The following is a 125971-nucleotide window of genomic DNA, read 5'->3' on the forward strand; positions in this document are numbered from 1 at the left end:
CCTAATTTACAACCACAACTTGAAATCCTGATTCTATCTTGAAACCACAATTCAAAAACCCTAATACAAGCTTCAAATTCAAAACTCTTAACACAGACTTTAAACCCTAATTGGAACCCAAACATGAAACCCGATCTTCAAACTCTAATTTGAAACCCGAACCTTTTTTTCAAACCTTAAATGCTGCAATCTAATTTATTGTGCTGCTCCTTATGGTGTGCCTGCCCATCTTGGCCACTGGGAGGCAGTATAATAAAGTCATATAGACACAAAACTGAAAACTGTACAAGAAGAACTAGAAATGGATTATTATAAAACAATTGAATTCGCACATGTGCAGTTTGTTTGTCTATGAACTGTGAAGTGTCTAAAGAGCTTTATGGTTTCACCCCACAGATCTGATTGACCTTAATCTAAGGCAGGTTAAGCATCCTAATCGACTCACTTTCAATTATATACAGCTCCATGTGTTTGTGTGTCTGTGTGCGTGTGCTACATTTCACTTTCACCATTTTTTGCCTGGTCTTCTTTATTATGAAATCCCTTTTGTTATTGAAAGCCAATTTTGAAACCCTAATATTGTTTTGCAACCTTCATATTTCTTGCAGCTTGACCCATGGTTTCAAACCACAGTCTGTCTCTTTTTAAATACTCAAACCGTTGTCTTGAAACCCGAATTTGGAACCCCGCTTTGCACCACAAACTTGGTTTGAAACCCAAATTTGAAATCCAAAAGTTTATATGGGCCCTAATTTGAAGGGCAAATCCTAATTTCCAATCCTATTCTCAGCAAAGGGCAAACACAAGATAGGATTTGTTATTATAAAATATAGAGCTTTTATTTATTAGTCAGCAACATTGATGGGGAAGTCTTTTTTTTTTTTTTTTTTTACAAGTCATTATTACAAGTGTGCATCCTATCAGTGTTACTTAGCAACCCAGAGGGAAGAAATAAGATTTCACATAAAAGTACAATCTGGACTCCAACACCCTCTTAAAAACAAAAGAAAAAAAAAAGCTGAGCGCATATTTATTCTTTTTTTTCCCTTTGATATAGTTTTTATAGTCCCACAATGAGAAAGACATTCAACGACATCCATGGGAACAAAGCCTCTTTTTAGACAAACACTGTTTACATAACTGTACATGCCATGCACCACGGAAAGACACCCTATTAAAATTGTTGTGGTTGTACCTTTTCTATGAACATGCCTCCCTCACCAAAACCCCCCCAGCCCCTTGCGTTGATCGTATATAAACGAATCAAAGATGCATGAAATGTAACTCTGACATAAGTATCGACACAATTTGGATGAATGCGGCGTAGAACTTAGATGAACTCTTACAAATAAACTGGGGGGCAATCCCAAATTGCACTGTCACCGTTTTAATGACTGAAATGTGTGTGTGAGTATGTGCGTGGGGTCCAAAGTGTGTAAGATTGTGCACGTGTGTGCACGAGTGCCAGCGTGTGTTTGTGTTAAAGTGCTTCTGTGACTGTTGCCCCGTGTGCGAGTGAATGCATGTTAAGTGTGTGAAAGGCCGTACATGTGTATACATATATATATATATATAAGAGCGTCTGTTTGTGCTTGCACTCGTACATGTGTTTTTAAATAACGGTGTGTGTGTGTGTGTGTGAGATTGTGTACACCTTCATGTTAGTGTTTGTGCTTGAATAAGGGTGTTTGTGAGTGGCCCTCTGAGCCTGTGAATTTGTGTGTGTGTGCATGTGCTTGTTTATGAGAGTTTGTGTGCATTTGTGTTTGTATTGTAGTTGTAAAACTGCAGCGTCCACTCCAATTTTATGACTAAGTTGCATGTATCAGAGGTCCCACATGAGCAAAGGAGTTGGGACAAATGCAGTACGGGAAGCATGAAAAGGTGGAACTTGCAGCACCGGACGCTTTCCACTTTTATTGTGGTAAATTGGCTGTCACTATGATCTACCTCGGGTACCCTAAGCGCTTCACACTGTTTTCTCATTCACCTTCTGATGACACAGCATCAGGAGCAAGTGGGGGTTCAGTATCTTGCTCAAGGACACTTCGACATGGAAGCAATGACCAGAGATCGAATCACCAACCTCTGGGTTGGGAAACGGCCACTCCAACACTGAGCCGTGCCGCCCGAAAAAAAGGGAAGATAACCCGTACGGGGTTCAAACCTGCGACCGTGGCGTTGTTAGCACCACGTTCTAACCACCTGAGTCAACCGGCCAAAACAAACTAGTTTTTTAAGGAGTCTTCTCACAAAATTGGATGCGTATAATTGCTCCAAATATGAAAAGAGGATGGAAGCTTACGAGGAGCCTCAAGAACACCCACAAGGGATCAAGCGATACAGAAGGCTTTTCACCAACGCCCCCTGTAAGAGACATCTTCCCATACTTTAGTCTGTGTTCGGCAATTGAAGGTGCTTTGTTTTTATTTTGCACAGATGTAGTCAAGAATAGCTGCCTGCTGGAATCTGCATTTTGGAGATAAGATTCCTATGTTTGTGTTCCTACGAGACCATTTCTGCCTCAGAACAATGATCACACGCTGAAGATTCACCATTTAACTCATTCAGTACCAGCCAATTCTGGACCAAGTCTGAAAAGACATTTAAAAACGTCTTTGGGAGTGAATGAGTTAAATGGAAAGATAACAAAAGGAGCAAGCACACATATCGATAATAGCCTCAAATGTAAGCTTTTTCCAACCACCTCTATTTCCTATCTAAGCGGATACCTGTAAAAGATTATCATGAGTGATTATCCCGTGGTGTGCGGTGTGTTAAGAATGACTTTTCTCGAAAGATGATTATGGTTGAGAATCACAAATTTTGAATCTGTTCAGTATTTCCCATCGCAAATCCTTTAACATGTGGTTAGATTGCAATTGCGATGGTTAGATTGATTACACCAGTCGCGATATACAGTTCTGGGAAAAATGAAAATAACTGCACTGCAGAATGAAATGAGAAAGAGACTTTAAAAGTCAAGGATGGGACTTTGGGGCCAATGCTGCTTTGCCGTGCTTGCGTCGTAACCATATACTGAAGACCAGTGATTCTGAGAGTGCGGTACTAGTATCACCTTTGGTACGTGGATCTCACTCTTCTATGCCTCCTCATGCCTCGCCCAGCTGTCAGTCAAATACAACTTATTTATAGCGGCATTCTTATGCCTATGCAAAACTACATGTTTGAGCCGCAAAAAAAAAAAATCCACTTAAAGCCTCCAGTCGCTGAAATGTATCCCACCGCGTTGTTTTGGGTCTGCCCATGCTGCAACGGGAATTGAGTCAGTTAGCTCGCAAGCGAATTGGTTTGGGCCTAGTAATGATTAACACTATAACTCGCAACTGCGTCGGATTACAACTGATACGAAAGAAGCCGCTCAAATTTGTAACGTATGGAGCGAGGAGTTGCCTGACGCTCGGCACCGCACGTCAAAAAAAAAATCAGGAAAACTGAAATGGTGAAAAGCAGCTCAATGCAAAATTTCCAAATTTGAGTACTGCATACTTTTCCGTCATTCAACATTTTTCAGCAATTTCGTTATACAGGTAGACTGTTTTCACAGAATTCACTCTACAGAGTTTTTAATAGTTAAGAACTGCTTTTTTTTTAAACATTGATCTTGATACAATTTAATCAAATTTTTTATCCTTTATGTTTTTTCATCATATATTATAACAGCGTTAATGTTCAAACTGTGTATACGTTATATATTTGTTTTATGTTACAGTGACTTACAATAATATCAAATATACTCTCCGTCTTGTTTATCATGTAGACGTCGGTCTGCTATTCTACTGCATGACGTTGTAATGCTGCTACTTTGCGTGCGCATGTATTTTCTTTTCCGACAGAAGAAAACGCCAAACTAATTCTGCGGATCTCAGTGAAGATTTGTTGCCGTACACAAATTATTTTGCAGTGGCCTCTCATTTTTTCCAGCACTGTATTCTGTATACTTGCAGTAAGGACACACCAGGTGTTTTTCCTTTGCTGTATGGGGTCTCTCACGTTGAAAAAATTGGTAACGTGTGCACTAGTTGGATGATTCCGGAAAAACGTGGCCAGGCATTGGAACATGAAGACAAGTCTGTGGGCATTTGCGTGGTCCTGAAAAATGCTCTTTTTGTGCCATCTCTCAACGGCTTTCGAGAGGAGCGTTGTAGTCCAAGTTCCATTTTTTTAGTTCTTGTCCATGCGTGGATGCTCCCAAAACACCAAACATTTAAAAAAGACATCCTCGACATAATACACAGTCAGTATCACGAACCAGAACATTAGAATAATAACAACAGCAACCTATTCACAAAAACAAAACAAAAAAATGTTTTTTTTCTAAATAGGTAGAAAGAATTACTTTTTACAACCTACAATAAATATTGTGTGTTTCACCCGAGAGTTTTTTTGTCTTTTCTGCTGTATTGCGTCCATTATGAGTCACACCTCAAAACTGGAGGGATAGTGTAGCATTTCTGGAGGTGTGGTAGACTCGCTGCTGGTCGTTTCCGACTCCTCATGTCTCCACCGGGCTCGTCTCGTCATCGCGATGCCGGCGGTTGCGCGGCTTCTTCTGCTCCTTCAGCTCCTTCAGACTCTTGGCTTTGGCATCCCCCAGGCCACCGCCGCTGTCCCCCAGGTGCCAGTAGTCCTGGCAGTACTGGTTGATCAGGCCCATCTCAGGCTGGCTCAGGATAGTCAGCAGGTCCTTGTACTGGCCGGCGCTTGGCGTCCAGGCGCTGGACTGCAGTGGTGCCAAGGCGAGGGAAGGTGCGCCCGTCTCTACCAGCACGTTGTTGACGGTTCGGCTGGAGAGCACCACCAACTGCAGCTTGACCAGTGTGTGCTTGAAGTTCTTCTCTGTGGATGTGCACTGGTAGATGCCGGTGTCTGATGGCTGCAGGGAGCGGATCAGGAGTCCCTGGTCCGTCTTCAGGATGCGGCCCTCGGAGCGAATCTGGTAGTGGAAGGGATGATAAACGGTTTCAATACAATTTATATAAAATCTCTCGTGGGATTCGTGACAGCATCTCACCTCCTCTCTGAGCTCAAGATCATGGCACTATTACTCATTCGATACAGAGGATAAAGAGTGTATGCCTGGGAGTACTGTTATATTGTCTGCCTACCTGCTGTTGGTGAGCCGTTTGTGTTCACAGCACCGCAACGCAGATGCTAATAGTTTTTTTCTTTTACCCCTGTATAACCTATCACCAGCTATTTGCCGAAAAACATACCTATTACCAGTTTTGTGCTCTTTCTGAAACGCACTGAGATGCGACAAGATGCCGCCAAAGTAATCAAACAAATAATCGCAGTAATAATAATAATTACAAAAAAAAAAAAATAGTAATCACCTCTTTTCTTCTGTCACTATTCTCTTTCTGAAGATGCCACTTGAGAGAAACATGTGGGGACCTGGCCTGGCACTCCAAAAACGTAGTGCTGCCCTCCACGCCATACTGAACTGTCTCCAGAGTATTCTTATTGGCTGGAAAAACAAAACAAAACAATGTAAGGAGTTGTAGATCCATAATACATCATAATAAATACAAGTAATATTTTTTTCTTAATAATTGATTTAATTGTTTTATGTTCAGCTATAAAGGCCCAAATTTCCGACTGAGTAAATATAAGAGATTGAGTGATAATACCATTATAATTTCAGTCTATATAGTTTTTGTGGGTGGTTGGCCTGTGTGGCTCAATAGGTTGGAGAGCACTGGTGTACTGTTTTCGACAAGTCCACGTGCAAAGTTCTTTCGATGCTCACCATTGGAGTTGTAGCCTCTGCATTGGCGGATGGGGTTACCGTACTTGACATCCTGACGACGGCTGCGTCTAAGAGGATCAAAAGTAGAAAGTCCATTTGGAATTTGACATCAGCTCAAGTTAAATACAGTGGTATATTGATCTAACATTAATCTGTACTAGCCACCCCCCCACCCACAAAAAAATAAATAAAGTCTTTCAGAATATTGCGCTTTATAAAAGCATACAATTATGACATGAATGAATACAACATAAATAACTTTTTTTTGCTTCACTTGAATGAACATTGTGCTGCGCCTTCAGGTATGCGCATCCAGGCCACTTGGTGCCCCCAAGTAATAATACAGATATACAGATATACTGTACAGGAAGGTGATATAATAATTTGGTATATGTTACGTGACCAAAAATGGAAAATAAAATGGCTTGAACTGCAATCTTCCAATTCTGATAATGGTTTGATTCCGAACTTTGTAGTTCTAGTTGGTTGACGTCCTCGTACAAAAGAATAACATGACGCCAAGTGATCCCCCCCCACCCCCTTTCGAGCTTTTGCAACAAGTACTTTTCACATGATGTTGTACTTTTGAAAAACTAACAAACTTATTTCGTAATTAAATAGAAGTTAGAGTTGATCAGGTTTTCAAAAAATGTTTTATTTTTATTTAATTTTTTTTACAAATATTGTGCTGCTCTTTCTGAGTGATGGTGTTTAGCAGTGCTGGTAGCATGAAGATAAACTGGCTCATCCAAAGCAACGCAAACTCATGAATTTAGGTACCACTGAACGTTTGCAGGCTTCCCATCTCAAACGAACACACACCTCTTCTGCGACGCCGAGTATCTGGAGCAAGATTTTCCATCCCAGGCGCAGTACGGGTCTCGAGCCAGACAGCAGTCAGCGCACACCTCGCCATACACGTCGCAGCGGTGGAGCGCCAGGTGGGTCACACCCAGTACGGACGCCACGTACAGTTGTTGCTGTTGAAGGAAGAAGTGTCTGTTGAGTGATAGGTGCCGCGTCACTTTCGCCTTGTGAGACGTTCTGTCGACTTACGCGCTTGGATGAGATCTTCATGGTGGTGATTGGGGTGGGAACCTGCCAAACAAAAAAAGTCATAAATGAAGTTTTCACACCTCAAAAGAAGAAATCAAAAGACTATAGGAAACGGCAACGAGGCTGAGGCGACAAACCTTAAAGACCTGCACTTCCTCCAAAACTAGCTCCTCGGTCTGAAGGTCGTCTCGTGGCAACACAATCACTTTCTGCACCGTTCCGCGATCTGACCAACACAAGAAGAGGAAAATAATCAGTCCTTGAAATTCTTTGGATTACAACCACCATAGCAAAAATGTCATTTTGTGTCCACAACTGCTTCTAATAAAAACTGCGTAGAATCTTTATTGCCTTTGTGGCAAACCTTGAAATTCGCCGAGAATAGCTACTTGAAACCAAAACAACACACTTGCAATTAAATTTCATGCATGGATCCTAAAGACTTCTCCTTTTGATAGACCTGATCACCTAATTGTCTATGGATTGGTCAAACCGAATCCTGACTTGAAACCTTAATTTGAAACTTCTACCCACCCTTGAAAACCTAATTTCAAAGCCTGTCTTGAAATTGAAACCCTTCGTTTTCAAACCCTCATTTACAGCCTTAACCCTCCATTGTAACCTTATTTTGAAACCTTAACATTTACTTGAAACCTTAATCCACCACTTGCAACTCTGATTTGAAACCTTAACTTGAACCCACATTTGCTTGTGAAAATTGGCAATTTTTTTGTCATTCTGAACCTGCAAAAAAAGCCCATTCATTCATGAGTACATCAATACTAAACAGTGATTCTGGCGGTTGGGTCCTAAAAACTACTACTACTAATAATAAAAAAAAACAAAACAATAATGTCTGTGTTTCCACCAACCTGTGCCCAGGAAGAGGACTTCATAGCTTCCGTCGGCGGCCGTCACTTGATCGACGGCGATGGTGGTGAACTCGTAGTCCACGTTGGTCCGGACCACCAGGGGCCGCTTGTGTACCGGGTATACGGCGTTGTGCATGGTGGGGTGGTTTCTCATAAAGTTGATCACCTCGTCCGGGTAATCCTTGGTGGATTGCATGTTGGGGGTGAACGTCCCTCCGGGACACTGTTTTCACAAATGACACGTGTGATGATTTCAAGCGACCACATGTAATAGTTTGGCTGTAAAACATAAAGCATTTAAACTCATTTTGATGTTATGCTAGCTAGTAATAAGTAGGAAAATATTGCTGATGTTGCCGTGGCGACACTGCAACATCATCTTTTAGGGTATGATATGGGCGGGCCAAACTGGAGGCTTCATATGTCGATGGTGCGAACACTGGTGCTAAAATGACTGCTTAAAGTTGTGAGTTGGGTTTGTAAATGGGAGTTGAGTTATCCATCCCTCCATCCATTTTTTTTAATCCGCTTATCCACACGAGGGTCGCGGGGATGCTGGAGCCTATCCCAGCTGTCTTTGTGCAGTAGGCGGGGGACACCCTGTACCAGTTACCAGCCAATCGCAGGTCACACATAGACAAACAACCATCCATGCTCACACTCACACCTAGGGACAATTTTGAGTGCCCAATCAAAAGGATGACAATGGGAATTCATTATTTTGATTTTGTAGATTTCTGAAAATGTATTGAAAATAATTATATATTTTCCATTAATCTAATTTATTCTTAAAATATTTTGAAACATTTCCTAAACATATTTCTGTGTACCGCTTGGAGGAAAATCATTTTTTTTCAAATTTTTTCAAATAAGGCTGACGCACACACGGAAAAAAACAATCTGGCAGTTACAACACATAGGTACACAATATGTTTATAGTACAAATATTAAATATTGCATAGCCTTTAGTCAGCCTGGCCTGGATCTTCCTTCGACTGACATAAAAAATCCATTGTCCACTGTCACAATTTATTTTGCTCGTTTTGATGGACATATGTCGAATGTCGCATATTTAAAACACATTTCATTGTTTAGGCTTTCACTCTATTTGAGATTTACATTGGGTGTTTCCCCTTAATTGCTGGAAATGGAACAAATGTTTATCATTAAGGCATGATTATTCTCTGTGGAGAGTGCTTGAGTACCATGTAGATAACATTTTCTCACTCTAGGGGGAGCCCAAGAGCCAATAAAAACTATTGTTACAACTGCGGCCTTAACATAACAATTTGGACAAGTCATCCATCCATTTTGAAAACCGCCTGTTCCCATTAGGGTTGTGGGTGAACAAGAGCTGATCCCAGCTGACTTTGCGCAGGAAGTGGGGTGCACCCTGGACTGGTCGCTAGGCAGTCATGTGGCGCATAGAGACAAACATTCACACTCACAGATTAAGGATTAAATATCGCCAATCGAGGCAATAACAAAACAAAATAAACAAACAGCACCGTGCTTATTCTCTGGCTGTCAAGATATTTTTAAGAAATCTTGCCAGGTCATTTTTTCCCCTATTGGTCTGTATTTTGCTAAATACTTCCTCATTTCATTGTTTTCTTGAATTGTTGTTCCAAAAAAAAAAAAAAAATCGCTCTTCGATGAACCGACCACAGATGTCTTTACAAGACCACACAGGAAGGCTGCAGCTGACATTTGAAGGACAAACCTCAGAAATGTGACCTCGAAGTCCAAACCACTATTCCGCTATGAAGGACAAATTGGACTTTATAAAATAGAGGAGAATTACTGAAGAGTGGTATCAAAACATTCTGACGAATAACCAGTTTTAGAATTTTCATTGACATTGTCAGACAGGTAAGCACTTCACATGATATGTAATAATAAGAAGCAGCATGTACAGTACAGTGTTGCCTTGAGATAGGAGATTAATTCGTTCCGTGACCACTCTTGTAACTGAAAACACTTGGATATCTAATTAACTTTCCACTTTGAAAAGAATGAAAATGCCATTAACCCGTTGCAGCCTTCATTCCAAAATGTTGTAATGTGTTTTTTTTAAGTGAAAAATGTAACACTCTACAATATTGTATGTTCTAAAAGTATATAGTATTGGCATCATTACAAGAATGTAAAGAATTAAGAAAGGTTTTGTGTTTTCATTTTTGTTTTTGCTTGAGGTCAATGGATATTGTCCTGCTCCTTCTGGTGTGTATGCCTTAGCCATCTGGGGGCAGTAAATACATACATATACACACACAAAGAAGAGTTTCAGAACTGATACGATGAGTGGCAGGTGCGTTAGTTGTTTTTCACAGACAATAAATTATATACGCCGTGAGTATTGTAAGACAGTAGTGTCAGTCTGCATGTGTTGCTTCACCGTTGTGTCGAACTATCCATAGTTCAACGGTTGTAACACAGCAACACCAATGCTATGTGTTAGCTCGTCTATTGCATTTACATTGTTTGTTAGCATTAAGATAACTATACTTTATTAAAGCAAATTTATGTGGTTGTTTTTAATATGCAACGAGTCATTCTCATGTTTTGTTTAGTTTGACAGTAAACCTAGACTGGAGGTGGCAACAAACAGCTTCAAGCCTCTTTTTGGAAAAAACTGCTTACCAATCTGCCAAAACTGCGACTTGTTCATTGCCAGGAAACAGCACTTGTATCTCAAATTATTGCTTGCAATTCAAAGTAAAACAATCGGCCAAAAAAACGTATCTCGAAAAACATGTATCTCAAAGCACCGCTGTACATATATTTTTAAAGCTGTAATTTCCAAGTCCTCATGTGTTTATAATCATATTTGTATGTTCCTGTACTGTGCTATTAATATTCTTCCGTTTACCACTCACAGTGCCAGGTCTGGGGTAAGGAATCTTCCCCGTGTAGGCCACCCACTGATAGTTGGGTCCTTCCTTGTGGGCGAAAGGACCATTGAACACCATGCGGATGTCTGCCATGGAGTAGACGCACACAGCCGAGCCTTTAAACACAGATCTGTACAGGAGAACAAGCCAGTGAGTGCCGAGATAATGACAGAGGGGACTGCCCGCGACGGGTAGAAGCTACTTCCCAGGAAACACAAACATACTCTCACAACCAAGAGCCGTCTGACACATTGACATAGAAAAACGCCCACACGCTGCCAAACACTGGCCATAAGCACAGGGATCTCTATGCTGTGTTTGTGTCCGTTGCGCCTCCGTGATTAGCAGTGCTTTCATCATCCTCGTTTAAACATGTCTGATGCCAAAGTAGAGGACACACCACGGCATTATGTCCTGCCTGTATCTAAATGTTACATGTCTGGCTGGGTTGTGTTTTCCTCCTCAAATTAGGGCAACTTGCTATCAGGCCTGACCTGCCGGGATTCAGCCACTTTTCTGTTTCATCTTTTGCAAACATAGTCAAGACACTCACCCTGAAACTGAAAAGACTCCGTAGATGACAGGATTCTTGGTGTCTTGGGTCGGCTGGATGTAAACATCCCCTGAAAGGGCAAATAAAGTACTTTTGAATTGTTTGTCGCAGCATTTGTGCAAAATATGATAACATGAAAGAATGTTCCAACTTGCAAAGGTGAGGATGAGAATGCTGAGTATGTGATCTACAGTACATTACAGTGGACCCATGCATATTTATGGCTCAACAGTTACAAATTGGGCTGAAACCGGCCATGTTTTACGGTATCGGGTACTCATGGAGGTTCGCTGACAGCAGCCACCAACACTCAGCAACACTACGTTCAACCAATATTTAATTCATGTTTTTCACATCCCAACTTCATTGGAGTTGGAGTTGGATTTGTAGAAGGGATACAGTACTAAGAATACACAAGCCAACCATCTTAGTAAAAGTTGGCATGGGGAAAGGATTTAGAAAAAAAATAACCCCTGCCTTTTTAAGACTTTTCATTCTTATGATTGAAATGCAGACAAAATTAAACGTTGCTCCATTAAAGGTACCTTTGGGCGAGTTTGTGTTTGAAGGAGCCTAGAAAATTGATGTTAAAATGGGTGCTTCAAACCAAAATGGCAGAATTTTTGGATGTTTCCTGGCATGGCTTTTTGATGCTTTTTTTTCCCAATTAACTCATTCACCCCCAAAGACGTTTTTAAACGTCTTTTCAGACTTTGTCCAGAATTGTCTGGTACTGAATGAGTTAATCTAATCACAATGGTATGGCATGCCTGCCAAATTTCTTGTTGGTGAATTAAACCCGTTTTGGGAGGATGAATTTTCAAACTTCCATAGAATTATTATTATCAGGCAAATTTTAAGGGTCTGGAATCAATTATTAGATGGCATATAAATCAAATAACAAATCGTAATAGGGGGATGTACAAGAGGAAAATGTCGATAATATATTTTGTTGTATTCTGAACGCACTGACAAGTGGGGATGCATTTGTAAGCCTAAAACTGATCCCAATTTGATCTGTGCCATTTTGGGGGGCTCTCAGGTCCCAGTGTAATGACACATGGAGACATTTAAGAATCAGAGGTTACCAGAACCTCAACGGGATCCTGAATCTAAACTCATCGGACACTAAAACTACAGTTCCTGCGTCCCGCCAGGGAATAAAAGTAAAACATAGATTGTATGTTGAGACACGCCTCTAATAGGAGCCATATGCATCCATCATGACTGCAGGCTGCAGGCACTTGCAAGCCCTAGATGGCCACTGATGGATTTAATGAGAGGAAAAATGCAAGCCAAAACAAAAAAGGAGGTGAAAAAAATTAAATACATAAAGTTTGACAGGTGGAGTGGAATTATAGTTGAACATATACTGTCGGTCAGGTTCATGTTGTGCAACAACCGGGGGTAAAACAAGTGCTGTTTCACTTGTTTTAACTGGCCTTGAACAGTGAAGGATGGTAATTGCCCTTAGGGAAACACATCAAGAAAAAATAAACATGACATGCCGTCCTCTCCTCCCTAACTTGTGATCTTTCTCAACAAATCAGACATCAATCTGACACATTATCGTGTTTTGATCCTTGCACAGATTTATTTGTCCAGTTACGCAAACACAAGAGAAAAGAGGTGAATCGTGCTAATCGAATTGAGGATGAATAGCAAATACAACGGAGCCTTCAGTTCTCATCCCGCCCAGTCTATACTCGCGTTTGATCACGAGGACGACAACCCTTTGCATGAGCTATGAAAATGACAGGTAAGGGCTGCGTTGCAAAGGAGAAATCCATTCTTCATCTGATGGCCTGTTTTACAGGCAGAAGGAGCGCAGGAGGAATAAATCAGCCGTGAACTGGAACAACTTGCGTCAGTGTAACTTTTTGGTTTGTCACGCGCATTTGCACACAGCGTCCCAATAGTGGAAAAAACTATCCCTGATGGCTGGGATAGGACGAAAAAGGAGGGATGGATAAAGAAGGGGAAAAAGGGAGCATGATGACGAGCAAAATGAAAAAGGCTTTGCATTCCTGTTTTAGGGCAAGTCATCCACATGATCCAACTTTGAGGCCATGCTGGCGTAAATGCCATGGCAAAAAAAAAAAAAAGTTAAACAATCAGCGTGACCCATTTACCTGTTTTTTGGTTAGGTTGAAGTGTTTTGATGGAGTTTGTCAAAACTAACCCTGGAATTTGCCCGAAATGGTCAATACCCTGTTCAATTTTGGCCACGCCGCAATGGGACGACAATATACCATATGATCTTACGCCTTACAGCCGAGGCATGTCATGACATATTTTGTGGTAAATTTAGACTTGTATTCTAAGTACACTTGAAGGATTCCTTTCTTGCAACACTAGCGGGGACAGCTTCAAGGATACCACAAATCCCCCCCGCCCCTAATCCTGTCACTCATGTGAGTAACAGACAGCACTGGTTAGAAGCTAGCTGCTCATTATTTTGATCTCTCGCTATACTGTAGAAGTACTCGCATTCCGGTACCGTCTTATTTTTCCTTTTAGGTTTAGCATTGCTCAAAGGAGATTGGCTCAATCTGTGGAGGGCAAGATAGTGAATCTGTCAAGACCTGTTGTGGTTACAAATCATGTCATGGAGTTCTAACTTTGGACGGCCAGCTTTCCTACCCGGGTATATGGATATGTCCATTATGCGCCAGATGCTTAGCTCTTAGGAGATGCAGATTTTGGTTAGAGCAGTGTTTCCCAACCACAAGTTTGATCATTTTATTCTGGGCCACAGTAAGGGGAGGAAGTGTACTTCCATCTTGCCCCATTTTGCTGGCATTCAATGGGGTCTTTCAACTTGCAAAATGCCAAATAACATCAGTAACAACTTTCCTCTCTCATCTTTCCCTCCCCTCCTCATCTGTTGTGATTCTTACGAAAGCTACATACCATGAAATCACGTCTGGTTGATTGGTTAGCATGATTAACTTTGTCACTATGGTACTTTCTGGACTATAAGATGTTCCTTTTGCCCCATGTTTTTAACCTTTGACTTTAAATATGACACACATTATTCATGAATTTTTATGGAGGAGCTTTTTTATTCATCCCGCCGAACGGCCCAGTGGTCCAGTGGTTAGTGCGTTGACGTCACAGTGCAGAGGTCGTGGGTTTGATCAACTCTGGCTTCCCTTTGTGGAGTTTGCGTGTTCTCCCTGGGCCTGCGTGGGTTTTCTCCGGGTACTCTGGTTTCCTCCCACACTCCAAAAACATGCATGGCAGGCTGATTGAACTCTTTAAATTGTCCCGAGGTGTGAGTGTGAGCGCGGATGGTTGTTTGTCTGTGTGTGCCCTGCGATTGGCTGGCAACCGGTTCAGGGTGTCCCCCACCTACTGCCCGAAGACGGCTGGGATAGGCTCCAGCACCCGCCGCAACCCTTGTGAGGATAAGCGGATCGAAAAATGGATTGTTGGATGGATAGATGGATTCATCCCGCCAGTTTACCAATAGTCTTGTCGCAGTTGACGGATGAAATGTGGACCAATGAAATTGTCCGAGTCCGCCCGCATACTGAATCTACGTATCAGTGTAGTTCGGAGGGAAAGGTGGATGACAAAATGTTTTACCAAAACTAGCCGCATGAGTAAAGCATAAAAGTAGCGTTTACAAGAGCAACTATTGCTGAAGTCTGCCAGTAGATCATGACAAATCCACGATTACCAACGGGTTTTTATGATGAAGGGGACTGCATAAGGTCATCGCTGAATTTGCTCTGTGATTAAAGTGACACTGACAAAATGGCCTTACGTGAAGTTTAGCGTGTGTGTGTGTGTGAGTTTGTGCGTGGACTCACTGAGCTCATCAAAATGCGTCTCGACACCATCGGCTCCAGCCACCGAGCAGATGAGCCGGGCCTTCAGAAAGGTGCTCCACTTGTTCACCAGACAACAGTGGCCGCCGTCGTCATTCTGCAGGGACGCAACAACATATGGGTTATCCATCATTACGTATGTTTCATGTATCCACGACTGACTTGCAGCTGTGTGAGGCAAAGCCGTTCAAGCTAACCGCGCTGGCTCCGCTGTTGCTGTTGGCCCGCTGGAACAAAAACAGCTTCGTGTTTCAACTGGGCCCGTGTGCTCGTGCGAGCGAGATCGGACAGTTTTTCCTACTGAAGAAGGGAATCAAAATGATTCACGGGCTGGAAATAATGAACTTTGTTCACGCCTTTCTCCCTGTCAGAATGATTTGCATGTAGTACAGGCTGTGTCTCTGTGACACTGGGAGACCGTCATCTTTCCTATATAAGGGAAGTGAAAAGGGTTCTCACACTGACTCACTTATTCAAGCTGTATTTCACTGCATCGTATAACGAGTCGATGTCTATGAAGAGCCTTTTGAACGTGTGGCCAACAACATCCCAAATAAAGCATTTTTTTGGACAAATACAACCATCACATCACTTGGTTATCACCTCTGGAGGCAAGATGTGAACTGAAGTTCATTTCTATTCTCTTTCAAAAGGATCCAAAGCATCAAAATGCTATCCAGCCTCAACTCAAACAGCAATGGTTTGCTTTCCTGTCCGGACCATTAATTGGACGCTTGTCATCATTGAAGATGAGGATTGATCGTTTTGGAATTTCCATCTAAAGAGGCAGAGAAAGCCAGGCCTCAAAAATCCATTCAAACTGGGGGAAATACAAATCGATAATCGAGACGGATTTTGGCATTTCTGCTCTGTCGTGATCCAAGTCAACAAATATCTGACAATCGGATGTCTCGAAAAGATAATTTGAGTGAGGATCCAGCGGTGGAGGGGTGTTAAGAGTGTTTTTTCCTTCCCAATCTGCTTGGAACTCCACTGATTTTTTCCCCTCCTCAATCTCTCTCACATTTCCAAAATTGATCACGATGTCAAAAATCGTTAAGCGTGTGCCTCACTTAATGCGGCAACTCACCAAGCAGATCCGCCCGATTCTGGACTGGCTCATGGGACTCTGACCCATCTCGGTGGCCTTCTCACGGAAGAAGAAGTAGAGCTTGTCATCGTTCTTCTCGGCGCTGTCAGGGATGAGGTGTGCATGGATGAATGTCGGATCTAGAGAAATGAAAAAGAGGGAGACACGAAAACGTTCTTATTCTCGACCAGGTGGAGCTGGCATATGACCAAGACAAAGACGGCAATGCATTTGACGAGCAGAAACGATGGACGTGGCAGCAGGAGAGATGGTTCATCATTCCTCCAGGGTAAAAGGCTCTAGCAATAATGCAAAGAAAAACGAAATTGCCGACAAAGGCACGTTTAGTAAAATCGCTCTATTTGATACGACACCGGAGACCACAAGCATTTTGAATTGGAGGTCATTAGAATTGGTGGACTTGCTTTGACATGCAATAATAATATGATTGTAACCAGGAGACAGCTGACAAGAAACTGACCAAACCCAAGAGCTGGGCCCTGAATAACAATTTATCGGTCCAGAGGAGGGAGGATTGAGGTTTGGGTCGCTGTCCAAACACACGATTTGGCCTCAATAACCATTTGTATGATTACTGAGGGCTGAGGAATCATCCCTGTTTTTCCCTTTCACTGAACCTTAGGACATCAATTCATTTTGTCCCACCCAGCAGTGGTCAAAATAGCTTCATGGAGTACACAGATCCAAGAGAAGGTGCCCCACCCACCTACCCAAATACAAGGAGGGTATACAGATCCCACACTCATTTTTCAAGCACTTTTGAGATCTATTGCCAAGCTTTTACTAGCACCTTGCACAACTATAGTAAATTACATATCATTGCTGTCTGAAAAACCATTCTAAATTTTGTGGGACTTTCTTTTTCTGCCACCCCTCATCCTTAAAAAAAAAACAAAAACCAAACATATTTATATTTTTGGACACAATATTGGACAATACATGGCTTTCAGTGGGCAGAAATCTCTCCGGCAATGAATATTTTGTTTTCTGCAGTATGATGGTCACTCGTGGCTGGCATGTCTGCCTTCCAATTCTTATTTTTTTTTCTGGTTTGACTTCACTCAGCTGGTTGCCTTACATTTGAGTAAGCGTTCACTGGAACAGGAACACACAGCTAAGTAAGCCTGGCTTGCTAAAAAGGTATCAGTAGGAACTGCAACTGTGTCACACCGTCCATATCGAAGGTAAGTGTGCTGGATTCCCATACAGTAATCCATCCATCCATTTTTCTAATCCGCTTATCCTCACGCGTGTGCCGGAGTCAATCTCAGCTGTCTTCGGCCAGTAGACGGGGGACACCTAGAATTGGTTGCCAGCCAATCACAGGGCACACATAGGCAAACATGAATGCGGGCTCACAATCACACCTCGGGACAATTTTGAGTGTTCCATTAACTTGTCATGCATGTTTCTGGAATGTGGGAGGAAACCGGAGTACTGGGAGAAAACCCACGCAGGCACGGGGAGAACATACAAACTTCACACAGGAAGGCCGGAGCCGGAATCGAACCCTGCACCTCTGCACTGTAAGGCAGACGTGCTTACCACTCGCTCACCGTGCCGCTCTGATTCACATAATAAATAGTTTTAAAAAATAAATGAAAATATTTTTAACAAAAAAATACTTCACTACAACATCAGAAAAAGACGATATGCATGTTTCAAATAGAACAGAAAGTTTTGACAACTTCGCTTGAGTTCCCCTTTAAAATGCTCACACCTGTGGGGAACATGCATCGCACGATTTATAAGTGGGACTCAGGTGTCCCGATTCCATGGATGAGCCACAAAAGTGTATTGTCAACGGCAACAGGATTAGGATTCGATTTTCCAAGAGGAGCAACGTCGAAGGGCGAGGCTGGCATTGATTTGGCAACATCAACTGATGATGCTTTCCCAATCATGGCTCATCAACTCTATGAGTCACTATTGACGTGCTGTCAAGTTCCCATCAGGGCTGACCTCGTCGGCTTTGTGCAGACGTGCGCTCAACAATTAGCAAAGAGCGCTTTTACACCACGTGTTAACGATTAGAGCCATTGAGTGGATAAGTGTGCATCCACCTAATTCCGACAAAACGCCACCAACCACTTATGTCAGGAGGCTGTCAGAAAATGAGTGAAAAAGTGCTTCTTTTTTTTATAGATCACATTTCTTCCAACGACAATGCAGAATCTTGCGTGGCTCTCACATCCCCCCCAAAAATTCCAGTGGTGATTTGGGATGTTTGCAATGTGCTATTGAATGAGAAAAATAGCACTAGCATTACATTACATAACAGTATAAAATATACAGAAAATAATTAATTTGAATTAAACAGTTTTTGTCACACTTCCTCCTTTTCACTTTGCTGTGTGCGACTTGATCACATGGAATCAGTACAAGACTATATGGTCGCGCAGCTCTTCTCTCGGCATCTCAGTACGTCAGTAATATTAATCGGTCTTTGCAGAGAATAAACAATATTTGCCAATGCCTATTGCTGTGTGGTCTTTCAAAATCCCTATTTGTGTTCAGATTTCTGTTGCTTCACAACACTGCTACATAGATGCTAATTGTTCGCCTGGGTGCCAATGGGTCACTCTCTGTTTTGTGTTTAATTTGATAGTAACCTTCAGCTGAGAACGCCAAGAAACAGACTAAAGCCTCTTTTTTCAAGATCATTTATAAATGTTATCTTCCAAATTGTTGCTTGTCATAAAGTGAGTTGACTCACCTACCAACGGTCGGCCAATCAACAAAAATTGTCCACAGGTATGATTGTGAGTGCTTATTTGTCCATTTGTGCCGAAGCCAAGATTCAAATCTCGGATATTTGGCCCCTGAGACAGACATGCTAACCACTGGATCACCATGCCGCCCGGAGGGAAACACTTAGTTGAATTATTGCTGGCTGCAGAACAAACATGTCGTGGGGACATTACCATTCAACCATCTGGAGTTGTACTGATCGGTCCTCATGGCTGTCTGCTTCCCCAGTGTACGGAAGATAGCCGAGTCGGTTCCCATGAAATCGATGTACACTCCCGCGTACAGCTCTCCATCTGTCAAGACAAAAAACAACACAGAGAATTGAGGGCGTTGCCAAGGTGAAGTCATAAATGTACACAAAACCAAAATAACTCGACATTTGAGCCGCGCGCTGCAGAAAGGCTAATCACTCAAAAGTGACGTCACACCCGCCAGATTTCATTTGGATCATCTCGCAACAACGTTGCAAAATGTCCCCAGTGTGTCATGGTGGTGATTTCCACTCAAAAAACTCAGCACAGAGCCAAATTCTATTATGATCTGCCTGTAGCGCCACGTTTGGGTCAAACCTGTTGACCCAGTTACACCTCCGCCAAAAGCACGCCTATCACACCCGTGAGGGCAATCAGTGGTATTTGGAGGAGCAGCAGGATATGCAGAATCAATTGCAATCAGTCGGATTTAACAAGGGGAAGACGTTAAAACATGACTGGCAGCTTTAACCATTCTGTCATTCTATGGGCCAAATTGACCCGTGATAAATTTACAGCGGTGCTTTTAAAAATGAGTTTCATTAATTCCATGACCAAATGCCTATCATTGCCTAAGTTAGCATTAGCCTTAAACGAGCAGACGAAAGGCTAAGTATGTGGTTGTTAGATGAAAATTCTCTTTGTTGTCTGTATCTGTAAATTTTAGAGTAAACTGAAACGGAGAAGACAGCACATCGCTCATAGCCTCTTTTTTTGGATGAATATTGACTAATTCTGACACCGAACCCCATACAGCACTCATATTTCAGGTTTGTGCTCACAAGTCAAAGCCAAAAAAATGGGATGAATGACAGCTTCTATCAACTAGTCAGTTGGGTCACCGATATCTTTAACCATAACTGTACAACGGAAGGTCTATATCAGGGGTGCCCAAACTTTTTGGATCGAAGATCTACTTTTCGATCAACTAGCCTCCCGGGATCTACTCTTACCGGCGCGCGCATGCGCACACGCACACACACACGCACACACACACGCACACACACACACACACTTACGTGCACACCATGATGAGAAACAGCCTGAAACGGAGGCATGCGACACACTTTTGCAGCCTGTTAACTATAAATGTAAGATTTACCTGCTTGATTCTATTTATTTAGTTTTTTTAGTGAAAATAAGACTGATAAGATGATAAGTGTGCAGTGTATATTAACACAAAAAATATATTACTAAAATGTACAAAGACACACAAATCGTTGTTTGTTTTTTTTCTTCTCGACACTCCTCGGATCTACTTGGGACCTGTCTTAGATCTACCGGTAGATCAGGATCTACCTAATGGGCACCCCTGGTATATATTAAATCTATGTATATTTAGTACTGCCGGAGAATACATCGAAAAAGAGAGAGAGAGAGAGCAGCGATCTTTACCTGCTGTTCACTGTTCATAAACCTGACCAAAGGTACAAATGAAATGCCACATTTGCATTACTGACAAGTTCATTCAAATTGTACAAAGTAAAATGATTGTATACTTTCTACCAAAAAAAAAAATCACTGCATCAGACACTCTTGAACCAGGCTGCACCAGACTGAATTAAATTGTAGTCCCACTGGAATCATTCCACTTTAAAACGAACCATGTATTTATATGAATTTCACTGGTTTTACTCTCGAGTGCTTCCTGCATCACTTGCAATTGAGAACACACACACACACACACACACGCACGTGCACACTCACACACAGAGGGCAAAAGGTCATGTCTGACCACCTGTTGGCCGGTGACCAGACCACCCACAAAGAGGGGCGCAGATGGACAAAAGAGTGGCACAATTGCAGCTTTGCAGTGTCCCATTATCTACAAGTAGCATCTTCCACCATCTGTCCTAATCTGAGCGTTTAAAAGTAAATTAAAACGGTGTCATGGATCTGTTTTGTTTTGTGTCCAGTAGGGGGCAGTGGAGGGCTTTCCTTCTCATTTCGCACCTGTTCCTCGTCATGTCATTATCTGTCACCTGTTATAAGAGACTGTCAAGCCATCACCCGCAGTTGAATAATTCACCTTGCACACGACTCATGTACCAAGTGCTTGTTTTCGAGACATTTTCAAAATCGCTCATAGTCTTGTTAAGTATCTCCTTTATTTTGTTCTGTTTTTGCATTATTCTTATTTTGTAGCATTATCCTTGGCATATTTTGGTTTTCTCGTAATTAGCTTGTCCATGCAAGTGAGTTTGCATTGTTGTGTTTCCCTTGCCGTGTGCAAACACTTTTGGTTAGGATATTATTATTATTTTTTAAAATCCTGGTTCTTTGTGACCAGCATTTTATGTTGTAATTCATGGTTTCACGACTCGATCTTATCATTGTCAGCATTTGTAGGATTCACTCCTGTTCCTGACTGGTCCGAGACCAGATCAAACGAAGTTTTATTACCTTTTTAAAGGCTCATTATTTTGAAAAGGGGCGCCCGGTGGGCCAGTGATTAGCGCGTTGACCTCACAGTGCAGAGGTCGTGGGTTCGATCCTGGCCCCGGCCTTCCCGTGTGGAATTTGCATGTTCTCCCCAGGCCTGTGTGGGTTTTCTCTGGGTACTCCGGTTTCCTCCTACATTCCAAAAACTTGCATGGCAGGTTGATTGAACACTCTAAATTGTCCCTAAGTGTGAGCGCACATGGTTGTACGTCTCTGGGTGCCCTGTGATTGGCCGGCAACCGGTTCAGGGTGTCCCCTGCCTACTGCCCGAAGAAGGCTGGGATACGCTCCAGTGCGCCCCCCGCAACCATTGTGAGGATAAAGCTGATTGGAAAATGGATGGATGGTTGTGATATTGGCTCTCATTGTATTGTGCAAGTGTATCATTTAAGTGTCAGGTGAGCAACTTTACACTAGACAGTCACCATGTACCGTACACATTGGGGGTAGCAGCTCAAAAGTGATCTGTATGTTTCTTCAGCGGGATGCACACACAGCGATAATCGGAGCAAATTTGCATTTTACTACCCTTCCAATCAAATCCGTCAAAGGTCAGATTGTTGCATGTCAATGAAAGATTATCGTTTTTTTTTTTTTTTTTTTACTCTTTGATCGGCTCAGAAAACCTAATTGTAAATGTTGAACCTCTTCAACAATTACGATAAATCCTTATGTTTCTGGTCAACTATGAGTCTCTATAGCTATTTCGGTTTCAGGATTTTTTTTTTCTCTACCAAGGCTAAAGTAGGGCTTGACTGATTATTGAGTGGGGGCAGAGAAAATAATTTCTAAATATATTCAAAAAATACTGGAGGGGCTTAACTGGAGCTGAACAGATTTCTGATGGGGTTAAAGCGCCACACTAACCATCTCTGCTCTCTTCTTTGAATCCTCATCATCTGGATGCCCTGTGGCACTGTACTGCCTACCACAGGTCAGTTTTGGTAGTACTACCGTCATAAGGAGATGCAAGACTGTCAGTGGCATTATTGTCCTGTGTACGTCATCTTGAGTACATCATGCAGAGTAAGAACAGGAAGCATTTTTATTTCCATCACAATTCTCCCACATTCTAAAAATGGTTAAAAATGCATGCAGCAGGCTTTCGTGAAGCAAAAATCAACATTTACTTACTGATCAAAGCAGAGACGCTGTTCAATTTGGGGTCAAATGGACACTTTCCCTTCCCTGAATCCACTTTGCCCGGCTCAAGGCGGAAAATATATTCCTGTCGGGGGAATAAGGAAAGGTAATTCATTATCTCACTTCTCCTGTGACTTGCTAACAGATTTGTTTTGTTTAGAGAATACATTGTGGACAGGGGCAAAAGGATTACTCCTTGAAGTTGCTGTTAAAGGCCGTGGGTTTTGAAAACAGCATGAATATCTAACTAAACAATGTGGAGTTAAGAATGCTTGGCTGCGACCCTGCAGGCACAACTGGATCTGCTGAGGGCAACCAAAAACACACACAAAGACGGTTTTATCGGTGAGATGAAGGCGGCGGAGGGAAAAAATGCTGAGAGCCTTCCAAAAAAACGCCCTCCGCTGCGCCTGTGATGGTAGTGGTTCAAAAGAGAACTCATTATCCACGCAGTGAAAAAAAAAAGGACATCTTTAACATCTGTGTCAACACTTGATCCGGGTGCACCGACAGCTCTGTCGGTCGGGTCTTCAAAGCCGGCTCGCCGACAGGCTGGAAATCCAGTACTTTTGCCGCTGAAAATTCACGTTTGTGATCTGTGGCCTTTCGACCAAAATGTCGGCCCAACCTCAAGATGTCACTCAGCTGCATTTTCTCATCAGATTTTGCATTTATATTCTTTTTTTTTTGCCACATGCCAGTAATAGAATGCTGTTGTTGTTATTTATGGACTACAGCCAAACTGAAAATTAAAACAGTGAAATTATGAAAACAGGTTGTAGCGGAATTCCAAAATAGATTTTTTAAAATTATAACAAAAAAAGTAATATTTTATCTTTAGACATATTTAGATTTCTTGTGATATGAGGAAAATATGAGGAAAATTTTGCGATAGCCTTGTAATCTCTTTCTTGAACATCTAAATTATCGTCACATAATACAATTAATTTTGTTGTAATATGATATGACATTCATATTACATTTTTTTTTTCAAATGTAGACAAAATAAAATTTATGGTTAAGAAACACGACTGAATATTTTATATATAAGCCAAGCTCTGTCAATTGATTTTTGTGTTTGCACCCCCTCAACAAAAATATGGCATGTCACAGAGAGGCCATTTATTTTACTTCAAACCATGTCATCCCTACACCGAAAGTGAGCTCTCCAGGTGGGCACCAGACTTCTAATTCGATTCTTTACAGTGCGCAGAGCCCCCTCTCAAAGCCCACCTTGGCCTCCAAAAGTTCTGACGTGTCACTCTGGTCTGCTGCCCGATTGGTTCTCCCTCCAGATTTGGGGGCCTGGAGGTAGTAGGAGCCCTAAAACACAGACACGGCACATTTGGCCGACTCGTTACTGACACGTGACCGGCTCCAACAAAGACCGATTTGTCCAGTTGATAATGACACAAACAGAAGAGTGGAGAAAAGACAAACAAAAAGTGGAAATGGAGAAGGATTTGGGGGGAAAAAAAGAAAAGGTGTTGAGAGGTGAAAGTGGTGCTTGATATTGTGCATGTCATGTAAAATACATGCAGAAGAACTGTAAACAAGTCTATAATTGAGCTGTTCAATATTTTGCGAATTGTGTCATCGCAACGGGGCTAATTCATTTCAACCCTTTCAGGGACAGCGGTTACTACAGTGGACATCTTATAATGTTATCGCACCATCATTATTGGTGCATGAAAGGGTTAATAGCACACCCTTCCCACCACCACCGAGTTTCTTCACCAGTGACATGACACCAGCTAAGATGTGATCATGAGCCCCTTTCAAGAGATGCCCTGAGTTCACACGCATGGAAGCACAATCAAATCGAGGCCAAAAAGTCTGCAGCGGTGCAGTGTTGGCAAAAGGATTCAGAACAGTGTTACCAGTGTTAGTTAGCTTTTCTTGTCCATGTGGCTGGCCGTCAATGGGGGCACTGAACTACCATATCAGGGATCACCACCATGGTGCCCATGGTCAACTTGGGGCCTCCAAGGACAACATGAAGACCACTTCCTCAAAATAAGTCATTTATGAGCAAAATTGTTGCCCAAAGAAAAGAAATAGTTTGAGCCTTGCCGTGTGAGAAATGGATCTTAAATGTGTTGTAATTTGCCAGAGGCTGTTTACTAAGACACCAGGGAACTGTTTTAAGATGTGAACCCCTCAACATAATCCCATCCCTACCACATAATCTGTCTCCTTTAAGGGGTAAAAAACTGAATGGAAGCAGGCCGACTGACCTTTACAATGACATGTGAACCCCCCAAAGGGTGAGACTAAAAACGCAGAGGAGTGGAAGGCGCAGTGCCGGCAGCTGCGTGCCGCTTGCCATCGGTCATCGTGCCCGAGGAGTAGGAGGAGCTACGAGAGCGATGATGGATGAGAGGCTCCATCGGTAGTGATGGCTTTTCAGGGGCTCTTAGCCAGACAGAGAGACAGACCGACAGAGCCTTCTCTGTATAAACAGGTGGATGGGGGGGATATTCCAGGCAAGGAATTTGCTGCATGTTTCTTCAAACCGATATTACAAAGCGCGATCGGGACTTTTTAATCTGAGTAGCAAGTAAAAATAGCACACAATCATTTTCTTCTTAACTCTATGATAATGTACGCTATTAAACATACAAAATTATATTGATACTGTTTTTACTTCATTTCAATGGCCGTCTGTTAGCCTGTCTATGGCGTGTTGTATTGTTTGCTAGCATTAAGCTAAATGAACTTGTGAAGCTACGTGGTTGATTTAAGCACGCAGTTCACCTTATTTTTTATTTGCCTTATGGAAGTCAGCCTGTTTTGAAGGGGAAGTCCTGTTTCATGCAAATTAACCTGATAAATGATAACCCCTCGACTGTGGGACCAATAAAGACTTAGACATGGCGACTAAAGATAGAACCGGGAACTGAGTTTCAAATAGCAAATAAGAATTACAAAGCTCATGTGAGCCCCCCTAAAGACAGTAAAATTGTTTATTGTATTTTCACGGAGGGAGGCAGCACTTCATCTCTTGGCCACTCAACTATACTTGCATATTTATTTCATGAAAAAAATGCAAGTCTGTGGCACAGTGACATTGTCAGAAAAAGGTAAAAAAAAAACAACAAAAAAACAGAAGACTTTCTTGTTTTTTTAAAAAATTTAACAATTGATGGGCAGCTCGGCGCTTCAGACAAAATTATTCGAAACAAACACTGGAAAAAAAAGGTAATCCATTTCCTGTGATATTTCCCATTAAAATAAAAACAGACTCTAGTGTTGGCGCCTTTCACCTCACAAAGCCAACAACTGTATCTGCTGTAATTGCTTGGTGGGAATGTGGCAATAATAGAACTCCAGCCTCGCAAGTCGACAGCAAGTGGGCAAAAGAGGAGCCACCTCACCACCTGAGCTTGAGTGACAGACACGACTGTTAAAAAGGGAGAGAAGGCTTAAGGTTAAGTTTCACAAGGCATCGTTGGTTACCTGTGACGTACGTCCTCGGTCCACGTATGTGCAGATGGGGTTGTACGCTCCTGTTCCACACACGTACAGGTGAGTACGGTTCCACGGCTCGATCAGACGGATGAAGTTACCGCATTCACCCTTAAGGGGAGCACAGTCATGATCAAACAGAATGATGGAGCAGTTCTATCAGATGTCTCCAGTTGAAAAAAACTAAATACAATAGATGTCTGATTTTTGATGTTGTTTCATTGGATACATTATTTTTTTTTTTTTTGTATTTGAAACTCTTTCAATGTTGTCAATTAATGTCATTCAAAATGGCGCCGTAGTTGGTCTGCGAGACCTCTTCAAGAACTCTGCTTTTTTTGTTGTTTTTGACTTTTGTTGTCCTTCGTATGGAGCCGTTGTGGACTGTTTTCAGCGTTTTGGCCATGACGTTCATCAAAGAAGAAGAATCTGTGCTTAATGGTTGGGCCTTCCTCGGCAGCACATGTGTACCAGCACTTATTTTGAACGGGAGGAATTTTGGCGCAATTTGACTTGTCGCCGCTCGACAGCCCGGTGGTACTAGTGTTTTCTTCGCCTATATTTTTCACAGCCCCGGTTTGTTGAGCGGAGATGTTGGCGCTGTTGGACAGTCTGCGTTGGTGCAGCTGGATGGACGGCTGGCTGGCTGGTGGTGCTGATGAGGGGGGAGGAGCATCGGCGTGCAGCACGGATGCGTAGTTGGAACTGAGTGTCGGCACTTGGAATTGAAGCGGATTTACATGGGATGGGAAAAGTGAACCAATCTCTCTCACAGCTTCTTGTTTCGTTTCAAACTTAGCTTGTAGCACCTTTTGATTCTCTCCTCATCTGTAACTTCATCAAACAACAAGGCATATGCTGGAATATGGTTATGATTGCATGACTGTCCATGTTTTACTGTCCACGTTTTGTTATATTCCCGTATTTTGTTATTTTATGTTAAATATTCTGTAAAGCGCTTTGTTACAGCTGTAGCTTTTGTGAAAGCGCTATATAAATATATAAATATAAAAATAAAGAAGTATTGTATTCTAATTATTGAATAGCGGTGCGCAAATCCTGTTTAACCCTCGTAGTGCACCGCTTGCGATAAACGTAAAATGATGTCTTTGAATCAAAGGCAAAGGCATTCAGAAAAAAACGAGAGAGCTGAAACTTATGGAGGGGTTCTAAAATGGCCTAAATTTCATGACGTCACCGGCTGATAATTCTCAGGCATTGCAGCAATAATAAAAAAAGGTTTTGATACCTTAATCTTCACAATTTACATATTTTGCACCATAGAGACCCATTATAATTCATATTTTTGAATGCATCGTAAACATAATGTGTATACATGCATTTCACGCGATTTTTACGTCAATCGCTTTGTTTTCGCTTGGACAGACGTAAGCATGCCACATTGTTGGGTTGAGGTCATTCCAATTTTGCAACTTTAGGTGGGGTCAGAGGATCGCAAATGAGTTTGCCTTTTTGCAGGAGGCTTCAAACCAATGCATTTTACATGAACACGTCCGGTCGGGATTGTTAGTAGGGCTTGGTTGGGACCTCCAGACAATTTTTTTTCCCTTTTGCAAAAAATAAAGAATAAAAAATCCCAAAGAACTAATAAAAAACTATATATGTATGGATAGCACAGATGCCTCTGAACATTTTGAGTGTTTGGAAAAAAAAAAAGAATGTTTTTATAACACAAAATACATCATTACAAAAATTGTAGAATGCGTAACTTAAGACCTTTTTAATTTGGAGCACACAATTAACAAAGTATAGTATGTTTTTCTCCCTTACTGTACCCAAAGTGAACCGTACTGTCACCTTAAGACTAAATTCTGACCGGACCTTCATTTTGGCAGGATCACATTGCATCCCTTACTGATGCTATCTCCGAAGGAGGAAAATTCGCCGGTCCCCCATCAATCCATGTCATTTCTCATTCTACACAACAGCGAGTCAGAAAAGGCAGATAAATTCCGGCTGTGCAAAAGCAACATAAAATCCATCTCTTACCACAAAATGTAATATAATATTCTGGGGCCCCTTCTGCACCTCTTTCCAGATTTGTATTTCCTTTTTTTTCTTGATTTTTATTAGCAACCAACCAGATGACCCTGAGTGAAGACTTACAAAAAATAGAAAAGTCAAAAGAAGTCTTTTAATAATACATACGGTGGTTAATAAGCCCTCTGCCAAGCTTTAAAGCCCTCACATTCATCATTTCCGCTGCTGGCTTGTTTGGCAGCTCTGTTCCATGCTCGGATTCGGGCCAGAGCCCGGATCACTCAATGCTGTCAGAAAAAAAATATAAAAAGCAGAACTACACAGCATGTGAGGAGTGCTGGGATCGGGACAGAGTCGAAACCCAATTCATTGTCTTGAAAATGTTGGGGCCCAAAGTATTCTACTACTTCATGTACTGGCATTTGAAAACGTGAGTAATGTGGTTTGTTCAGCATGTGGATGACCTCAGTGGTAACAATGGACACCACAACACTTAAGCAAATAAAGAGGTGCTGTTGGCTGTTTCTTGTCTCAGTTTGCTAACACAGCTGTTTCTCCATAAAACTAGACATGGTACAGTTTGTAATTTACAGTTTTACCAATGAAAGTCCCGATTATCGGACGTTTCTAAAAGATGATCCTGATTATTCTTTGGTGAGTTGTGAAAATAAATAATAATAATTAATAAATAAATAAATAAATATGATTAATTTCGAAAGAAGGTACTAGGACATGCCTACACAACAAAGACTCTCCTGATTTCCAAGAACGACACCGGGTAAACGAATTGCATCATTTAATTCTCTTGGCAACAATTATTGGACTACTTTCCTATGTTGACAGCTTTGATGGCATCGTAATGTGTTTCCAGATAAAGTCACAATAAACGTCAAAAAGATGGCGAAAGGTTCCACAAAAAATACATAAATAGGTGAATTTGTGAAGAATGAATGACAAACAAGCACCTCGATTGAGGGCCGCTGCAGCCGTGATGCAATTGACAGCATAAAACTAAGATTTGCATATGCAGGACGGGGGTGAAGCTATTTTTGGTAGTTATTAGCAACACAACAGATGCGCGAGCCCGACGTTTCCTGGGGATTGTGTGTGTGTGTTTGCGTGTGTAGTTGTGACACCCCCCCACTGAAAGCACAGCAGGAATGATTGCCTTTGACCTCGAACCTGCACCGACATCCACTGTCAATTGCTCCTGAATTGTCATCATCTGTCTGGCCCCTAAAGAGCAAGTGAAGATTGCAGTGAAGTGTTGTCTCCCGCCAACCGACGTTATTTCTTTTGTTTACCGATGAAATTTTAAACCCGCACACACGTACCGCTCACACAAGCAACGAGAGGCCGATACCAAGTAGCCGGAGGAGAGAGAGAGAGGCAACGGGTCAGCGAACATGCACAAATGAACATTCCAGTTGGATAAACAGCAGCCTGTTCTCTCTACCTCGTCACTCCCTTCCACTTCGCTCCTTCCGATGAAATGTGTGGGTGCACCTCGAAAGCAAAGAGATCTGGTTTTTGTATGCATTTCATCATGATGAGCTTTCACCCTATACTGAAGAGAGGGGGTTAGGATTAGTGCCTCTTTGCACGTGTGGATCATATTCACACTATAGAGACGTCTGGAAGCTACTAAAAGCTAACACTTTTTTTTTTTTTTTTGCTTGTTGTTTGGACCGCAAAATTTGAAATGATTGCAAGATACTGAATTGGCTTCCTGTGCAGTACTCAGTTGCCTTCCAGCTAGATTAAACAAAAAACATTCCGTAACCGAGGAAGCAAAAATGTACTACAGCACAACAAATTCTAACCTGATCTGATTTGGCAGAGAAATACATATCAAGTAAACATGTAACAATGGAAAGTTTCCATGTTTTAAGTGAAAATTGGATCAGGTCCAAACCAAACTGGTTTGACATCACAGCTCCTAGTCCTGCATGCACGAAGCAAAAAAAAAAAAAACAAAAAAAAAAAGCAACAAAAAACTGACTCGGTAGGTAATGTTTTGCAAAAAATATGAGATATATTTAAAAAAAAGAAATGAAAATGAAACCAAAAATATGACATAATAAAATAGAATTAAAAAATATTTACAGTCAAACATCGGTTTTCGAACGTCTCTGTTCTCGACCAAGTCAGTTTTCGACCGAAAATTTCGAGTTTTTTTCTGCCTTGGATTTCGACCGGAAATCGTTTCTCGACCAAACTGAGCGCACTTGAATGCACCACTTGACTCCTCTCGCCTTCCTTACACAAGGGAGTGACGCTTCCTCGAGTAGATGAGGAAGTTTGTTTTTTTTAAAGAGTGTGGTTTCGGTTTTCAAACAATTCGTTTTTTGAACAGCCTTCTGGAACGGATTATGGTTGAAAACCGAGGTATGACTGTATACATTATTTTGACAGATTTTTGAAGGGCCATAATCGGACGATTTAGTCAGCCAGCCAATTGATCGATCGGGCAATTCAGGTCGATCAGTGAAACAGTTTTTCGAACTTTCCCGAGTAATTTTCGGTGCATTGGTTTGAGATTCCCAAACCACATGCACTTTTATCTGGCAGTCTGGCATGTTGAGGCCACCAAAAAAGCAAGTCATTGGTCGGAAGAAGAAGAATAAACAGCGATTCCAAGAAGGCCTTCATCCCGCCTGGGTCTTGGGCCCTTGTTATACATGTGTGCAATATGCTGCCTTCCCAGGGTTCTATGGAGACTCTTCCACGTAGGCCATTCTGAAGAACTGCTCCCTTGAGCGTCATTGAAAGCAGCTGTTCGCAATCAGCAATCAACGCTGTCGCTATCCTGGACGAGAGTGTGACATCTAAGTGGCACTTTGGAAGAACCCCCCCCCCCCCCCCCCCCCACACACACACACACACATTGTGGCACCTACTGATGACCTCAGCGCAGCAGCAGTCAAGAATTGGTGACCAAGTGAACCCCCCCCCCCGAGTCGCTATTCAACATTTGAGTGAGAACTCAAGTAATCGCAAACTCGGAAGAACTGAAACAAAAATAATGTGCTCATTCACTTAATATTTGTGTTTATCTGCATATTTTGTCCCTCTTTAATGCCATAAGGTACTACCCAAATGCCTTCTAATGTGCTAGTCTATTTTATTATTTTGTAAGATGACTTTTGAAATTATATTTAAGTGTTTGGGTGAATAATGAATGTGCTTAATGAAGGCAAGATAAATATTTGGGTGTTCACTGCAAAGACTGTCGACCATTTCAGCATGTGGTACACTTCTCTGAACAGTAACAATTGTTCAGGGTAGACACACACGATCATTTTGCTTTTACAACTGTAAATGATTAACCTGTTGAATATTTATGGTGGCAATTCCTCATGTGTGTGGTCAGCACAGGCAAAAATTTGAATCGAGGCAAAGGTTTTTCTTTTCAAGCAGTTAGGTCAAGTTCAAAGCCTGGAACTCACGTACCAATAAAAATCCCACATTTCCATACGTCTCATGATTTTTGACTGGTTCTGATCAACCCTGCTTAATTGAGAAGAGAATCAAACAAGTGTCAAGGTAAATGCTGGCGTTGACACACAGCAGTAATCATGACAAATTTTACATTTCAACCCCCTCCCAGATTCTGATTAAAGTCAGCAAAGTTACAATTATCAGATATCTCTGAGAGATTATCCTGAGCGATGAATTAACTTGTGGTGTGTGGCATTTTGAGAGTGACTGATTTATGGTTTGACGAATGAGATTTGCGATTGTTGGTCATGATATCGTTACGTCTCTGGTGTCTGTGTCGGTCATCTGGAGTACACCAACACCACATGCCATACGAGCAGCAGTGCATGGTTAATTTATCTTAACTTAGTTAGTAACACTCACATTGGTGTCTTTTCCAGACAGGACACATTCAGACTTCCTCTGAGGGGCGACTGGCCAGTGGATCTTTAAAAAAAAAAAAAGACAAGACAGATCAACGAACTGAGATGCAGAACATTAGCTAAATCCCTTTCGGAATTTTTTGCCATCGCATGACAATCCTTACAATGAGTGGCTCCTTGTTTATGTCGTGCAGATCCAGAGACAGGATGTAATCTTTGCTACCCACATACATGCGGTCGTGGTCCTCGTCCATGCGAAGAATTCGATAGTCGCTCGAGTTTAGCAAGAAGGAGAAGTGGTGAGCGGTGCCGGTCGACTTTAACTCTGTCAAAGAGAGAGAGGGAAAATAAATGGTTTTGTTCGAGGCTGTGGTGGAAGAAAAACATACCGTAAAATTGGGAAACAAAAATCACAGACGCGGTCGTATGGGATGCTGTGCAGGCTGCCCCGTTGTGGCGCCAAATTCTCGATTTATCCGCTCGTTTTGAATGGGCCGTAAGGTTGTCTTTACCACTCGGAACCACCCACATGCACACATATAATGATGGTACATGTGCATATACAGTCGTAATGAGGCAGAGAACCCTCAGACGCCCCAAAGTTATTTTACACAATACGGACTTTATTTTAAAACAGCGATGCAACTAAATGCTTCTTTTTTGATACATATAAATATCATCTATGGATGCCATCAGTCAGTCTTGGAATGAATTGAACTCTGAAGTCAAGGTACCACTGCAATACGTGATTTTTTTTTTTTGTCACTGTATGATTGTCAACATGTGATTCTCAACTTGTCTAACATTTCTGCCTCCTTTGTGAAAGTGATCAACATCAGAAACACCTCCTTGCGTGATGAAGTGCAGTTCTACAATAGAAGCAAGCGCTCTCGAAATTCGGACATATTTTCAGTGAACAGTTTCTTTGGAGGCAGAACTGTAATTTTGCTTGTCGAATGATTCTTGTCAGTTTGGTTTGTAGTGGCGAGCACGCCTACGTCACAATTGAGAAATGCTGGGTTTGAATTTGGACTTTGGCGTGGAGTTTGCCTGGTCTTCTCATACGTGCATGTTTTTTCTCTGTGTAATCTGGCTTGCTCCCACATTCCAAAAGCATGGCGTTAGGTTCATTGAAACTCCAAATTGTCCGTAGGTGTGAATGTGAACGGTTGGTTGTCTATACTGTATTTTTCCCCGGCCAGTGACAACCAACCGTTCCAGCAGGGTGCACACCCTGTCTCTCACCCAAGTCACCTGGGAAATAATCCAGCTCACCTCATGACCCGAATTGGAACAAGCGCTGTAGAAAAATGAATGGATGGATGCTTTCATTCCAACCCAATGCCACAAGAGCTTGGAGGGGTGCAGAACTGAACCCCGATATTAATCACTGCTGTATAAGTCAAAACAACTCCGAATGACCATCCATTTATTGCTCTTCTGGTTTTTCACACTAGATCCGTCCTTAGTGAACAGTGACATGAATCTGAGGCTGCCGCGAGTTCACATTCCAAAAGCCAGATAGGACTTGGGGTCCTTGCTTTCCTCGGCCTCGTTTCATCTCCATCTCAAAAATGACGGGAATGACCCGTCGTAATCTTCCGCTGCAAATTTTCCAGCCGGGGAGACTTGCTCACTCCCTAACGTCTCCAGTCATATCACATGTAATGTTGAAACATCCGGCACCCATTGGCAAGTGGGGGGGCTTTCAGGGAATAATTGCAAGGAAGGAAGACAGTCCAGTGTCCTCCCAATCTCTTGCTCTTGGTAAAGGAAACCTTGACAAAGCCAATCACATATTTTTTGAGAAAACCAGAGGACCCGCACATGTTCCTGTTCCGTGGGAGCAGACAAACACCCCTGCTATTCTCTGGCTCGCTCATGACGAACAGGATACACAAGATAAAATACACACTCCTTGACCGGGATCTGACAGAACATCTGCCCGCTTTACTTGGAATAAAAAGTCAGACGTACATGGTAGTTTCCACTTGCAAACGTTTCAAATGGTGAGTCCGGCGCCAGAAGCCCAACAGGCTTCTCAGCTGCCGGTGGGACTTGTTTCAGGAGGTAAAACGATATATATGACTGCATGTTGGCTAAAAGAGAATCAATCTCTCACATGCAATGACACCTCACACCGATCACATCTGCACGCAGCAGGAGTGGGAATGGGAACCGACTGGTACTAAATGGTGAACGTGATCCTGGAAAGGGGTCTCAAGAGGTTCATAGCTATCTACTTCAGCTGACTTTAAACGTGTGAGAGCTTTACCTACGTCACAACTACCCATTAGAGTTTTCTTCAAGGTGGTCTTGGATGGGTTGGTTTTGGTCTGTACCCAAGTTAAAATGCGTGTGTTAATACCCGAAGAGAGGACTCAAAGGTGCAATCGTGAGAGCGGCGGCACACAGAAAACTTCATGCCCGAATGCAAAATTCCGATTTAATACTTTTAACTGTCGCCGCCCAACTTCCAAATACCACAAGGTGGTGCCAAAGCACTACTTTTCTATTAGACGGGGCTTTGGCGTGTCTAATAGAAGCATTTTCCCCTCTCACTGAAACACAACCAAGAGCGCAAACGGAGTGAATAGGGAGCGGAACACTATACGTCAACAATCTGTATTTTTTTTATCATGTCAAGATCGCATTATAATGGGGTCCATCGCACCTTTGCATTTAGGTTACACTCATTTTTATGGAGGCCTAATTCCATTCGACAGATATCCAAGTCTATGACACATATATAAATTGTTCCACTTGAGGGCGCCAGACATGCCATAATGTCCATTTTAGATGTCAAGAACCAATGCCGTAAAAACGAGAACATGCTGACACTACCTCCCTCCACCAGAAATGTATCATTACAAACTCCACCAAAATGCACCGTTGCCTTATACGTTACTTTCATTTAAAAAATGACTTTTACAAGTTTACAAGTCCGTCCAAGTTTCGGCATCAATTGCAATCTGCAAATTATATACAGTGTAATTGCAGTTTGGACTGCAGTCAATTCACATCCGTCCTTTTTCGGTTTTCCTGACCCAAAGCCCCTGCGGCAAATTGTGTTAATGATGTTTTGCCTCGTGTATATGATATGAAATCATACAAAAAGCAATAAAGGACATGTTACGCTCATGGAGGTCTGCATATTTCTGATAGCTTATTGTTTAGTAAAAGCAAGACTGCCTGGGGTGTGAAGGGGGAAAAAAAAGCTTCAAGCCATCCTGCATGTTTGCACATGTTCGCAAGCCTCATTTTACCGCCCGTCTTCATTTGCACTCGTGAACTATATAAAACCACAATATGCAGTACTGTAAAGGCCTTGAATGTCTGGGGAAGGCAAATGAACAATAAAATGCCATGCGGGACACTTAATAATGCCACTTTCGCTTTGCAATTTCGCCTCATAACAAAGCCTGCAGTAAGATTCATTGCACCTTTAGGTGAAATACAATGACTCTATAAAAAGACATTAATGTCGCCATTGGAATTGGTAAAACTGCACCATTGGCTTTCCGAGAAACACGTACTGCCTTTGCAAAGCCGGAGACGTGCCTTAACACAAATAGTGCCCGTAGCGTGGTGAGATAACAACAACGGCATGACAACAGCTATCCGCCTTGATCCATGCTCGGCTTTGATATTGCGTTAGAAAGCTCAGTTCAAAAACCCACTGATTAAATTCAACATTGACAGTGTGTGTATGAAAACCACAAGGTCTGTTGTATATCACTGTGTTTCCAAAACAGCAAGGACTTTTGTAATTATTACCAGACAAATTGAAGCCAAATGCCCGTTTTTTTTTTTTTTTTTGTCTGTGATGTTTGTCTTCTGTTTCATGCCCTTGGTGTATATACAGTAATTTGTGTTTGATAAAATCCAATGTGTTCCCCATTACTCTCTTACAATGCAACGATCTGCGGTGTGGTCCACCTGCTGGCTGTGAATCCCCTCTGGTTAAAATAATGTTTTTGAGCAAAAAGAGATATTAGTGGCTGAGAAAAGTTGGCGCTCCTCAACATTCTGAGCGCTTCTTGTCACGCCGCTAACAGCCTCCCAAATCAAGTCTCTGCTGAAAGATGAAAGGGGATTTGGAGGTGGGGGTGTGTGAAGGAGGGAGGTGGGGGGGGGGGGCAGAAAAATCCGGCACACTTGTCCAGGCATCTGCGGCATGTTGCTTGAATTCTCGTTCGCTTGATGTCGAGGTGTGGTCCCTCCGTGCTACGGCTTGTCTGCAGCCGTGCATGCACAAAATGAAGGAAGCCCCCGAAGAGTGAACCATAAATGTCCATTTGAAGATGTTCTAAAGTGGGGTATAAATATAATTGAACAATTATTTTTGAACTGTGAGATAGCCCACACATGAGGAGTATAAAAAAAATAATTTGTGTGCTTACTGCTCTTGTTGTGTATAGTGACATCGTGATGACGAACACAGCACATCACATATATAACAAAGTCTGTTGTACCCAGAATGACAAGTGACAGGCAGTACGGTTGGTAATCTCTCTTTCAAGCACTCTCCCCTGACTGTGCGGCGCACATATTGGCCTTTTGATGACACGCATATTGGGCTTTTGATGACGTACAGGTATAAGGTCGAATATATACGGATTAGTGATCGTACTTCAGACACATCATGTACAGATCCGATTTATAGCCACAGAGGCCAAAGAAGAGCATTTCAGGTGTTTGTTGATAAATAATATTATTACCAAAGCAAAAAACAGTCACCTTGATTTTCCAACCTTTTCACTACAATATAGCACAATCATCCATCCATCCATTTTCTGATCCATTTTATTCTCACAAGGGTCGCGGTCGTGCTGTAGGCTATCCCAGCTGTATTCAGGCAGTAGTTGGGGTACACCCAGAACTGGTTGCCAGCCAATCCACAAGGCATACACATAGACAAACAACCATCCGCGCTCACACTCACACCGAGGGACAGTTTTAGAGTATCCAATCAGCCTGCAATCCAAGTTTTTGGAATGTGGGGGCAAACCGGAGTACCCGGAGAAAACTCACGCAGGCACGGGAAGAACATGCAAACTCCACACACTCCACTTTGGGCTTGAACTCCCGACCTTTGCACTGTGAGGTCGATGCGCTAACCACTGGACCCAAATTCACAATCAATACTTATCAATATAAAAAGTTTAAATACAGGTAATTCTCTTCGTACTCGCCAAAGATGCTAATGCACAGGCTCCTTTCTGGCTGTGCATGTTTCTCTCCCAAATTTTATGGATTTAAACAAGCCACTCAGCAACAGTGTTGGTTGGCCTATCCTCATAAGGTCCAGTTTTTTTCTTGAAAAGTGCTCCTTGAAAATGAATTTTTAATCATAGTCTGACATCACCCTCCCTCCAAAAATCAACATTTGATACAAATTGAGCTCATCAATAAGAAGCTAAACATAGCTCAACCAATAACAGGAGAGAAAAAAAATCACTCATCTAAAAACGAACCAGCGATTTCAAAGGTGTGTGTGTGGTTGACGCCTGCACTCGAGATTGTGAAGGCGTTGGATGAAATCATAATTGCATGGCAACACGCAAAAGCTGCAAATCGATTGGCCCAAAAAATAAATACATAAAAATAAAAAAGCAGGTCTACGCTTCTGCTAGTGTTTGGGCCTAGACGGAAGGATTTGAAGGCCTTGACTGCGCTCTACAGGTTGTGAATATATCAGGAAAAATGCTTGCTGCGATTGGCTAGCAAGAAGTCCAGGGTGTAGTCCTGCCTCGAACCCAAAGTCATCTGGGATATCCTTCAGCTCACCCACAACCCGAATGAAAACAAGCCCCATATAAAATGGATGGATGGATGTTTTGTGCATTCAAAGCCTGTGGTTCACGTATCGTTTTGAGCGTTGACTTAAGGGGCCTGCCGGGGCTTTGTGTTGGAGTCGTAATCGTTCACTCGCCTCCCTGGTCGGAGTTGGGACTATTGACTCAGAACACACGTCACAGGAGCTGATTGCCATTTACCTGCGCCTGTCAAGCAGAAATAATTGCAAGCAGATTACACCTTATCTCTGCGCTTCCGGATGCTGTCGCTCAGATGCTCTTCACGCTCATCTACCACTGATACACTGTGTGTGTGTGTGTGTGCATGTGTGTGTGTGTGTGTGTGTGTGTGTGTGTGTGTGTGTGTGTGTGTGCGTGCGTGCGTGTGTGTGTGTGTGCGTGCGCAAAAAGAAATAAGAGTTCCCTGATTCGCACATCAAATCACAGACACCTGCCTGCCTGACTGCCTTCACGGCTGGAAAGCAGAAGAAACATTGATTCAAGGCGCGAGCTGACTTCCTTAGCAAAGAAATTGAGAGATTATAAAAAAAAATCTATCTGTCGTTGCAGATGACAGGAAAGGTTAATTAAAAGCTCAAAGGAAGATCTAGGGCATGCTTCAGGTGGAGGGAAGGTCACCGAGTTTGTCTTGATATCAGATCAAAAACGAACCTTCATGATGCCTATAAAAGTGAATATGTGTAGGATTCAGTGCAATAAAAGATGAAAGCGGACATATTATTGAACATGTACTTTTTAATGGTTTGTTTGATCCTTGGAGTGCCTGCCCACAAACCAAGTGTCAAATTAAACAACCAAGACTATTTTAAAAAATGTGTCTGTGAGAAATCAAAACGTGCTAATTTCAACGATGCTGGAAACACAGGGTAAAAACTGGTCTATAACTTTGATCTTAGCCGTATTTTGAAGAAAACGTGTCACAGAAACATAAGTCAAACCTGGGAAATGTATGAAAACGTTGCCCCAAAAATATAGAACATTTTTTTATTTAATTAACATAAATCTTTGTCTTTAAACTGCTGGCAACATTTAATACAATTAATACAATCAAATAAAAAACAGTCATTATGAAGGTAACTGTATTTTTACACTTATCAGCATTCATAATGAAGAAATGTAATATGCGGGGACCATCATACTCGAACATACATACTCATCATATTATACCGCCTTGCCAAATGCCAATGTGCGACTACCAAAGACCTGATGCTTTTCCTTCAACACTCACTGCAAAGAACAGTTGCCTGTGAAAGGTTAGAGGGCATGAGAGGTATGGGGTGAAAGCTCATCCTCAGACTCTAACACATTCGGACATAATCTGGATTATCTGTGGGTCAGAAGAAAGCATTGTGGCCATGATGAAACTGGAGTTGGAGGAAAGCTTGAAAGGTGGTTCTTATATCTTGTACAAATTTACCATGGAGTTTATTTTGTGTGTGTGTGTATGTGTATGGTGCATTTGTGGCCTTCAGAAAAATAAGTCCACAAAAACTTTGAGCAGTGTTTTATAGATGATTTGGCACGGTGGCTTTGACAAATCAAATTAAAGGGGATTAGTGAGAAAGGATGAATAATGAGAGTGATCTTTTTTGAAAGAGTGAAAATCTCCTAACCCAAACTAACCCCTGACCTTGCACTCAGGACAAATACTCTTCGTCTCTGTCAGCTGCGCTAATACACACACAGATGCACAAAGCTCCGTCTCAATTCGTTTTCATGGATTACTCAGAATCTAATTTTCACCCGAATTTGATGAAGTTAGTCCCAAGCAGAGCAAAGCTGTCAATAAATCAATTTCTCATTCATTTGGCGGCTCTTGTCCATCAAGTTCACGGCTGGTGTGATGCTAGCTGGCGGCAAATGAGATGGGGTGGGGGGAAGGCAATTAGGAGGTAAATAGAGTGAGACCATTAGACCCCAAGTGTTGTTGACTCAAGGTCCACGAGGGACGACAGCCACCTCAACCCACACGCCATCCACAAAACTCTATCAGGTCATTTTTCACTCGCAACACACAAAATGGTTGAGAGACTGGAGCAAGGGGTCCAACCGCTGACTTCATGGACTCCTGTTTGTCAAAATAGGCCGTTGAGTACCTGGGGAAACTGTTGAGTGTAAGCCCCTCTGGCCAGAGCAAAAAGAGTCCCTTAACTGCTGGAGGAGGAGGGGATTTGTCTCATAATCATGACATGTCAGGTGGAAAAAATAACGATACAGTGTGCCAAGATACACAAAAATGCTGATTGCAACTGTGGCTGCCAGTTTAGTGAATGAAAGGAAAGAGTTTTTTGGCACAGAAACCTGTACTGACAGCAGTGATGAGGTATAGTTGTAGTGGTGGAGTGTTATCAGTCCCCTGCACTTTTGCAAAGGTTGAGGTCTTTCCACAATAGTTTTAGTGTTCCTAACACAACACAGTGTTTTCTTTTCATCTTCATGTGTAGGGGGTTCCTGCATAAATTTTTGTTACCTAATCGACACGTAAATTGTGTACGCGTATGTGACAACTTTAGTTTGAACATGATTGGATTCCATACTAATTATTTATCGATCTACTTTCAAAGTGTTTGCCCTAATTTGGTATGCGCGTGAGCTGGAGCGTATTGACTGTGGACCAGTCAATGTCAGGGCAATCTATATAGACAATATAGCCAATCAACCATTAACACTCATATTCACATCTATGGACGAGTTAGAAAATTGCCTTTTATGGAATGTTTGAGGCAGACAGACGAACTGGAGAAAAGCCATGCAAACTCCACACAAGATGGGCGAAGCCAAGTTTTGAATCCCAAACATCATAATTATGAGGCAGACGTGCTAACCACTAGTCCATATATTAATTTTCACAATGTCAAAACCTGGAAAAAGAATGTCAATTTGTTGACGCTAGAATATACTATATCGGCACAATCAGTAGTTGATATGATCTGCATTAGTACAGGTTGTTAATGAAAATAACATCTGTGTAATCGATAATCTCTACCATGTGTCATTAGTAACAAATCTGCTTTGTGTCCATCTGTCCCCTAAAATTATAGATATGGTCTTGACGTGGATAGCTATGTGCTGTTTAAGCGGGCGTTGATGTATGACATTTGGAGGTTCAAAACTAGAAGGCATGCTCAGTAAGTGCCGTACTATTTTTCATTTGATTGTTACATTTATGGCCAAGAACTGTTTTTCCGACAAATATTGCCTGTAATTCCATTGCAAACCGTGAAACCCTGGTACCAAATGTACCAGGTCATAACATTTCATTTGTATAGTGAACCTTTTTGGAGGAATCATGTCCCAAACAGTGATGTTTAATTCCTTCTTTATTTACAAAATATCACATGTGTTTGTTTCTGTATAGTTTTGCAATGAGTGATGGGGGCTCGGGAGTGGGGGGGATATCTGAACATCATTCATCTGGTTCCTATCTTGCATCAGCTTTGCTTGGAGCATTTCCGCCAGGCTTGCATACCATCATTTAAAAATGTTATGGTAACCCTTTTCACAAAAAAATACAAATTTACCATCTCTCTTCACTCTACCCTCTCTATGCATGTTTTGATTTATGACCTTGGGCTTCCTCTCCTCTGTGGTTTGCCTCATTTTATCATTTACAGCCATCTACATACCAGCAGGCTGAGATAACTCACCTTTTTCTGTCGGTTCCTTCACGCTTTTCTTTTGCGCCAGACATGCCACAAGTGGGAGAAGCCGTGAGGCAAGAGGGGTGGGGGTGGGGGAGGGGGGGGGGAATGCCGTGCAAGCGTGATATACGCAGTGATGATGTATTTAACTCTCTCTGTGACTTCAACCCGTCGTTTTCATTCTGCACCAAGGTGTCGAAAGAGAAATTTATAATGATGATTGCAAGAAAGTGGTTAATGAAAGCATCCAAATGAGTAATTCAAAGTCATTCGTGAAGGTTTATATTTACGCAAATGGTTGATTGATTGGGGGGGAAATTTACATCACGGCTTTCACTTGGGAGTGTTTAAAAACAGGAAATGAATGATAACTAACTTGATATTTATGTAGATTATGTGGCTCAAACAAAGTCAGAGGTTAACAATTTTGGACAAGAGCTTCATTGACATGAACTGAGATGATGAGCTACATCTTTGTAATGCGCAATCAGACAAGGCGTGTCAAAAGACACAAAAGTAAATAAATACGTCAAATAAATCAAAAAGTGGTTCAGCAAGACTCATTAGTCCACCCCTATGAATATTAATTACACAACAATGTCAAATAAAGAGGAAGAGTTTGGGGAAGTCCCTTTTCTCTTCCAGCATGACAAATCTCAACATACTCGGATGAGTTTGGTTTGGAAGAACTTTCAGAAAACCCCCATCAAACCTCCCTAATGTTCTTCTGGGGCCACATTCCCCTTCCCAAAGTTGTAACGAGCAATACTTTACTCGCTGTGAGGTTAACAGAGACGGTTGTAATTCATTAAAATGATTACAAAATACCTGATGCAGATCATTTCCCGTACTAATGATGCATGGTTTCGCTTCTGCTTACTTCGCAGCTATGACGAAGTTCAGTGTTCAATGAATAACTCTTGTGTCCACACACATCCGCCCACAGTGGGGTGCATTGTTAGCTAACCTGAAGACACAACAAAGAAAGGCATGCACAAAAAGTTGCCGAGCTGGATTTCCTTTAGCAGGGACATGTGGGGGAAAAAAGTGACTTTTGAATGGCTTTTAAACAAATAGTTACATCCCAGGAGGTCCTTCCCACCCATTAAGTGTGAAGTAAACAACCAGTTTTGGGATCTGCCTATTTCTGAAAATCTGAGTGAATGAGCTTAACTTCAGCCAACTGTGATGCAACTGTGGGGCTAATTCACATAATAATCACCCACGTTTCTCCGCACGTGATATGATCTGCTTGAATGAGTGAAGATCCAGAGCAAATTTTGAATACAGTCAAACTCCTCTACAACAAAATCATGTTTACAGCAAGAAAGTTTTCACAACAGGTTACTTTTCACAATAGAGAATTTTATCTCAGATGTAAATACACACACACACGCACGCACACACACAAAACGTACGTGTACTCTTTATTTTTATTCCAAAGTTGCATAAGCGTGTAGAAAGAAAACGATCAGCATTCACTTTCATTTACATCAATTTCTTGCATAATGTCTTTTACTTTGCTCCCTCCATCTTTCATTTTGATCACTTTCACCCTGTCTTCAAGCATCAGAGCTCTTCTTTTCTTAACTCCTTGGTTGCTTCCATGCAAAGGTCCGTTTTGTAGCCATTTTAGCAATGCAACGTTCATGGTGCATCTGAAACAAATACTTCCTGTACTACTGCACATGTGTAAACTTGTGTGGTGGTTGCTGTTGCCGTTTCGCAGCAAAGCAGTAGGAGTCGCTGTGCCAGGCTGAGGTCAGATTAGACTTTTGCGGACTTTTGCTTTTGTTGTAGTGAACCTTGTTTCACTGTAATTACACGAGCAGAATGTCCACATCCCCCATGACTGCCACACCCCTGCTTTTATGTTATAGTCCAACAAAAAGCTGAGCTGCGTTCAATTGTCAAATGCAAAGATGAGCTCACGCCCAAGTGTCTATGTGCCACAAGCACAGTGTAATGTATAATGTGCAAGTAGAAATGTTTTTACAGTCTTTAGGGCCGCTTGCTTTTTTTTTCCTCTCATACCCATACCCACCATTTGCTTGACACAAAAACTGGCTTATTTCAGGGAGACAAGGGTGTGGAAAGTGTGATATTGTATATGTCTTTATACTTAGGGTATTTTGCAAAACAAGGCAACACATCTGTAAAAAAAAATTACCCCTTCAAAGTAAACATTTTACAAACTATTATGCAAGAACTTCGAACAGAACTTTCCAATCCGGCAGGATCATGGAACGTAGCTCCTGATGCAGCATCAGGAGCAACTGGGGGTTCAGTATCTTGCTCAAGAACACTTCGACATGGCCGCAATGGCTGTGAATCAAACCACCAACCTCTGGGTTGGCAAACAACCACTTTGCCACTGAGCCATGCTGCCCCCATCTAAGCCCTGCGACTGGCTTTTGACCAGTCCAAGGTGTACTCAACCTCTCCGGCTTGGATAGCCTTCAACTCATCCATGACCCAAATGAGGAGTTGTGATATAAAAAGTGGATGAATGGATTTTCTCAACCACATACACTATTGTATACACTTAATGAATTCCTTTGGTAGCTGTTGCTAAATGCAGCACACGGCTCAACATGTATCCTTTAATAAACTCAATCCTGGAATGGCTGTCAAGCCCAAAGGTCACTTAAAGGTCTTTAATGTTCATCTTAACCCAGCCTCAGTCCCAAATGGGCAGCTAATAGAGCACATAGGTCGCCGGCATCTGTGAAGTTGTCCTACGGCAGGCCACTAATGGGCCACTGGAAGAAGACCATCTGCCCCTTCACGGTCAGCATAATATCGCAGGGTCACAGTAGAGAAAAATAAAAGAGGGCCAACCAACTCTTCTCCCCCCAACCGACCAGGTAAACACTCTAATGCCATATGACAACTGCGTGACGCTCAACAATTAGGCGGCTGGGTTTGAGACATTGCTGTGTGAAGCTCAGCTGGTAGCATCCCAGCGAGGGTCCTGGGGGAGAAGTTGCTCATTTTCTTTTCTTTTCTTGCAATTCTGCTCGATTGAATGTGACGTGGATGCTTAGCAACAAAAGACAAAAACAAGCAAAACATCCTTTTAGAACACAAAAAAGGGGTGCTGTGAACATTCTCACAGTCAAAAGTGCTGAACAGTGCAGCATGAATCCCATCTCTCACCAAAGAGTCATCTGGGATAGGCTCCAGCTCACCTGAGACTAGTAAGCGCTATCGGAAACGTATGGATAGATGAATTGACACAAAGGTGAATTAAATAAATCTTAATAATATATAATTCAGGCGGCCCGGTAGCCAAGTGGTTAGCACGTCGGCTTCACAGTGCAGAGGTACCGGGTTCGATTCCAGCTCCGGCCTCCCTGTGTGGAGTTTGCATGTTCTCCCCGGGCCTGCGTGGGTTTCCTCCGGATACTCCGGTTTCCTCCCACATTCCAAAAACATGCATGGCAGGCTGATTGAACGCTCTAAATTGTCCCTAGGTGTGAGTGTGAGTGCAAATGGTTGTTCGTTTCTGTGTGCCCTGCGATTGGCTGGCAACCGATTCAGGGTGTCCCCCGCCTACTGCCCGGAGACGGCTGGGATGGGCTCCAGCACCCCCCGCGACCCTAGTGAGGATCAAGCGGTACGGAAGATGAATGAATGAATGAATATATAATTCACACCCTGAATTGGTTGCCAGCCAATCGCAGGGCACACAGAGACAAACAACCAACCACACTCACACTCACACCTAGGGACAATTTAGAGTGTTCAATCAGCCTGCTATGCATATTTTTGGAATGTGGGAGGAAACCGGAGCACCCGGAGAAAACCCACGCAGGCCCGGGGAGAACATGCAAACTCCACACAGGGAGGCCGGAGCTGGAATCGAACCCGGTACCTCTGCACTGTGAAGCCCACGTGCTAACCACTGGACTACCGGGCCGCCCAATAATATATAATATATATAATATAATACTAATGTTGTTGAGTGATACAAATACATGGAGAACACAGAATTAAAAAAAAACATTTCTTCCGGTGTGTGTGTGTGTATATATATATATATTATATATATATATTGTAGGCAACGTACACTGACATGAGCCAGATTCTGTATTGTCAGACTAGACTGCGAGTATGTTATCACCTCATTGGTTACAGAAGAGGAGAGGGCTGGTCATTCACTGAGTTCATAAACGTTTACAGACTACTTTTCATTCTCATAAAAATATGGAACAAATTGTATCTATTCTATATGTGGAACAATTCTTTCAAAGTACGGTTGTCAACCCTACTAAAACGTCAAGATGCCATCATCGACAGTGGTCAAAACGAGGCCCCTGCAAGAGAATCTGATCAAATATAACAACCCTCTCTTCATCCATTCCATTATCGTCCAACTGGAGATCAGTGGACCCGGAGATCAATGTCGCCCAAGATGGTTCTCCAGAAAAAACGGGCCTTTTTACGGCATATTATAAGATTTGCAACCACAAGATAGAACAAATAAATTAACGAGAAAATTTTGTTCAGCTTAGGACTGTCTGCTCAAACAAAAACACATGGATTTTAAAACCCCCAGGAGCAGCCCAGGAACAATATTATGGTTTCTGTTTAAAGGCTTGGTGAGAGCAAGGCTTTGTGTGTATGTGTGTGTGTGTGTGGGTATGTGTGTGTGTGTGTGTGTGTGTGTGTGTGCGTGTGTTCTGTATCCTCAAATGGACTACCTTCAGACATACACATACCGACAATCAGGCCAAGTGTTTTTTCCCCCTCTCGCAGTCAGTCAGCAAAGGCCCGATTGTTGGATACCTCTAAAACACTATCCAGACAATAATCCAATGGTGTGATGTCTCTGAAAACTTACTTTGAGTGATTATCCTGCAGTCTTGTGTGTGTCAAATGTGCTTTTTTTACCGTTCGTCATCTGCTCAGAACACTCGTTGTGTTGAAATGTTGAATCAAGAATTACTGTCACAAATTTTCAATTTCTCCTCCCTTATGATTAAAAATCAGCAAGAGTCCAATTGTTGGCCTTCTCTAAAATATTACGCTGATTATCCTGTGGTGTGGGTTCTGCAAGGAAAAATGTTGGAATCACTAATTGTGAATATGAAAGCTGTTCAATATTTATGTTGCATGCACAACACGGAATCCGCGATTGCAATATGAAACGTCACGATACCCAACCAGAAAGTGACCGGAATCTCGCGCTGTTGTCACAAATAGAACAGCAGATGGTTGTGTTAAATGTTGGTAGAATTTGTTAAACAAGTTGTACACCGCGATTAAAGCAAAGTGACCAGATAAGCTGTGAGTTATCCATGCTTTTTCTATGACTGCTTCCTTTTTGTTCTTTTAAGATGCCCGGTCGCACAATGTTGCCTCTCACAGGTCACTTTTGATGCTGTGACTGATTTCAGCACACACAAAAATCAGGTCAACAAGCACACATTTCCTCACTTGGGGTGCCTCATGTTTTAAAAAAGGTTCAAATGTTTAAAATGACTAAGTGTGCCGCCCATTTTACACTCAGTTCTTCAGACAGTCCTGCTGTAATCCTGCAATTGTGCTCAGAACATTTCATACTGATAATTTCACCAAAACAGAAGGCAAAGGGCATTACCATCAACAGCCCTTTTTTGGACTGTGACCGTTTTTAATGTCATGTATTCAATGTGCATGACTGAAGCTCTTAAAACAGCCTCAAAGTAGTACAAAGCACAGAAAAAAAACATGCATGCCCAAAGAGATTTTAACGATTCCAGTTGACCATATTCCGAACATTCAACATTGGATGAGAGAAACAGAGTATCGTGCTATGGCACATTTAATACATCTGTCAAAGTGGGGGGTAGCGAAGACATCCATCATTTCTTAACGGGAGAGCGCCTGATGATGGAGTTGGCGATAGTGGGAATAGTGGGAGGCGAAGTGAGGGGAGACACGGCAAGGGGGGAGGGTGACGGCAATGGAATGCCATTATCCATTTGTTGGGAGGTAGTATTGGATGTGCCACAATTAGGTAGGGAAGCGCTAAGTAAGGCCATAATCGTAGATTGTTGATTCATGGCATCTTGAAACAATTGGAGCAAAAAAATAAAAAATGGAATGCACTTGGCGACAACTGGCAGAGCCACTGATTGCAGTCGAAAAGAAGGACACAAAATATGACATGTCTAAAGAAATGTTTTTTTTTTTTAAATAAGCAGCGCTCGGTTCTCAAGCTAGGACAGTTCATCAAATACCCATCACATCATGCTTCGACTGTACTGTGATCTAGCATCAACTTTGCAAAAATGTTCTGCTAAAAAGGCATCAGTTTGGATAACACAATTGTCAGTGCATTGGTCCATTGAAGCGGTGCGTTCGTGGTGATCTGGTCCACCCAATAGTGAAGAGGTTCTTGGTTTGAGTCTTGTCTTATTTTTTCCTGCGTACAGTTTACAGTTGCTTCGTCCCACATTCTCAAGGCAACTGGACTACTCTCTTTAACTTAGAAGATGTTTCACCTCTCATCCACGTGGGCTTCATCAGTTTTTGCAACAATGCTTAGTTAGAACTGTAGCAGCCCAATGTGTTGTGGAAAACCCAACCATGAATGGTATCAGTTGTTTGTAATGCAAAACAAACCGGCGTTAAGACGATGTGCATAAAAAAAGTTTTCCGCACCAACTGAGGCCTACTGCCCGAAAACAGCTGGGATAGGCTCCAGCACACCCTGTGACCCTTATGGGGAAAAAAACGGATCAGAAAATGGATAGATGGATGGACTTAGGCTGGTGCAGTCCTAACCAAGCCTTGTTGCAAGAACTAGTGGAGCCTACTCAGATGCGAGGCAAAATGTCTTTTAAAAGAAACAAAGCAGTCCACTAGTGATCAATTCAATGCCCTTAGAATGATCATTCCCATCATCCAAGTGATGATGGGAATAATTGGCAATCAGTCCTAGGCGAGCACTGCTTCTTTAACCAAAAGTCGGCTGGGATAGGCTCGAGCTCAGCTGCAAAGGCAATGTGGATGAGCAGTATGGAAAATGGATGGAACGGTTAATCATTTTTCATAGGTATTATTAGTTGTTTTTTTAAAGTCAGTTTTGTACACATTAGAAAATCCCCACAAATGACTTCATGTGATTTGCAGCGATTAACAGAAAGAAAAGTGAAATGACATCACACACACAAGCTTATTGTGAAATCAGTATTGGGCTAGCAGGTTTTTACACTATGTAAAATGTTGGATGAGATCAGTGTTTCTCAAATAGTGGGGCGCCCCCCCAGGAGGGGAGCAGGGCTCCCTCGGTGGGGTGGGGGGGAGCGCGTTTGACCTCGGGGAACATGCTTTTATATTTTTTTACTGTCCAGAAAATAACTTGCAGTTGCACCTCCACTACGTTAGGGGGCGGTGACGCTCTCATTGGCAGAGTTTGCGCAGGGAGCATTCTCAGGGAGGAAATATGACGAGGCTTATGTAGAGCTTGCCTTCAATGTGCCTGCGTTGGCAGACGAGGGAAGATCTATGTGCTGACTTTGACTTTACTCGGACAGCATGAAGCCAAATAAATTAAGGCGTCACTGAAAGACATTACACCCCAATCACGCTGATAAACTGCTTGAGTTTATTTTTAGTGAAAACGTGCCGAATATTGCCAACAATCATGCCACTTTGTGACAACTAATAATACTGTACAGGACCCTACATTTTGAGAGTTGCTGTGTCCTGCTTCAAACCTCGCTTTGAAAAGCTGTGCATTGCAAAATGTGCTCATTGTAGCCATTAATCCAGACATCATCTTTTATTTAAAAAAAAGAAAAAAAAGAAAAGAAAAAGCACAATTTCTTATATATACTTTTGTTTTGCTGATTAGAGTTTTTTTTTAAATATTGTGCTCCTGAGATAATGTTGGTGATTATTTGGATGCATTATTAGTGATTTTATGTCAATTTATTTTTCAGTATCGTATGATTTGACATGGTAAGTCAAAAAATATTTATTGTTAAATTAAGGGGTCAATGTTATTTTCGAATTTTTCTGTAAACCTTTTCTTTAAACCTTTTCTTTAAACCTTTTCTGTTCCAGTTACTAAAGCTATTCTTTGTTGTAAGTTGGTCCATTTTTTTTAATGCTCTTATACGTTAATAAGGATACAGTGTTATGCAAAGATGTACTTATAACAATTTTATAGACAAATGATACTATTTAGAGCCGTGCGGGGGGGGGGGGGGTGTTCCTCTTCCTTGGGGAGTGGGGGGCATGACAGAAAATAATTGAGAACCACTGGACTAGATGAACGAGCAGGACCAAGTTACCTTGAAAACGAAGAGAAAATAATCACGGGCCAAACGACGTCTCCATTTCAAAACACTCTCTCTGAATGCGAGAAAGAAAGTGTCACTCAAGATGAAGTGTACTGGCAGCCATTCCATCTTTAATGTAGAATGGGAATTGTCTGCTCATCGAAGGGCCTGGTGCTCTCATCCTGGCCGGCGATTAAAGCAAAGCTAGATTCAAGGTCAGCCTGACTGACAGACCTTTAGATTACTGTCTGTCTGTGTAATCCGCGTTCTTTTTTTCACTCCCCGTTGCTGACTGACATTCTCACCCCTCCCATTCCCCAAACCCCATCGCCTGTTGATTTGTTGGCTTTCACGTTTGACGGACAGATGGGACATCCTACTCGGAGACCCTGTGGCCTTTGTCTCACCCGTGACCACAAGGGTCAGTCTGTTTCAGGCCGCTTGGGGGCTCGCAAAAAGGCCCTCGTTGGAGGAAAATCCAAATTAATCAGGGGGCATGGCCGCGGAATGACAATAAAGGCCTTTTCTGTCACATTCAGACAATCCAAAACGGAATGTCAGTGTCGAAGGAACCACGTCTAAACATGTGGTTCACATGACCCTCCTAATTGATTTTGACAACAAAGCAATCACATGGGGGTTCTCCGTTTACAATAGTCCCAACTTCCAAAATTTCAAGGTTACGAACTTTTATGTTTACGCGGAACGGCATAAGAATACAACGTTGCAAAGCACACTAAGGCACACTCGGTTACCATTGTACTTACAATCTTTAGTTTGAATGTTTTAGATTTATGCCTTCAAAGTATTTTTCCATACAGATATTGAGCGTAAATATGACCTTACGACTCCGTAAGACTATGACGAGCTCCAAATTCAGGTTACGTTAGTATGAGAACGGAACCGAATGTAGTCAATCAAATTTTGATTATGTGTTGAATAAGTATCCTTTAAGGGTAAACGTGCGATGTAATGGAAACATATTAGCCATCTATTTGAATCATGATTCACATGTTTGATCTTGTCGGATAATTTCGAGGAAACATCGCTCGGAGGAAAAACCAACGCATTTCACATTTTGCATTGGACATGTGGAAGGGGTAGAATCCGTTGCCAGGCTCATTCTTAATGTTCTCCCAATTGATTGTTGTGATCGAAAAGTGACGGACCTCGGGTTGTGCGCATTGGGCATGCAATGGATGACCCAATTGAAAGCATGCATGAAGTGCAACCGAAAGCAGACGAGCAAGGATGATCCGCTCAAGTCTTGAGCGATCTTCTTTAATTCTGCAAGATTTTCTTGCCGTCAGCTATGGAAATGCTCACTTAGGTATGACAAAACAAAGTACAAGTTGGAAGTAGCTACTTCTCATCGAAGAATGAGAGCAAGATAAAGAGCGAGGGGGAGGAAGGAAAGAGTCTTATCGCTGGTAAGAAAGGCAACATCCGAGACCGATCTCGGTCACAGTTCCTTCCATCCGCACGCTAAGACGCACGTCAAGGAGGAGGCCAGTGATACGCACGGAGGCTAAACCCTTCTTATCTTGCGCCGTCAAACCTTTTCATAAATCTGCGCTTAGCCATACACTCTGCACCGATAAGACAAGCAGAATGATCCACACCAGCCTTGCAGAAGTCTCCTCCGTGGTACTCCCCGTTATGATCCAATTTCTTTTTTTTTTTTCAGTTTGTTTGTGCACGCGTGTTTGTGTGCATTTCGGACTAATCAGACGTGAAAAGCAACAATGTCTTTCCTCACATGTGGCCGACTTGTTTGCAGTCTGTCATTTTCTGTTAGGCAACGTTCCCGCCGCTCAGGTTACCATCATGTGGGGAGCCCCAATGATTCATTTGCAACATTAACACAGAAATAGACAAGGGAGACGCTGCACTGTATCTATGTTCGACAAAATGTGATCCGAGCTCCACAATAAAGAGTGAGTGAACAAAGTTATGAAATATGATAGACGCAGTTGTCTTCTGTCATCTTTACATGTGTGACACAACAACAAACAGACCAAGAAGACGCAAACCCAGAAAGAAAAATATCTGTGGTCTACGTGAGAGGAGCGACGCACTACACGAGAGACGTCGTGATAACTCCACGGACAATCTGCGAGTCTCCTCATTTAAAACAGGCGGTCATAAATATTTCACAGGTTTAACCTTGACGATCGTTGGCGCCGACTGTTTTCTGAGCAGATGGCGGAGGAAAAACACCACACACGATACTACTCAAATTTTGTGGCATCTTGCATGCATGAAGTTATTTTGGTTGTTATTTCTGAAAAAAATGTTGTACTTTTTGTGTGTTGGCATTTCTTTAAGCAATAACCAGATATTACTGACAATTTTTGACACGCTAATCGTGAGAATAATCAAGTGAAAGTTTCATACCGTTTCATCTGTTTAAGTAGTTTAAGTAATAAGTACTCGGGATTTATTTGCCTTTCATCAAAATGCGAGACAGTAAACTTGATGATCGGCTGTCATCCTCCTTAAATTGCAATTTCACAAAACTGGGCAAATACTGAGCAATCAAAGAAGCGATGATCAGCCCAAATCCTTCTGCACAACAATCCTTTTTTCTTACTTAATCCTGGATTGAGTGACTTCATCGTTGGCTTGCGCTGAACTTTCTAGACTTAAATAATGGCAATGCATTGAAAAGGAACTGAAACAATTCAGCGCACCGACATGCCCAAAAGTTGCTCTCGGGTTCACAGTCTAATTGCCCAGAACAGATTTCAAAGCTTTGTGACTAATTAATCATGCACAGATGCTTTAATAGGACAGTGTAATCCAGATACGCTGGTGAAAAGCCACATTTCATGCTCTGCACCAATCCTGTATGTGACTGATGCTGGCACAATCAAAAGCCCAAAGAATGAATGAATTCCCAGCGTGTAGCACTCGCCAAATGGGATTACACGTCAACAAAAGGACCATTGTCACTTCATGTCTGAGGCATTTATCTTTTTTTACGGCATTTCTCAGCAGAATCGACAACATTAAAACCAGATATGTCAAACATTTGTTTTTCGCCAAGTAGTCCCATCGGTTCTAGGGGCCGGTCGTCCATCACGGTACTGAGGGTACCGACATCATCCGCATGTTCATTGATGACGTTTGAAGTTTTCTGGGGAGGATGTGATAAATGAGAGCCGGAGAACAATTACAGAGGATGGACTGAATCAGGGCATAGAGCCAAAATTGGTCCTTGGGGTATTTGGTACTGGGTCGCAAAGAGAGATGTTTTTTGTTTTTTTTCATTTGATGGATTTTTAAATATCTCTATTAAATATCAGGCGCATCCGTTTCTGCCTCGATATTCAAGACAAACTGCTTGTCTCTTGTCACACGATAGCAAAGGGTGATCCAAGCTGGCAAAAATAAGTAAAACAGAAACGATTTTGGAGAGCTTCTTTGGAAAGGGCAAAAGGCTAAATGATGAGACAGAAGAAGAGCCTACAACTTCCAAGAAAAAGAAACAATATATAATCATCTCCCATTAGTCCAGAGTGGCACCAGCTCCTTAAGGAGAAAAAAAAGAGCTAACCACTAATTACAGGTACATGTGGCGTAATGGTGAGTTGAATTTTCATAAATCATGTGTTTTTGTTTCTATACTGGTACATAAAAGTATTGTTTTACGTGAAACTGATCCATGGTGCAAAAATGGTCGGCGATCGCTATTTAGTGTCGTAGTAGATGACTGTGTACACTGAGAAAAACAATGTGTTTAATTTCCTCAATTTTATTTCATCAAGTGATTGCACAAAACAAAATCTTCTGGATCCAGATCCCCTTTTTAAGACAACTACAGATCAACTTTAACAAATTTTGATCTCAATGCAGATCATTCTGTTTTGTAAAATAAAAGTAAGTAAATTCAACACACCATTTGTGGTGTAGTACTAAAATTGAGATGCGGGGGCAGCATAGTGCCACAGGACATCACGGCTGCTGGAAAATAGGAAAAGAGAAAGAAATACAAGTTGTAATAGCAGTAGTAGTAGTGTTCGGCTAACTGTCATCTTGTCCGGTAACTTCATGGCAATCGCAGAGTCTCCTTGTTAAATTTGTCCGATAAGCGGGCCTTTGCTGACTTTGATGGTAAGGCAGGGGAAATACTGAAATTGGGCTAGATTGTTGGTATGTCTGTGTGTGTATATGCCGCTTTAGATTCCCCGATCGCCAATGCCAAAGTTGTAGGCCACTCCTCCTCCGCTTCCCAGGCGGCATGAATGAAGTAAATTAATGATGGTCTCAGCCGACACAAACGCCCTTCGTCTATTGAGACCATGCGGTCCATTCATGGGGATGAGTGAGGCGTTGACACAAACAACAACAATTGACAACGGCAACAGAGGAGGCCCTCCTTCCTCTCACTTTTCATTCATCCATATGCATGTGCTCGCAGGCATACGGCACAGACGCCATGGACCTGTGTTGCCAACATGCCATCAGGGACACCTAGAGAGGGTTCCTGAGAACAGGACGCGCAAACAAAGCTCGGAGGCAGAAGGGGCGTGAAGAGGGCAGGCATGGAGAAAATCTTGGCATCAAGTCTATGTGAGTGGCCACAATGACCAGGCATGGGAGGCCATCTCCTCCTCTCCACAGTCAGAACATTATCAGGGCACCCAACAGTGCATGAAGCCAGAAAACAAGGCCCGGAAAGCTCACGTTCCATCGGATTCTGCCCTTCCCGCCGAGAAGGGTTCAGGGGGTTCTTGCCCCTGAGGCCTGACCTTCAAAAATGGTCACTGTTTGCCGGAAACCACAGCCGCGAACGCAAAACCATCTGACTGAAGCAAGGGCAAGGCTTTGCTGTTTTACCCTGCATATATACCTCAATACTTGAAGGTGCTATTGACGTTGGCGTCTGACTGAGACTCAGTTTTCACCAATTAAAGTGTCCTGTGTGTATTGAAGTGGGGGCGAGGACGATAGCCTATACAATGAAATACAGCTCTGACAGCAGCAGGAGTGTTCCAGCGCTTTTTTTTTTTGGTGGGGGGGGGGGGGGTCCAACAGCGGAGACATCACTTTTGCAACCTCCCCAAGGATCATGGTCAGGCCTCATTTCTCCCGCAGTCACAAAGACAGCATCCTGGTCTTGAGCCAGGGCTTTGTACACGCTGGACATCTCTCACCTGAGACACATTAAGACAGCGTTTGAGGTTAGCCAGCGCTTGCCAAAACATTAAAGGCAACTGACATCTCATTTAGGAAGGAGATGTTTCCCATAAAACTGCCGTCAACCGAGTTTTTTTTTTTCCCAAACTGACTGCACCATTACCGATGTTCAGCCTTTTAAAACCCAATGCTGAAAAATGTACTTCAGCAAATCCTGACATCAGGTTTTCACTTTGGGGGCCCAAAGTGAAGGGGCGTGTCAGGGGACCTTTTTTCAAAAATACTCTTCAGAACACATAATGTCCCACAAACATATCAGAAGAATCCCAAGTGGCGTTAGCTGCTTCAAAATCAATATTTATAGCAGCTTTTATTCTGTAATGTGGCTTCGCTTTTTCAGCCAAATTGCTTACAACACTTTTGACGATGAAAAGTGTCAATAGCTCAGCGAGGCAATTGAACGGGGGTACTGAGTAGCCATGGCAAGAGTCCAAGCCGTCAAATGTTGAGGTAAACCATCTCGACCAAAACTCATCCACAACTAATAGGAAACAGACCCATAATCTGTCCTCAGTATTCCGACGTACGCCCACACTCGTTCTCAAATCCCTCCATCTATTCGCTCTCATAGGCTCATAACAAAAGTGACACAGGTGCCCCAGAGTCCATTAGCGATTACGGAGCCCCCGCCAGCTCCCCTTTTGCATTTTCCTCCTCATTCTCCTCTTCCTCTGACCGCCTTCACCTCTCCTCTTCCACTCCTTAGTTATTTACGATGTCCTCCTGTGCCTGTGGATATCTTTGTCCATACGGGGATGACAGAAATGAAGCATCGGAACTTCAGCACTCTGGTCACGATTCTTTATCTTGAACTGAATTTGTAGTGGGAGTTGATGAACTGATTAAAGTGAAGCGTTTTGCAAACAGTGGACCCTCGGATCTCGATCCACATTCCAAATGAATTCATCACTGAAAGAATTGTAGACACACTATCGATGTTTTAAGTAACATTTGAGCACAGTTCATGTGTATTGTAAGGTCAAAAGGAAGCTCTATCAGAAAAAAGGAATTAGATAATACTTTCGATAAAGTTTAGAAAAGCCTGCATTTGAGGTCCAATTCTAGTTCCATAACACAAGTGTGTTGTATCAAGACGAACAAGCTCCTTTGTTTCCGACAGACGATTTCATTCCTGCGATGTCAACTTAACTCAAATGTGTACCTAAAGTGGATCACTACCCCACAATAATGCGGTGTCCAAGTTTTCATTACAGTAAATATTTGTACAAAAACAAAAAACTTGAGATTGAGATTGAGGTGTCTCATCATACCTTCTGATTCAGATTTCTGATTCAATCCAGAACAGAATTTTTATTGATTTTCAAAGTTGCTGGACTGCCGAACAACTTCAAATTCTAGGGTTCGTATATTCACAAGTCAAACCCGGCCGGGTGCAGTGAATGTCCTTTGGCAAATGCCAACAATAGCTACACACTAAACACTCATTGGACTCTGAGGCAACGTAGTTTTCGTTCTTCGCACGCACCTGTTGTCACAAGATGACCGAAATGTTGCCCTCTGAGGAGCTTCCGACAGCAAGCCATTACAGAACACAGTCATCACATTTGAATTTTATTCCAAATACAGCACGTGGCCGACGTCACACAACACCTAAGCTGACCTGAAGGTGAGTCAGAGAAGAAGCACGTTTATTTGATTGGCTAAAAGCCTTTTGGATTGGTCTGCCATGATATCAAGCCGGCATTTTCACTGCAAGACGGCAGCAGAAGCTGAACGTGCCATAACTTCTCCAGCAGCTCGTCAAATAAGGCTGTCCAAATCACCTTGTGTCCTTAACACTTAATCGCTGGTCAGAACTTCCAAATCAAGCATCCCAAATTTTTCTCTTTTGTTATTTCATCCACTGTAAAAAAAGAAGTTCCACAAGCTGATGATAATCTTTTCAAACTGCTTTTATTGCCTTTCCGACTGTCCAGAAAACCATAACTTATTCGAGTCATACTGACATAAAATCCATTTGATTCATTGACCAGATGTTTTGCTTGACTCTGGAAAATGGGGGAATCCTCGTCCTTCAACTGGAGTTTGAATTGAAATTTCGCTATTCCAAAAGAGTTAACTCATACATATTTTGCATTTTATTTTTACCATTTAGAACACTTCCAAAATATTCAAAGGATCAAGAATTGCAGCACCGTTTTTACCCTCACCTATAAAGTATTCCTCTTTATTTTAATGGTTACAACCAAAATATATTCAATTCTTATTTTTACTCTACCTAAAAACATAATAAAAACATGTTTTTGAGAGCCATCCCATAAAAACAAATGGCATAATACATATGTGCCCTCTTTAATAGAGTGTGGCTCGATACAGCTGCATCTCTCGAGGTTTGGCCAAAGTGTTAAAGCAACACCGGTTGCAAACATACTTATAACCAATGCAGGCTTTCTTCGAAGAGGTCATCGGCACCGTAGAAACAAGATCCCGACACTGACAGACAAATGATAATGAATGATCGCTGTCTGAGTAAACAAGTAGAGAGTTGCCCTTGACCTGCCGTCCACTTAATTTCAGCCCAAGCTGCGACTCCCGCTGGGAACCCCACCAACAAAAACATCTGGCCAACACATCCTCTTGGGCAAAATAAAGGGGCTCATGTCACACTATTCTCACACAAAAACTTTTCACAAATCACTACTGTCTAATAAACACGATTGCTGTAGTTCCTCGGATTGTCACCCGGGGACTTTCTGTGCGAAGAGGCAGACGCGAGGGAAATAAGCACAGTGTGATTACAACCCACATCTCCTGATTCGAATGCTGAGGAGTGACAGCTCACGAGTTCGATAATTCGCGTGTGACTAGACGAGACTAGCGCACTGTGTCTTACATGTGATTTTTCCCTGCTCCTCCTAGCAGTTTTTGTCTTCAAGTGCAAGTTTTAGATCGATCTGGTACAGACCTTAAGACAGATGTTTTTTCCAGGTTCATACTGTGTCACGCCCCAACCCCATTAAAGGAGTAAACCTCAAACCTTTCTTCCCTCTCTTCCTTCCTATTTCATGCTTTTTGGATGGGTTGTGACTGTTTAAAGGAACTGCTGGCAACTGTAACCCGCCTAATACCCGAAGACAGCCGGGATAGGCTCCAACACATCTGTGACCATCGTGAAGATAAGCATGGATGATTTATTGATCTGTACTCCTGTGCATGTGAGATGACAATAACATTTTAAACAATCAATCATTACCAAATGAATGCTCAATACATTTTCCACAATGCACTTATTCGGCATCTTTGACATGAAGCTCAAATATACGACCACCTTTTTGACCACACTAAGAGAACAACTTGGTAATAGCAAGGCAAAACGACGAGAGGGCATTTTGATGCTACTAATAAGGTACGGTAGGAAACTAGTCAGGCCTAGTAGTGATACTCGGGCAGCACAGTCGTTTATGATTAAGGATTACTTGCATAGTGGAAAGCCCAAAATGGCACCACTAGTGAAAAAAGTGTAAGACACAGTTGTTCTAGTATTGCATTCAATTGTCTTTCTAGTGAGGAGAAAAAGCTTGTTTGTACACGGACTTTAATCTAATCAATCAATCAAGGAAACCAAATAAATATTTGATGGAAAGCTGCTCGAGCATTTTTTCGATCGAGTTAACATCCATATGCGAGGACCTCTTTGGCCTGACTAGAAGGACAACTTTGGTATACTAGTCAGGCAGTTACAGGTTACTCGTGCGACAAAAATAATTACTGGACATTTATTCTTCAAGTGCACCTAAATCGTGTTCTTCTGCTATTTGAGTATTTATTTAATTTGAAAGTCTATTCAGTAGTCGACTCTGTTTTCACTAGAAAATCAATTCAATGCACTAGTAGAATTACTTATTACTTATTTATTCCACTGCTAGTGCTACTTTTGACTTTCAATATGCATTTCAACCTTACTAGTAAAACTACTGTGCTACACTAGTGGCATCACTAAGCACAATTAGCATGCACACGTCATGCACGAGCAGCGTTACTAGTAGCACCGAATTGCCCATTCATCATGTTGCTTGACTTCTTTGCTGTAGTTGTCCGACGAGTAGGCCACAAGTAGTTGTCTTCCGAGTGAGGACGAGGAGGTACTAGTGCATGACTCTTCAAATGGACATCAAGGACATCACATAAATGCTCAAACAGCATTATTCAATATTGTTAATATTCAAGTTAAGGTCCATGGATTAGCATGCTCTTTGTCCTCAGTAGCAGGACAACTTTGTTGCAATGCTAAGGCATACTTTGTCATACCAGTAAGACAAAACTATGCACAGGTAGATGCTGTCATGGCAACCGAGCCAAAGCTGCATCACATACAGTATATATAGAAAACGCTTTATACCAGGCTCTGGAAACACAACCGCAAGTACTAGACATGAATATTAAAAAGACTCCCCTTATGCTTGTCTGTCACTTTGAATTGCAAGACAACCACTTCTTATAAAAGCCATTAAAATCTCGCCCCTCACACTCACTGCCGGAACCACGGTCCTCCTCTTCTCTCGGCCTGTAGGCGCTTGATGTTAATCACAGACTACATAACAATCTGCATCAAGTAACAGGGGGTTTGGAAAAACAATCGTGCTTACTTTGGGCTTTGGGAGTCGCTGCAATTAGGTTTGAGGCAACACGGTGGAGCCGCAGCCTATTTTTATCATGTCTGCCACATATTGAGCGGTTAAAAGGACCGTCGTGAGCAGACACACAGCTGCCAATCACATGTCTGCATGCCACCAAGCATCTTCCCTTTACACAACAGAGAAATGTTCAGGTAATTGGTGCCAAAGCAAAACAAATCAAACACAAGCTCCCAAAAGAACCAATTAAAGACTAATTAGACAAAGTTGGCCCCAATCATGCAGTTGATGTAAAATGTCGACACACCCCAGTTCAAATGCCTCGTTTGTAAATGTGTAAATCATTTCAAATGTTTGTGGCGTGCAGATGATTACAGGCGTGCAGACGTTATTCATGGATAGTGCACGGGGAATTGAAGAAATTACCAAAAAGAGACCTTTATCCTCAGCTTCTTTGTTTTTCATTAGACCACAACAAAAGGGTCACTGTGATGAGACACAGTGACCATCCGAGCGAAATGTAATGGCAGCAAGAAGATGAAAGTGTCTGTCTCCTGGCTGCTCACCAAAACAATCCCCCCGCCCCCCAACCCACACATGGCCTATGGGGAAAAAAATAAACACAAAATGAAGCTTGTCTACTTCTCCATCTAAAAAGTTTCACTGTACAGGCATTTCCAACAAAATGCACCTGTTTATGTGCCATCATTGCACCCAGTTAACCATTTCCATCAAGCCCGTGGGGACTTTAGACACCATCCTCTTGTCCTTGTCCTCAGCTTGGCAGAAAAGCGCACCCGTGTCGCGGGTAGGGCTTGTCAGCGGGCGACAGACGTGGGTGCATGCTGCTGAGGCAGTGAAGAAAAAAAAAAACTCCATAAAGAAGCAGACAGAAAAGGAACACTATATTTAGCACTGTCGCCTCCTTTTTCTGTCTTGTGAATAATCATAGTTTGACAGCATGCATCCAGCAGAGCAGAGGTTGTTGGGGATGCGATGCTGCCCTCCACTTCCTCCTCCTCCTCCTCTTTTTCCTCTGGCGGCATCTCCAGAGAGAAAGTAGCAAAGTCTTGTAATAACTGCTGCAGGCTTGCGTGCCACAGCCGCACCGTGTTGTTGTGTGGAAGCATGTTTTCAGGCTCTGGCAGTCACTAATGGGGATTCAAAATGGAAGGGAAAGCGGGGGCCGGTTTGGACAGCGGTATTGATGCCGACAGGTGCAACGTCGGCAGGGGAAAACAGCAAACGGGAAACATTGTGTACCATTCATTCAAAAAATAATAATAAAAACATGACCAATAATTTGCTGAAAGCCTTTTTATGGTTACACAGATTGTGAATGCATTTCGGACAAGGGATGGTGAAAGGGTGGCTGGCATTTGCATTGTGCTCTCAAATCCAATTGGGGAGGCGGGAGAAAAATGTAAGCTGGCACGTAGAAAGCCACAGCGGAGGTAAACTAGACAATGCAGAGAATGAGTCATGAGGTGCGACAAATAGGATTTTTTTTGTTTGTTTGTGAAACAAGACATTTCCCTATTACTGGTTAATTCAAATGAAAATTTGAAACAGATATAAACATTTCTTGAGATACGAAATTTGGGTTGTCGTTAGCTGTAATCTATATACATCCAAATTATTTATAAAATAAAAACTTTTCAATGCGTGGATTGAATCTACAAATGAGTTTCACTATTTGACTATGAGATATTGTACCTGTCTAAACAACATAGGACAATCATAAATACTAAAACTAAAAAGCCAAGTGTTGTAACCAGCATCTTGAAATGGGCTGACAAATGAGCCATGTACAGTAACCGTCAAGTCACGACCGCATATCAAGGCTCACAATCTTTAAAACGACATTAAAAATAATTTGATTTGATGACACAGTACATTAAATGCACGTCATGTCAATCTACTCTCAGCGGCACAGTCACTCGTTGTCCTGTCTCATTCAGTTTAGCTAGTGTGATATACTTTACCAGGCCATGTTGCTTGATGACACGGGCAATCAATTACATGACATTGCATTACTGAGTGACACGAGGATTTATGGATTAGGACAACAATGCAGTGACGGAATGACCGCATTTAGCATCTCGTCAGCAGTCTGGTTGCTGCTTTCATGCACAACACATGCACATCTGTGTCTGTGATGTTTCGGTTTTCTTATTTTTATTTGTTTCAAGTCAGCTTTTATTGTCAAATATGCTCTATGTGTAACATACAGCCCAGATGAAATTACTTTCCTCTCTCAACCACAGTGCAAACATGTATTGCATTGAACACACACAGCTAAAATTTACATTAAAATGAAATAAGACATAAATATATAAATATGTTAAATAAAAATAATTATAAGTAAACAATTTATTTTTAATTATTTTAAATTAATATTTTTTTTAATTTGTTTTAATATATATTATTTTATTTATTTATTATTTATTTATAACAAATAAACAATTTAGCGACAGAAACGGGGCAATGTTATGAGGTATTGCGGCACTGCAAACTGCAACAAGATGCATTAAATGAAACAGAAACCGTCTTCAAATCTGCTTCTATTACCTTAGTCAAGGCAGAGTTTTCAGAGTGCGGGTGTCCCTAATATTGCGGTCAATGTACTGTTAACGTCCTCGCATGTGGGAAAGAAGAGCCACGGTTTATGGAGCGGCACAAACATTCAAACACAAACACAGAAATCTAAAACACTTGCAAAGAGGCGCTGAAGGCCTCTGCTCACACCCAGACGCTCACACGTAAAAGGCACACATTTAAAAAATAGTACAGTACATACACTTTATGAAACCAGATGTTTTTTTATTTATTTATTTGACATTATCTTTTTGGGGGTCTTTTTAAAGTTACATTTTTGACCGTTGCGCAAAAACTTTGAAAAGTCATCATTACAGTCATAAGGAAAACTCCATAAATATAAAACAATTCAATGAAATACGGTGGTAAGTGTACATACTTTCTCCTGCCTTCTCTCCGTCCTTGAGAGATTGTTACCATCATAAACCGAGGACCACCTGTATTAGGCCTAAAAGTAAGCCTTAAGCGTATCTTCAAGGCTGTTGAGGAGCACGTAAGGGCAAAGTCCCAAATAATGGGATCTTTTCTCACCGGGGCCGACCTTGTACCCAGGTGTTCCCCTTGTCGACCGAAGAGGCTGGAAGGAAAAACAACGCTAAACACTTTCAAATGTGGCCCGAGGATTTGAGTAACAAGCTATTACTTGTTAATATGTTGCCACTCTCCCATGGTTTGAAAGCAGTTAACCTCGACTCTGATGGGCTTCTGTTCGCGGGGTCACAACCTCGTCCGAGCTCTGCTCACTAAAATAGCGTGTGATTATAGAGCTGCTTTCAAGGTAACTACAGAGGAGCTGACTTAAGACAGGCTCTTTTTCTGTGTGGTATACACCTCCATCACTGCACATCAGTCCTGTCAGTGTGGTTCTTCGAGTTGTGATTGCATCATGTCATCTCATGTGAAGGGTCGTCAACAAAGCCTTACGCCAGCGCATGTGCACCTTTGTTCGAGACCGCTAGCGAGTTTAGTTGTTGATCACTCCCCGCATCTGCTGAATGGGCATTCCTTTTCCCCTTTGTGTGGCCTCATGGCGCTACTTAATAACAGCCTTCGCTGAAAAGTTTTGCAAGCCACGAAGACTCAGTGATCATTGTTGGTTTCAGACAAGGCTTTTGGGCTTTTTAAAAGCCCTCGTCATAAAATACAATGCAATATACAACCCATCTTTATTTATATGGCGCTTTTCACAACAGCCGCAGCTGTAAAAAAAAAAAAGCCCACGAGCATGTCATAAAAGGGCATCAAGGTGCGGGTACGATTTTTTGACTTTAAAACAAAAACATCTGTGAATGTCTTTTTATAAAGGCATGAACTGGTCAATTCGGATTTGATACCGATTTACACAGTGTATATATTTCGATATACATAGACGACCCTTCTTTGATGTAAAGTCTATGCCTCTAATGTATCGTATTTTCCAGATTATAAATCGCTCCGGAGTATAGGTCGCACCAACCATAAAATGCATAATAAAGAAGAAAAAAAATGTATAAGTCACACTGGAGCATTGGTCACATTATAGGGGGAAATTTATTTGATAAAATCCAACACCAAGAACATTGGTAGAACATGCAGCGCTCTCTTCTACGTCGCTTACGTCAGACTCATCGTGGTTTTATCAATACAGGTCTAGAGCAGCCTCTTGCAGTTTAATGTGAAAATAGCATGTGAAATGATATAATAATGTGTTAATAATTTCACCCAGAAATCGCTCCAGAGTAGAAGTCGCACCCCCAGCCAAACTATAAAAAGAACTGCGATTTATAGTCCGGAAAATATGGTAGCATCCTTAGACCATATTTAATATGCTTTCTGTTGTAAAGATTTACAGCAGGTGTTTTTAACGTCTTTGTTTGTGCTGTTTGAGCAGACACGAGTGTGCAAACATCGCCGATCGGTGTATTTTGATGATGCCCAGTTAGCGTTAACAGGATATACGTCAACTGTGAGTTTACACTGCACTCATATTTTGATATGAGGAAATCTGATTTTCCGCAATGTTTTTCTCCTATGTCAAGGCGCATATCCGGATTGTGTTACTTGAACCATGCAGTGTAAATGCAAACATTGCCAGATTTTAATGCTCCAAATCCTGAGGCTTTCCGACACGATGAGTTTCCGGAAAATGTACATCAGATATAAACCCGGTGGAATGACGCAATCAAAGTGCAGATTCATGAAAACACAGAATAATATATGACCTACATTGTCATTTAAATCCTTTGTCATGGGAGGGGGGATCTACTGATACGGTACATATGCCAGATAAAACACGATTCAGCATTTCTGTATCCAACCTCTTTTTTTTCTTCTTTTTTTTTTGCTTTGATAGAGTACAAAGATTTGAAAGACGAAGACAAAACACTCTCGAGTCTCTCGAGTCTCAATTTGGGATTTGTGCCAAAAGCAACGATATTTTGATCTTCCGGCGGTCAGAATATGCAAATGATCATCGGAAAGTGGAATGCGTCACTATAACTGTTTAACCTTTCCATGAATTGTTTCAGAAGCAAAGACGAGGGGCAAATGTTTTATTATCAAAATGTAAATCATTTCCATAATAAGCTGAGTCTTTTATCATGTCATATTTATTACAAAAAAATAAGGAAGCCAGCAACAAACAGCTATTGTGAAAGCTCATGCCATTTAGTTCAATCAACTAGTTCATTAAAAATGAATAAAAGCGCCTTTAAGAACTATTCCCAGCAGCGAGGCGCAAAAGCCAATACAATTACTCAGCGCACATCTTATGGGCATTTCAATCTATGCGAGGTTGCTCTGCGATGCATAAAGTAATGTCGGAAACTCATTAAAAACAAAAATGGAAGTTGATTAGATGAAAAGGGGGGGGATCTCTTTTCAACCATGTAAATGTGCGAGTTGTGGCGTGTGAGATCCGTCTCGATTAGCAATACACAATAGGATGCGGGGGATAAAGAGGGCAAAAAAAAAAAAAACAAAAAAAAAAGGTTTAAAAGGGTTGACCAGCCCACAAATAAAGAAATATGAGCAAATAAATGTGCTTGATATGTAATCGGTTTGTCAGTGTTGTTACAGCATGGTGCAATATTGAAATAAATTTTTAATGTTTCTTCAGGGTATTTTACACAATCTTATTTCAACACTGAATCCAAACAACCAACAAAGACATATTTTATTACTTTGGTTTGGGCTGGCGAGCTAAATATTTGCTCATTTTGTTTTCGACAAAGCCGATCGTCACGATGATCCTGAAACTCAGGACTGTGAGACAGATGTGTTCAACATCTGTCTCTCAGTTCTGGGCTTGGGGTTCGAACCTCGGTTCTGGCCTTCCTATGTAGAGCAGCTTTTCTCCAGGCACCTCCTACATGTGTTCATTGACTTTGCCCATAGGTGGAAATGTGAGTGTGAATTTGGTTGTTTGTTTCCATGTGCCCTGCGACTGGCTGGTGAACAATCCAGGGTGTACTGGTACCCCTCCACTCACCCCAAAGTAAGATGAGAAAGGCTTACCGGCCACGAACATTAGGACAGATTTTGATAAGCCATTTCTATGTGTGTGTGTGTGTGTATATATATATATATATATATATATATATATATATAAAAGAGAGATAGAGATAGAGATAGAGATAGAGATAGAGAGATAGAGAGATAGAGAGATAGAGAGATAGAGAGATAGATAGATAGATAGATAGATAGATAGATAGATAGATAGATAGATAGATAGATAGATAGATAGATAGATAGATAGATAGATAGATAGATAGATAGATAGATAGATAGATAGCTTTTGATGCTGGACTGAAAAAAGTTGAACTATAGAAGATATTCTTTAGTTGCATGGATATTGTAATCAATTAGTTAGTCCCACTATATGAATTATGATTATATATATATATATATACCCTGCAGCAGGGTCCAATTTTCTCATTTTTTGGTCAATGTTTACATTGATAAGGTGTCCGCCTTAATTTATTGTCAACTTTCCTCCATAGTCGATCAACGAAATGTAGTCTGCCACATATCATTACAACACTGAGGCCTATTTTAACAGTACACACACACACAGTCATGCACACACACGCAAACACTAAGAGGGTCTCATGTGGCAACTGGCAAACATTCATAACATGTTGGATGTTGGCCTGAGTGAGGGCTCAGCCAAGTGTGAAATCGGACTTGATTTCAGAAGGGAGCCGAGGCCACACAAAGGCCTGTTTGGACAACTAATGGCAGCCAGGCCATTAAAAGAAAAAAAAAGATGGATGGGTGTAGCATATTCTGTAGGTTTCCAAATGACCATCAGCAACATCTCAGTGGTCATCCAAGAGCTGCACTCAGATACAAATCGTGGTCAAGCCTTAAACTCTTCCAGGTACCAATAATGTCACCAAAGAAGTTGAAGCAATCCTACTGTAAATAATGCCCTTTATTGGGGGAATCTTCAAAATGATCATAATCTGTGATGCTATACGCTTCCCTCAGTAGATTGGTTAGACCCCCCCAACCCATAAATCAGAGCATTTTCATGGGGGCGCCACCAAAAGGCAACATAATCATAAAAATAGTGATTTCAAAAAGGCCTTCACACCGCCTGATTGCTCAAGCCCTAAATAGACCACATAGCAGCATTTCACACCAACACATCGATGTAGACTCACCTTTGAAGGACAGGTAAATCCTGGGGGCAGAGAGTGGCTCCAGGGCCGGAGGGAGCCCTGCGGACGAACAGGCCAGCAGGGCCATCAGACAGCACAGGCTGTCCCACAACATTGTCGCTCTCTAAATGAGGAGGAGGAGAATCCGAGATCTGCAGGACAGAGATGGATGGACGTCAAACAATGAGCCCGTACCTCGGCCCACAGCAACTTGCGTCAAGTTAGCAGTCGTTATTTAATCACGTGTTGTGCCTGAGAAGTGCAATAAATTGGATATAGACAACAGATGAAACTGGTTTGAATAGTTCATTATCATCATAATCCCAGTGATCAAAGGTATCGGTAGCGCTGTGCACAATTCGGTGGTGACTCGAATTGAGATGCGACTTTCTCATTAAAAAGGAATGTTGACTCAAATTTTCAGATATGAGTGTGAACTCATCATAACATATTATTGAGCATTTTATTGCACGTATTCGTGTTGCAGGAATGTTTGAACTGCGATGCCTGTGATATATATACGTCGTAAATATGTGGGGGGTGCACAGCATCATGTCACCCCAAATTGTTTACATGTGTATGGTAATTTTAAGACAATTAATGAGCCTTAAATGAAACTGTTAAGCAATCAGTCAATAACGCCCACAGGCACTGTATCAATGTCTTTGTTGTTATTTCAATGTTGGCCTCTGTCCCCATCCTAGCACGGAGTTTTCAAACTTGATCGTTTGACCAGAGAAACGAGCCCTCCCAGGTTGGCTTAGCACTAACCCTCTGCTACGACAGGACACAGATACCAAAAGTGAAAAAACACCCTGCCATTCTGCCCTTGCTCAGTGCACGGCGAGGGAACATGTAAGTGACTTTAAACTACAAAGGAAAACCTTTCTGTAGGTTGGCGCGTCTTGTCGGTGTATCCTCCAAATTAGACATAAAAACATCGTACTAAAGAGTGCACCACCACATGTTCACTGTTTAGCAACCACGGACTCACATGCAGTAATTGTAGAACATGTAAAACGAATGCCTGAAGTTTCTCATAGTTTTAGAAAGAGAGAGAGAAGGAGTTTTAACATTTACTTTAATAGTGACGGGACTGTACTTGTACTCCACATTACCAAATAACTCCAAATATTTACCAAAGTTCAAACCTGTACATTTAAATTGGGTAGGTCACATTTTTAGAAGGCATTTTGTCAACTCAAGCACTTTAATTCAGTCTTTAGACGTTTCCGTTAGAGGCGCCAGACCGAGCTCTGTCAGCTAATCGAGGACTGAAGTTCAGGATACCTGAATTTCTTCCTATTTTCACGCCACCGCAAGAATGAGTGGACACGTACTTTGTGGTTTTTGCCATTCATTCACATTATGCTTTATGTGCAACCCGCCCACGCCGTTTACATTTATAATGAGGCAGTGATCAAATCAGCCAAAGCATTACATGCTCTGACAGCATCTGGGAAGTAGCCTGAGTCTTGAAAAGCCTCAGTCATGCTCGAACCACTTGTCTGATGTTTTTGCTACTTCTTTTTCTGGCTAATGCTGGTAACACTACATCACTCTCCTACCGTATTAACTTAATTTCAAAATTCCAATACATTACTAACCATTTGAAATTACATTGCAGTAAACGTTTCAACCACAGTCTATATATGAATTTCTTTTTCAGGCATGCATATTTGTTGCTGGTGACCAGTGTATTTTTTTTCAAAACTTCAGGTGGAGGACTGCCAGTGTCTGGGGTTTCATTGGCTGCGGTTACATTCTGGGATGAACTTCTCACTTGCAAAGAGCCTCTCTCCGCTCCAACCACCCACGGCGCTTCCCGCTGCTCTCTGCATGACGCCCCGCACGCATACGGAAACAAACCTGCTGCATTGAAGCTGAGGAACATATCAAGCGAGTGCAGTTGTGTTTTCATTGTTTGTTTTATTGTGCGTTTCTTAACTGAAGTTGTTCCTTTTGAGTCTAACAAGCATAGTGGCTAGAAGGGCTCCGCGGCAAGATCCACCACACTCAAGGCAGTTGAATGTTGGGATGGCGTCCAAATGCTGCGTGGCAAGTCGCAGTGGAGGACGAGGAGACAATAAAACAAGCATACCTCACCAGTGGGAGCTGTAATTTACATTGGCATGACACCGAGACACAGAGACACCGAGACACGGATCTCGAGCCTGAGGTCAGTCTGTCAGCCAGGGTTTAAGATCAAGTTCCACGCCGAGCCGAGGGCTCTGAGGCAAAACTCCAAGGCAGACCTTTAACCGAGATAAAAAAGTGACCTGGCTCTGAGTTCTGTACACGCACCACATGTCACCCACTGAGGCTACAAAGTCAAGTCAACTGTTAGTTTTATAATGCCAATTTACAACAGAAGTTTTCTTATGGCAAGAAAACCAAATGAAGCCCAGATGAGCGGGCAGTGGGCAAAATGAAGAGACGAACATAAACCAGAAACTGTGATGCAAACTGGGTAAGATGTAAAGACAGTACAAGAACAGAGAGTAGATAGGGGGAGGAAACAGAAAAGATGGGTTTGGTGACTGGTGGAGGAATGAGAGAACAATGGGCACAACAACAGCCCTCAAAAGTCATGTTGCCTCAAACCTAGAATTAGGCTCACTGTTTGCTTGAACAGGACACTTTTACCTTGACATTTTAGGAACAAATGTATCGTTTATAGTTGTACTGAAAGTAAAAGACTGTTCAGTTTACAAACGTCTTGCGGTGGGACATTTTGTGATTAAGAACAGCACACAATAGACAGTGAGTTCAGGTTGTTTTATATTTGCCTAGAGGCTAGACGTATTTTACATTAAAAAAAACTTTAGCAGTATTGTAATGAATGACTTTACACATACTGCATTGTGATAGATAACGTCCTGTTCTGACTTACGTACGAATTAGCGTCGTATGATTTATGGCGATACCGGCTCCCAAAATTGACATTTCGATGTTACGAACTGGACGAAATTTGCTCATTTGCACAAACGCGTAAAAATAAGCTTACATCATCGTTTTTCATTATTTATCAACCATAATCTTTTTGGAGAAAAATACGCCACTGTCATTTTGACTTTAATTTACGATCGCATTCGGCATCGCTAATTAGACAACGGCGCATATGGCTTACGTAGAAATTCGTGTAACGACACTGATTGGCAATCCATCGTAAACAGAGCGCCCCCTGCGTATCGATAACATGAGCTGCTGAACTTACTCCACTTTGGACATTCGACACTTCCGGGTTACAAACGGTGCGCAATTCATTCGTTTGCACAGCTGCTCAGTTAATGGTTTTAATTAAATCTATCAATATTTACAAATCAATATTGACTGTTAATATGACTTTATAACTGTATGAACCGACTGCGACGCATTACCACTTACGTTTAAACCGCTTACGTCGCCTCTAAATCGAAGAACGGCGTAATTAGCTCTGATATACACGAGTCAACTGTACATTGCACCTGTACCCTGCGGTATAAAAACACAGAAGCCTGTTGCTTAGGATCAACATCAAAAGGCTTCGCGGGGACCAAATAAAGGACTCTACTTGTAAAATGAATATGATTTATTGCGTGGCGTGCTTGCATATTCTCCGCGTGGGCAGGACGTCTAGTGTTGATTTTAAGACACATCTGTCTCCAAACTCCACGATTCACAACACGTAACATGCAGAAAAGCGACTCACTCTTGTTGTCCTCTTACCCTGTGTTTAGTTAGGTCCAATGCTGGTCGCAAAAGAAGCCGTGCAAAAAAAAAAAAGAAAGAAAAGAAAAGAACAACCCCGCCAGCCCTCGGGGGTCCTCGGAGAGTCTGTGCCCGGGCGCACGCAGGCGCGATCCGGTGTGGGTCCTCTGCAGATCCCGCTCGGTTATTCCGGCCGCAGAACAAAATGATCTTGTCTGGATTGAGTTGAACTTGGCCGTGTGAATTTGTGTTCTCCGTTAATAGTTGTGTACTTTCCACGAGCGGCGGAGATGCAAAAGAAAGCGAATGAGTTGATCCAGAAGGAAGGAGGGTGACACGCGGAGGGTGTTCCACTGCTCAAGTGGCTGAGAAGCAGCGTGCGCAGGTGGATAGAGGAGACCCTCTCCACCCCCATTCCCCTCCGGGCGTGGACACACCCATGGGGGAGGTCACCTACCTATCTCCTACCCACCCCAAAATGAAAAACATAAGAAGACTCCAGTGTGTTTTACTGTACTTCAGGGGCAATCGAACTCCCAGAAAGAGGACATCTTACAGACAAATGATTTTTTTAAATGTTTCTATAAATACAATTGGGTCTCTGGAGTGATTCTCAATTTGACTGTCTGTGTCTCATGTGTAGACTTGTATTATTTTGTCTTTTTTTTTTTGGTTAACTTTTCTTTTGATGGCAGTGCGGACACCCGCAGCGGCTCCTCTTGTTTTATGTTGAGAGGGAAGAACTTTCATCTGTGCCGTATTGTTACACATATACAGTACGTATAACACATTTGGCAGTAAAGTTGTATTCAATTCAAATTCTTCAAATGTGTTTGGGGACAGAAACCTATTTCCTAAGTTACATACAGTCCTTAAAATCTTTCTTCAGAGATATTATTCTCAATCATTTTTTTTCCTCTTTCTCCTTTCTACCTACATTCTTGCTGCTGGAGGCTGTAAATTTCCCCAGTGTGGGACTAATAAAGGATATCTTATAATCTCAACATCTCAACACTGTTACTTCAATCGCTATATATTTATATTTAGGCAGAATTTTTGAGGGGTGAAAAAAAGTCATTGGACTGTGTGTGTGTGAGAGCCTGCTGAAATCAAACAAGTCAGGATGACGTGGGCTCCAGAAGGTGGCAGAGTAATGAAACGAAACGCCACGTCGAAACCAGAGGCTAAAAGTCATTTGTTTAAATTTCCTCCTGCGTTTTGTCTCCGTCATCAGCGATCAAACGGGCCAAGCGGAAGATGGATAGCGAAAAAGGTACACAGGACATTTCAGTGTTTCAAACAACGCAATGTGTCCAATTCAAATCTTCCTATAATGACTTCATTGCAGGATAAACACACATTTAACGCGGGGCTCGTGGGAGTCGTTTGTGTTCCGGCAATGGTTTACTTTGACTGATGCAATATTCTCACGCTCAACACAGGTCGTCTGCACTGAATTATGACGTGACACGATGCCGTTCCATATAACCGCGAACAATGACCAGATGCGGATGAGGTCCATTTCTTCCCAACACCCCAAAAACCCGATTGCCTTTCGTCGGCTCCGTCCTCAGATATTCATGAACAAATGGAGCCTTAAATCTTTTAATCTCACTCCATCTCTCGCCTGATCACACCGGCTTATTTTGCTTCCCAGCCCGTCAACGCACAATGCAGATGACGCCCCGTGCGCATGCTTATTATTCCATAAATGTGCCGTACGGTAGCTTGAGTTTCAAAAGCATTTGCTATTGGGCCAGATCTGGTGAGAGATTGAGGGATGGCAAAGGCTTTCTTTGTTTGTAGCCTGCAGGGATCATTTGATAACTACGCGCAGGACGGTGTCAAGGTTTTACAGGCGTGCCAAAAGAGCAAAAATATCGGGAGACCTGGCCATCACAGGGTGTATTCGGTTTGGGATTTTTTTTGTTAAATATGATCATTGTTTCGCAAATCCACATAGCAACAAAAGTGACAATTATTTTTTTTGTTCATTTACATTCACGTTTCGAAGTTGAGTTTTGCTTACAAGGTAATGATTTGAGTCTGTTTTTGAAAGACAGTCATGAATTCATTTGATACGCAAAGCAGATTAAAAAAAAAAGCTCTGCATCACGTTTGCCATTAAATGTGTTAAATTTCCCTTGATACCAGCAAAGTCTTCTGTGAAACAATCCCTCCAACACACATCCCTTCTTTGTGCATCACACACACACACACACACACACGCACAGGGCTCAGCGGGAGGGAGGAGATACTGATATGTTCTCTCCTTCTTGGATTCTCGGCTGATCTTGAAAAGTCATCACGCTCGGTCGCACGCCAACACGCAAAAAGCGGAACACATGCAGGTGGGCGTTTGCATTTGAAGGGTGGTTCCCGCCGCCCAAACAAATAGCCGCTTTCTCACATATATCTGTAACTCTACTCGATTCCGTCCATGTTCGAGCTGGAATAAATAAACAGACAGCTCAATCTCGTTCCCAAAACTTACTGCTGCTCCATTATCTCTGCCCGTTTTCACCCCCGCCCTCCTTTTTCTCTCCTTGCCGACAGCTGCATGTTTCTTCTCGCTGTATTTCTTTTTTAATCGACAATATTATTCCCACATTCGGTCCTCCGGTGGCCTCGCCATCTGTCACTTGCGTGAGACAAGAGGAAAGCAATGATTGCATCCTGGCTTTGAGGAGTGCCTCGTGCTTTTCCATTGCTTCCTCTTCCAATGCTGCTCCTTTATTCGCCCCATACAGTGGCCACCCGATGAGGAGGCACATTTGCTGATTATCTCAACACCATAGAGGCATTTTTTCGTTGTTGTTGTAAATGAGATCATTCCCTTTTGTGTTAACATCATGTCATGACACGCATTTGTCAAAATGCCACAGGGACCGACTTCAAACCTTCCTTTTCAACCCATCCATCCTTTTTCTCGAAAGCGTATTCTCATTCAGGTCAGTGGGAGAGCTCGAGCCTTTCTCAGATGACTTTGAGCAAGTGTTGGGATACAAGCCAATCGTAGGACACATGTCACACTCACACATAAGGACAACTTTAGAATCTTCAATGAACCTCACATGAATTTTTGGAATGTGAGTAGAAGCCGGAAACCCCACGCAAGAAGATCACAACTGCGACTCAACACCTGAACAAATGAGTCACTGCTCACCGCCCCCCCGCGCCCACCCGCCCCCCACCTTCTATTGCGGGCCAATGTTGAGTATCTGACTTTTGTTACCGTGGCAGCTATAGGGGCTTGCAACGAGGCGAGCTGCGATTTCATAATAAGCACAGGATGCACTCGGGTGCTAATGTAAAGAAAATGTCATTCTATGAAGTGATAGTATGATGGGAAAGCAATTAGCTGCTCGTCAAACTGAAGTACATCCCCCCGCACACCCACACACAAACGTGCACATTCTCATACAGTGAACGATACTGGTGGTGTGACATTACACAACGATTGTGGCTGCTGTCATGGTGTAGAAATTAATGAAGGGAACACGCACGCCTCCCGCCACCTCAGCGGTGAGTGCCGTTACCTTTTTTCGCCGCGATAAGATATGAAATATGCACACGGTTTTTGCAGCGCTTTGACTATGATGGCAGCTCGCTCATTAGCATTTAAATGGGAAAAAGATAACGCCGTACTTCTGACAAGTCTTACCTTTACGATAAAGTGGAGGAACTTGGGTTTGACTCTGAAAAGTTTGCTGGCTTTTCATAACTCGGGAGTCACTGACATTGCGGTTCACTTGCCTGACTTGCGTGGGTTCACTTCTTTCTGAGTAGCGGTGTGAATGTGAACGGTTGAGAAGGTACTTCACCAAAATCAGCATCGCATGGCCAAGAGACATGCACGCAATGCACCCGAATTAACTGCAGATATGGCACAGATATGAAAAGGTCAATCAGCCACGCCCCTTTTGAGCTCTGTTCCTAGGTCAATGCTAAACTAACGTCCGTGCTTTGAATTGCCTTTGATGGGAACGTTTCCTGTGCCAACATGTGATCAGAGTACCTGTATAGTCTGTACTGTATTTCTCATACAGCTACGTGTACTTGTCTCTGTCTTTTGATTGCACCACAGCGCAAGTCAGCGGCCAATTCTAAAGCAGAGATTTGATGGGCCATTTTGAGTGGACTAAAACAATATTTTCTGCCTTTTTAATCCAGAGTTGGTGGGGAAAAATGACATTTTTATTTGATCACAAGGACTTCATTTCAGTAAAAACACGGTTCCCTCCAATGCTTCTACTGCTTTGTAAGCATGATTTTGCTTTCTAATTGCCATGGAAAGCTTTTTCATTTCTAGCAAAGAATGATTGCGATCTTCCTACAGATTAGCTGCCCCCCCCCCCAACCCCGCCATCTCAATCCGGGATTTGTCACATTGTCATGTTTCTATACTCCTATTTGTTGCCTCTTGGTCCTTTTGTCAGCAACGCGATATGACTATAACTCAGTTGGAGCTTTGCATCGTTAAAAATGGGCCAGCTGCCTTTGCCCCCATGGCCCATCTTGCTTTATTTTTGAATGACACAAGTTTGTCTCATTCTATCTGGTTCACATGTCTGCTGAGCGCGAGGCCGAAAAGGAAAAGGGCAGCTGCGCAGGGATGAGTTGGGATGAATTAAAACCGTTTCCCAACAGGCTCCGCGGGGTCTGATCCCTCCTTTCGACTGCTAGATTGTCTCCGTCATGATCAAACCGAGGAGTCTGTGTTTCGCGTTACATTAGCTACCCGCCCCCCGCCCTCCCAATCCCTAAACCCCGTGCTTATTATTGCACGTCTCTGCAGCAGCAATATCAGCGGTTTTACATTCAATACGATTTTGCAGCTGAAGGTGCCATGTGCCATTGAACAGTTTTCCCATGCAACCCCAGTGTTGACATGGGGCCTCCTGAGGCAGCGGTCTGTCAGTGTCATTCTTCACGAGCATTGGACCACAGGTCCCTGACTAAAGACAGAGAGAGGAAATGACTTTGCTTTTTGTTTAAACTGCACACACACCGGACAGGAAGGGGTGTGTAGAACTCCAACTTGTGGCGTTTATTCACTTCGTATGTCCCTATGTTGACCTTTTAGCTTTTTGTGATAGTTTTAAATGGCTTGAAGTGAACTGAAGTGGAAAAAAAGTTTGTTCATATGTCAGGTTTTTAGGTATTTGTGTGATCATGGTTGGAGTGCCAAAGACCCCATTGTAACTCTACCAACAACTCATTTGATTGTATCCAATTAAGTGTTGAAGTTATTAGTGAAGTAATCGCACATCAAGCTAATTATTTACCAATCGCTAAACAAGCATCCAAACATTTACAAATAAGTTAAAGGAGACTCCATTTCCTTTTTGCTGGCTTGGATGCAAATGCTGTAGTTCTCTGGATCGCCTCGCCACAAATTACTCAACTAAAATTAATCAACCGAGTAAATATTTTGTCACCCGTCCGTTCCTGATTTAATAGAGGCGCTAATTTGTATGAAAAGACACCTTACACTAAGTTTCTCCACCCATGAGGTTCCGAGCTGGGCTGGATGGAGATCCAGGGCTCCTTACAAGCGACCACTTTTATAAAAGGTTATCACGTTAGCATGACTGCAATCATTTTTTTTAGACTAACACAACCAATCAGAGACCGAAGGAGTGACAGAGTGAGGTGTGAATCACATGTTATGCACTCGCGTGCACACTCAAAGCCCATGCCTTGTTTAAAGTGATTATTTTTTAAATTAATCTAAAGGGCTGTTCTGATTGAGCCCTTTGAATTTTTCCTCGCAACAAATGTGAAACGTGATAGCTGTTCTGTATGGGGGAGTATGGGGGTAATTATTATAAATACCCTACACACAATACTGTACCTACTTTGCTCGTTATTTCTGATGCTTCTATACTATTAGCGCAGCATTGCCGCTTCCGGTCAGTAGATTTGAATCCCGCCCTTCACGACAAACGCTGGCGAGTGTTATCAGAGATGATAGTTATTGATTACGTTAATGCCGCAGCTGTATTGGATGTGGAAAAGTGAAGCGATTTGTGAAGAAGCTTGTTCACGTGGCACATGGAAATGTTTCATCAAGACGGACCTCATGGGATTAATACCAAACAGCTGCTTTTAATTGGACTATGTCATCGCAACCCAATTTTACGACTATAATTTGACGAATTTACGGCTAATATCAAGGTCATGTCCAACACAGTGGACGGGATGACAAATGGCTCGGAATGGGCAACTTGGCTCAAGGTGTTGTCTGCAGCAGAAATAAGAAGGAAAAGAATTCTTGTCAAACTCAAAGGACAAGGAATTCCAATACGCGAAAATATAAGAACCGGTACTTACATGAAAAGACACTTCGAAAAAACGTGCCGAGAGGCTGTGATGCAAACATTTTAAGACCATCGAGAGAATCAAGCACTCGGAGACACAGTCGTGAGCCACGCTAATAATCCGACAGACAGTTTTCTGTGAAGCTGGGGATCTATAGGCAGCTGGTAATGAGGCATATTTAGTGTCAGGTGCAGCTCATGAGTATACGCCCACTCTCCAGCTGGAGACTGGGGGGAAAAAAACCCAAAGCAAACAGGACAGGATCATGACAATATATGGATGTCCATCTTCATTTTGGTGATGATTGATTGCAGTTTTGTGACATCAAGCAACGTAAGCTTTTTTGTCGCTTAAGTTAAATTAGACAGTCCCTAGTGCCAGTCTACTTCAGTGTCCTCAGCTATCATTATTGACATTTAGATCTAGCCTATTTTGAGTTGTTATGCCACATTGCACAATGCTACAAAAAAAAACTCCTGGGTTCACTTTAAAAAGTCAGGGACTCTCACGCATCAATATTGACGTATTTGTCTCTTGTAGCACTGCGCACCTAAACTTACCGGTATTTTCATTGAGGCCCGTTATAGGTTATTGTTTCTTTATATTTTTAATGTTTTACTACTAAAAGAAACTCAACATCAGAATTTCACAGAACCAAAATAGCTACTATGACAAAATGTTTCTTTTTAGAGATGTGTGCCTCAAGTAGCGGGGTACAAGCATCTTGGTGGGTGGGCTTGGCCCCCCATACCCCACCCATGGGAACGGTCTGGTTACTGCTATGATTGCTAGTTTTCATTTTATTGTTTGATGTTTGCACGATGATCTAGAAGTGTTTTCATACAAATTACTGTCGTTATGACTTTACAACTGCATTCTGACTTACAAACATACTGAAAAGAACAATAATCATTAAAAGCCATGGTATCACATTTTCCACACAAATAAAAATGAGACAGGACTGTGAATATTGCCTTGTCCTTCACCCTGTCCCCTCATCTCATCCTCCTGTCATCACTCGCTCTGATGAGGCCACAAAACAGGTGGCTTGAAGAATTCAAAGCAACATAGGAGCGATGGAGTGTGCGCGTGTGTGTGTGTGTGTGTGCGTGTGTGTGTGTGTGTGCGCGCGTGTGTGCGTGCGTGCGTGTATGTGCGTGCGTGCATGTGTGTGTGTGTGTGTGTGTGTGTGTGTGTGTGTGTGTGTGTGTGTGTGCGTGTATGTGCGTGCGTGCATGCGTTTGTATTCATGACATCTCAGGACAATTTTATGATAACACACCTTCACAATGAGGACCTGTGGAAAAATGAGGACATTTTTCGCGTCCTCATATTTCCACGCAGTCTACACTACTCTAGAGCTCACGAGGATACTCCCACACCAAAAATAAGTGATGTCCTGAAAGAGCACAATTTTCAGAAATTGTGTGTTTAAGTGTGTTTAACTTTCGACTCACTTTTCATTTGGAAAACTAGTGGCCAACTTCGGTACTTAACACACTTTTAACACACTTTCAGTGACGTCATTGTGCAGGACCTCAAATGTCATCTTTTTCGGACTGACTCACACATTTTCCCCGCCCTCGTCCTGATAAGTCACATCAATTAGCAGTCACACAAAATCCAACATGTGAAGCAGCCAGACAATCCTACTCTCAAACACGACCACGCGTGGATGACCATCGGGTAAGCAATTCCTTTTCATTTATCTTACCGTAACATAGAAGTTGTTCAATATAACCGTGTTTAACAGTGCCCACCAAAGGTAATATCATTCAATAAGACAGCTAGCTAGCTAGCTAGCTAGCTTGATCGTTAGCATGCTAATAAGCTTCCAGTAAAAGTAATGTGGACATGTCCTGCAGGCAAGGTTCTGGAAAACTTTTCTAAATCTTTAACAACACAGTCTGTGGAACTTGGTTTTGGTACCATATGTTTATTTCAGTGCAGTATTTGTTTTATTCGATTGTAGTTAATTTAAATTAGTTAGTACAGGTAGCCCAATGAAAGTGGGCCAGGCACTTCTAGCATTTACGCTAAGCCCGGTGTATTTACACTGTTTATTCTTGTGCTGATTCAATTGTACACCGTTTCAATGAAAAAAACAAACAAACGTTTGCAATGAAATTATAGCAGAATTCAGCTTTGTTGGTACATTTGGTCAAGACAATATTGTGTTACTCTATTTTAATTTTACATTGTTATCTGCCTGACAAATGGTTTGCCCGAATCTATTAGTCTGACCAGCAAATGTTTGATGAAATGAATTTTTGTATTTTTGAGGAAGAAAATAATATTCCTTTGGCTCAGTACTTTTTGAGCCAAAATAAGTGCTGCCATAATATTGTGCTTGCTTGTCTGGCTGACTTCTTCTCACTTTCCATTGTAGATGTTTACTGGTGGTGATAATGTCACAAAGAAGAACCAGACTGAGCCCTGAATCTGAGGCTGCTCCTTTTATCTGGAGTCAACAAGCCTTGTTTGAAAGCCCAGTGGATCAATGATTATAAAGGTATGCTATCAATCTACCTGCTATCTAATTCTTATGGCTACCGCAAGCACATGACAAGAGCTGCAACCAAAGCCTGTCACAGTGACAGATTTTATTCATACATTGTATTTACCCCAAAAATGTCACAATAAACAGCATATTTTTTATGCCATTGATCATATTGGAGCAAAAATAATTGAAGTACTTTTGAAGAAAATGTTTAGCAGCCATTATCATTCAATTATTGAGAATATTGTATTGCCATGTAGAACTAGGAATATCTTGGAATGAAAAAATAGAAATAGAAATTATTCGGCTTCTGTTAAAATATTGTGCTTCACCAAATATCACAATTCATAAAAACGCATACCATCTGTAATAGTAGAGGAAAATTAGATGCCTTTAAACTTCCTTCATAATGCTTATTTCACCTGATTGAAGAAGGCTGTGGTAGCTGTTTGACAAATCCACATTTTTATCAGCAATTTGTACTGCCCATCAAAAGTCTCTACTTAGTTGAAAACAACGAATGGTCACCGGAATTATTTTTCAGTCATTACATTGTTTTAGTCTGAAAGAGTATGTTTCGGGTGTTGTCTTTATTATTTGAACTCAGTCATGTCTGTTGTCCTGAAATTGTTAGCTATAAGAGCTGTACAGTGGTAACTACCATAAAGAGCCGGCTTGTGCTGTGTATGAAGTTTAATTTATTCAAAAGTCATGTAACTACGACATATTTCTGACACTCTATGGTTGCTATAATGTTGATTTTCATGATTTCAGTCATGCCCTCATACTTCCCAGTTACTGTAGAATACTTTTTAGAATATTTCTGATACTGTAATGTTGCTGAAAAACCTGAGTGTGATCAGGTGAAATGACTTTTGTCTGGACCTAACACTGGAGAGCCTGTGTTCGAATGTCCAGTAATGGCACCGTAATGGTGTTATGTTGCAGACACCAAGTGACGGGATCTTGACTGAACCTTCTGGAGACCAAGAAGGGAGTGAGAGATCCACTTCATCCTTACAACAGGTTACTAGTTCTTATCATGATATACTAGGTTTGAGTTTTCAGCTTTCTTTGACAAACACAGGAGAAGTTATAAATCAGAAACATGGACTCTCCATGATTTCAGTCGTCATGTCCTCATATTTCTTTAGACCTGAAAAACCCGAGTGTGTTTCAGGTGACATGACTTTTGCCTTAACCTAACATCTGGTGAGCCTGCGTTCGAATGTCCCCATATTGCTGTTCCACAGAACTGAACAGTGTTAACTTTCTATAGTGTGGTATATTCATCCCAAACTCTCCCGTGAGCAATGTTCAATGATAATTAATGTTTATTCATTTCTTAAATGGTCAGAATGAAGAATGCTGAATATTTTGACACCGTAATGTTATGTTGCAGACACCAAGTGACCTGACTGAACCCTCTGGAGACCATGAATGGAGTGAGAGATCCACTTCATCCTTTCAACAGGTTACTACTTCTTATCATGATATACTAGGTTTGAGTTTTCAGCTTTCTTTGACAAACACAGGAGAAGTTATAAGTCAGAAACATAGACTCTCCATGATTTCAGTCGTCATGTCCTCATATTTCTTCAGACCTGAAAAACCTGAGTGTGTTTCAGGTGACATGACTTTTGTCTTAACCTAACTCTGGAGAGCCTGTGTTCGAATGTCCCCATATTGCTGTTCCACAGAACTGAACAGTGTTAACTTTCTATAGTGTGGTATATTCATCCCAAACTCTCCCGTGAGCAATGTTCAATGATAATTAATATTTATTCATTTCTTAACTGGTCAGAATGAAGAATGCTGAATATTTTGACACCGTAATGTTATGTTGCAGACACCAAGTGACCTGACTGAACCCTCTGGAGACCATGAATGGAGTGAGATATCCACTTCATTCTTAGAACAGGTTACTACTTCTTATCATGATATACTAGGTTTGAGTTTTCAGCTTTCTTTGACAAACACAGGAGAAGTTATAAGTCAGAAACATAGACTCTCCATGATTTCAGTCGTCATGTCCTCATATTTCTTGAGACCTGAAAAACCTGAGTGTGTTTCAGGTGACATGACTTTTGTCTTAACCTAACTCTGGAGAGCCTGTGTTCCAATGTCCCCATATGGCTGTTCCACAGAACTGAACAGTGTTAACTTTCTATACTGTGGTATATTCATTCCAAACTCTCCCGTGAGCAATGTTCAATGATAATTAATATTTATTCATTTCTTAACTGGTCAAAATGAAGAATGCTGAATATTTTGACACCGTAATGTTATGTTGCAGACACCAAGTGACCTGACTGAGCCCTCTGGAGACCATGAATGGAATGATAGATACACTTCATCCTTACAACAGGTTACTACTTCTTGTCATGATATACTAGGTTTGAGTTTTCAGCTTTCTTTGACAAACACAGGAGAAGTTATAAATCAGAAACATGGACTCTCCATGATTTCAGTCGTCATGTCCTCATATTTCTTTAGACCTGAAAAACCTGAGTGTGTTTCAGGTGTCATGACTTTTGTCTTAACCTAACTCTGGAGAGCCTGTGTTCGAATGTCCCCATATTGCTGTTACTCAGAGCTGAACAGTGTTAACTTACTATAGTGTGGTACATTATTCTCAAACTCTCCTGTGGGCAATGTTCAATGAGAAATAATGTTTATTCATTTCTTAACTGGTCAGAATGAAGAATGCTGAAACTTTTGACACCGTAATGTTATGTTGCAGATATCAAGTGACAGGTACCTGACTGAACCCTCTGGAAACCAAGAATGGAGTGAGAGATCCACTTCATCCTTACAACAGGTTACTACTTCTTATCATGATATACTAGGTTTGAGTTTTCAGCTTTCTTTGACAAACACAGGAGAAGTTATAAATCAGAAACATGGACTCTCCATGATTTCAGTCGTCATGTCCTCATATTTCTTTAGACCTGAAAAACCTGAGTGTGTTTCAGGTGACATGACTTTTGTCTTAACCTAACTCTGGAGAGGCTGTGTCTAAATGTCCCCATATTGCTGTTCCACAGAGAAGAACAGTGTTAACTTTCTATAGTGTGGTACATTATTCCCAAACTCTCCTGTGAGCAATGTTCAATGATAATTAATATTTATTCATTTCTTAACTGGTCAGAATGAAGAATGCTGAATATTTTGACACCGTAATGTTATGTTGCAGACACCAAGTGACCTGACTGAACCCTCTGGAGACCATGAATGGAGTGAGAGATCCACTTCATCCTTTCAACAGGTTACTACTTCTTATCATGATATACTAGGTTTGAGTTTTCAGCTTTCTTTGACAAACACAGGAGAAGTTATAAGGCAGAAACATAGACTCTCCATGATTTCAGTCGTCATGTCCTCATATTTCTTCAGACCTGAAAAACCTGAGTGTGTTTCAGGTGACATGACTTTTGTCTTAACCTAACTCTGGAGAGCCTGTGTTCGAATGTCCCCATATTGCTGTTCCACAGAACTGAACAGTGTTAACTTTCTATAGTGTGGTATATTCATCCCAAACTCTCCCGTGAGCAATGTTCAATGATAATTAATATTTATTCATTTCTTAACTGGTCAGAATGAAGAATGCTGAATATTTTGACACCGTAATGTTATGTTGCAGACACCAAGTGACCTGACTGAACCCTCTGGAGACCATGAATGGAGTGAGATATCCACTTCATTCTTAGAACAGGTTACTACTTCTTATCATGATATACTAGGTTTGAGTTTTCAGCTTTCTTTGACAAACACAGGAGAAGTTATAAGTCAGAAACATAGACTGTCCATGATTTCAGTCGTCATGTCCTCATATTTCTTGAGACCTGAAAAACCTGAGTGTGTTTCAGGTGACATGACTTTTGTCTTAACCTAACTCTGGAGAGCCTGTGTTCCAATGTCCCCATATGGCTGTTCCACAGAACTGAACAGTGTTAACTTTCTATACTGTGGTATATTCATCCCAAACTCTCCCGTGAGCAATGTTCAATGATAATTAATATTTATTCATTTCTTAACTGGTCAAAATGAAGAATGCTGAATATTTTGACACCGTAATGTTATGTTGCAGACACCAAGTGACCTGACTGAGCCCTCTGGAGACCATGAATGGAATGATAGATACACTTCATCCTTACAACAGGTTACTACTTCTTGTCATGATATACTAGGTTTGAGTTTTCAGCTTTCTTTGACAAACACAGGAGAAGTTATAAATCAGAAACATGGACTCTCCATGATTTCAGTCGTCATGTCCTCATATTTCTTTAGACCTGAAAAACCTGAGTGTGTTTCAGGTGTCATGACTTTTGTCTTAACCTAACTCTGGAGAGCCTGTGTTCGAATGTCCCCATATTGCTGTTACTCAGAGCTGAACAGTGTTAACTTACTATAGTGTGGTACATTATTCTCAAACTCTCCTGTGGGCAATGTTCAATGAGAAATAATGTTTATTCATTTCTTAACTGGTCAGAATGAAGAATGCTGAAACTTTTGACACCGTAATGTTATGTTGCAGATATCAAGTGACAGGTACCTGACTGAACCCTCTGGAAACCAAGAATGGAGTGAGAGATCCACTTCATCCTTACAACAGGTTACTACTTCTTATCATGATATACTAGGTTTGAGTTTTCAGCTTTCTTTGACAAACACAGGAGAAGTTATAAATCAGAAACATGGACTCTCCATGATTTCAGTCGTCATGTCCTCATATTTCTTTAGACCTGAAAAACCTGAGTGTGTTTCAGGTGACATGACTTTTGTCTTAACCTAACTCTGGAGAGGCTGTGTCTAAATGTCCCCATATTGCTGTTCCACAGAGAAGAACAGTGTTAACTTTCTATAGTGTGGTACATTATTCCCAAACTCTCCTGTGAGCAATGTTCAATGATAATTAATATTTATTCATTTCTTAACTGGTCAGAATGAAGAATGCTGAATATTTTGACACCGTAATGTTATGTTGCAGACACCAAGTGACCTGACTGAACCCTCTGGAGACCATGAATGGAGTGAGAGATCCACTTCATCCTTTCAACAGGTTACTACTTCTTATCATGATATACTAGGTTTGAGTTTTCAGCTTTCTTTGACAAACACAGGAGAAGTTATAAGTCAGAAACATAGACTCTCCATGATTTCAGTCGTCATGTCCTCATATTTCTTCAGACCTGAAAAACCTGAGTGTGTTTCAGGTGACATGACTTTTGTCTTAACCTAACTCTGGAGAGCCTGTGTTCGAATGTCCCCATATTGCTGTTCCACAGAACTGAACAGTGTTAACTTTCTATAGTGTGGTATATTCATCCCAAACTCTCCCGTGAGCAATGTTCAATGATAATTAATATTTATTCATTTCTTAACTGGTCAAAATGAAAAATGCTGAGTATTTTGACACCGTAATGTTATGTTGCAGACACCAAGTGACCTGACTGAACCCTCTGGAGACCATGAATGGAGTGAGAGATCCACTTCATTCTTACAACAGGTTACTACTTCTTATCATGATATACTAGGTTTGAGTTTTCAGCTTTCTTTGACAAACACAGGAGAAGTTATAAGTCAGAAACATAGACTCTCCATGATTTCAGTCGTCATGTCCTCATATTTCTTCAGACCTGAAAAACCTGAGTGTGTTTCAGGTGACATGACTTTTGTCTTAACCTAACTCTGGAGAGCCTGTGTTCGAATGTCCCCATATTGCTGTTCCACAGAACTGAACAGTGTTAACTTTCTATAGTGTGGTATATTCATCCCAAACTCTCCCGTGAGCAATGTTCAATGATAATTAATATTTATTCATTTCTTAACTGGTCAAAATGAAAAATGCTGAGTATTTTGACACCGTAATGTTATGTTGCAGACACCAAGTGACCTGACTGAACCCTCTGGAGACCTTGAATGGAATGATAGATACACTTCATCCTTACAACAGGTTACTACTTCTTGTCATGATATACTAGGTTTGAGTTTTCAGCTTTCTTTGACAAACACAGCAGAAGTTATAAATCAGAAACATGGACTCTCCATGATTTCAGTCGTCATGTCCTCATATTTCTTTAGACCTGAAAAACCTGAGTGTGTTTCAGGTGTCATGACTTTTGTCTTAACCTAACTCTGGAGAGCCTGTGTTCGAATGTCCCCATATTGCTGTTACTCAGAGCTGAACAGTGTTAACTTACTATAGTGTTGTACATTATTCCCAAACTCTCCTGTGAGCATTGTTCAATGAGAAATAATGTTTATTCATTTCTTAACTGGTCAGAATGATGAATGCTGAAACTTTTGACACCGTAATGTTGTTATGTTGCAGACATCAAGTGACAGGTACCTGACTGAACCCTCTGGAAACCAAGAATGGAGTGAGAGATCCACTTCATCCTTTCAACAGGTTACTACTTCTTATCATGATATACTAGGTTTGAGTTTTCAGCTTTCTTTGACAAACACAGGAGAAGTTATAAGTCAGAAACATGGACTCTCCATGATTTCAGTCGTCATGTCCTCATATTTCTTGAGACCTGAAAAACCTGAGTGTGTTTCAGGTGACATGACTTTTGTCTTAACCTAACTCTGGAGAGCCTGTGTTCGAATGTCCCCATATTGCTGTTCCACAGAACTGAACAGTGTTAACTTTCTATAGTGTGGTATATTCATCCCAAACTCTCCCGTGAGCAATGTTCAATGATAATTAATATTTATTCATTTCTTAACTGGTCAAAATGAAGAATGCTGAATATTTTGACACCGTAATGTTATGTTGCAGACACCTAGTGACCTGACTGAACCCTCTGGAGACCATGAATGGAATGATAGATACACTTCATCCTTACAACAGGTTACTACTTCTTGTCATGATATACTAGGTTTGAGTTTTCAGCTTTCTTTGACAAACACAGAAGAAGTTATAAATCAGAAACATGGACTCTCCATGATTTCAGTCGTCATGTCCTCATATTTCTTTAGACCTGAAAAACCGGAGTGTGTTTCAGGTGATATGATTTTTGTCTGGACTTAACTCTGGAGAGCCTGTGTTCGAATGTCCCCATATTGCTGTTACACAGAGCTGAACAGTGTTAACTTTCTATAGTGTCTTATATTAATCCCAAACCCTCCTGTGAGCGATGTTCAATGAATAACAACGTTTATTCATTTATTAACTAATCAGGATGAATAAATTTGAATATTTCTGACACTGCACTGTTGCTATGTTGCAGACACCAAGTGTTCCGATCCTGATGAAACCTTTTGAAGATCAAGAAAGGAGTGGAAGATCCACTTCTTCCTTACAACAGGTTACTACGTCTTATCATTATATACTAGGTTTGAGTTTTCAGCTTTCTTTGACAAACACAGGAGAAGTTATAAATCAGAAACATGGACTCTCCATGATTTCAGTCGTCATGTCCTCATATTTCTTCAGACCTGAAAAACCTGAGTGTGTTTCAGGTGACATGACTTTTGTCTTAACCTAACTCTGGAGAGCCTGTGTTCGAATGTCCCCATATTGCTGTTCCACAGAACTGAACAGTGTTAACTTTCTATAGTGTGGTATATTCATCCCAAACTCTCCCGTGAGCAATGTTCAATGATAATTAATGTTTATTCATTTCTTAACTGGTCAGAATGAAGAATGCTGAATATTTTGACACCGTAATGTTATGTTCCAGACACCAAGTGACCTGACTGAACCCTCTGGAGACCATGAATGGAATGAGAGATAAATTCTCAAAATTCTCAAATTTTCAAAATTCTCATTATTTCCTGGAATATCTTAATTTGATTATTTTATTTTTCCATTTTTAATAAATAATGCCTTCTTTTACAGGTGGGAATAAGAGACGCACGTGGACAGATTATGAAGTGAAGGCTGTTGAGCGACATATGTTTGATTTCATAACAAGCCATAAAGTTTCAGGTAAAACGAGCTGTGAGTCCTGTCTCCACGCAGAGCCAGCAGCTCTGAAAGACAGAGGCTGGGTGTCCATCAAAAACTACATCCACAACAGGATATAACTGCATTAAAAAGGGAAATGAATGGCTAGTCCATTGAAATGCGAGCACGTCTGGGTACATTTCAGTTCAAGTTAACTAAAGCAATTGCAATGGTGCATTTAGGGTGGGATGGTCAATTATGGATTTCATATTTGTTGTTGGATACTGTGTTTCACGTTTGTTGTTTCATGATCTTCAAGAGCAATTTGGAAAATCCTTGAAGATGTATGAACATGTAAATTATACTGTATATCAGGCATGTCCCGATCTGGGCCTGGAGGGCCACTGTCGTGCCTGTTTTCCAGCTCTCCCGGCTGCATCACACCTGTTTCAGATGATCAGTTCATCAGTCAGCTCTGATGCAGCATTAGAACATCCTGGGAGAGCTGGAAAACAAAAAGACAGCGGCCCTTGAGGACCGACCTTGGACACTCCTGCTGTATATAAACGTACGTACGATATACAAACTTCTCACAAAAGATAGGCTTATTAGGTTTGAGGTGATATTTTGGAAAAACCCTAAAACATTTGAATTCATCCTATTTCAAGAATTTCAATACTTTTTGAAAAGTTGCTTTTGTCTAACGGTAGCTAAAGAAGTTGCTACACACATGGCACAATATATGGCCAGATTCATTAAAAATTCTTCATCGCAGTATTCACATTTTGACATAATCTTCTTCAGTTCAAACAACCCTCATCTATTGCAGTGCTTTGTGTCATGGAGAGGAGGTGGCATGTTTTCTGTGTTCATAATTTCATATTGTCAGCAATTAAAAAATAAGAAAGTGGACTGACCACATATTTAACCGTCTCTTCTTCTTCACAGCTTATTTTACTATCTTGTATTATTAATGTGAATATTTGAGGGATGACGGGTATAACGACTGTTTGGCACATTCGCCTCACAGTTCAGCAATTGATATTTGAAAACTCACTTATATTCTTTGGCGTTTGACTCAGCATGACTTAGATTTGCTATTGGTTTTACTGCTTGGTGCTTTCTACCGCCTTATTACTTATTACTTATTACTGATTCGTCTTACTGTTTATTGTATATGTTAAATCGCTCCATGTACAGCACTTTGTATGCAGCGATGGCTGTTTGAAAGTGCTCTATAAATACTGTTGACTTGACTTGACTTGACTTGTTTGAATCTGGGCATCCTTCCTTTGTAGAGTTCTCCCCATGCCCGAGCATGACAATTGGACACATGTGCCTAACATATACTGTTGGTATGTAACATGAGTCAATTTAAAAATACACACTTTACTCTTAGCTGGTCTTCATAAGTCATATATACTTGAAAATGATGTGTATCCAGGGGGCTCAAAATACACAAAAACCTGTCAATGTCCTCATATGTAGTAGTTTTGTCATAAATCAAAAAAAAATTACGTCCTAGCCAAAATCTGAGTAGATGGCTGTCTTCCTGATTTTTTTTCATGGTTACCATATTTTTTTGGAGCCTGTACGACCACGGGAAAGGCATGTACCCATATGTCGGGTGAACAAACGGACGTCCTGAAAATGCACCAAAACACGTATGCATGTGTGTGTGTGTGTGTGTGTGTGTGTGTGTGCGTGTGTGTGTGTGTGTGTGTTCGTGTGTGTGTGCGTGTGTGTGTGTGTGTGTGTGTGTGTAGAGAAAGTCAAGCATGCGTGACAGCACAAGAGCAGTCCAATTAAATAACTCACACAATGCACATTGGATCGAAAACACATTTTATTTTTGGTAACAGTTTCTCCGACTGATCAGTTTTGCAACACATGTCCATGTTTCCCTTTGAATCACCGAGTTATTTTGCACAATTACTGCTCCTGCCCAGACTCAGAATCAGCTGCCAGTCGCACACATAAATCCCATTCAAACTAATCCACACCATCTTGCAACAAACCGTCTCGCGTGCAGCGCAGATAAAGAGGCGAAAGCATCCAGAGATGCTTCATCTGGGCGTGAATCGAGCTTTTCAAAGTTGTGACAGTCAAAGCAGCTGTAGCGACAAGAACAGGGTTACTCCGGATTTTGAGGACATTTTTTTCCCCGCATGCACAAAATATAAATAACACGCACTGGCTGAATTCATAAAGACAAAGTATTATTGGAAAGACCAAATACCTCCGGAGTACCCGTAAAATGTCTTTTTTTCCATCATCCCTCCATTTTGATGAAGAACTTACATTTTTATCAAACAGAATAGAATTTATTTTGGTATGATTGCTTTACGTCTTCTTTGGGATTTTTTAAACACTATGCTGAATCACAGACATTTAAAAAATACAAGTCAATATGCTCTGAAGCCTTGTCTCGTATACACACATTCCTGTTCCTTTAACCTTTTTAACCATCTAGAGGGGAAAAAAAGGTGTCAGCCTATTTGCTCTTTCAAAAATGTTAGTGCCTCAATGGTCCTCCAATTCGGGAATGACCCAACAACATAAATAGTGTGTCAGAACACGTCCAAACAATTGCACAGCATCCTGGCTGTACAGAAAGAGAGCAAATTTGCTTGGACATCTGTTCCCAGAATCCCCAGCAGACCATCTGGAGACAGTGTGACGCATCAGTCGTGTCGTTTTAACCAGCGTCTCTCATCGTGGCTTAGCTGACAATTAAATTAACTTTGTTGGAGTGCTTTCAAAAAGGCGTCACAACTGTCCCCTGTCAGTCCTTCAGTCTTATCACCTTCTGTTTTCTTATCATTGAAAACAAATATTTGTTCTATCAATCCTGTCCATACTTTATACTCGACTTGTTATGTTTACTTTTACTCCCTGCATTTCAAAACAGATATTGGTAGGCTCCTTAATTCTGGTGAATGACAGGTTAAAAAAAGACTAAATAGAGAGACACAGTTTGAGATCTTGATTGATTGACTGAGATCTTGGGGCAGTAAAACAAAATTAAGGACAGCAGTGACACAGAGTAACGACAGTAACAAATATTGGATTTGGTAGTTATTCCCTATCAGTTGCTCAATTTAAGAGATTTAAATGTCTAACCCCCTCCACCCACCCTCCATAAGATTTTGGCATTCATAAGATTCTGCAGCTCATTATTTTTTCAATTGTTATGATTAGCTACAAAGTAATTCAGTATCAGTTAATATTGTTAGCAAAGCTCCTGGAACCCTTTGTTTTGATAGCATGTCCACTGGTTTTTTTATTCTTTTCAGTACAAACACAAAGAAAGTTGATTAAAAGCGGGTGACTATTTGGTGTGCAGAAAAGTACAGTGAGTACTCCCGCCACCTCTGTTGTTTTGCGTATTACTGTGAATTTGAGTAATGCTACAACATTTAGCACAAAGGTTTGACATTACAAACATGACAACACCACATGTTGGCAAGTTTATAGTTGGTCACTGGAGACTGTAAACCTTGCGAGGCCCAATAAGGAAAATGTCACAAATTCCTCTTGTGTCCAGTTTAAAAATGCCAGGAACAAGCTGTATGCTTGGTTGATTTGGGTGAATGTGAAAGTGAAGCTTTGGCAATTCATCAAACTTTGCTTCCAGCCTCTGCCCACATACACTGGGAAAGATTGAAATTCTTTGCTATCTATCGAGTATATGAGGGTAAGGTTTGGTTGCAATCTGAGAAAACATTGAGACCAAGTTAAAAACGATACTCAAAAACCCCAAAAGAGTCAACTTTCTGTGTGTTTTCAGCTATAGCTTCCAGAGAGACATTTTTTGCGTGTCTACTCACGATAGACATGCTGTCCAAAATTGTATGCGCCTAAGTGAACCTGGCTTTGACTTAGTGGAACATTCATGTTTCATGGCAAGTCATCCACGGATATGATGAAAACTCATCTGTTTTGCAATTGAGTCACACATCTGTCCAGTATATGTGGTTCAGATTTGGTAACAAATTGGTCTTTGAAGTAACCTTGGAAATGGGACAAAGTGACTCAAAAACGTCCACTCAGGCATAGGTTCTTGAGATGTTTCTATCTCTTACCAAATCTTGGATTGGAATGTGATTAAGTACTCCAATTATGAATGGGACATTACAAGCAGTGATTTCCCTATTTAGGTTTAAAAAGTTACGCAATATACATGCATTGCGATATTTTTTTTTAAATGTGAGTGATCCTCCACATGGGGGGAGGAAATCAGAGAAGCTAGGCTAACTGTTAGCTGGTCTGATAACCACAATGTGGTTGCACACACTTGACATTCTCATTGTGGAGAATGAGTTTTGTGACACGTTCCAAAAACACTCAACACAACCAGTATCTCCTCTTTTTGTTGTATGGCAAAAACTACATTCGGTTTCTTGATGTGATCAGAATTTGCCAGGTTTAACATTTATATTATGAATGGGAAAACATTTTCAGATAAAATCAGAAAATCACTCTCAGTACAGGATAATCTTATGGAGACATTCAATAATCATGCCTTTGCTGAAATTGATTGGGGGGGGGGGGTGTTTCAATTCTATTAGATTAACGATATGTGTCGCGCGCTTTGCACTACGTTTCCACGATGGGTAGCAAAATCCTCAAAGGATTGTATCAATAAATCTTTTTTTTCCTCTCCATGATGTCAGTGTCATGAAATGACTAGAAAGGCTAATTGAAGTTAATGAACCATGTGTTCATTATCCATGCTTCGTTACTTGATTTCTTCAAACAAAGGCTTATATCCAGATCCAATTAAAGTACGAACAGTAAAAATGAAATGAGAATCATGCCCGGTCTCTTACAATCAATCATCCTCATGTACGAACGACGAACTTTCAATTTAGAATACCGGTACCTAATCCGTCATCAAAACCTCAGCAGCAGTTAACATCAGAACATCCCTCCGGAGTATACCGTTAAATTGACAATATGACGAAGCAACTCGACTATCTTTTCCGTAGACATTGATCGACACAGAGTCTTGTCACTTTTGATGGCACGAACATATTCAATGATACGCATATTTACTTATAAGAGATTTTGAGAACAAAAATTGCTTTTGTAAGCAAACCGTGTTGTTTTGCCGTTTGTTCAAATTGTTTTGAGAAATGCACTTACTGTTTTGAAAATCTCAATTCTGATCTGAGAAATTCACCAGAAAACGGTAAAGGGAATGTAGTTCAATGACTTCAGTGTTATGGTACTTGTATTACATGACTAACTGCATTTTTAACAAGTTACTAATATTTTTGGGGGAATACATTTTTAAATTACCTCTCTCAAACCTGGAAGAGAAATATACTTTCATTGGTTGTGACGATATGCAGCATTGGAAACACATAGAGGAGACTATGCTAAAGTCTTGAACTTGACCAAATGTAAATCTTCTCAAACAGGAGTAAGAACAGTTATAAAAGTCTGCCACACTTCATGTTCTCTTCTGAATCAAAAAACAGGAGGACGTTATGTATGTGTGTGTGTGCTACGTACAGAAAGTCTTAGCTGACTCTATTGTATGGGAGTGAAGAAACCAGAAACCCTCCTAAATCTGTTTGTTTCTCCAACAGTCTTATTGTTTGGAGTATTTCTAAAAGATGCGTGACAGAGGTTGCACAAGATCCAAGCTCGATATGTTTCTGATTCAAACCATCCGGTGGTGACGGCGGGGCCAAGTCTTGGATGCTTTGGCGGTTTTCTTCCAAGACGTGTGATGGATATTGGCCCACGCACGTACGCATTCCACATCAGGTCTCGCACACCAAAGCGGGCTTGACAGATTGCGCAGTTAACTAGATACTTTCGGTCACCATGAACGTGGGGTAAGATTTCCCCGCTGTTGCACAATGTCAATGATCAGCACGTTTGGTTTGTTTGTACTACCTGTCAGCGCTTACAAACAGTACATTCAGCTGCTTTTTCACACAAACGAGAATAGTGTTTGATCGAGCGAGTGGAAACCTCTGGCAAGTTTGAACAAAAGATGAATCGAATGGTAACGTTCTGTGTGTTGTTGACCACACACATGGATTTGCGATTTTAACTATTCAATAGGTTCAACGTTTTTGAAAATCAGCCTAAATGTTTTCTGAGCAGCACTCTTCAAGCATCCCACACCACAAGACAATCGTTCAGAAGTAAAAGGCATCCGGTGATCTAGCCTCAGCACCAAATTGACTTATGCGGACTTACGCACTTTTCCACGAGGATTCGCCACCAACGTCAATGTTTACAATTTTTGACCCAGGCTATTATTTTGCCAAGATGGGGAGAAAATATCCCTCTTACCATACTCCACGCCACAGGATAATCACTGAGGAAAATCTTTTAGAGATATTCGACCATCAACTGATGCTGCTTTCAGGCATAATTTTGTGTGTACCCAACTGAATATTATGCCTTTTTTCTTGGATATGGCTCAACAGAAAAAAATCGGTGATAATCGGATAATCGGTGTAGATAATCTGTGAGAGACATTCAGTAATCATGCCAGTGTTGCTGACGTTGACTGAAAATGGGTTAAAATTCCCCAAATTGAACCGTGACGAGAGCAACATGGCTGCCTGGTGTCCACGACATGGAGCCCCATCTCTGGCCGGTAAGAATCTGATTTATGGTGTTAACCATGAGAGCTAGCTGTCAACCTGTTGCCTATGGAGTCAAACAAAACTTTTGAGTCACTAAATTGAAGATTCATTTTGTTGGTTTCTCCTCATAAGAGCTCAGATGAATTCTAGTGCAAACATCATTTTCACATACATATATATAAGTGCCAATGTTCAGCTGAATCAAGTAAAAGAGTACAAAGGTAGCATACAGACTATGAATGCTACCGTTGCACAATTGAAACATACATGCACTTAGTTCCTTCTCAGCACTGCTTCTGAGCTCAACAATGCAGCATCTCCAGCGACCGTCTTGCTCTGCTCGTGAGCCAAAGACAGTCCAGCCAAAGACACGGTCTAAAGCAGCAACACATGTAGGTAGCAACCTGACTGGAGTGTTAGACAGCCCAGGGAGAGGTGGCGCCTGTCATGTGGAAAGGATCTCATTAAAAGTACGCCCCGGGTCACACTTTGATGGACAGCCAGACGTCAGTCATCTGCCAACCTGATTAGGCGGACCGAAGCTCTGCCCCCCTCCAGAGACCGCAGACGTACCGGGGGGAGCATCCGGGAGGGACAAGGCGCCCTCCAACCTTGGTCCAACCTCTCACCTCCAAGGCGGGCCGGAGACAGGAACAAACGCGTGTGCCTTTGCTCAAATGGAAAGGAAATCGCGCCGCATACCTGCTGTGTGGAAATGCATTTACCACCTTTTTCTCCTTTTCCATAACTCGTGTTTCTCTCCGGTTCTAGATGACACTTGCCCAGTCAATCTGATCACTGACAAGTTAGTACAAACCACAAAACAGAATTGCCAAGCTACATAAAATAGAGGATCTAAAATTGTTAATTTTGTGTTCACGTTTTAGATTTATTTTCTGCATAAGACGAGAATTCTATATAGTTGACGAATGCTTTGTCCTCAGTCACTTGATGAGATTTCCATGCAATTTACTTTACGGATGCACCATACGATTGATTTCTTTGTTTCAGAGTTGAAAACGGTTCCCATGTCTCAGGAATTACAAAAAAAAATCACTTCCACTTGAAATTATTTGATTTTTCCACTTCTCAATGCAGAGTATCGCTTTTGTTTATGTGGTGCAAGGGTGTCGCAACTAGATGAGTGTCAACTTGTTTTCAATTAGCCCATAGTCTGAAGGTAAAAGTGAGCCCCCGTGAAGACAAAGTTAATTAAAGCATCATTTGTATTTTCACTCGACGTAGCAGCACTTCAACTCGAAGCTTCCACATTAAAATTGTCAATTTGATCTGTTCATCTGGCGCATTTGCAACCACATTACCAAAAAGAAATGCCACCAATCCCATCCCATGTTGACAACTTGGTCAAATATTTAAGTGTTTATCATGAAGACTGTTCGTAGCTGACTGGCTTTGAAATGAGAGTCCATCTTTATAGACTGAGCTTAGCTCAGGCTAGCTGCCAAACTAAGGGTGTAAAAACCCATTAAGGGGGAAGTTTTATTTAAATTAGTTCCTCTGTTAATCCACAATGTGGTGAAATTCAGAACAGCTCGCTCGAAGAACCATTTTCAGAAATAGGCAGCGATTAAAGGATTTATTTTTTTGTTTCATGTCACACCTGATGGGCAGGCTAACCTCACTATTTTTTATACAACCCATTTGAATGTCAATTCGAATCTCTAATATATCCTTGTTACAGCTCATGTGCAAATGTTACTTCCTTTTTGTTCCTCCCAGGTCTGACTTGTAGTGTGACCAGGCGTTCATATCCCGACATTCTCAAGAGTTCACATCTCCAGCAATAGACCTGTGGCCTGATGCCCAGGACAACATCCATTGAGGTGGGGCCTCACTGGGACAAACGTGCTAGAATAGGATTCCAAGCAATCTGTGATGTGCTTTGACGGACTACAAAGCTTTTTGTTTTGTTTTGTTTTGTTTTGATTTTTCAATGAATGAAGGCTAAATGTGGAGCTGGTCAAAGTCATTTCGGTCATGTACATGGTTGTGAGGAAATGTGTTTAATAACTCTCACTGGCAAATGTTACAAGCGGGGGGTTCCCGCATTGCGACCATGCTGGAGTGTGCCTGGCATGCTGTGTGTCATTGCGCATGCATCTTGTAGATGTTTGCTACTCTGCCATATCGAGGATCATGTCAGGCGACACACTGAACACCCAGAAAGGAACCAAAGATTGATGCCAACTCGCTCTTTTTATATGGATGATTCTGAGTTTTGGTTCTTAGGCTCTGCCCACATTCCCAAAATAAACACAGGTTAATTATATACTCTAATTTACTACTTAATTTGTGACTTAAGTGCATTACGACTAAATGCTTCGTGTATGCGGTGCACACAGAAGCAAATATACAACCACTGCTACGGTGTCATTGACTTGACCAATATAATTTATGTGCATCCAACAAAATTCAATACGTTGCCGCTTACCTTTTGGCTTTGGGGGATGATAGTGTTTCATGCTGTGGCTGTCAGTTGAAAGTGCCTTTGTATCTTCACCCAGCCTTGTTGATTGTGTCATGAGTGAAAAACAGAGGACAGCTCGCCCCAAGCTACATTTTCATAAATAGGAAGCTAACATAAGATTTCTTTTGTTGTTTCATCTTACACATGGTCGGTGGGAAGGCATTCCAGAGACCCAACTATTTATTTACAAGCAATTAAAAAGCTAATTTAGGTGAAGGCAAGGCCAGACAGGTTTCTTTATGTTGCACATTTCATACATAAGACAGCTCAACGTGCTTCACATTGTTAAGCATACAACATTCAAAGGCAATATGGAACAAAAAAATGTAAGACATTTAAAAGCAAAGGGGGGAAAAAAAACAGAATTTAATACATTTAAAAGCAACGTAACAAAATAAAAAGTAGCTTATAATATCATTAAAAGAAAAATCTTTCAAACAGAATCTATGGTACCGCTCTTGTATTGGAGCCAATCATATCATGGAGGCTTCTCTGAGTTTGACATCATATGTAAAACTGTCCTTTTAAGGGAATTGTAAAGGGATTAGTTATGGTATCTGACCTCTTTTACAAAAAAGGATTTTGACTTTTTGCTGTCTTTGCAACATGAGTAACCCCACTGTGCCTTAGAGGGACAGCCTCCACAGCGCTCTGGACTCTGACACGTCCCCCACACCTCTGCTCCACTTTAGCTGCCATTCCACCGTTCGGTAAAGCGATACATATGGGAAATGTTAAACAGTGCGGGCACCCACTTTTAAAAGTCAATTTGGAAACTTGAGGTTTGATCGTTTGTGTACGAGATGATTAGCCGTGGCTCTTTATATGACGGGCTACATGTTCAAATGAGAGCCATTTGTGTTTTTGTTGCCCGAGGAGCCACACAATGTACATCACATTGTGACAAGGAAAAACATACATTAAAAGCCCCCCATCTTAAAACTGTTTAAGAAAGACATGGCGATCTCCTTACAGCACAAACAGTGGCTTCAATGGGGCCAATGAAGGTCAGAAAACGTTTCGCACACTGTCTGCCGGTAATCTTTACCATCTATCCTCACGAGGGTAACGGGTAAGCTGCAGCCTGTCCGAACTGGCAATGGCAGGGCACAAAATAGACATGTTATGCATTCTTTTCACATTTAAAAACATTTCAAAAGTGTTTTTAAGAGCATGCGTATGAGCCCACAGTGTGGAAAATGCTCATAAAAACATTAAAAGCAACATTTCATGGACTACACTATGCTTGCGTATGGACACCTCACCAACCACAAAGACATCCACGCCGGTCAACGTATCGCCACCTTCGAACAAATAAGTGCTGCTTGTAAGAAGCTAAGACTGTTGGTTAATGCTAATTCCTGTAACTCACACAAATTAATGCAGCTTTTCTTACCTCATGGCTTTGATGTGGGGCGTCACGCCAGTGTATTGGGGCAATATATTCATGATCGTGATTCAGACATTGGTAGTCACTCGAAAGTGACGCTGAATCTTCACGCTGCTCAAGTGATCGTGTCACGGGAAGAGAAACTCAGTTTAAGAGAGGTATTATGTAAATTTGCGCATGTCAGGACCCAGTAGTCAGAATGTCTTGCTTACAGAAATGTTTTCAGAAAAGGACAGATAAGAAAAGTCAATGAAAAGTCAAAATTACATATTATTATCATATTACCGCTACAAACCAATCATTTAGCTGACTCTCAGAGAATTTAGTAGGATTTTTTTCTTCCAAAAACTGGATGAGATTCATAGGACATTGTCATATTTTGGGGAACCATTACAAAACAATGTCTTCTCAGTGTTGAATGTCTGGCCCATTTGTGGATGAGTCGTGGGTTGGTTCTACATAAAAAGCAGTCGCAGCTGCGGTCACACTCTTATTACATGCTGATTTATGTGTTAGAGTAGATATAGTTTGCAGCAGTGCATGTATGTGTTTGTATTGTTCTGAACGGTGCAAGGTCTTAAATGCCAGACACAAATAAATATACTCTATGTGTGTGATACATACCAAGTCAATAAATAGTCTCCAATTCCTTAGAGGTGCTTTATTTCATTGTTCGGTTTTGGGACCCCAAGATTCCGGCATGTGTTATAGAATGGAATCATATGATAATTGCTTTAGCGTGTATTGCAGAATGGCAACATGTGCATATCTTTTTGCTCATTAGAAACTGCTGGCGAGACAGCAGGCGTCCGCTGCTGGGTAATTAAGTTCCCGTCTCTCCCTCACGTTGTTGCCTTAATTGCATTTGACTGTCACTCAGCGAAACCCCATGCTTTTCTTTGGCTCGCGAATCACCCATCGGCCATGCTGACACAGAGCAACTGCAGGTAAAAAGAAAGCCATGTCTTCATTATCGTTTTACCTTTTGTTGTAATCGGGTCAATTATCAATCAGGAGGTAGGCGAATCGTGCGGATCCCAACCACTGGTTTGTTGTTTTTGTGCATACCGGTAATTTAAATTGTGGTGAAATACTTAACACTTTATATTTGTGCCCCGTGCAAGTCTGGCATGGCATAAATCTGCACATATTTGACCAGGTGTTGGTATTTTCACAGATGCAGAGCTTGCACCAATATGGGCATGAGCGTAGCTGGAGTCGAATTCCAAACTTAACAACTGTGAGGAATATGAATAACATCATTCTGCCCCTGGATTTTGTGCTATTGGATCATTTCCAGACTATTGCAGCACTTGCAGACTTATAGTCGTTCCTGTTCTCCACTCACACACTTATAGGAACAACAAACATCCCCGTCAGGCACAGCTCAACCCGCTGCTTGCCTCGATATACTTTTTTCCCCCCGTAATAATGAAGCTACAGCATGTTCTAGCTTGACGTTGCTCAGTGGCTTTCGCTCAGCTCAGCATGGAGGTGGAAGTGCACTGACGCGCCTCGTCAAGCATGCTGTACTGTATGTGTGTCAGCAACAGGACTGCATGTCACAACCCCAAAGCCCCTGTGGGCTGATGTGTGCTAATGTGTAGGGTTAATCCACTGTACCCGAATGTGACTTAATCACCCTTATCTGATTTCTGTTGCCATGGCAACACAAACTGTAGACTATACTCTGTGGCATCCCTACCTTGCAACCACAACCTAAGGTGGACTCTACTGTATCCGCTATTGCACCATATTAAAAAAAACTAACAATCTTGCTCAGTTTGAGTGGTATCATCTTGACGACAGATTGCTTCTGATATATTGGTTACTTATTCAACAACATGAGCGCATCAAAATATTAGATTAGATTAGATAAAAAATTTCAGATTATGCCGCGCACAAATTACAACCATAAATACAGGTATTCGTTTTTTCGAAATTCAGCATTAGACTATTCTAGACGATTGGTATCTTCTTACCAAAATAACTCAGACACCAACCATCATGATTCATTGCTTTTCCCGCTCCATAATACTAAACATATTAGTCAAGGGGACCTACTGGGGGAAATGACCTTTACATTGTTTGTAAACAAACAATATTTCTGATTATTTGCCTGCCAGAAAGCTGTTTTAAATTTTTATGAATTGCATTGTCAAAATTCATCTAGTTTACAAACGATCAGTGGATGGGCCGCAGTCTCTAAGTGCCCACCGCCATGTTTAGACATTTAAAAGAAATGAATGAGTCATTTTAATGCCCTCTCTCTCTCTCTCTCTCTCTCTCACTCTCTCTCTCTCTCTCTCTCTCTCTCTCTCTCTCTCTCTCTCTCTCTCTCTCTCATAGAGCCCACAAAGTCACTTAAACTGATGCAACTTGCTTTTTTCTAAAGGAAACCCCACACTTGATGGCACCTAATTGGCTTTGTTGGAAAACTTTAAATTCCGCACCTTGGTGTGGTGGTCAACCTGTACTGTGCATTTGCAATGACAGAACTACCCTCACAAAACTGAGTGTACAAAGTACTGCTCTGTAATTCTTTGTTCTCTGTGTATTTTCGACAGAAGAATTATGAAGACACCTGGAAACTGTTTAAAATTGATAAACAAACCACATTGTGTCACCTTATAATTAAATCAATACCTCCCTGACATGAAGTTATCTCATTGGCTTGCGCCGGCGTACCAATTGTTGTGTCTAGACAGCACCCAGTGCGTCGTTGCAACAGGCTTTCTCAAGAGCACTAATGAGCACGTTGAACTCTGATTTTGTTCTCCTGCACGAAGTGGGTTGTGCCATCCCCCCGCCACCAACCACCGACCCCTCCAAACCATGCGCATGACATTAAGGCTGGCCTACATATTAAAATGGTCATGCTCTGAATTGGGGTTATCCCCTCACCCAATCCCACAGCAGACCACCCTCTGGTTGTTTCCTCCTCTCGTGCGCAAACAACACACGATGTTGATGTTGTCGTAATAAGGCCAATCACAAATGGATTCATTCCTCTTGTTGTCACAGAAGAGGAAATGCCTCCCGGGATGTTGTCTGACTCTTTGATCATACCTTTACATCCTCTATATATTATTCTATTTGAATATTTGCCACACTCATTCTTTTTTTTTTACTTCTTTGACTTTCCCCGCAGTCACTGGCCTCAGCATGAGTGTCACCAATCCGCTCCAAGGGTTCGTGTGAACATGCTTATCGAGTTATTCTGATAATCCTACATGACCCAGATATATCATTTTGTCAGCAATCGTGCGGCTCTAATATGTTTTAACATTTACAATAAACGTGCTCATTTCCTCTATGGCAAAGCTGTCAAAGTCAGTATCAGAGCAAGCTATATAGTAAGTTTGATTTTTCTCAGAGGACCATTATTACATTTTTGAGTCATGGAAAAATATATCAATCAATTAAACACCTTAACATTTGTTTGTTTGTTTGTTTTTTGCCTCTGTCAACCTTGGTGTGGAACTACATTGACTCCTGTTGTGTTGGCCTGGCTGAACTGCAAAGCCCTTGTGATCAGTTGCAGCCAGAACTTGCAGAATCAATCCCCCAACACTTCATTACCGTAACTGTTCTCCTTATGGTGCTTAGACACCATGAGATGAACATGTGTCTGTTTTGTTCCTTTTCTCCTCTGCTGTAATCCAGCCCAAAACTAGCGCTACTAAGGTGACAAACTTGTGTCCTAACTCTTGCTGGGGCATCAGCGACATATTACGATGTGCGATTCAGCAGGTGACACAAAACAGCATGTTATTATAATACAGTGAACCCTATTTATTGCTGGGTGTGTGTGTGTGTGTGTGTGTGTGTGTGTGTGAGGGCGGGGGGGGGGGGGGATTACATGTCTCAGATCTTCCCACAATGTGTAAAAATCTGAGACCACATAGACTAAGATAACATTAAAAGACAGAAAAATAGTACTCAATATAGCTTCACTGCTTGTTTGACACAGCACATGCCCATCAAAACAAACAAACAAACAAAATTGTGGAAGGGGCATCGTGGTTTGCGACTGCTTTGCTTCCTCAGGGCCTGGTTGAATTGTTATCGTTGATGGAAAAATGCATTGAAAAGATGTCATAAAATGTTTTGCAAGAAAACTTAAGACCTGGACCCAACAGGTTTATTCCAGAGTGACCCTGGCGTGAGTTCTGGGCTCAATCCAATCGAGATTCACATCTGACTTTCCAAGAATATTGCCGAACTGAGACATTTTCCAAGGGTGGGCAGGTCTGATCTGCAACTACAGGAAATGTTTGGTTGAGGTTATCGCTACCAAGGGTGGCTTAACCACTTATTAAATCCAAAGGTTCACAGATGGTACACAAAACCACAAAGAAAATACTCGCAAGGAGAAAGGATGAAATGCTGACATACTCAAAACTGTCTGACACTGCTGTAGTTTGTTTCTGTGTGTATTATTTTACACAGTTCATTTCTTTACAGAATATTTGGTCATTTTTAATATGAATATGTTATAATGAATGTTATTTTTCAGTATTAAAAAAAAATACCAAAAACTGGTGGCATTTTTTGGGGAGGCTTGACCAATGACCAATTCATTTCAGTGGGGAAAACAATAATTAATTCCGCTTGGACCAAAAACAGCCCAGTCTGGACAACTAGGCGGCAAAGTGTGCTTAGCATTAGGGTGCTCGCACATTTTAATTAACTGTTGAGGCAAGCTGCAAGTTGTCAGAGAAGCTGTTTTCTCCATTTACACACCTTCCTCCCAGCTTGGAAACCAGGTCGAGTCATCAAAGACCTTCGAGAGGACCTCAGTCATGCAGCCAACATGAGCTCTGCCATCTATGAAAGACTACAAATGGGCTGAGTGAGCCAACTCATTGCAGTGGCCACAATCACTGGAAACGTCCTCTTAGTAGAAATGTGTGTTTGTGGGTGTGTGTGCGTGTGTGTGTGTGTGTGTGTGTGTGTATGTGTGTGTGTGTGTGTGTGTGTGTGTGTGTGTGTGTGTGTGTGTGTGTGTGTGTGTGTGTGTGTGTGTGTGTGTGGTGAACTTCCTCTTTCCGTCAGTCAGACACCCGCAGGATTTGTGCTCCATAAACTCTGTGGCCTTTTGCACCCAAAAGGAAGTCCATCTGTTGAAGAGAGTGTGGCGGAGGCCTATAGGCAGCGTAGGATGCGTGCTTACTGTATGGGTCAACTACAACCACCGCATATGGATTTCCAACTCCGAAACTAGGGTATGCAAGGTGTGACCAGAGGGCAACATGGCACATCATTTTGTAACATCACTTTAGCCACGTAGCCACATTCTTCAAATTTATGTATACAGTGGTGAGTTGATAAACATGTTTATTTTGTTCCTTGATCTCCCTCTTAAAAAAAATATATGTATAAATGTTCAAATGTGTTTTAATCGAGAAAAATACAGCTTTATAGGTTTATAGTCATTCTTTGCAGAGAACAAATAATGTGTTTGTGTGTATATATATATATATATATATATATATATATATATAGACATTATTTACACAGAAACAAATATATATATTGGGGTGGCCAGATATATATATATATATATATATATATATATATATATATATATATATATATATATATATATATATATATATATATATATATATATATATATATATATATATATATATATATATATATATATATATATATATATATATATATATATATAGGACCTAAACCACTTGAGGGGCCACTTGTATATATACATTATTTACACAGAGATATATATATATATATATATATCTCTGGCCACCCCACCCACCTTCCCAGACGGCCCGTTATTTCCTTCCGCAGATCGGTTCATGTCAGGCGTGTTGTGTAGCCTGCAACAATAGAAGTAAGGTGTCAGGTGGACTGTTAAGGATTATGAGCAACAGCTGATGATTGACCTCAGCCACATCTGCTATTTGACATGTTGTGAAATGCACAGAAATGTAAGTCGACCGTCAAGAAAAAGCAAGGAAGTCCCTGCGTACCTCATTATCAGACCGTGATTAGATAGTGTTACTGATTCACTTCCATACAGGCAGGCAGGGGCTCAATTTTTACCTGATGACAATGTAAATATTTCTCTCTTTTCATTTGCCGTGTGATTGGTTGGCGACCAATTCAGCGTTTAACCAAAGACGTGGAACTAATATGGTGTTTGAATGTGATTTTGCAACTTGCACAAATTACTTAAGATTTCTCCAATAAGCGTCAATCAAGCAAGTAAAGCCGAAAGTAAAACTACCTATAGTCCGTGTTTGTCCTTTGTTGCACTCATGACTCCTCTAAGCTTGGCTGCACACGTTAGTAGATGTTACATTCATACTTTAACTTTAACAGCCCAAATACTTTTGGTTACAATGCTTTGTGTTCTGATATTTTGCATGTGATATAATGTGATAAGGTACAAAATAATGTGATATGGTACAAAATGATAAGATATGTATCGGGTACTAATTGGTATATTGCAGTACTGTGACACAACACTGCAGTACTGTGATACAATACTCAAGTCAAGGAGAATGATAAACAGTGATTTTAATTCTTTCAATATGTAACCTATACAAAGCCTTGAACTGAACTGGAATGGAAACTTCATTTTTGTCATTGCTAATATTTACTGTTTTACATTGTAAATGCCAACAAAGATAATGGACGGGAGCCAAAGACTTTTTGTAAATATAAAACGTGTTTCCACTTTAAAAGCTGCAGTGGTGCAAAAGCTGTGCATGCCAGATTGTCATGTTTGCCAACGACTTCTCTTCTTAAGGAGGAATGAACGTGAGCGACTGGGCTATCCATCTAAAAGCCACGTAAGGAGATGTAGAAAGCTTAACGTGCCTGTCAACACTACGCCACGGAATTTGCTGTTCCCAGTGTCGCGTAATCCCCAAACACAGACAGGTTGAGCACATGGGAGTGTTGTTTTTCTAATAGAGTTTGCTCCCAAAATGTCTTGACTTTATCGTGCCTGTGCATGATGTGACAGCAAGTTCTTACCAGTGTTTCACATTTATTATGTAAAATATTCACAACGATAGCTGGACTTGGTTTTCTCAGTTGCGAATGGTTTTTTCCTAATGCCACAAAGTCACAGTGTATGATGTCTTTATGTGTAGATGCCACACGGCATGTTTCCTAATTATATAAGCTGTCCCCCCACACATATATAACGCTTCACCCCCCCTGAACCCTAAATCTAATTGTGCTTTGTTACACCATGTATTTTCACTTTTTGCTGAATTTGTCACACACTCCAGCATGTTGTTCTTGTGAAAATGTACCATTAAAAACGCAGTTTTGATCCAAATTCCAAAGTGGTTAGTGGTTAGTGGTTAACGGTGACACTTAATGTTTATTATGTTCTTGGAATTACTTTTAATATTGCTGTTGGTATTATATATTATTATTTATATTATCTTTGATGTTCTGCTTTTTGTTCAAATTATGATGCATTAAATTTTGGGCTCAATCATACATAAGGCAAGGCAGTTTTATTTACAGTATATAGTACATTTTTTACCCAAAGCAACGTCATGTGCTTCACACAACCAGATTTTAATTGTAAAATTACACATTTGAACTTAGTATATCGTTACTGTATTCTCATAATGTTTTTTGCACATCGGGAATATAACAACTTTACTCTTGTGAAATCCTGTTTGCATCATCCCTGAAAAACTAGGACGTTTGCATCTCTAATTTGTTCTCGTTGTATTGTTCCCCAACAATTTTAACATGCTGCGGTGAAACCCTTGCTCAGGAAGCCTGACCTTGATCAAGATGCACTGTCAAATTTTTGGCCCATTTTCAAGCTGCTTTTCATTTAAAAAAAATTGGAAATGGGGTGCGTATGCAGTAACAATCTTTCTTGGATGAACATAACATCGTGAAGGTCTTCAAGTCAGGTTTTAAGATGATGCATAGCACAGAGTCAGCTTTGTTACGAGTTTTTAATGAAATCCTCCTGGAAAATGACACCGGAGGCTATGTGTGTCTGGTTTTATTGGATTTCACTACAGCGTTTGATACAGTGGATCACATTATTCTGTTGGCGGTTGCCCCCTCAAGTGGTTTAGGTCCTTTTGGGCTCACAGAACTTTTTGTGTTTGCCTTGCTTGGTCCTTTGTCACAAACTGCCCCACGGTCATGCGGTGTTCCACAGGGTTCAATTCTGGGGCCTCTGCGATTCTCACTGTATCTGCTCCCTTTGGATGTCATCCTAAGGAAACATTGTGTTTCTTTCCTCTGCGATGACAATTGCCTTTGTTCTCATTGTATAGTTCCACAACAATTTAAACATACTGTGGAGCAACCCTTACTCAGGAAGCCTGACCTTGATCAAGATGCACTGTCAAATTTTCGGCCTATTTCCAAGCTGCAGATCTATGTCCCACTGAGAAAAAGGTTGCTTTTATCCCATGTAGAGGAAATCAAGACCTGGATGGCACAGAATTTTTTGAATTTCAATGAAAAGAAAACAGAAGAGATGGTTTTCGGCCCAGTGGCCCTTGTACATCCCATCCTGTGAAACTTGGGCCTCCTGGCCCCTTGGGCAGCTTGCTAAAGTAAACCCTCTCCTTTCTCAAGACCACTTTGAAACAGCAATTCATGCCTTCGTCACATCCCGACTGGATTACTGTAATGCACTTTACTTTGGAGTCAGGCAATAATCCCTCAATCATCTCCAGCTGGTCCAGTATGCTGCTGCTCACCTCTTGACTGGTACTCATAAGAGGGACCACATTACTCCTCCTCTGGCATCCCTTCTCTGGCTCCATAAAAATTTAGTTCTTTTTAAGTTGCATTATTTGTTTTCAAATCTTTAAAAGGCCTCCCTCCACCTTACCTCTCTGAGCTCTTCTGCTCCTACACACCTGCCAGGTGCCTCAGGTCTGTGTCCCAGAAATTCTTTGAGGTACCAAAAACTAAGCGGAGGGTCGGAGGGGATCGAGTGTTTTCCGTTGCTGGTCTGTCTCAAAACTCATTTTTACCCTTTTCCTTTTGACTCTGCATGAGGCTTGATTTTTAGTTTTACTGTTTGGTACTTTCTGGGGCACATCCATCCATCCATTTTCCGAACCGCTTGATCCTCACTAGTGTCGCGGGGGATGCTGGAGCCTATCCCAGCTGTCTTCGGGCAGTAGGCGGGGGACACTCTGAATCGGTTGCAAGTCAATCGCAGGGCACACAGAGACAAACAACCATCCATGCTCACATTCACACCTAGGGACAATTTTAGAGAGTTCAATTAGCCTGCCACGCATGTTTTTGGAATGTGGGAGGAAACCGGAGTACAACGGAGAAAACCCACGCAGGCCCGGGGAGAACATGCAAACTCCACACAGTGAGGCCAGAGCTGGAATTGAACCCGGTACCTTTGCACTGTGAAGTCGACGTGCTAACCACTGCACTACTGGGCCGCCTTTCTGGGGCCTTTGTTGTTAATTTATTGTTTTATTGTTTGTTGTTGTATGAATTAATTTTGCTCCATGTACAGCAATTTGTATTCAGCAGTGGTCATTTTAAAATGCTAAAAATACAGTTGAGTTGAGTTTTATTATTATTATTTTAGCCTTTTTCAAAATGGCTCAATAGTCCTTGGTACTTTTCAGTGTTTATCTTTGACAAAAGTTTAAAGCCTCTGTTTCAGTGTGACCATGTAATGCACTTCTTGTTTATGCAGATAAACCCCTCCTCAATCTTGTGACCCATCTTTTTGTTAGCTGAGGCCTGGTCAGGGTCCAATCCATTTTGCGGCGTCCTGACGACTAATGGGCAGAGACGGAGCCTGTTTCACAGCCGTCAAGCTAAAAAGGGGGCTACGCTCGACAGCAAAAAGGTGAGCGCTTTAAATGCTCTCCAAGGCCCCCGCACATGTGCAGTAAAATACATCACGGCAGCTGAAGAACTGTCATCCTGTGTCAGGATTAATCAACCTCTGTGCACCCGGGACCCCACACACACACACACGCAATGGGGTGTGGTGAAGCAAAATTTCCAATGAGAGCAGTGGGATGAACAGGAATAATTGATGTAGGTTCACTGGAGGGACTACAACGTTTTGGGTGTTCTTTTAACACATTGGCTGGAGCCAGAAGGAAAAGATGGTGCTGCAGGGGCGAAAGAGTGTTCTTCTGAAGTGTTTAGAGCGCAAGTATGATCCCCCACCACCATTGCCACCACTGTGCACTGTGGGTTTCTAATTACACAGCCCTTCACATACCCTTGGCGTCCTCTCCGGTCCGAGCCCCTATCACACAACGGCCTGCGAGCTAAAAGAATAACAGGGACAGCTGTCACGGCGTCATAGTTGGCTTAAACAGAAGAACATGTTTACCTGAATGATGGTTCCTTTTACATTTGGGATGCACAGTGGCGCCACAGTTTAGTTTGGATTACACACTGCATTTGATAGAGAAGAATTACCTTGGTCCACGTACTATTTTTGGTATGCCAATAATCAATACGTGTGTGTGTGTGTGTGTGTCTGTGTGTGTGTGTGTGTGTGTGTCTGTGTGTGTGTTTGTGTGTCTGTGTGTGTCTGTTAAATTAATCACAATTTTCTGGCTACTCATGATCCCGGATTTTTTAGAAGTCTGACTTGCTGATCCCGATTGTTTTAATTGCACATGTCGGCACTCTCTTAATAAAAACAAAAACACTATTAGTCATCTCACAGCACAAGAAGACAGAGTTTAGACATTTTCAGACATTTGCGGAGGGAAATGAGATCAGTAGACAAGTAGACATTATTTTTAATGCAGTTGAGTCTTAATGTCATCATGCAAACAGTACATCAGAGTCCAATAAATTATTGCAGACATTCAGGGGTGACTGAAAATAGAGGAGAGGGCTCTTAAAACCGGGAGCCTTGCATAACTGTACTCCGACTCAAGCGAAACAATCATATGGAAGTGCGGCAGGGGGGATCGGAAGGTCCAGAGGTCAAGAGAGACATGTTATTCATTTTGGAGGGAAAGCTCCAGGGTCTTCAAAGAAGCTTTTTTTTCTGTAAAGTAAAGATGATACATGACATGACATTATGGAACTGTTTTTTTTTTGTCTTTTCACAGCAAAATTCTCTAAGGCTCGATTCAAGTGAAAAAAATTACCATTTCTTTTCTGCTTTTTTTTTTTATTTTAATTTTTGGCTTCCAAGTGGTCCAACGACACGGAATTGGAAGGCTCAGCTCACCCATGAGTGTTGTCAAATCTGTATGTATGGACAGAGAACGTTCAATCAAATTCTTCAGGTCAAAATACAGTGGTTGCATTGCCAATAATAAGACACTTGTATCCCTATAAGATCAACAATCATGTTAATTTCAGTGCAAAAGGATGTATAAGTCGTTTGGAGCGGTTAGTGCACTTGCACTGTTGTTGAATGTCTGACCTCTGCCCAGGGACCATAAGTACACTTATTGGGGCTTTTTCTTGGACTAGTAAAAGGCTTTTGGAGTCAGGACGCCACTGAGGAGACAGGGAGAGGTCAGGAATTTGAAGTCGGGACAGCGGGTGGTACTGAAACGAAGGCTTCTCTTCTCCACTGTGATGATGGGATGATAAAAAGGCAGTTGTCATAGGTCAGAAAAACACTCCAGGAAGGTCATTAAATCCTTCTCACTCAGCCTTTCCAGAAGCACTAAACAGACAGAGGCCTCGAAGAAGAAAATGTACTGTGCAGTATGTAGTCATTTGCACCAGCAAAAGTACGACTCAAAGTATATTGGAAAAAAAAAATCCTGGGTCAATATAGCCCGCGTATCGTTAGTTTAACATTTTAAAATATTTTCTTAACTTTTTAAACTTCAAAACAGGTCAATGCTAGTTAAATGCTAACATATTTTAAAAACAATAGACACTTAACAGAAATTAGCATTATATTTCGATATTCTAACCCTTTAAGCAACTGCTACTTTAATACATACGGCGCAGAAAGATATACAGAGCATACAAGAGACAACTTTAGATTCTCTCTGGTCTGTGGGAGCGATTACCGGAGCTTAGTTAGGGATCTTCTCTGCCTCTTCTTCTTGCTCCTAAGTAGGCTGCATATTTTTTTATTGTTCTTGCTTGGTGGCGCCGAGCATGTTGTGGAATATCATCATACTATGCTGAGGATACGCAACTGTAAATTCGGATTCGCCCGTATATCCTAAAAACCCATAATGATGACTATAACAGGGGGGAAACTTTTATGGGATGATTTTGATATTAAAGTATTTTGGAATCATAGTTTGAAATATTTATTCTTTAAACTATTAACATAATAAACTATGAAAGAAATTCATGAAGAAAGTCAATTACTCATATTTTTCCACTATTCGCAGCAAGGCCAATAGGGACTGATCGTATCCCCCATGAGGTTTACTGGATAGGAAAGAAAAAATCATCAACAATGCTTCTGTGCTATCTTTTCAATTGGCATCCCAGGAGAGCCCTTAGCTCATGTCCCATCTAATTGCTCATTGCTATAGATTGCGATTATCTGCTTCCTACGGGGTAATTACGTAGCGTCAGAGTCACTAAATATGGGCTGGAATGAGGCTATCACTTGGTTGGCTCTGCTGCGGAATATGTCTGGGGCCTGGGCGTTATCTTGATTCCTCTGCAGTCCTTATCTGCCGAGCGTGAGCCTGCAGAGAAACAACAGCCAAAGCAGGCAGATATTTGGAGTGCCAGGCATGCAAAGAGAACAATAAGCCGGTAAATACACACGCATGCACGACTCATCCGTTTGGTTATTGTGTGACAATGTTGCACAATGTCCTGGCAAGAGAAAACATTTGGAACTGAAATGATTGATTCTTCACTCTCAATGTGTCCTCTGTCTGTCCCTGTCGCTTCAACATAATGATTAAACGAATGGGTCGAACATTCAATGGCTTGAGGTTTTGGCATCGTGTCGTGTGGTACGTACTGTGTTACGTTTTGATCGCAAACCCGAGCCAAGACTCTCAATGTGGCACAATTGTTTGACATTCATCCGTTGACAGAGTGCTCTGCTGTTTTTTTAAATTATTTTTTTTAGCATTTTAATTGGAAAAATGTTAGCATTGTGAAATATGTTGTCGTTGTGTTTGCATGTTTTTTGCAGGTGTTTACATTGCCTTGCGCAACCGGAATATTGTTAATATTTGGATTTCGAAAGGGTATTGACAGGATGTAAATGTAGTCACTTGACGAATAACTTGTGCTTTCGGAATGCCGTGCAACGGATGGTCGCCAGCATCCAATTACGGGAACAGTAAATAGTGTCTTGTTGTTCCTTGGCCTGTCCCGTCTGTCCCAAGCCGGGAACATATACAATAGAACACAAGTAACTTTATCTCGAGTCATCATTTGTGGATGCAGCCTCTATCCATCATGATGTCATGGCCTCGGGTCTTTGCACGCCATCTTCTTTACGGGTGACGCTGGACTCTCGTTCTTTCTCATCATACTTATCGTCTCTTATCTTCCACTTCAAACAAGAGTCACCCACCCTTGCCTGTCCTCCTCCCAATAAACATTGTCTAAGGATTCTCCTGATGCTCTCCACTCACTCATAAAACCCACTGCCTTCTTTCTTCCTCCATGGCCGAGGCACGGAATGGAGATAATCCGCGGAGCATGCTTTTGTTGTCGCATGGGGAGGATGCGGGTATTTGCGTTAGATCTGCTGGATAGTATTGGAAGTACCCAGATTTCATTTCACGCAAAGCCCTTTCAGGCTGATGGATGATGGGACGTTCCTTCTGATACGCTTCTTCTTGCATTTGTGAAAGTTTGAGAATTCAAACATGTCATCCACCCTCGGACTGCATGTCCACCCACTCATCCATCCATCCATTTTCTGCTACTTGTGCTGTTTAGGATCAAAGGTGAGCTTGAGTCTCTCCCACCCGAAAGAATCTAACATGCATGTTTTGGAACCATGAGAGGAAGCTGAACACACAACCAATTGCTCTACTCAGGAGGTCCAAAGCTGAGTTTTGAAGTCGAAATCCCTTGCATTTTATACAGCAATTACATTTATTATTATTATTAGAAGCTCAAATACTTCACTGTATAGACAACTGGATGGACAGACCACTCTTTTCCTTGCATGACGGATCAATCCTTATCTATTCCGTCAAAGCTGATAGACTGAAGAGGGAGATCTGATCAAGCTTTTTGTTTTGATGTGCTCAGACATCTTATCTGCGAGGTAGTTGGGTGGAATCCAACTGCAGACGTACCAGTCCAGAGCGAGGCGACGACACGCTAGGGTAGCGGTTATCATCTCGCTGCAGTCACGCTTGTCCCACATTGACACCAGCTCTCGCATCTGTCAATCAGGTTACCCCAAAGACATCATGAATGTCTGATTGTTTTCGAGGTTTCTTGGTGTTCTCTTAAGTGCTGCCTATTAGGCACTACCAACGCAATGTACTTGTAAAGTGGAACATCCAGCATACAATTTAGAGACAAATTCTGCATGATAATAACATTGTGTCTGGAGGACTTCCGACTGGTAGAAGGAGTCAGAACCAATCCCAGTCAGGAAACCAACACTCACTTCAGCACTCACAGATTGCTTGACATGCAGAATGTCGGAGGCGGCGGTGTCGACTTCGAAGTGCCAATGTCTGTCTCTGTCTTTCTCCTGGCGATTCCAGCAACGCTGATTCCAAGGGAATGGGCTACGTCAGTCAATCCTTCCGGGGCTGTCGTCAGAGGACTCTGGTGGTAGCGGCGCCTGTGAAACTGGAGAGCAGCTGGACGGACTTCACACGGGGGCCAAGAGGTGACGGAGGGATGGTTTAGCGCTGTAGAAGAGGTAACATACACCCCAAGTAGTGGGGATACCGGGGCTTGGTATCCAGCCACGGAGGCTGCCAGAGTGTTGAGGAAAGTCAACCCGCAGCTTCTGGGGGACTCAGATTTCCTCACAGCTTGTTGCCTAGTGCTATATAAACTCCGGCATGCAGTGTTGACACCAGATCTGAACTAAAAGGGCCGCTGTAGAGGTTGTTTGCGCTTACCATTTCCCTTCCTCTTTCAAGTGCGCTGCCCCCTCTTGCTACCCAGATAAACCCACTGGCATGGTCACCCTTCATGGGGCCCTAGGGTGAACCTCCACCCACAGCTTTCACTCACTTTCACTCATCGCTACTCTGTTCATGAGGGGCCACCGGGGACACCATTAGGGACACTTTGGGAACAAGAGGTTTCGTTTAACTACTGTAAAAAGGAATGGAAGTGAATTAAAGAAAGCATTTGGTGCATTTGTTTCATCCTTTCAAGCAGTTTCTAGGTGAATTAATAACACGTCTGTGACAGATTGTATTATTGTATTGAGGGGTGGTCCACTTTCATTAATTTAAATGAATGTAGACTGTACATTGGTGTCGACGTGGAGCGTTACACTCGCCTGACTTGCGTGTGGGCAGTGTGGGATCGGTTCCCACTCAGTGACGTCGTGGATGTGGGTGTGAATGGTTATTCGTCTCTACATCTACAATGCTAGACTTGGGCCCTTATCTTAAGTCAACAGTCTCAACTTTGGGTCTTAAACTGGACAGTGATTTTAATTTGGACCGTCAAATTGGTGCCGTTGTTAAATCCAGCTTCTTTCATCTTAGGCAGCTGGCTAAAGTAAAACCTCTGCTTTCTCATGAGCACTTTGAAACAGTAATTCATGCCTTCGTCACATCCCTGCTGGATTACTGTAATGCACTTTACTTTGGAGTCAGCCAATCCTCCATTAAGCGTCACCAGTTGGTTCAGAATGCTGCTGTTTGCCTCTTGACTTGTACTCATAAGAGGGAGCACATACTGTAACTCCTACTCTGGCATCCCTTCACTGGCTTCATATACATTTTAAAGTTCTTTTTAAGATCCTATTATTTGTTTTCTTTAAATGGCCTCGCTCCACCTTACCTCTCTGAGCTCCTCCACCCCTACACACCTGCCTCAGGTCTACGAACCAGACATTATTAGAGGTACCAAGAACAAAGTGAAAGGGATCGAGCCTTTTCCGTTCTGTTGACCTCCCACTGAACATTCGGCAAGCCCCCTCGCTGCCCATCTTCAAAACCCTCCTCAAAAGTCATTTGTATTCTTTGGCTTTTGACTCAGCATGACAGACTTGATCTTAATTTTACTGTTTTGTGCTTTCTACTGTCTTCGTTGTTAATTTAGTTTTATTGTTTATTGTTGTATGTATGATATTTGCTCCATATATATACAGTGTGTGTGTATATATATATGCTGTGTTTTGTGTGTGTGCGTGTGTGCGCGCGCGTGTGTATGCGTGTATGTATGCCTGGTTGAATGCCTGGCCCCCCTTTGCATGCCCTTGTGCACCACACGGGCCTGCACCGTCCTGTTTTGCCCATCTGCGATGCTTTAAGCCGTTTGGAGAGTCACTTCAAATGCGGATTAGGATCGTATGTGTGTATGGAAGAGGAATGTGATGTTTCCAACATGAAGAAAAACTGGGAAAGGAGCACATATTTCTCAGGAGGTTACAAAGACGCCAGAAGAGGGGCCCGACTTCTTTGCTCACGAAGCCGTCTACGATGTGGACACGAAAGCCCTTTATTTCTCCTGGAGTCCGTCCCCTTGCATTATTTATGAGCCTCATTCCCATTGTTGATACCTCATCATGGGGGCGCAGTAATGAGTGGGACAATGAATTTAAGCGCTGTCAACGGCCACTTGAGTGAACAGGTCGGCCTCCCCTCCCCTGATGACATCAGATCCTTCTCTGAGTGTGTCGGGGATATGTTTCACCTTTCAAGGCCCGTTTGGATTCGTTTACACTTCAGCTCCCCACAGTTGAATTTCCGCACTCAGCTTGTGTCATTTTCATATGGCACCATATTGATTTCCCCATGTGTTTTTTTTTAATGGTACAAATACATTCCCCCTCATATTATCTTTCTTCTTTTTAGGACAAACATTCAGATTTTAAAATATGAATCTATGATGAGATGCAACTTTTCTCGTATATAATGAAATGAATGAAACTATCATTTTAAAACCCATGTAAGTCCTGATGACATAAAATTGTGTGTGTACACGTGCAAGTGTGTGTGTGTGTTGGCTTTGAGCATGTGCAAGAACACGCCTGTGTATATATTGTGCAGCCGACAAGTGAATATGTTGACGAAAGAAAAGACAGGAATGTAATGAAAGGCGTGTTGGTGGTCTGAGAGTTTATACATTACACGTCGTTTAATTAGGCTGACAACGTGATTTATGTCACAGCAACAAGAATCTGCCGCATGAAACGACTTGAGCTGAAATAGAAACAAATCCACTGTGAAATGGACCTTGAGGCCACTGAATATTTGAATGCGTCACAGACGCCATACATGCGCGCGCACACACACACACACACACACACAAAAACACACACACACACGTACCCCCTCCCGCACAAACACACACATACACAACATGGCAGACGGACTTTGAGGCATGAGACAGCTGTGCACTCATCATCCTACTTCCAGATGTGCACCCAGCTCAGTCGTTGGTTTCCTGTCCCGTTTCCATGCATGCAGCAAAATAGGTGCTTGAATGAAACCATAACAGGAAAGAGGAGCCATATAAAAGCGGAAGGAAAACGTGTTGCCGTGTTTCAGACACCTCATTACCGTCACATTTTCTCAAACATTTAGGGGCCCAAAAAAACCCGGTCAACGGGGCCCTTCACACCCGTGTCATCATTAACTACAAAGTGTGAATTTTGAAAACAATTTCCTGAGAAAAATGATGTTCTTCAAATCCTTCTTGAGGATGTTTGTCCATCAGGTGAATCATATTAATCCTTCTATTGTACAGCGGTGCCTTAAAACACCCGAGTCAGGCTGTTTCAATTTATTCCCAGTTGAAGTTCACTGTCAAACGAAACATAAAAACGATGAAAATTACACATTGGGTATTAAAAATTAGCAAATATGTGAGATGCAAGTACAGTCAAACCTCGTTTTTCCAAATGTCTCTGTTATCGACCAAATTGGATTTCGACCAGAAAATTCGACATTTTTACGCCTTGGATTAAAGCCGGTTTTCGGACCAAACTGAGCAAACCCAAATACCCCAATTTTTTGTTATTTGTGCATAGTGTATTAGCCCCTAATCATGGGCTAATAAAATAGTTTCGGATTTCAAACAAATCGCTTTTCGAACAGCCTTCTGGAATGGATTGTGGTCAAAAACCGAGGTTTGACTATAGTTCAGTGCTCATGCCAACACATACTGGCAAACGCATATACAACCTTAAAAGGCAGGGCTATCAACCATACGTGAATGTTTGAATGAAAACCTCAATCAATAAAATAAAAACAAATAAATTGCTTGTGGGTCTGACGAAACAGGAGTCCATTTTGACCTTGTGCCAAGAGTTTCGTGACGCAGCAGCAAAAGTCAGCTACCTGATTGGTAATGAAATAGTATCAGCATCAAAGCCCTTTTCCGACAGTGCGTGCATTTAAACATGTATGGGGAACTTAAACTGACGAGGAAACCTGAGAAAGAGATGATTTTGGGACTATCGGTAGATTTGTCCGGCCACTTGAAAAAAATAAAGTCAAAGTGCTTTGTGTGCGCAACAATCTGTCGTCGTTTGTCATTTGATGTCATATTTTTTTCAAGACGATTTAATCGGTCCCTCCGTAACGGAAACCAAATTGGCTCCCAAGCAACACAACATATGGGGCAGTCCATTCTGTTGTCAATTAACGTTCGGTCCGGCCGCTGAAAGAATATGACCAGGCATCGCGCGGCATCTCATTACAATAAGCGTGCAGTCACACTACATGAACTAACTAACCGCAGACCGGGCTGCAAAGCATTCCTGCTCTGACCTTTTTGCATCCTCTTGCTTTTCTGCAGGGAGCCATGCAGAATTCCTTAAGCGTGGAGAACGTGTGGTCTGTGTGTGTATTTCTCACACCTAAAGCGTAAATACAGTTATGATAACAGTAACAAATCAAAAACATACATTTAGTTTGAGTTTGTGAAAGTACCAGCCCTGGATTTCACCCAAAATGACGCAGTTCAATTTCAGGCATAAGTCCTGTGTTATGTTATAATCTACCTGTTGACGCATTTGCAGTGAACTAGTGTCATGGTGTCATTTATTTTCAAGCTCTCCATGTAGGAGTTTGTCAAAAACTGAGTTCTGGAATATGGCCCAAAATAGCTTCTTTAAACCCAAATGTTCAAGTTCTTGGATAATTTTGTGCATTTGTCACAGACTCTTTCATTCATCCACTTACGGTAGATATGGCAACCCACTTTCTTGTTGATCAGGGAAGTTTGTGTTTGACAATAATATTTTGGAATTCCAAAGTTGGAATACTTCAAAGTCAGTGCCATGAAATTTGCTGCGAAACAAAGTGGCTCACTTCCTGTCAATTTGGGATATGTCCAACAGACCCATGCATAATACTTCATGTCGGATTGTTGTGAAAATGATGTTGGGCTTGATTTTGTCTTTTTTTTCTCAAATTCCCCCAGTAGAAATTTGTCAAAAATTGAGCCCCGTAATTCGCCCAAAAATGGCTGTTTTCAACCAAAGTGACCAACCAATGCTCTAAAAAACTTTTTCCGACATCTTATCGTCATAGAAAGGGACAACCAATTTCACGTTGATCAAGGTAACTGGTGTCAGGGTCAGATTTGTTTTTTGTTTTTTCCAAATCTCCTTGTTGAACTTTATCAAAGTACGAGCCCAACAATTTGCCCAAAGTGACTGCTTGAAACTCGAATGGCCGACTTTCTGCTCAATTTCAGGCATGGGTCCTTTATACTCTTTCACGTGTCATGTTATGATAGACGTGCCCACACAATTTCGTGTTAATTGGGGAAACTGGCGTTGCAGTAGTTTGTCAAGGAGTCCAAGAACGTGTCCAAAATGCCTGCTTTCAACAAAAATGGCCGACTTCCTGTTTCATTTCTTTGGATGTTTCATGCATCCCATTATGACTGACATGTCCACCCAGTTTTGTATTTCTTGGTAAAAATGGTGCAGGGGCTGCATTTTTTTCTCAAACTTGCAAAAGTTCACTTCAAAGTGAATTTTGGATTTTTCATTAACTGCGGGACTAAGTCTACAAGCAGGAAGGTGTTTTTTTTGCTGCAGCTCTCCTACAGAGTGGCATGCGCACCATATTGCAAAAGGGGTCGCGGCCATCCCAGCCCAGCCCAGCCTGGTTTCATTACAAGGCTTAACCTTCAATAACATAGCCCTGCATCATGCTTTGCCCTCAGGTCTGTTATGACTGAAAGGAAGCTGGAGAAAGGCTGGCCTCAACCGACGAAAATCAGCAAAAATGCTTAAGTACGTTGCTTGAACTGATTAAATGTTTACATTTAAAGGAGTAATCTATTTAATTGCTTGCATCAACTTTTCTGACATACTGCAAGGAGACACATGCATTTATTTTCAGAATTTTAAACAGTTGCCAGATGTCTTAATAAAAAGTCTTTCACATTCTTTGGATAAAACACAAAAAGGCTAAAGATTTACACGATGTATTCACACGGATAGAGGTGGGCACTATACCGTACTGTGCCGGTCCGCCATCCCTATGCGACCTGGGTACCTTTCTGTCATAGTCCTTCCGTCGTTATTCATGTACCGTAATAATCATCCTCCGGCCCACCCGTCCTTGTCCTTTTAAAGCACTTCCGTCCCAGTCCGCCAACCCCCCTCCGAAAAATAAATAACTTGCCATACAGTGATGCAACACGACAGTCTCAACTCGTAATGTAGGAATCTAAAAGGGCCTAAACTACGGTCGATGGTCACCAAAATTTATGTTGACATTTTTACTTATGCCCACATCAACCTCTGAAAATTTTGGAATGATCGGCCAAACATTAGGGGCGCTCGCTACAAAGCTTATGTCACTTTATGAGCGTTGTCCATAAAATACCAACCACGCGGCGTGTGTTGGCTTATTACACAATGCCACGCTGTGAAAAACGGACGGAACCCACTATTTTTACCCAATGGCTGGCATTGGTAGGTGAATACATACATATTCATCGCGTATACCGAACGTCTGTGTGTGTGTGTGTGTGTGTGTGTGTGTGCGTGTGTATAATTTTTTTATGTGATATTTTATTTTAATTGTCTTGTGGGAAAGAATATGTTTTAAATGATGCCTTTTTTCCAAAAATAAAAACTCAAGCATTTAAGCATTTGACCATGTAATCAAATAAAGACTTTGCCCTTGTAAGAAAAATTACATACAAAAATGATGTTTCGGCCTATTTCCCCACATTACAATATTTTTGGCGAGAAAAAAAAAAGATTTAATCAAATGTTCTGGAATGAACTTTTTGTTTCGTAAAACACCCAGAAGCAATTGTGTTTTAGAGCACCATAATAATTCCTCATATTTCCTGATGTATCAATTGCATTTGTGTGGCTGAAGTAAAAATGCAAATGAAAAGATAGTCAGGGCGAGTGTGTCTTCTGCAGGTGTCACACCTTTCGTGGCTTTCATTTCCTCCTTGCCGTGCCTCCACGATCCATGCAAGGCTTTTTCACGCCTCCTACTCCTCCTCATCTGACGGCTTGATGAAGGCCATATGTGGTCCACGTGAAGGCCTCGCGCCATCTGACGCTGGGACACTGGAGGAGCCGTGCACTCCGGGGGGCTAGCATCTATGCAAAGTAGACCCTATGAATCTTCTGCCTTTGAACCCTCTGTGGGACAAGAATATTTGGTGACTCGAGTGGAGCTTTCAAATGGCCTCTCCACACCTCACTGGAAAACGTTGATTTTTCCAGTCAATAGATTTTCATGGTTAACTCTTGAAATGGCCATCAAACTCTAATGCCATGCTCCACCCATGTTAGATGGTGGAGCCAAATAGGCTTGGCAGTTTAGCGACACCCATCGGTCCAGGATACTTTCTTTTGATTGGGACTAAGTTAGATAAATTCTCGAGCCCTAGCTGGTCAAAATATGAGCTGGGCAATTTGCACAAAATGGCTGCTTCGAGCAAAATTGCCCAACCTTCTGTTGAACTTTTTCATGCATCCGGCTTATGATAAACATTTTCATCCAAGTTCATGCTGATCAGTGAAACTATTACCAGGGGCTATTTTTTTTCTTCTCATTCCCGAGTAGGACTTTGTCTAATCCCTCTTCAAACCACACAAATGTGTTGTCGTTCACGATAGTTGCGCTGTCAGACTTCCAGATATGGACCAGTTGAGATGTCGCAGTACAAGTCTGGTCACCGACCAGACCCTGCCCCATCGGTGCATGCTTCCGTGCAAAAATTGGCGTTTTCGAGCATGTTGAGGTCCCGTAAACGATAATTCATTTGACGGATAAATACAAAAATGATTGCAATAAAGAAAAGAGTAAATAGGACATAAAGTGCAGGTGAGCTTTCTGTAGCATATAAGGGGGAGAAATGGAGAAAATTAGCATTTTGCCCATGTCAAAAAGCGACCATGCTCGTGTGCAGGCAAAGCTGATTGCTGGCAAAGACCAAGTCCAGTCGCAAAGCGACAGCTGCATGATGTCATGCCTTTGGCAGAAACTACACACATGTGATTAAAAGCATGCCGGAGATTAAGCATGTAGCAGGCACAGAAATTTCTAATGTTAAGTGAAGCAGCGGTCTTCAACCATCGGGACATTTGGCACAAAGCAACTGAACAAATGATGTCATAAGTTGAAGTTTTAAATTCTGGTGCATCCTCAAGCCAAACGGCTCGTCTCAGTCACATGATATAAGCAACGCTAATTTTTTTCAAAAATGACTGGAAAGACCTTACCCTAACCCCGGAGAGAAGAGGAAGAACCTACAAGGTCCAAGAAAAAGAAGCCTGGATTTAAAGGGGAAGTCACGTCAAAAACGTTCTTTGGGATCATATGTTGTCTGCACCCCCACTAGTCTAAACATGGGATTGAGACTACACAGTATTCTGGTTAATATTGCATTTGTGGAATATGAATTAAGCAGCGAAATCCACCGCGTGTATGTAGCTCAGGGGCGGCCCTTTTGCCACTTGCTAACCACATGACCAAACCCAGAAAATAGATATGCCGCGAATGGTCGTTACCAGGGCCCCCAGAAACTGTAAATTCATTTTCGACATCAAATGACAAAATGGCCACCCCCGAGATTGATAAAAACGGGTGGATTTTGCTGCTTGATTCATATTCCACAATACAATATTAATCAGAATGCTGTGTTTAGACTAGTGGGGCTATATGGAACATAAAGACATGATTTGACTAACAACATAGAGGTTCTCGCGACAGGCTGACAAATTGAGTGGCAGTTCACAATAGAAGTATCGCATGGCACTTTCCACATTGAGCAGGCCAGGAAATACACACCTCATACGTTAGAGTAGATAAGAAAACCTACTGAACCACACACACGTCTGGGTCATTGTCTCCCATTACCCAATATGGGACCAGCTAAAAAAAAAAGAATCTGCGACAAATTACAACATCTGCATCCAGCAAAATGGCAAGCAACATTTTTAAGATCGTTTTTGTATTTGTTCTTTCAAGTCAATGTAATTATGTTAAATTCTTGGTCAAGCCAATGGCATCCGACTAATTGCCTGAAACTTTTGTGCGCGTAAGAATTGGAGTTATTGGCGTGTCGACCGAATGAAGGACTGCTGCAGGCAGCCTGGTTGGGACCATTATCTGGTCATCAGTCTCAGGTTCAAGTTCAGTGACAACAACCTTTTAGCCATTAAAGGGGACGAACTTGGAGAAAACAGTCAGGAAGGCAAAAGCCAAGATTTGAACAAAGAACCTCAAAACTGTGAGGCAGACCTGCTCACCGTTGTGGGCACTCCTTCAAAAGCTCTGAAATCAAATCACTATCAGTGGGGTAACGCGGTACTGTGGAACTGTAAATAAAGCTTTCGTTGTGCTAAAAGAACACCTCGAGGATGCAGGTCGGTCCTTCCAGCCGGGGCGTCAACTGAAGGATAATGAATGGCTGTCACAGAGTGGATGTCGCAGCACCACAGACGACATATAAATTGCTGTGTAATTTCAGACCCGGACAAATGATATTCAAATAAAAGGCTGGGGGCCGCGAGGCGTAGCACATCGTCGAGGAACTCATTTTACATACGCCAAAGACATATAATGGTTGAGGACGGAGCACATAAGACCTCCTTCTCGCGTTTCACCAAACACAAAAGATTAGAAAAAAAATCTGCAAAATGAGGCATGAATACCAGACATAAATAAAGCCACATAAAGATGACTTGGGTTCTTTGGGTTCTTGTCTCTGTAACACGATCGCTACACTCCCTCACCAACCTTTGCTTCATTGGAATGTTCCTTGGAGCTACAAAGGACAGTTCAGCACACCAAAGAAAAAAACATGGTACGAGGAAAGAAGTTTCAAATGAATGAATTAGAATGACGTTCCCAACACTATGGAGGGGGAGGTGATGAGTGGTAAGAACATCCGCTTCACAGTACAGAGGTCCAGGGTTGAAAGCTGGGCTCCGGCCTCCCTATGTAGACTTTGCATGTTCTCCCGGTGCCTGCGTGGGTTATTGCATGGGTTTTTCTGCGGATATTGCGGTTTCCTTCCACATTCCAAAAACGCATGATGGGATAATTGAACACTCGAGAGTCTAGATTGTCCCCCAGGTAAGACTGTGATGGTTGTTTGTCTACGTGTGCCTTGCGATTGGCTGGCAGCCGGTTCAGGGTGTCCCTCGGCTACTTCCCGAAGACAGCTGGGATAGGCACCAGCAAGCCCACACCCTAGAGGTCGGGATAATGGATGGATGGATGTTGCTACATACACAAAATATTGGCTACACTCATAGACGAGTGTAATTCAGCAGCCTGGGGATGAAGTGCCGGACCCATGAGTGAAAATAAAAGCCATGTTTTCAATGTTTTTATGGGTTTCACATGAGGGGTTTTTTTCTGACTCTGGGCCACGCTCAATCCCACCCCTTGTTGCCATGGGTAATTGCGCCAAAGGAGGGGGCAGGGTTACCAGTGCCCCAGTTGTATGAGACAGTACTGCCCCCTCGAAACAGACACATATCCATCAAGGTTAAAAAAACAAATGGGTAAAAAATGTGCTTTCATTCTCATGGTCAGAATTTTATGAGAATAAAGTTATTCTTGTATTATGAGACCATAGTCAGATAGTTATGATTAAGTGTCATCATACTATGAAAAATCATATTAAATTTCCATGGGGTATTTTGATGAAACTATGACTCATTACGACACATCAGAACTGCTTTAATTGTGAAATAATACTTTTTTTATAGATCATCATAATATTTAATGGGTATCATTGTTTTTTGTATTGGGTCCCAATTGGATACAAAAGTGCTGTGACCAGTGAGTGTTTGCTAAATAAAAATGAGCCTGATGATTTCTTTCAAGTCCAAAGTCAAGAATCTCCTTTGTGTGAACTTCTGCATATTTTTATTTGCATATCAGGCCGTACAGTATGTGTAAGAGCGCAGGCTCCTGTGATCCCTCAAAGGGGGCAATCATCCAATGTTCTCTCATGCTGCTGCTGCGTTGTGCCTCCAGGACGCAATGAATAACAATGAATAATTTCCAGACTATGTTTTTCATTTCACCGCAGGAGTTGGCTACAAAGCGAGCGATTGTGTTACCGTACTGAAACAACCTGAAGCGACTTTTACCCACTGGCTTGCATTGTCAGGTGAATACAAAGCTACGCATTTGTCTTGCTCACTCGAACCTGACACTCTTATCGTCCCACGCCATATTTTAAACCCTCCAACTGTGCCTCAGTGATATTGATTACAACTTAAAAAAAATAATGATCACATTTAGGACAAAATTTGCTAACATTTCATTGTTGATGGTTCTGACAACATAATACAGAGAAATCTCAGTAGCACTCAGATGTAACTCACTAGAAAAAAAATTATAAAACGCTCTACCAGACTTTTTGGTAGAAAGATTGTGGCATTTCCGCAGTAGAGACAAAAAATAATGCAAAAATGCTACGTAGAGAACTTAGCGAGTGGCAAAGTAAGATGGCTGCTGGTGTACACTCATATACAGTATAAATACAAGCTCTACTCACGATAGGCGTGTCTGCCATATTCCAAGTTCAAAACTGGCATCGGGGACGGAATATTAGAGTGATGCTAAGAGTTTCATGTGTTATGGCGAGTCACAACTTAGTCACAACAATAAAGTTGTATTCAAATCAATTCATCACACTTCCCCCCATCATCAAGCCTCGGCCACACACAATGACTCAAAAGCCTGTATCCCACTTAACAACGAAGGTAGCAAATTGTGATTTTATCAGGGTTCATTTGACCATCTCGCCAACGTCTTTGCGACCTTGAACGATCATGGACAGGTACAAACACTTCCAAACTTTCACCACTCAGTGGGATATGGGCCAAAGACACAAATGTTGAGCCCGCATGTCACTGAGCGGTGAAAGTATAAAAGTGTATATGCACGTAACTACAATTCTTTGTTATTGTTGCTGTTGTTGTTTTGTCAGGGTTCATTCAAGGTTGCAAGGAGTAGCAAAGACGTTCGTCACACATTCCCAAACCGTTTTACTGTTTAAAATTTTTTTGTGACATGGGTTCTTGAGACTTACCAAACTTAAGGTTTCCAAGTGAAACTTCAGGGGCTGAAATTTGGAGTGAAGCGATCCGTGTTTTACAACCAGTCATCAAATTTCATCGCCCCTACACACCCATATGCAATGACTCAAAACCTTTGTCACTTCAGTATTGCCCATTTGTGTCGAGTATACACATTTGTTTGAAGTCAGACAAAGTCTCAAGGACAAGTTTGTCTTTGACTTGGATACAGTAGGGCCAAAATGACCTGAAAATGAACGCTTCAAAGCAAAATGTCAGACATCCTTTTTTTATTTTTCTTTTGGGACAATGGCTCATGAAACTTGTTTATGGGTCTACTCATCATGAACATGACTGTCAAATTCTGTGTTCCGAAATGAAACTGACTTTCGGGGCTGAATTTTGGTGGGACGCTGATTGAAATGTCTGTTTTATGGCCAAACAAAACCCAAAACCAAAATGGCCGTGTTCCTGTTCGATATCAAGTATGGTCCTTGAGAATACGTTGAATAAAAACAGGTAGCAGCTCGCCTATCAAATTTCATTTACATTTTGACATTTCAGGAGGGACTTTGCACTGCCTCCCATAATAAACAGCATAAGGATGTATCATTCATCATGTTAAAGCCATCACACGCGTTCCCACGGGTCATCATAACCAGGGCAATGACACGTTGAGAACTTTACTGCCAAAAATTTGGAAATCTCATCAAAATATTCCCAAGGACTATTCCCTGCCATGCATGGATTTACCTGTATTGACAGTATATTTTCATTTCCGCCTCACATCACATTCAATATTTAACACAGGCCATTAAAAAGACACAAGGGTGGAAATCTTGACTGTGAGAGTAAACCAACTTCATTAAAAATTGGAGAAGCTTGACGTGGTGTCATTAGAATTGTGCTGGATCATTCACCACTTGAACTTTTTCCTCCTAACCTTTTGAGATGCGCCGCGTTTAATTTTATTTTTTGAATATGTGATGGGTTTATAATAACATGCATCAGGTCACAAGTGGCCATTATAAGTACCCGTAATACTCCTAAAATCACAAAACAAGCGCACCCCCTGGAAATTCAATCGCCAGGTTCACAATTCAGTTCTATTTAACTTTTAAGTATAATACAGTTGCAGTGAATGTTTAACGGTTTGCTTTTCTAAATATTCAAGCACAGCTGAGATAGGCTCCAGCACGCCAGCTACCCTTATGAGGAGAAGCAGTTCGGATCGCGGATATTTAAAAAAAAAAAATCTGTTCCTGATTTTGGTTTCACTGACCGACATGAAATTGGGTGCACTACTTTCATGACAGGATGGATGAAAAAGTCTCAAAGAAGCACTCGTGGGTGAATTGTTGAATTCAAATAAGAAATAGGGGTTCAAGAGAGAAAAAAAATGGCGCACAAGAGAAAGAACATCTTGTCTTAGCCTTCACGTCCTAAATGGCACACGTTCAAGACAATGGACGGTTGTCAATTTGATAGGAGACTTCCGACACTTGTCGCTCTGAAAGGATCACAGGCCTCCATTATTTGTAGGTCACCGTGTCCTATGGCGACAGTCAAACAAACACTGATTGAGACATGTGCCGTGTCTTTTGTATTTGCATATAAATGAACTATTTATCGCTGACATCCACACGGGTTAAGGTCGACG

The 125971-nt window shown here is 41.7% G+C and overlaps 2 protein-coding genes across 14 annotated transcripts; one reads left to right on the top strand and one right to left on the bottom strand.

The window, feature by feature from the left end:
• Positions 1-1029: 1029 nt before the first annotated feature.
• On the bottom strand, positions 1030-70877 carry sema3fa (sema domain, immunoglobulin domain (Ig), short basic domain, secreted, (semaphorin) 3Fa). 2 transcript variants are annotated; one of them, XM_052075828.1, is made up of 19 exons: positions 70497-70877; positions 66792-66940; positions 32179-32339; positions 32016-32078; positions 26142-26261; positions 23916-24005; positions 22674-22767; positions 19020-19139; positions 16075-16214; positions 14967-15081; positions 11149-11218; positions 10581-10725; positions 7702-7924; positions 6967-7055; positions 6830-6871; positions 6596-6753; positions 5774-5841; positions 5358-5491; positions 1030-4957 (listed from the first exon to the last, which is right to left on the bottom strand). In XM_052075828.1, exons 2-19 carry the CDS (start codon positions 66901-66903, stop codon positions 4517-4519), a joined length of 2385 nt encoding a protein of 794 aa, XP_051931788.1. In that variant the 5' UTR covers positions 66904-66940; positions 70497-70877; the 3' UTR covers positions 1030-4516. The 2 variants fall into 2 exon arrangements, with proteins under 2 accessions (XP_051931788.1, XP_051931789.1); XM_052075829.1 differs by lacking the exons at positions 66792-66940; positions 70497-70877 and adding an exon at positions 42303-42417.
• A 7167-nt stretch (positions 70878-78044) lies between these two features.
• LOC127607498 (cell surface glycoprotein 1-like) lies at positions 78045-88649 on the top strand. 12 transcript variants are annotated; one of them, XM_052075865.1, is made up of 13 exons: positions 78045-79314; positions 80251-80328; positions 80705-80776; positions 81152-81223; positions 81599-81670; positions 82046-82123; positions 82946-83017; positions 83393-83464; positions 83840-83917; positions 84740-84811; positions 86090-86161; positions 86541-86618; positions 86994-88649. In XM_052075865.1, exons 1-13 carry the CDS (start codon positions 79303-79305, stop codon positions 87045-87047), a joined length of 882 nt encoding a protein of 293 aa, XP_051931825.1. In that variant the 5' UTR covers positions 78045-79302; the 3' UTR covers positions 87048-88649. The 12 variants fall into 12 exon arrangements, with proteins under 12 accessions (XP_051931825.1, XP_051931827.1, XP_051931828.1 ...); XM_052075867.1 differs by lacking the exons at positions 84740-84811; positions 86090-86161; positions 86541-86618 and adding exons at positions 84293-84364; positions 85637-85714; XM_052075868.1 differs by lacking the exons at positions 84740-84811; positions 86090-86161; positions 86541-86618 and adding exons at positions 85187-85258; positions 85637-85714.
• Positions 88650-125971: the final 37322 nt, after the last annotated feature.

This window comes from Hippocampus zosterae, chromosome 9 (genome assembly GCF_025434085.1).
Source record: "Hippocampus zosterae strain Florida chromosome 9, ASM2543408v3, whole genome shotgun sequence".
In the NCBI taxonomy this organism is placed as follows: domain Eukaryota; kingdom Metazoa; phylum Chordata; class Actinopteri; order Syngnathiformes; family Syngnathidae; genus Hippocampus; species Hippocampus zosterae.

What these genes read in the sequence shown, in the direction of transcription:
- sema3fa (XM_052075828.1), bottom strand. Translation starts at nt 66,903, where the DNA reads ATGTTGTGGGACAGCCTGTGCTGTCTGATGGCCCTGCTGGCCTGTTCG. An exon ending in AGTCCTCTTCCTGGGCACAG is followed by an intron (nt 7,056 to 7,701) that starts GTTGGTGGAAAC and finishes TGTGTTGGTCAG; the next exon opens with ATCGCGGAACGGTGCAGAAA. An exon ending in TGAAGATCTCATCCAAGCGC is followed by an intron (nt 6,754 to 6,829) that starts GTAAGTCGACAG and finishes TTCCTTCAACAG; the next exon opens with CAACAACTGTACGTGGCGTC.
- LOC127607498 (XM_052075863.1), top strand. An exon ending in CCACTTCATCCTTACAACAG is followed by an intron (nt 80,329 to 80,704) that starts GTTACTAGTTCT and finishes GTTATGTTGCAG; the next exon opens with ACACCAAGTGACCTGACTGA. An exon ending in CCACTTCATCCTTACAACAG is followed by an intron (nt 82,124 to 82,945) that starts GTTACTACTTCT and finishes GTTATGTTGCAG; the next exon opens with ACACCAAGTGACCTGACTGA.